This window comes from Strongylocentrotus purpuratus, unplaced genomic scaffold, assembly GCF_000002235.5.
Source record: "Strongylocentrotus purpuratus isolate Spur 01 unplaced genomic scaffold, Spur_5.0 spur5_scaffold_13, whole genome shotgun sequence".
NCBI lineage: Eukaryota > Metazoa > Echinodermata > Echinoidea > Camarodonta > Strongylocentrotidae > Strongylocentrotus > Strongylocentrotus purpuratus.
In genome coordinates, this window is record NW_022145598.1 from 8,815,911 (window position 1) to 8,948,006 (window position 132,096).

At 39.5% G+C, this 132,096-nt stretch overlaps 7 protein-coding genes across 7 annotated transcripts; 5 read left to right on the top strand and 2 right to left on the bottom strand.

The window, feature by feature from the left end:
- The first annotated feature begins 6,272 nt into the window (after positions 1-6,272).
- On the top strand, positions 6,273-10,777 carry LOC115923375. Its single transcript, XM_030983868.1, has 3 exons — positions 6,273-6,495; positions 7,329-7,841; positions 10,656-10,777. The coding sequence occupies exons 1-3, from the start codon at positions 6,273-6,275 to the stop codon at positions 10,775-10,777; spliced, it is 858 nt and encodes a 285-aa protein (XP_030839728.1).
- Positions 10,778-19,613: 8,836 nt separating this feature from the next.
- LOC115923376 (monocarboxylate transporter 6-like) lies at positions 19,614-30,481 on the top strand. Its single transcript, XM_030983869.1, has 4 exons — positions 19,614-19,816; positions 21,122-21,243; positions 29,034-29,304; positions 29,946-30,481. Exons 1-4 carry the CDS (start codon positions 19,621-19,623, stop codon positions 30,479-30,481), a joined length of 1,125 nt encoding a protein of 374 aa, XP_030839729.1. The 5' UTR covers positions 19,614-19,620.
- Positions 30,482-32,191: 1,710 nt separating this feature from the next.
- LOC100890809 lies at positions 32,192-34,276 on the bottom strand. Its single transcript, XM_030983870.1, has one exon. The coding sequence runs from the start codon at positions 34,274-34,276 to the stop codon at positions 32,192-32,194; it is 2,085 nt and encodes a 694-aa protein (XP_030839730.1).
- A 748-nt stretch (positions 34,277-35,024) lies between these two features.
- On the bottom strand, positions 35,025-37,739 carry LOC100890721. The gene has a single exon (XM_003729171.3). The coding sequence runs from the start codon at positions 37,737-37,739 to the stop codon at positions 35,025-35,027; it is 2,715 nt and encodes a 904-aa protein (XP_003729219.3).
- Positions 37,740-51,516: 13,777 nt separating this feature from the next.
- LOC115918197 (monocarboxylate transporter 13-like) lies at positions 51,517-72,398 on the top strand. Its single transcript, XM_030982846.1, has 5 exons — positions 51,517-51,902; positions 58,779-58,922; positions 67,257-67,595; positions 68,246-68,757; positions 70,718-72,398. The coding sequence occupies exons 1-4, from the start codon at positions 51,707-51,709 to the stop codon at positions 68,752-68,754; spliced, it is 1,188 nt and encodes a 395-aa protein (XP_030838706.1). The 5' UTR covers positions 51,517-51,706; the 3' UTR covers positions 68,755-68,757; positions 70,718-72,398.
- Positions 72,399-86,970: 14,572 nt separating this feature from the next.
- On the top strand, positions 86,971-94,029 carry LOC115923377. Its single transcript, XM_030983871.1, has 3 exons — positions 86,971-87,202; positions 90,580-91,092; positions 93,908-94,029. Exons 1-3 carry the CDS (start codon positions 86,971-86,973, stop codon positions 94,027-94,029), a joined length of 867 nt encoding a protein of 288 aa, XP_030839731.1.
- An 8,144-nt stretch (positions 94,030-102,173) lies between these two features.
- On the top strand, positions 102,174-111,795 carry LOC115922971 (monocarboxylate transporter 6-like). Its single transcript, XM_030982847.1, has 5 exons — positions 102,174-102,603; positions 104,972-105,115; positions 109,191-109,520; positions 110,161-110,673; positions 111,526-111,795. The coding sequence occupies exons 1-5, from the start codon at positions 102,408-102,410 to the stop codon at positions 111,645-111,647; spliced, it is 1,305 nt and encodes a 434-aa protein (XP_030838707.1). The 5' UTR covers positions 102,174-102,407; the 3' UTR covers positions 111,648-111,795.
- Positions 111,796-132,096: the final 20,301 nt, after the last annotated feature.

Genomic DNA, 132,096 nt, shown 5'->3' on the forward strand with positions numbered 1-132,096 from the left:
AATAATAATAATAATAATGATAGTAATAATAATATTAATAATAATAATAATTTTACTAATAATAATAATAATAATAATAATAATAATAGTAATAATAATATTGATATGTTATCCCCGTGCGATATGTTGTCGAATTAATCAGAGCGATCCATTTCTTCCAAACGACTGGGGATAGATACCATCATTTCTTTCTTTCAAGCAATAAAGAATAGTTTTACAGGTCATATATTCTAGCTGTCGAGGTTTGTTGTTTGTTGAAAGGAAGTTCATCACCTGTATTTGAGCAAAACTGTTCACCCGTACACCAAATTGAACTAGGATTTTGGAGCTCCGACAATACAATGGTACACCGATATTTTGTTAGTTCTATTAATACTCTGCGCGTCTATTCTCCGTTTCGTTTATGTTAACCAGCTTACAGAAGTGAAGCACGAATTTATATTTTGTGTATCAATTCATCAAATCCTACCATGGGGCGTTTTCATGACATTTTAACTTCTCCAAGTTTACCTTTGGTGTTGTGTACCTTTTTGAGGGCATCCAGTAGTGTAGGTATTATCAAGACCATTGGAATTTACTTGGAAGATATCAACGTTAGTATTGGAACGACATCGACGGATATTGGAATTGCTCTTGGTCTCCTCAATGCATTTTGCCACTTTCCAGGTGAGAAAATTAATCTCAATTATTCCTACTGCGACCACTCCAATCCTTTGCGAAATTATCTCTTAAATTATCCTGCACGATGAACTTTTGATGATTCGGTTACGCAATAATCAACTACCTCACAAAAGATATTGCATAGTAATGCATACTCTAGTGTTGTGGTTAATGGGCAAATAACATCGAGATTTCGTATAGAAAGGAGATGTAGCCAAGGAGATCCACTTTCGCCATACTTGTTTTTGTTATGCGCCAAAATTATTACGATGTTATTTCGAAATTTACATGGGTGAAAGGAATTTCTGTCGGTTCAAAATAATTTAAGATCCTCCAATATGCTGATGACACAGTTGTTTCTTGATGACACAGCTGCTTGTTTCTGTAATGCACTACATATTTTGGATTCATTCGGAAATATTAAAGCGAGTTCGTGATTAGGATTTGCGCATGCGCAGATAAAGGTCATTCGTTCCCAAATTGTATAACCATTGAGACGAATACTCGTAACGTGCTCATGAAAGTTATGTTATTAGTATTCATAATAATTAGGTACCAAAAGTACATTTATCTGATACACAGGTGGAAGTATTCTTCTCAAGAGGGCAAACGATAGGTATTCATGAAGCATCACCATCACTTCGGAAGTGACTATTCTAAAATGCACAAGTGGGCGTATCCATAGTGTAAAAGATCTGTGGATATTTGGGGGTCATGCGTTCCGAAGCTATTTACGAACTGGCTTATTGTAGTGGACTGAAGATCACTATCCAAAAAACAAACGCAATCTAAATTGGGGCCTCTAAATGTAATGAAGACATAGAAGTAGAAAGAAGACGAGTGAATTTTAAACATAATTATTTGTTTACATATTTCCGTTAAAGGGGCTTTACGTCGTGTATAGGATCTGAGTATCTAAAAATAGTACGTGACGTCAGTTAATCCTCATGGTAATTCTCGCTACCCCAAATAGCGATTCTGCCGAGATCCGGGAAAATCCTGAAAACGCGCATTGCATTATGGGATAGCTTTTCGACATTACAGCTTCCTGTGCAGGCGTTCGTGATCACAACCCTCTCTTTCACGGTAGAGTTTAACGGCCTTTTGTGCTAAAGTCACTAATTCTGCCCGAAGCTTTCCATTGCATATTATAATCTGTACAAATTACACTGATTGGCATCGATTTTAGCGTGCGTGAAAACTCTACACAGCGAACACAGGCGCTAGCGCCAGCGGGATGGGACTCTATACCGGAAGTTGTAGTGACGACCCGAGAGAGTGAAAATTACCTCGTCTCGCGAATTTCGAGATTTTCGTACCTATTTAGGGTAGCGAGAATTGCTCAAGGGGGCACGAGATCCTCCAAATAAAAAACGCCAGCTCGTAACCTTCGCTCAAGAACTGACAATTTTTACCTAATTATTCCAAAATTTAAACACTCATCTTTCGAAAAACGTCTAACGGTTGCTTCTTCGAAAACGTGGAACATTACATGTTGTTTTAGCTCTCCTAAATATTCGACAATTATACTACTATTATTGTTATACATAATGTAAATGTTATATTTATTTCATAATTTTAGATTGAAATTTATATAAACAAAGATGTATAAAAGTTAATAGAAATGTTGGTAATTATATCATCTTAAGATTGTTTCTGTCTCCATACAGCTCCTTTAATTGCCGCCCTTTATCGCTACCATTCCATTCGTCGTCTACTTCTGATATCTGGTACATGTCTTGCTCCAATGGGCGTGGTCTTGACTTCCATGGCAACCAGCAACGCTCAAATGTCAATATATCTCTTAATAACCGGTAAGAAACTGCACATTGAACCTATATTGAAATAAATTACAGCCCTCTGTTTTGTTAACCTTGCAAGTGATTACTTAAAAGGTTTTGTATGAAGTTGGAAGTAGGAAGTAAATTGTTGAATTAACTTAGTTTTATCACATCATCAATTTCGATTTAGAGAAGGCTATATTAAAAGCAGACTTTCTATTTTCTAGAAACAATATGAAAACAAACATGAACATAGGCTACATATGAAAAAACAACTACAGATTATACTTGTAACTTGTACCAGTATAATCAGTATGTACTCATACCGATACTTTAATGAGTTCTAGGACAATAACCCCTTGGCATTAATGTTTGTTTCATCGTACACAACTCGCGGTCAGAGGTAAAAGGGTTCAAGATAGCGCTGAGGCAACTTTTGACCTGTACATTCAATTCTAAAATTTGATTTTTATGATCCCATTGTCTCAATGAAAAGTAAAATTTACAGAGTAGAAAAAAGCGAGACAATGTCAAAAGAACCCTGAGTATGTGACGACAATAATAAAAATTAAAAAAAAATAACCTCAATTTAAATGGCAATATGATGGCGTCAGCTCGTTTGTTTGCCTGGCTGCGTACAGGGCATGCATATGCTTGTTAATAAGCAACCCGGGACCGAAGGCTTTAAATCATCTCCGAGAGACTCGGTAAAGATGATTCACGATTTACCAAGGGGAAGTAGCTCATCAACTTGGTTTCGAACCAGGGACTTCGCGGTCACGAGACAAGTGGTCTACTACTCAACCATCAAGCCTCCGTAACATCTGAACCTCTGAACAATTCAAGGTACATTTCAAGCCCTTTTAGAATATACCCCCCCCCCCCAAATGGGGCGGGTCCATTCTGATGATCTGTAGCAGATTCAGATTTGCCATTTTTAGTGCACGCATTTCGAGGTTTTATGTGCGCGTGTTGGAATTATATGGTGATGAAGGCTCTAGCAATGAATTAGAATTGTTTAGAATTGTTAGGAACAGGATCAGGAACCCAAATCATGTTTTGTCATGTTTTATTTTTTTATTACGCCGACGCGCCAAAAACGCTAGTATATACGCGTGTGTACGAAATTTAGAAGAAATGTTAAAAACTGGCTGAAACATATGTAAAATTAATTTGAGACGATTTTGAGCATTAATTTTTAAATTTAACAGGGCGTTATGGCGGAGACGTACGGGTACGCGCACATTAAATTTGTTGATAATGCTGCGCAAAAAAATTAAGTGTCATGAAACGAAATATGAAAGTGTTATGCCATTTGGTTTTACAGAGACATTAGACATATTCGGATCCAAAAAATGGCACCAAGATGACTTTAAATTATTTCTGTGTGTCCAGTCCATTAAATATTTTACCATTGTGTCAATTATGAACGCAAAATACAATTGCTACCCTTGAAATATTTATTCCTCAAAAAAATAAATATAAGAAATGATATGTTCATTAGAACATACCCACCTAATAACAGTTACAGCCATCCACTATAACAATAATGAAAATAATAATGATCATGATAAGGAGGAAGATTATATTATTATAATTCTCCTCATAATCATTATCTAAGCATGGAATGTTGTATTGCCCGAGGTAAACTGAATTCTTTTAAAGAATATCTACAAATGAAATAGTTTCTTAGTGATCGTGTTTTATTGTGCGTATCCACTGTGATCATCATGTGCATTTATATACCTCACTTAAAGGTGATACAAAGTTTTGGGAAATTTTGAAAATTTGGGTGGATAGTGAGTCTTTACAATTTTGATATATTTGAATGCTCCTGTGGATATATTGAAAGCACTAGAAAATGTAGGCCCTAAAACACTTGTGCTTTCGAGAAAATTTGAATATAACATTTACCGGTGCTCCCAGTAAATTTTGATTAATTTCAAATAGCGCCTACGGCCGTACAGTAGCTGCGACCATGAAAATCTCAGAATATGTAGTTGTGATATATAATTTCCAAATGGGAATAGCTAATCGGTCGATTTTAGTCAAGAAACGTTGTTTTGTAGCTTAATTAAGAACTTGACCTTGAGAGGGAGCTATACAACATAAAGAGTTAATTATTTACAATTTCATAACTTTAGACTCGATTTCAACCGCGACAACGGTCACTGAATATTGTAGGATCGCATATGCTTTCAATATGTTAATTTGAACCAAATTCATGACCCCATACCAAAACTTTGTATTACCTTTAAGAAATCCAGCCATCTGATTGGTCGAAGTTGCATTCGTGATTTTAGTCATTCCCGTAAAGAAACAAAAATGCCAAAACCATGTAATAGTCCAAGAGTATAATCCCGGCAAAATTCCAGTTACCGGGAAAATAATAAGATCTTGTTGCGATACCCATTGCTTTACGTGTTAAAATGTTCTTTGAGCGAGCGCAGATACCATACATTGTGTGTGTGCGAATTGGTCGCTTAATTGTTAGGTTTTTTAATACAGCGCAGCGCAGCTCAGACGACCGGCGAGGCTAGGCCTAGATTCTACTTTTATTTTCCAAACGAGGCAAAAATGGCTGAAGAAACTCTTCCTAGATTTCAACTTCTTGATGATGATCAATTGCATGACTTGATTAATTCTGCTGACATCAGGAACACCAAAAATTCCGTGAAATTCTCCATACAAATATTTGAAGACTAGATCTAGGCTACCTGCAAGTTATCAACACAGACCTTGATAGCGTAAACAAACTTCCAAATTCGGAGCTGGTCAACGTAGGCCTACTCCAAAAGTTTTGCTAGACGGAAGAACGGTTCTTTATACATGAAGAAGTCAATGTTAACTATTAGATTCGGACTTCAGCGTTATTTCCTCAATTCTAACAATGTCGACATCATTAAGCATGAAGATTTTTCCAATTCGACGAGAGTTTTTAAGTGTTTTCAGCAATGCTTAAACAAGAAGGAAAGAGAGTTTTGACTCACAAACCAGCTATCACAGCAGAAGACATAGACAAAATCCAAGGTTCGCTTGATTTGGATGATCCTGTAGTTCTTCAGAACACGGTATTTATTGATGTTATGTTGTATTTTTGCAACCGGGGGAGGGAGAATTTGCGTGAAATGACACTCGACAGCTTTGAAATTTGTGAGGAATTAGGGGGGAAATGCTACATAACTCTGAAAGATACATTCACAAAAACAACCGTGCAGATAAACTAGAGAAAAGCGAAGGTGGTGTCATAAGTTGACTCTTTTTTCAGTATATAAAAGTTATAATGACTGCTTTAATATTGGAGGCATAGTTGTTTTTATACGCTCTCGGGGAGATTACATCGTGCTATTAACCTCGGCACGCCTCGGGGCAATAGCACGATGTAACCTCCCCTTGAGCATATAAAAACAGCTATGTCTCTCATAGCAGTCATTATTACTATGTTATTTGTGATTGTTTGACGCACAAAAACAGCTATTGCCCGCGCTAAAGTGTTCGCTATGGTAATTTAGACGTAGCTGTCTAATAGCAGAATGCCCGCAGTTCTGACAAAGCAGAATGCCCGCAGTTCTGACAAACCAGAAAGCAAGAATCTTGATGCATTATTCTATAACTTCTCTGAAACATGGCGTAGGTAAATTGTTCTTGTACATCTAATTAGTATAGATATATGATAATACAATATAAATGGCCCCATGCGTTTTCTTTTCATGTAAAACAGGTCTTGGATATTGTATGGTAAATATATGTTGTGCCATGACATTGCACCGCGTTGCTGGGGAGAATTACAACCTGCTTTTCAGCCTTGGTTTGACTGGATATGGCGCCGGAATGGTTCTTGTACCGCTCATAGCTGAATTCTTACGTCAAGCTTACGGTTGGAGAGGTGGACTGCTCATCATAAGCGCTCTGATGGCTAATATTATCCCAGTTGGCATGGCAATTCAATTGGAATCAGATGAGAATAGCAGACAGAGAAATGGCTTTCAGAGTTCGCCACCAGGGTTTAACGAGGGAGAAGAAAGCAACATCAGCAGAAGTCGGGACACAGAAGGTAAGTTCAACCGGAAACTCTTAGCAGACCGACATTGTCGGTCTCGTGATCCTTCAAAAATATGTATGAAGGCCAAGAATACCAGCATGTCGGTTTTGTGGCTTTTTGGTCTCGTCGGCATTTGACCATGTAGACAGTTTGCTCGAAGATTCGATTAGACCTACATAATGTACATTGTCGGTCTCGTGGGCCGTTAGTGTCGTGTGGTAAGCCGGGACTGGTTAGTCTAAGAAGACTGGTACAAGTTATTAATCACCTTGTCCGACTGAAACATAAATACTTTGGCTGCTAATTCATATGCGCCACCTCGGAAAGAGATAATTTTATGGCCAGGGACGAGGGTTTCTAACGATGAAATGTTATGAGACCAGGAAACTTACTTTATACAGCTCAATTACCACACTCTTGAAATAATACAATGGCTTTCAGATGTAATATTTCATTTGTAAAAATAATAATAATATTGGATATTTATATAGCGCACATACCCACCCTGCAAGGTGCTCGAAGCGCTCCAATATTACCCGGCTCTGCTAGGCTACCGATTTCGGTGCTCACAGCATTCAAGGAATTCCTTCCTAATGGTCCCCATTTACGTCACCTTGGTGGAGTGTGAAAAATGTAGATCAATGTCTTGCCAAAGGTCGCGGCGGGATTCGAACCGTGGACCTTGTGATCGACAGTCCGGCGACGTATCCACTCGTCCATGACACCAATTATCATGAAATTAATGAGAGACCTTTATATACCATATGTAAATGGTAATATCATACGAAATATATTTTAACAGTAAACTGTTTTTAATGAACTTTACATTTAACTCTTCTTTAAAGATGACGACAGAAACGTCAGCGGAGTTTTTCGCAGGATCACCAACAGTCTTCGCCAATCTGATTTTTACGTGGATCCTGTATTCAATGTGTTATTTGGTGTAACTCTTGCGTCGCATATGGTTTGGAGTGGTTGGCACTCCTTTCTTGTACCGCAGGCTCTGCAGAGAGGGATCTCTGTCCGGAACACCATTATCATCACTTTCTCAGCTGCAATAGGGAATACCTTCAGCAGGGTTGCTGTTGGTTCCCTTACCAACAGCCTTGTCAAACCTGTCACTCTCTATCTCATCGCTACAATCCTGAACATCGCCGCTCTTCTTTGCGATGTGTATGTTGTCGACTACTACGCCATGTTGGTGACGACATGTATCTCCGCGATAGCAGTAGGAGGGAAGGCGGTGCTGGGACAGCTGGTCATTAGGGGTAGAGCGTCTTCCGAAAAGTTTGATGTCGCGTATGCAGTCGATCAACTTTTTATCGGATTCGGGATGTTTCTTGGAGGCTATTTGGGTGGTAAGGAGTCACCTAAAACCCATATGTAAATGAGCAATTAAAATGTATATATTTTTTAGCAATCACAATTTCAAAAAAATATCCTTTTAAAATATCTTGAATTGAGTAAATAGGATTTTAAAGCTTGTTTTCATGCTGTTTCAAGAGATCTAACAATCAAATTTACAACCTTGATCACAGCCAAAAGAATGAATTGATAAGAGTAATTTAAAAAAAGCACTCTCCCCGTGATTCTAATCGTTGTTTTGGAATGCAATTAATGTAACACGATTATGAACTGAATAGTTCTAACTGCTTCCAAAACCCTATAATAGCCTTTATCGAGGTGTTTATTCAATATTCAACTATAACATAATTTCACAAACAATTTAGAAAAACAATGAAACATAAATGATACACAAAATATTTGTGCAGATATCATCGAATACTTATACACAACTCGCGGTCATAGGTAAAAGGGGACAAAATTCGCAGTTAACTTTATATTTTGTACTTTCAAATGTTCCTTTATTTTTAGTCTGTGAGTCATTTCTCCAAATATATCAAATTCGAATCTCTATTATCATACACATACTTACTACGAAAACTAATAATTTGATAAATAGACTACAATGCTATCGTCATTTATATACCTCACTTCACTCCGATCTAGGGGTGTTCGCACCAAATTATAAAAAGTGTTTATTATGATTGTTACAATTGGGCTATTGCCCTCGGCACGCCTCGGGCAATAGCACAATTCTAACCCTACCTTGAGCGTATAAAAACAACTATTTCTCTCAAAGCAGTCATCAATACTATACTATCTCCCTTTCAAGATCAATAGCATGTAAAAATAAGTCCTTTAAGTATCCAAAGAAGGTTCTGTTGGCCCTACATGGAATAGAAGCATGATTGAATAACATCATCATGTCCTTTGCACTTTAAACAAAGTTCATCTTATAGAAAACCACACTTGAACAGATTATTCCGAAGCATATCATATGAAAGCTTGAAATTAGATTTACGTAGACGAAATTGTTTAATCCTAATCAAATTTCTGTTAAAAACAGAGGACACGTAAACGTCCTTCTGCAAAACATGTTTCCAATACAAACAACATTTATTTATTTTAATTTGTTTAAAACTTATCATATTATACCACTGTTTACTACTCAGATGACTATCATGCTTAAATGCTTTCCCAACTACAATGTGGGAATGATGAAATTATGATCTTTGAATCCTAAAGGTACCCTATATGCTTATCATTTATCCAGATTTTTGCAATAGATTTGTTTAGCTTTGACTTGACTATACAAACAGCTATACTGTTATTAGCTACAAGGGTAAGAGATAAAAGGACTGCACAACTCGATAGGTTTGAGGTACAGTTTCCTACCAGTTACTGAGAGATAGAATGCATTTAAGCGTTTTTGGTTGCCATGAATATCAAGACCACTCACATTGGCGGCAGACATGTACCAGATATCAAACACAGACGAGAGATACAATAGTGGCGATAGAGGGCAGCAGTTATAGGAGCTGTTTGCGGACAAAACAAAAATATCGGGGTTACTGTTATATATGAATTGATATACATGTACATCAGTGTCTATTTATATCGAATAGTCATCATAAAATGAATATATTCTTTACACAATATCCGTCGTGAAAAGAATCCTCACAGTCAAGTGACTGGTCTATCGCGAACCAATTTATTAAAGGTAAAACAAAGTTTTGGTATGGGTCATGAATTTGGTTCGAATGAACATATTGGAAACATATGCGATCCTACAATATTCAGTGATCGTTGTCGCGGTAGAAATCGAGACTAAAGTAATGAAATTGTAAATAATAAACTCTTTATATTGTCAAGCTCCCTCTCAAGGTCAAGCTATTAAGCTATCAAACAATGTTTTTTGACTAAAATCGACCAATAAGCTCTTCCCGTTTGAAAACTATATATCACAACTACATATTCTGACATTTTCATGCTCGCAGCTACCATTGTACGGCCGTGGATGCTATTTAATACTCATCAAAATTTACCGGGAACATCGGTAAATTTGTTAATCCATTTTTTCTCGAAAGCAGCGTTTTAGGGGCTAGATTTTCTAGTGCTATTAAAACATCTACAGGGGCATCCACATATATCAAAATTGTAAAGGATCACTATCCACCCAATTTTCAAAATTTCCCAAAACTTTGTATTACCTTTAAAGGGACGCATGCTATGTACAAATATATAGGATCGAATATAATGGATCGCTCTTCCTAAAGAAGAAGATTACTCCGCTAAGGATTTAATAGGATAACACAAGGAATGAACACTGTGGTCATAATGTTGGAATAATCTTTTTCACCCTAATTTATGAAATGATTTTGACAATGATTTATTCCTAATAGATACATTCTCAGGTTTTATTGAATAATAATTTATGAGTGTTTGTTTTGCGTGACTGCTAAAACATGTGTATGCTACTATGCTTATCAACTAGGGGACCTACGTCCTTAAGTCATAACTGACAGTAATGAGGATTAATGCCTCATAAAGGGCATGGGTTTCCTAGTTGATTAGTATCGTAGCACACACATGCAAAGCAAACACTCGCAAATTATTATTCAATACAATTTGAGAATGTATACTATTATTTAGATCTATAAGGAATAAATCATTGTCAAAATCATTCCATAAATTGGGGTAAAAATAATTATTCCACCTTTATGACCGAAAGTGTAATAAGAATAAATGACTGATCGAATGGCTGTAATTTAAGGGATTTATTCAGATCAACATGGTTTATTAAAATTGCCCTCTTTGTATTTTTTCAGGCATGATTGCGGATCACTTCTCATCCTACAACGCAACGTTCACACTATTAGCTTTCATCGAGGTCGTCGTTCTCCTTCTAATGGTGGTCGTGAGATGCAGACCAAAAGCAAACCCCGTCTGACCGTGCTGTATTGGAAGCGTCTTAAATAATTATATGTTTTATAGTGACAGGCGGAGGGTCAAAGTTAAATATCATGCTTAGTTTTTGAGTTACCGCACAAACTAAGCACACCTTGTTTATTCGAAAGACTTTATCATAATAAACAGTTTTTATAATTTGTTGCGAACACCCCTAGATTGGAGGGGGCGTCCCAAAAAGCGGCCCTTTGGACAAAAAAGGGTATTTTGTTAATTAGTTGTTAAGGAAACCTTGAACCATCATACGTTTGGTCAGGCGCACCGGAAGCAGTTTGGGATGGGGGGGGGGGGGGCAAACATTCCAGGGGGCTCACCTTCCAGAGGCAGTGACGTAATGAGAAAAAAGCTTTCGGAAGGGGGGGGGGGGGTGGGCAGACGAAAAATCTGCATCACCACCATTCTTACACGTTACATGCATGTAACGCGGAACGTTTTTCAAAGTTGAGTATTAACGATCACGTAGAGCGTAAATTGGTGTGGGGTCCAGGGCATGAGCCTCGGCAGGGGGTCAAGGAGCTGAGCCCCCGGAAGCTCAGGGGTTTTAGGTATTTAATTACGGTTAGATGAGCATCCAGGGGCCCTCTTTAAGGCCATTGACGTGTTCCCGGGGGCGGGGGAGAGCCCCCAGAAGCTCAAATGTTTTTTTATTAAATACGGTCAGATGAGCATCCAGGGGCCGCTTTAGGGCCCTTGGTGGGGTCCAAGGGGCAGAGCCCCCGGAAGCTCAGGGGTTTTAGGTGTTTAATTACGGTCAGATGAGCATACAGGGGCCCGCCTTAGGGCCCTTGGTGGGGTCCAGGTGCAGAGCCCCCGAAAGCTCATAGTTTTAAGGTATTTAATTACGGTCAGTTGAGCATCCAGGGGCCCGCCTTAGGGCCCTTGGTGGGTTCCAGGGGGCAGAGCCCCCGGAAGCTCAGGGTTTTAAAGTATTTAATTACGGTCAGATGAGCATCCAGGGGCCCGCCTTATGGCCCTTGGTGGGTTCCGGGGGCAGAGCCCCCGGAAGCTCAGGGGTTTTAGGTATTGTATTACGGTCAGATGAGCATCCAGGGGCCCGCCTTAGGGCCCTTGGTGTGGTCAAGGGGGCAGAGCCCCCGGAAGCTCTGGGGTTTTAGGTATTTAATTACGGTCAGATGAGCATTTTTTAAAACCTTATTTGTGACATTGGCAGGTCAATTCATGTTTTCTCTGTCTTTCTTTTCTTTTTATCTTTAACATATTTTTTTCAAAAAGTGAGGGGGGGGGGGGGGCTCGAGCCCAGCCACTTTGCAGACCATGACATAATGGCTTCGAAATAAGCGTATTTTTCGCCCGACTGTAATTTGGGAATTTCTTATTTTCCAACAAACGCATAAAAAGGTATGACTTACCAAAAAATGGAGAAAAAAATACTGGAAAATCATGTCATAAAAGCAACATTTGTAATTTACTTGTATTGAATAAGAAATACCCCCCCCCCCCCATCTGTACGCCAGCGTTTAGGGGCTCCTTTCTTCTCAACCCTATAACACAAAAAAACAGGCACGCTTTCCCATTCTCGCACAATATGTCCACGATATGCGCGTATCGCGATTATCAAGACCTCCATTAATACTGTATAGTTGGCATGCGCAATGTTTATGAAATTTAACTCCTGTGAACTTTCTTTTTCTTTGAATGGAATTGTATACGTGATTTAATTCAGGTTTTTATTATTGTTATGTTCTTTTGGGTTGAAATTAAAAACCATAATTACTCCTTTACTGCTTTTTTTTAGGAGGGGGGGGCGTTTTTTGGGGGGGAAAAATGCCTTTTTTTTCTCCCCCCACTTTTTTGTCTGGGGGGGGGGGGGGCAACTGCCCCCTGCCCCCCCCCCCCCCACTTCCGGCGCCTATGCCCCTATCTCAGTGTACGGGAGAAAGCATCAGTGTCTTGCTTTCGTAGAACTCTATTATAACAAATGTTAATAAAATAATTGTTTTCAACTTTGAACCAAGGTTCTTGACTTTTTGTAAATATTATGTTATATAATTCTTTATCTTTTATTTAGTATAAAACAAACCAAAGCTTTGTATTTAATCATATTTACCTTAAATGTAGAATAGCTTATAGCTTAAGAATGCATTCAATAGTTATTCACATTCATTCATTACATTCATTCTCATTCATTGCTGTGATACTTGTGTGTGTCAGTGGTACCAGACACGTTTAGCATTAAATGCTATTTTCTCGTCCCATTTATCCTTTCAATGTTAACCATCCACATTTGATTGTTATTGATATTGACTCAAGCTCAACGCATGTTCAGTCCCCTTCCTAACAAAAGGAATACACAAATTTTCATTGTGGAAAAAAAAAAAATCATTTTTCAACATCTTAGTTAAAGAGATTGAAAGCTGAATAACATAATGCTGACTTGTTAAGGTGGTCAATGACTACCCAAGCTATTTTCTAAGTGGCATTACTATTAGCTGAATGAAAGTGTTATTATTTATAATTTCCACCCAATAATGTTTGTTCGAACTTTAATATGTCATTAGGCATTTATGTACCATACGAGGTCAACCGTAAACAGTTCATCACCTTATCTTACAACTATGATCACGGAGATTCAGCACTCGCAGTAAAACAAAAGTGCATATAATGAATAAAACTTGGACAGTTGCCAGGAGAGACAACAGTCACGATTTAATTTTCTTTTAAAGATTTTTTTCCAACAAGGCCATGAGTCAAATTTATTGTACGATACGTTGTACTTCACTGCCATTCAGATGTCACCAATTGTAACTAAAGTGGAGCCTTTGAGTGAATTCAGGTATTTTAGAATGATGTTAGAACATTTTAGAATCAATAGAGGTGGCCATGTTTCCACATCTAGTACTAACTATTATTTATAAGACCCCAAAAGCATAACTTTGCTTTTTTGCATGCGTGTGAAAGTATCGGCTTATTTCAAAATATAGACCGTACAAAGTTATTTTGATATTCTTATGATTTTCATTAAGAAAGCCTACCTACTTGTATAGTGCCTGTAAATCTTATGAAGGGAATAATTAGTATGTGGGTAAAATCGAGTGATTTTTAGAGATAAACCCACTCAGGAGAACCGATACCTTAACAGTAACACAAATACTAATGCATGGGACTGTAGTGTAAAAAACTGGGCCAACAGTCATGTGACTAAAACCTGATGAAAACTTCACTGTTTAAACATAAAAATGCTTTTGAAATAGTTTTAAAATGATAGCAATAAATTACCTTCATGTTCTGATCTTTCTTGCTTCTTCTTGGCCCTCTCAATCTTAGTTTTGTCGGTGAATCGCATGTAAACATGCGTGATTATAGCTGCAGTAGCAAGTACTGTACTCACTCATTCACTGTAGCAGACACTGCATGCATACAAAGACTCAGAGTACAGGGACTGTGATTGGTCCATTGCACTCTGAGCTTTAGGACCCCAACTGTGAATGGTCAATTAAGGAACAGCTATGACATCATCTTTGCAGAATGGCTGTCTGCTACATTTTGCATCTTTATATCAAAATTGTGAAAAAATGTACAAATTTGGAGATGGGAACATTTCACCATTGTTCTTAGATATATGTCCATTGATCATTTAGGACAAAATGAGGTACTTCCCAGGGGGAGACAACGGACCTGAAGAATTTTGAGGCTTGGCCCATGGTCTACTGGTGCGTGCCTCTTTTTTAGGTGTAAGAAGTGCCCCATTTTCCCATCTGATAATTAGGCTTTGTACTTTGACACGTGCTCCTTTTCTTTTCTAATAAGTGTCTTAACCCTTTCGATAAGTGCCCCCTTTTCCTCTCATCATTAAACGTAGTTGTCCCAGGGGTAGTCGTCCTAGAAGCTGTTCACACCGGCAGAGATAGCGCGGTCTAGCGCGCGCTAGACCGCGCTATCTCTGCGGTGTGGAAGGTACAACGTCGTTTCGGTCCGCCAAACAGCGAGCCACGGCGAGCCAAAACGGCGTGCCACTGGAACACCTCTTGGGGTGGCCCACGAGAGATAGCACGGTCTAGCGCGCTAGACCTCGCTATCTCTGCCGGTGTGAACCCGAGCTACGATAGCACGCCGGAAGTCATCGTTCTACACGCGGGGAATTTTATACTCATTCTATTTTGGTGCGATCTAAATCGGTACAACTCAACACTCCTAATTTTATGGAGTAAAACGCGTCGGAACATCGTGAAAAAAGAAATATATAGTAAGTAATGTTGGACCTGACTTTACTAAACGTACTTTTTTTCGCTGTTTTTCGTGGGTTGGCAGGTTAACTACGGGTTCGTAATAGCGCGCGAAATCTTTGACCGCTCTGACCTCATGGCGTCACGCGTCATGGCAACAGGACCTCTCAAAAAAGGGAGTGCTACGATAGACCGCGCTATCTCACTGCGGTGTGAATCCGGCGAAAGCCAATGTGCGGACCGTGGGTCGCGCTACGATAGCGCGATCCACGGTCCGCCCACGGTCCCCCTTGCGGTGTGAACAGCCTCCTAGAGGGTGGTTTCCCTACAGGGTTCTTGTCCTAGGGGGTACTTGTCTGGGGGGTACTTGTCCCGTCGGTATTCATCCTAGAGGGTGGTAGCCCTAAAGGGTAGTTGTCCTAGGGGGTAGTTGCCCTAGGGGGTAGTTGACTGGGGGTGGTTATCCGGGGTGGATGTCCAAGGGGTAGGAGTCCTAGAACCTAAAAGGGGTATATTCCAATGTCTAAAAACTTTGACATTTTTGCTATGAGATTTCCCTTTAAAGGTGCCCTTTTTTCCAGAAAGTGCCCTGTTTTTTGGGTGCCCCCCTCCCCCCCCCCCCAATTTGGAAGTCGCTCCGCCGCCTCTGGTCCTGGTGACACGCAAGGAAGCGTTCTCCAAAGGTCTGTGACATGAAACCAATTTTTCGCCAATTTAATTTGCTACCCATCAGATCCCGGATTCACTACAGTACACTTTTCCCGATCTTTAAATGCATCAAGTTAAGTTCCTCCCTAACTATTAGAACTCGTGCCTTTCAGCAATCCATCAAAGTACTCCCCCAGCTCCTGCATATCATGTTTCAGTTGAACTATCTCCCAAAACGCTTCCAACACTCGGTGACTGAGTTTCCAAAATTGCTTCTCCCAAGCGGCAGAATAATGTACCCAGATTTCTCCGTCGCCAGCAATCACTCAACACCTTAAAATTACCAAAACCGCACCTCTTTTCTTTTATGCTCCCCTAACTCCAGCAGTGAGGAAGTTGATTATTGTAAGCGTATCATCACAAGTACATCATACAAGATGCTTTTAGACATAATTTGGCAAGGATTATAGTGGCCGTAGTATGAATATTTGAGCATATTGCTCCGGTTGTCTCATTTTCGCTCGCTGGACCATTGCCAGCACAAACGTAGCTAGTTCGACGTCACTACCAAACAAGAATGTTTCACTATGTTGCAGGGCCATTGGTATGATGTGTGAACCGAGTGTGCGGAAATGGTGTGTTGGGGAGGGGAAGTGAGAGTGTTCGTGTGTGCGGTAATTGTATGTGTGTCAACAATTAAATACTAATAAATGACAGATGGCTAATCATAAATCTACAATGACGAGTAAACTGTCTACATCACAGTCCACATATAAATGTGCCTTGAACGTATAGCAGACGGCAATCGGTAGATCAGATGACACTTGATAGTGATTTTGAAAGTGAGATTGCTTTGCTAAATATAAAATACAAGAACTTTTTCCATATCTCTAAACTATCATTGATATCTGATAATTAAACAGTTAGTAAAATAAACCTGCCAAACTACATAATACAATGAAATACTTGACTGAAAGTAGGGGAGTTTGATGTGGTGCACAATTGCACCCCTCTGTAAATAATCGAATAGTCCATGGCGTGTCACGAATATTCATGTTTGGCTTAACTCGGCAAAATGAATTTTTAACGATTTTTGGGGTAAAAGTCCTTAGGCTAACATGTTAGGCTGCTGGACTCTGACGATAGGGGCGTTGTCCAATGAGACTATTCGGAGCCATATGATTTAGATTCTCACCTGGAAAATTGCCAAATACACCGAAGAGACCAATAGCAATTCCGATATCCGTCGATGTCGTTCAAAGACTATTGCTGATGTATTTCAAGTAAAATCCAATAGTCTTGATAATACCTACATCACTGGATGCCCTCAAAAAGGTACACAACACCAAAGGTAAATTTGGAGAAGTTAAAATCTCATGACACCGCCCCATTATAGGCTTTAATAGCTTAGACAGATACAGAGATTTGATAGGTCCAGAGCTCGTCACGTGATATCAATTATGTGGGTCCAAATTGTTAAATTTTCCTGGCCGGTCACTTTTCGACGTTATACCAGCTGGTGAAATAAATACGTTTTTAATCAATGCATGTTGCCCTCTTGAGGACTGGATGTCACCAATTACACCATTTACACCGAGGGTCATTTTCAATTCAATTTTTTTTTCCCAATTTTTTTTTTTTTAAAGAATTTCTTTTTTTAAGTTTTTTTTTTTCTTCTTGAATTATCTCTAAATATTATTTTTCACTAAACTTCTTTTTCTTAAATTTTGATTGTCACCGAAAAAAAAATCAAACCAAGGCTATCTAATATAACAGTTATTGACTGGCAGGGGGTATATAACATTCTTTGGACCTGAAGGGAGTTATATTTTCCCTCAGCGCTGCGCGCTTTTGGAAAATATAACCACTTGGGAAATATAACTCCCTTCAGCAGTCCAAATAATGTTACATTACACCCCTGCCAGTCAATAACTGTATAATATTAGATAGCTTTAAGATACCGCGATGTGATTGGTCCAGAGCTCGTCACGTGATATCAATTGTAAGGATCCAAAATGTTATATTTTCCTGGCCATTCACTTCTCAATGTTATATTAACCAGTTGGGGAAATGAATATATTTTTAATCAATGCAATGTCACCCTCTTGAGGACTATATGTCATCAATTACACACATTACACAATTACCGAGTGTCCTTTTTTCATAAATCTTTTATTCCCCTTGAAATTATTTTTTCCCAAATTTTAATTTTTCCCAAAAAATTCTTTTTTGGGTAAGAATTATTATAATTTTTTTTTTCTCCCTTGAAATTAGTTTTTCCAAATTTTGTTTAAAAGTATTTTTTAATTTTTTTTATTGAATTATCTTTTTGCAATTGTTTTTCTAAAATTTTGGTTGTCCTAGAAAAAACAATTTCGGGCATAAACAAAATATGGACACCCCCCCCCCCTAAAAAAAAAGAAAATCAAACAAAGGCTATCTTATATAACAGTTATTGACTGGCAGGGGGTGTATAACCTGAGCATACCTGATCAACTCTGTTTCAAAATACAACCCCACACGAAGTCTTCGCTCCTCATCAGACACACTATTACTTAATACACCCAGAATAAAACATGCTTGGGGGGAACGGGCTTTCTCAGCCATGGGTCCAAAACTGTGGAATAAACTCCCTCTAAAATAACGTCAACTGTCATCGACAGAAGCATTCAAATTACAACTAAAAACCTATTTGTTTCTTTCGTTGTAATTATTGCAATATTCTAATTTACTATGTCTAGGAGAATTCCGAATTTGTTTTTCGGTTTATTGTTTTTTCTTTCTTATACCTGTTACATGTACTCTTTTCTAAGCGCCATGAGCACCGAAAGATGGACCTGTGCGCTATACAAGTAGCCACTATTAATATTATTATATTATAACATTAACCTGAAGGGAGTTATATTTTCCCTCGTGACCATATTTTCCCTCAGCGCCGTGCGCTTTGGGAAAATATAACCACTTGGGAAATATAACTCCCTTCAGCGGTCCAAATAATGTTATATTACACCCCCTGTTCGTCAGTAACTGTATAATACATACAACAAATTCGTACTTCACTTCTGTAAACAGAGTCACATACACGACACGTACAATAAACGTGCAGAATATAAATATCAGTATCCCATTGTTCTGTAGGAGCTCCAAACGTCTATGTACCGTTGAACAGTTTTGAGTGAATACAAGTTATGTACTTTGCTCCCTCGCATAATACCCTTCAAAATGTACAAGGAAATATTGTAAAAGATCTGCATTCCGTTTGTATCACCGTGATCACTGGCTGCACCCCTGGGCCCCACTAGGTGCCCTCGGGTGACTGGGTATTAATCTCATTTTTCTTTATGAAACAAAGAATATTTCTCAAGATCATCAATTCCAACTGTCGAGGTTTGTTGTTTGCTGAAAAAGGAAATAACTTCTTTTCACGCAAAACTGTTCAATCGGACAACTATGCAAATTGAATAAGAAGGTTTGTAAAAAAAACGCGTCGAAGGGCATTATGACGCACATAAACTTAGGTTTGTCGACAAACCTCCTTAGTGAATTCGGGCCACGGAGTTATATCAATATTACTCTCGTCTATGTTACATGTCGTATATGTTACCCAGCTTACAGAAGTGAAACACGAATTTATATTTTGTTTATCATTTCATCATAGCCTACCATGGCAGTGGCGGATCCAGGGGGGGGGCCGGGGGCCCCGGGGGCCCGGGGCCCCCCCCCCCTTGAGAAAAAAATCATGTAAAATCACGTGATTTTTACCTTTTTAGGGGTTGGGCCCCCCCTGGCGCTCAAGGGGGGGGGGGTGCAAATTGAAATTTTTTTGAGGATCAAAAAAAAAAATGTGCTCACTACCCCCCCCCCCCCCCCCCCCCCCCCCCCCCCCCCCCCACTGAGCGACTTTTCGGCCGGCGCGATTTTCAAATTTTCGGGAGCAAAAAAAAAAAAAAGTTGGGTCCCCTCCCCTAAGAAATCCTGGATCCGCGCCTGTACCATGGGTCGTGTTCATGATATTTTAACTTCCCCCAGTTTACCTTTGGTGGTGTGTACCTTCTTAAGGACATCCGGTACTGTGGGTATTATGAAGACCATTGGAATTTACTTGGAAGATATCAACAAAAGTCTTGGAACGACATCGACGGATCTCGGAATTGCTCTTGGTCTCCTCAATGCATTCTGCCACTTACCAGGTGAGAATCTAAATCTCAACTATTCCTACTGCGACCACTCCAATCCTTTTCCAAATCATCTCTAAAATCGTCATGCACGTTGCACTTTTGATGATTCGCTACACAATAATCAACTACCTCACCGCTGGAGTTAGGGGATCATTTATCAAGAGTTTTGAGCGATTTAGATAGTGGATCACTACAATAAACGTAGGACAATATCGTTAAACATAGTAAGACAAGATAGTTTAATGTGTGAGGGACAAGAGTAGGTAGTAGCATGAAACAATAACGTAAACTTTGTATGCCTACGATTGTGTACGTTGACATTGGCATGTGCGTGAATCAACGGGACTACAATCTCATGCGTCAGTATTACCTCTTTTAAAAAAATAGTTGTATTGTTAATTCGTTGCCCGACTTTTCTCAAAATTTACATTTTTCAGATATACATAGGTTTAATAAATTATATACACATTTAATGTGCAATTAAAGATACTGTGTCCCTTTTGCAGCCAGCATCAAATGCTGTAGAACTTTGCAGGAATTATGAATATGTCATGTACAAAAATGTATAAGAGAGGTATATACTTGCTTCATCAAATTATTACTCCTCAAGGTCTTCGTAAAACCTTCCAGTCATTGAAGAACGAATTCGAGAGCATAGTTCACTGCCTGGGCTGTTGAGGTCTTAAAGCGTAACACGGTGCCTAAGCTACTGAAAAATGAGTCGTTGCGCACAGCGCGCCCCTTTGCATAATAATACATCTAGATACATGTATGCTGCTCGCTTGAGCTAACTACATTGTAGCTGGTCGCAGCAATGTTTCGCCGAATTTATATTCAAAAATAATATGTACAGGGGGAGGCAACAACAAAAAAGGACGCTTTCTGGGGGAAAGGGGCACTGCCACCGATAATAGGCAACACAAAACCACGACAATCTGATTCGCCACCAAAGACAAGCATTACACATCCCAAAACCGCCACAATAACTCCCAAAACATAACAGTCAGGATGCTAATGTCTACGTGTCAAGATTTCTGCGATAACGAACACTTTATTAACTAGTCTTGGCTCCAAGCACACGCAGGCGCGTCACACCTCCCTCCTTAAAACAGAAAGCTATGTTTCCTTTCACAATCTTTTTTTGATATGCTCAATGGTATTTTTTTTGTGCTCATAGCTGTCCTAAATAATCGATAATAATATTATTGTAATATATTGTGTAAACGTATATTCATTTGATGATAACTATTTGATGTATTTTAGACACTGTATATCAATTACAATACTGAGCCCGAGAGTGTTCTTGTCTGCATACAGCTCCTTTCCTTGCTGCCCTCTATCGTCACCATTCGACTCGTCGTCTGCTTCTGATATCTGGTACATGTCTCCCTCCAATAGGCGTGGCTTTGACATCCATGGCAACCAGCAACGCCCAAATGGTAATTTATCCGTCAATTACCGGTAAGAAACTGTGCACCAAACCTACTAACAATGTTGAAAGACCTTTCTTTGTTTAAACCTTACAGTTGATTACATTATAGTTTTTCGTAAACAGTTAGAAGGGGAGATTAAATTAACTTACTCTCATCAAATCACTAATTTGAAGATAATAATAAAGGACTTTTGTGAGCCATTATTTTAACTGTCTTGATGTCAGAATAATAAAAAGAAAAATCGCAGTAAAATGTAGCACATCTCAGGCGCGGATCCAGGATTTTCCAATAGGGGGGGGGGGGGGGGGGGGGGGGGGGGGGGGGGGGGGGGAAATTCGAAATTCGCGCAGACCGTTATTTAAACTTACCAATACTGACAGGGTCATATTAGAAGCACTGTACTTTAATAGTGTACTGGTGCCTACAAACGGGCACAATTATTTTGGAAAGGGGACATGCTCACGTCACATCTTTTGTCCGATATCAACATTCCCCGTTTTCATGTTATGCTCGCTCGCAATTTTTTTGACATTTCCATCAGTGGGGGCTAAAGCCTCTTGCCTCAATATTTATTTCCTGGTTTAATAATTTGGCGAATGAGCGGAAATTTGAGCTTATGTATGTTGTGAAAAGTGTTAATTGTCACCAAAATATACGAGATAAGATATAACAAATGCATATTGGTAATTTTTAAATTTTCGGGGAAAGAGAGGTTGCAACCCATCCCGCATTAACTGCAGGTGTTTTGAAATCAAATCAGACTCCCCAAAAAAGTATTAACCAAAACGCACGAATCCAGTTTCAAAAATCCAAAAAAATGTCAGCTTCAGAGGGGGGCACACCACCCCTCAGACTCCCTCTAAAAGTATCAATCGAATCGCACGAATCCAGGTAAAAAAAAAAAATCAGCTTCAGAGCTAGAGAGGAACCCCCTCCCCCCCCCCCCACACACACACACACATAGACACCCCCTGTGCGCGCAAGCGTGAAATTAACGCTGGCGCTAATGCGTAAGCAGGGGCGGCGGAGCTATTTCCAAAGTGGAAAGCACCAACAAAAAAGGGCAACTACAAAGCGAAAATATACATTTTTTTTTAGACATTGGTATATACCCTTTCATTGTGATTCCATTATCAGGGACGATTTCAATGTTTGATTTTCTTTATCATACAAGATATTGCTTAAGCATCACACTTTCGGCTGGGTGTGATTGTCTGAATATTCGTTTGTGAGCGAGCAAAGCGAGCGAGAAAAAAATGTAAGGTCTGTGAGGTCGCAGAGTGAAAAATTAAGAGGAAAAAAACAAATCATGGTGGGTTATAAGCATCACGGAAGACTGAAAAAACATTTGTTTTAAAGTGACATATAATTGTATCATCTATAAATGCGAGGGAGCGAGCGAGCTTTAGGGGAAATTACTCTTAGTCGCTTTAAATTAGGTGCAAGACTAATGATGAGCAGGTTAGGGGGGCACGTGCCCCCCCCCCGTGCCTACGTGCCCGATGATGAGAGGTTAAGGGGATACAAATCGAAAGGGATAAAGACACTTATTAGAAAAGAAAAGGAGCATGTGTCAAGGTACAAAGAGTAATTATCAAAGGTTCAAACGGGGCACTTCTTACACCTGAAAGGAGGCACTCACCAGAAATGAGATAGGGCACTTATGAGTATGGGAAATGGGTATTTGTCGACGGAAAAGGGGCATCCATCAGAAATTAATTTATCAGAAGTGAAAAGGGGCATTTATGAAAAGGGGATAGGTCCCTTATTAGAAAGGAAAGGGGGCACGATTCAAAATAAAAGGGCAGTTAGCAAAGGTGAAAATGGGCACCCATCATAGATGAAAAGAGTTCTTATCAGGAGGGGAAGGGGTACTTTTCAAAGTAAAACGAGCATCTCTCAGATTTGAATAGGGGCAATTATCGGAGGTGAAGAGCGCACTGAAGTGAAAAGAATTAACTTCTCATATATGAAAATGGTCATTTACCAGAGATGAAAAGGGACACTTTCTATTTATGAAGGGTCTCATTTTTCTAAATAGCCCTTATCAGATAGGAAAGGGGGCACATGTGTTGAGGAAATGTGCGCTTATCCGAGTTAAAAAGGGGAAGGGGCACTTCTTTATAAAGTAAAAGTGGCCCTTTGGGGGGGGGGGGGGGGTACTTGAAGAGTGGGGCGAACTTTGCCCCCTACCCCTGCCACCCGCCCCATCATCTGAAAATCCAAAATGATGTTGTAGGGGCCGGGCGCGGCTTTATCATGAGTGCTTTTATGTGAACCTCTTTTTTATAAATATTATGGCCCGAATTCACAAAGGAGGTTTGTCGACAAACCTTGGTTTTCGTACGTCATATGACGCGTTTTACGCGTTTTTTACAAACCTGGTTTGTAAAGAACAAAAGGAGATTTGGCGAAACAAAAGGAGGTTTGAGCTCAAACCTTGGTCTGAGCTCAAACCTTGCTTTGTGAATTCGGGCCATTATGCTGGATTCCGACCCAGAATGCACACTCTATGATAGTATGATCATCCCCAATACGCTTGTAGTTAACGTATGCACCCCTTCTCCTAATCCGTCGTTACCGTCACTGCCATTTACGTATGGCCGGTGTCATAGGCGATTTGTTCCGTGCAGGCGATCGGTTCCTCCGGAACCGATCGCCTGGATATATACCCGCCGATTTGTTCCGGATTCGTAGATTCGTTCCGCTAGTCACAGGCGATCGGTTCCGGCCAGGCGATTCATTCCGTGGAACCAATCGGCGGGATATTTAGCCGCCGATCCGTTCCGAATCTCATCGGAGAGCGTGCGTGCTCACGTATTATTGAATACACGCCATGGTACACCCCTAAAGCAAAATGAACTATTCTGGTCGGCCTTTGCAACCAATCAAACTTCTCCAAATTAGCTACACCAACGATTGCCAATTTGAGAACTTTGTATAGAAATGCAGATTCCCGTTGTTCAAATATGTTGATAATTGCGGCCAATGATTGACCACAAACAGTAACTATAGACAGCGCCGTCGCGAAGCGACGGGGACTGGGTCGGGTCTAGCAAAAAGGGCAGTTGTTGCCATAGGCTTAGTTTGCCTGTAAAAGCAGATGTCGGGGTGTTTTCTAATCAGGCCTTCTAATTTGGTTTGAATGCTGCTTTATATGATATCGTGTTACGTCAACCACCTATTACCGGGCTTCATCACAGAATCTAATTATGCATGTTGGCTGCATGAATGATGTACATGTAGTTTAAATGAAAGAGATGCGGGGGGGGGTGGGGGGGGGGGGGCCGGGGTCAACACAAAAAGTGGTCGAGCTGATAATTAAGAAGGACCAATAAAAAAAAAAAAAGAAGAAAAGAAGAGAAAGAAAATTCCTCAAGTAAAAGACGTGTCCGGCAGAATAAAAAAAAAAAGAAATAAAAGAAAAACCCGACATATTTTGTTGAATTTTCAACCCTTGGTACTAGCCGACAAAAGTTAGTGTTAAACAGAGCCATAGCATAGTGTGTCTATACCCCCCCCCCCCATTCCGCTACATACAGTGGCAGATCTGTTGCGCCCCCTTGTTTGGAAACCACTAATTTCACGTACATTTTCACGTTACGTGAAAATGTACGTGAAATTAGTGGTTTCCAAACAAGGGGGCGCAACAGATCTGCCACTGTATGTAGCGGAATGGGGGGGGGGGGGGGGGGCTATGTAGGCCTAATATCAGAAAACTATCGCCTGCCCCCCCCACCCCCCCCCCCCCCCGTGCCGAGTATGCACGTGCGTGCATGCATATGATATACATGTACTCTATGCGCATATACTAGTCAGTAGGTTATTTATTTATTTATTTTTCGTACCGCGCGCGGGTAATTCCGTACGAGGTTATAAACCTTATTATTAAGTAATATTTCAAAAAAAATAATATTGGTTTTCATTCCAACAATAAATACAAAAGTATCAAGATAAAGCTAAAATTTATTTTTACCATGTTTATTCGACACAAGTAATAAAAATATACGCGATTATATAAGCAGAAACGTTCGGCCAATGTCGGATAAGAACGGCGGCTTTCGAACGTATCTGCGAACGAGTCGATCCAGTAGATTCGTTCCTCGGAACAAATCGGCGCGCCGATTTGTTCCTCGGAACCCGGAACAAATCGCCTACCACACCGGCGTATTTTTTTATTTACACGCTAGCGAGGGGAATTTCTCGATTAATTCCAATGAAACCGCTTAAAATTCCCATGAAACCGCTCGCGAAGAGTCTAGCCTGGATCGGAGAGCTCGCTAGTGCTATACGCTAGTGTGAATTTACATCCAGGAGAAAGTTTGCTTAACTTTTTCTTGAAACACTTGAACGGTTATGGAAACTGTTTGTGTTTCTAATCTCCAAATATTAATATTATTCTGCATCAAATATAAAACATTGATTTCTACTGTGATATGTAAAGGCACGAACTTACGTTAATACATACACATATTTTTTTTGTAACCAAGAAGATGCACCATGGTAATACATTTTAACAAACACATCAACATGTTACCTAGACAACTCATCACCATATCCATTGTAAAACCATATATTAATGATACATGTAAAATATAGATTGAAGCAATTCTTGTCAATTGGCTGTATCCTGAGTGTGATTTATATAATGGATTTTGAGTAACATTTGCATCTACCTGTAGTTGAAGAATAGATACAGTGTATAACATCAATTAAGTTGGAGTTCAATTGGAATGAAGTAACGAGGAATATTAAAGCAAGGGAGACTGGGAGATGAGGAAAGCAGGAAGTTAGAAATTGAGAGATTACTCGCGAGATAGCCTTGCGTTAATGAATCCTTTATATAATGTTGTCTTGAGAGAAAGTAGACAATTTTTTTTTAAAATTGGAGATTAGTGCAAGTATTAGATATATTGGAAATAGAATTAATGAGAAAGTTATTATTTTTTTATCGAGATCAATACATGGGGGGGGGCACCATCAAAATAGGGCACTTTCCGGAATATAAGGTGCACCTACAAAGGGAAACATCAAAATGTAAATCTACCATATTAAGACATTGATAGACGTACGCGTAACGCATGTCACACACAGAAAATGAGAAGAAAAGAAAGAATAATGTTTTTAAAAAAGAAGATAGAGGAAAAGGAGAGAGACAGAGAGAGGGAGAGAAAGAAAGAAAGAAAGAAAAATGGAAGAACATGAAACTTAACTTTACACTTAGGCCTACATATTACATTTCCGACTGAGTTGGCTCGACATGTGCTTAATTAGTCTGCGGACGAAAGTACAACAATACGAAAACAGAAGTTATATGAAATTGTCTTTAAGAGAGAAAGAGAGGTTAAATTCTAAAATGAAATGAAAGGGGTTATGTGACTCTCAAGGAGGAAATTACAATTTATATCGCTCATGACGACTATTTGGAATTTCCTAATTTTTTTTAAAGTTCAAGAACTTCCTGGGGCTCCGCCCCATGCAAGACTCCCGGCAACAGCAAATTCTTTACACAATTTCTTGCTGTCTGCTGCCTCGAGATCACTGGAGCGAAGAAAGGTAACATATAGCAAGAATCCCTATTCAGTGAAGGATTTATCCCTTTTATTATTAAAGACTCCCAACAAAGGCTCTCCCCCTGCAAAATTGGAGAGAGTTATATGTAGTTTTAGCTTCTAACAACCACGCCCGTGGACCTTTTATTATTTACACAAAGGTAAAAGTCGGAGGTATAACAACCTATGCATTTTTGGAATCCTTATGACCAGACGAGTAATTTGATATGCAATTTAATAAGGTTCAATGTGTTGGTGAATTTGACCACCAGTCAAAAGTGTGTTGACCTTTCAACGTTTTTTTTATCATAGCGCCCTCATTTAAGGTCGGAGGTATAGCAAACTATACATTTTGGGATCCTCATGACCAGACGAGTAATTTGATATGCATATTGATACGATTGGAACTATTTGAATTTCTATCCCTGTGTGACCTTTGTTGACCCCTCACGAAAATGCCTGCATTCAAGGGGGCAGCCCAAGTCAAAATTGTTCGGTATTCATCAGGGAACATAAAAACACTTTCAAACCTTTGTTCCCAGAGATTGGTCACGGGACCTACAGGCTGGTCTCCTACTACTAGTACGGTTTTATTATGCCGCGTGCGTACACAGTTCGTCAGGTAGACAAAGGAACATCCCTTCCCTGCTATTATGTGAAAATGTGTATAATGGTGTCACATGCATATTCACCTGTTCCACACATTTTTACATAATAGCAGTGAAGGGATGTTGTTTTGTACTTACTTGTTACTTGTAGAGATAATCCCGATGGCAGCTATCATACAGCTAAACTGGGATGTCCGTGCAACGTGCTGGCATAGTGACAGTGCATGAAGTAATTCAAAACAGTGAATGATGTCTATTATTTACAATAAAACGGTGGACGTGCAAGTAAAAACCAAGACGTGGAGTCTACAGTAGCTTGGACCCAACAGGAGGAGGCAACGCCGCGTGCGCATACAGTTCCTCAGGTAGACAAAGGAACATCCCTTCCCTGCTATCATGTAAAAATGTGTAGAACAGGTGTCACATGCATATTCACAGCAATTTTTGAGGGTAGAATGAGGAACTGTATGTTTTGTCCTCTGTCTTTGTCCATCATATTCATAGTGTTACTTCCTGCATGAATGTATATCGTCGAGTGCAATCTAAAAGATTTCTAATTGTAGTCAATATGGGCAGTTGAGTACGTTGACACGCATGATCAGTCGGCGTTCGTCGTGTTCTCGTCCACTCAATCTAAAAGTCCCTATTGTTGAACGCCAAACAAGGTAGCAACAACTCCCATTTTTTAACGTTTGACGCACAAAAGAAACGATTGCCCGCGCTGAAGTGTTTGCTATTGCCTGGTAATTTATACGTAACGGTCCAATAGCGAAAAAGCCCGCACTTCTGCCTATTAACCAGAAAGCAAGAATCTTGAATGTAAGATAATATAATGCTTTTCAAACTTAAAGAATGATTTCATACAATTTGTTATCAGTTATATATACATTTATATTTTTAATGTTATTAAAGAGTGTCCATTCAATTGCTTTAATACTAGATTACATGCATTAATTGTTCATATTATTCAGTAATTTACTCTCCTGTAATTTTAGTTGGTGTTGTAAATATGTATATAACAATTAAAATCTCAAAGTATATGTTGCCCTTTTTCAAGGTCTAATACTTACTGGAATATGCTAATAGTTACTTTACATCGGATTTAAAAACTAATTACTGTCTATCCTATAATGTTAAATTAAAATATTATATGCAACAACGTTTTCTTGAACAAAAAAAGCAAAGCAAAACAAAGCAAACAAACAATTATGTTTATATTGCGAGGATACCAAATACTCTGTTTATATGTTCATGCATGTCCTTACCTATTGTTTATTGGTGTTATGAATTTATGTTCAAGATTTTGTTATCAATTAAAATATTATTATATATATTTTGTTAAACTATAATGTACCTCATTATGTTTAACAGGGCTTCATAAAAGACTACCATTATTGATGCTAATGAGCCACCTCGTCTAAATATCAGAAATAAAAAAACAAATCAATAAATCAATACATTATTATATACCTTCCCTAAAACGTGGAGTAAGACATTTTTTCTTGTACATTTTGCAATATATTTGGATATGATGATTAAATGTAAAAGGCCCCATCTCTTTTCTATTCAATGAACAGGTCTTGGATATTGTATGGTTAATATATGTTGTATCATGACATTGCATCGTTTTGCTAAGGAGAATTACAACCTACTTTTCAGCCTTGGTTTGACTGGATATGGTGCCGGAATGGTTCTGTTACCGCTCTTAGCTGAATTCTTACGTCAAGCATACGGTTGGAGAGGTGGACTGCTCATCATAAGCGCTCTGATGGCACATATTATCCCAGTTGGCATGGCAATTAAGTTGGAATTAGATGAGAGTAGCACACAGAGAAATGGTTTTCAGAGTGTCCCAAGTTCTCCCAAGGGAGAAGAATGCAACACCAGCACAAGTCAGGACATAACAGGTGAGTTCAATCGGAAAATCCTATTAGAGCGACAATGTCGGTCTCGTGGACCTTCAACAGGGCCAAAAAGACCAGTATGTCGGTCTTGTGGCCATTTTGTTCTCGTCGGCATTTAACCATGTCGACAGTTTGCTCGAAGATTCGATAGACCTACATTGTCGGTCTCGTGGGCTGTTAGTCTCGTGTGCTCTTGCCGGGACTGGTTAGTCTACGAAGACTGGTATAAATTATAAATCATTGTCGACAATACGTAACCTTGTCCGACTTTAACATACATGCTTTGATGCTAATTAATATGCGCCATCTCGGAAACAGATCATTTTATGGACATGGATGAGGGTTTTGCCCCGCCTACTAACGATGAAATGTGATGAGATCAGGAAACTTACTATATACATCACAATAACCATACAAAGGTCTAACTCTTGAGATGATATTATGACCTTCGACCAGAGAAGGGAATTGTAGATTTGATGTTCATTTTTTTATTATTTCATATGTAATAATCATTATCATAAAATTAATGAGAGACCTACATATAACATATGTAGTGTGCGATGTAAAAGGTGATATCGTTCCAAATGTGTTTCGGACATTAAACCTCTTTTTTTATGGCCTTTTTAATTAACTCTTCTTTAAAGATGAAAACAGAGACGACAACGGAATTTTTCGTAGGATCACCAACAGTCTTCGCCAATCTGATTTGTACGTGGATCCTATATTTATTTTGGTATATGGTGTTACCTTGGCGTCGCATATAGTTTGGAGTGGTTGGCACTCCTTTCTTGTACCGCATGCTCTGCAGAGGGGAATCTCGGTCCGGAACACCATTATCATCACTTTCTCAGCTGCAATAGGGAATGCCTTAAGCAGGGTTGCTGTTGGTTCCCTTACCAACAGCCTCGTCAAACCTGTCGACCTCTTTCTCTTCGCTACAATCTTGGACATCGCTGCTCTTCTGTGCAATGTATATTTCGTCAACTACTACGCCATGTTGGTGACTACATGTATCTCCTCCGTGGCAATAGCAGGGAAGGCGGTGTTGAGTCAGCTGATCGTGAGGGATAGAGCGTCTTCCCAAAAGTATGATGTCGCGTTTGCAGTCGACCAATTTTTTATCGGATTCGGGATGATTCTTGGTGGCTATTTGAGTGGTAAGGAATCACCAACAACGTAAAATGTAAATTAGCCATTAAAATATCTTTTTGTGTAAGCAATCACAATATAAACAAATATTCTTTTAAATTAGCTTGAATTGAATGAAAATAGTTTTTTTTTTCAGGTTGTTTCCAGAAAGGTTAAAATCTGATTTACAACCTTCATTAGAGCGAAAAGATTGATTTGATAAGATTTATTCCAAATATTCATTCTCCCCGAGATTCTAACAGTTGATTTTGAATGATATTAAAGGTAAAGACCAGTATTGGAAACGTCCCAATTTTAAAAAATGAAATGGAAGCTCTCATTACCAATCATGTGAAAGAATATGTTTTGACTAATACATGATGATAACAACTTTGCCGGGAAACCGCCTACTAATTCATATATTTGGTAAATTTGTTTCTCTCATGGTCTGTGAGAGATATAGGGTAGTCCCATATACATCTTTCTGTGTATAGTGCTTGTAACTTTACGAAGAATGGGCCAAATTTCTTATCATTTTGATGATTCCAGAACCTTGCAGATGCTAGATGCTAGATGATAAACCTTTTCTGATCGATTCCACAACGTTTCTTTCACAATGCAATCGCATGACCATAACTGGTCTTTACCTTTAATTAAACACGAGCATGAACTGAATTGTTCTACATGTAACTGCTTACAAAAACTTATAATGTTGTTAATTGCAAGGTAAACAGAAAAAGGCATATCAAATTTAGTAGGTTTGAGGTACGGTTCCCTACCGGTTACTAAAAGCTCGTTTGCGTTGCTGGCTGCCATGGATATCAAAGCCACGCCCATTGGCGGGAAACATGTGCTATATATCTGTGGCTGCAGCGAGGTCGATTTCAAATAAATAGTCAAAACAAAGGCTTCTACGGGAATTTGTAGCTTTAATTGGAGTCATTTTCGTTCCAGTAAATTCCCGTAGAAGCCTTTGTTTTGACTATTTATTTGAAATCGACCTCGCTGCAGCCACAGTGAAAACTCTTTGCCTGACATAATGACAAATCTTAAGACTGAAATCTCCTTGATGCTCTGTCAAAAAGGGGATTCTTGGACCTCAGCACAACCATGTTAATGTAGCCTTCTGAGTGTTTGATATCAAGTGGTTATCAATAGGTGGCGCTATACTAGGCACCTTGCCTGAGGAAGTGCTATTACAAATATATGTGTGTTCATGTCATGCATCAATAATACAAAAACAAATGACTTGGGTGATAACTTAATTAAGTGCAACTGTCACAACATGGCTCCTTTAAATTAAGAATTAATTTACCCTAAAAACGCCATTACAAATAAACAAAATGGTCGACAGCCTCGGCTAAATCTAAAGCATCAGAATACAATTGTAAAGCTTAAAACTTGCATAGCATTATATCTGTCGCGTCGCTTAAATTCAAAATCACACAAGTACGAACAAAGTACTCATGTTATAATACACTGTCCACAAAATGGAATTACGGTAAGTACATATAATCAAAAAGAAGCATTTAAATGCCGAATCTTAGATTATACTTCATATTCTTCAAACAGTCATCCGTAATCTCGATCGGACACTAGAAAAAACATAAATATACATCAATTAGATATCAGTATTCTTGACTTGAGTCTGTACTTTGCACATTCACTGAATTAAATTCTCGGTGAATTAGAGTTCAAATTAAAGGCAAATGTCTGCAGTTTGATCATTTAAGTTATAGTTCGTAAATAAAAGTATCAGTCTTCAGTCCTGTGGCTCCTTGGCCGGGAATTCTTCCTGGTCTACGTTCGGAACAAGAAGAACTAGCTTGTGGATAGGGCGATCGAGGTAACTCACTTGGTTATTTCGTTTTCCCTTATGATCTAGATTCCTATCCCCTACCGCAATTCTAACTTTACGAATATAGTCATCTTTGGATTCGTATACCTCAACGATTCTTCCAAGAGGCCATGTATTTCGTGGGGCGTTAACGTCCTTGATGATCACTACGTCTCCAACTTTCATGTTGCGACGGGGCTTGGTCCACTTCTGCCGCGACTGCAACTGACTGAGGAACTCCTTCCTCCAGCGACACCAGAATTCATTCGCCAAATGTTGCACTCGTCGCCAACGCTTCCTCGCGTAGACGTCCTCTCGAGAGAAACTCCCAGGAGGTGGAAGAATGACCCTCGATTTTTGAGTCAACAGATGATTAGGCGTTAGTGGAGTTGGATGAGTTGGTTCGTTCAGAAAATCGGTGGTCAGCGGGCGACTGTTTACAATGGCTGCTGCTTCGCACATCAAGGTCCTCAAGGACTCGTCATCTAGTTGCTGACCCGCCTGATGAAGCAGAGCATCTAGGACTTGACGTATTGAACGAATTTGTCTCTCCCACACTCCACCCATGTGGCTTGAAGCAGGTACATTGAATTTGAAGGCAATGAAGTCGCACCCCTCCCTCAGAAGAAAGTCCTTCACTCGATCCTTACTGGATTCAGCACATCGTCTAAACTCTGCCTCAGCACCAACAAAGTTTGTTCCCCTGTCACATCGTAGTTGTCTCACAGGGCCTCTCACAGAGATGAAACGTCTAAGAGCGTTGATAAATGCGTCCGTGGTGAGAGAGTTCAGAACTTCAATGTGTACACCTCTGGATGCCATACAGGTGAACAGTAGTCCATAACGCTTCAGTTCTTTCCGTCCTTCTTTGATTATCCACGGCCCAAAGCAATCAACTCCAGCATACGTAAATGGTGGGGCCGGGGTAAGACGGTCCTCTGGCAAGTTGGCCATTTTCTGCACTTGTAGAGAATGTCGAAGTCTGCGACAGATCACACACTGAGAGATGAATTTTGAGACGAAGTTGCTGCAACCCAAGATCCAAAATCCCTTTGCTCTGAGATGGTTGATAGTCATGCCCCTTCCTCCATGAGCAACATCAGTATGACAATGGGACACGATCAACTTGGTCAAATGGGTCTGAGGTAGGATGGCAGGATGTTTGCTTTCAAATGAGAGGTCCGACCCCCTCAAACGTCCTCCTACTCTTAGGATGCCATCATTGTCTATGAAGGGGTCAAGATGATGCAGACGACTGGTGGTCTTACAGTGACGTCTTCTTTCTCTTTCATTGTGCCATTTGTCACCCTCTACTGCTTTCATGACATCAAAGGTCCTCCTTTGAGTCAACTTTATGATCTCCTTTTCAGCTTGCAGGAGTAGTTCGGCAGATAGAGGTTCCATCACAACATTCTTGACACCATCTTTCTTTTCTCTCTTGTCCCGTCTTTCATAGTAACGTCTCTGTAAGTATGATCTGAGACGTAGACAGTTTGCCACAGCTCTCTTTGCTCGATACCAACTGGAGAGATGATCAAAACGTTCCAATTCGAGCTCGTCTACTTTCTGCACAGAGGCATGGGTTTGACTTTTCACTTCAGGATCTTTAGAAAGATCTACATCTTCCTCCTTTCCCTCATCTGGAATTTCCTTTTCCCAAAGGAAGTCTGGACCTGCAAGCCACTTTGATGATTCGACTTGATCAACCATAAGACCTCTTGATGCTCCGTCAGCTGGATTAACCTTAGTGCCGATATGCCTCCACTGCAAGGGTGATGATTCGTCTCTGATCTGGCGTACTCTATTTGCGACAAATACATGAAAGCATCTTGACTCGTTCTTGATGTACCCCAAAACCACTCGGCTGTCAGTCCAAAAGACCTCTCTGTCAAATTTGAGACCTAATTCCGTTCGAAGAAATGAGCTCATTCTCACTGATAAGACAGCTGCGGCGAGTTCCAACCTTGGCACTGTGACTATCTTGATCGGAGCAACTCTGGATTTACCCATCACGAGCGTACAATGTACTTTCCCATTCTCATTTGTCAATCTCAGGTTAGAACAGTGGCCGTAACCAAGGTTGCTTGCATCACAGAAATGGTGTATCTCCACATTCTTAATCTCCCCGAAGCCTTGTGGCTTGTAACATCTGTTGATGGAGATTCTTTCCAGTTGAAGAATGTCAGTTTTCCACCTATCCCATCTGGCTTGCAGCACGTCTGAGAGGGGATCGTCCCATGCAGCAGAGCTTCTACACAGTTCCTGAAGTATTAGCTTCCCAGGTAACAGGAGTGGGCTAACAGTCCAAGGGGGTCGTACACTGACATAACAGTCGATAGAACGCCTCTCCTGGTCAGTGGCTTATCTTGGAAGGTCATCCTAAAGCGAAACGTGTCAGATTCTACACACCATTGGACCCCGAGTGCTTTCTCGATGGGAAGATTATCGTGTAGAAGATTCAATTCTTTAACTTCCTTGGCTCTGTCTTCTGCTGGAACTGATTCAAGTACTTTCCTGGAGTTAGAGACGATTTTATGGACATGTAGCCCTCCATGTTCGCACATTTTCTTGGTTTTTGCGAGTAGTTTGATAGCCTCTTCTTCTGTTGCTACAGCTTTCAGCCCATCATCAACATAAAAGTCTTGCTGTATGAACTTGGCTGCATCTTGACCGATCACATCTGCCATGTCTGTTGCTATCTGTTTCAAACCAAAGTTGGCACATCCGGGGGATGAAGCAGCTCCGAACAGATGCACATTCATACGATAGTCAACAGGCTCTTGGTGGTAGTCTCCATTTGGCCACCAGAGGAAGCGTAAGCAGTCACGATGTTCCTTGTTGACATGAAACTGATGGACATTTCCTTTATGTCACACATGAAGGCCACTTTCTCTTTCCTAAACCTGCAAAGTACTCCAGCTAGTGCATTGGTCAAATCAGGACCCGTCAGAAGATGAGAGTTCAAACATTCCCCCTTAAATTGTGAGCTGCAGTCGAACACCATTCTGAGTTTCTTTGGTTGCTGCACTCCGTGGTGGGGAATGTACCATCGATTGCCTGATTCACCCGGTTCAGATACCCTCTCTGCATACTTCTTGTGAAGAAGGTTGTTCATTTGCTGTAGGTACCGATCATAATAGGTAGCATCATTTTCAAACTTCCTCTTGAGATGGTCCAGACGTTTAACGGCCACGAATCTGTTGTTAGGCAGTGTAGGCATCTCCTCCTCCTTAAACGGCAGCGGCATCTCATAATGTCCACTCTCTGTAATGTGGACCTCCTTCTTCATTAGCCTAATGAACTTCATGTCATTCTGGGAATAGGGTTTCTGTTTCCTATCTGGAGTGAAGTCAGCCTCTAGAAGTCGAACAACATGAAGAGGGGCTATCTCTTCCTTCATGTTAGCTGAATGAATAAAAATCACTTCCGATCGCTGTCCTTTCAGCTGCACCTCATCAGGCACAACTCGTACTATTGTGCGATGGCTCACACCAAAGGGATCGTTGTGACTGTCCGCATACCCTGCCTTTACTGTGCCAACAATGCTCCATCCTAGATCCGTCTGGATTGCGTATGGACCTCTATCATCAGGAGAGTGGATAACAGCACGTGGAGCAAGAGCCTTGGCACAGTCAGGAGTAGGGATGTGATTTCGATCTGCTGGCATGATGTCTCTCGCGAAGGTAGGAGGGAGGCTGATGATCTTCTTGGGGTCGTTGAATGCTTTCACCCGAAGACCAGTCACCTTTTCACTTGCAATTCTCTCATTCGCCCTGGTCATGGTAGAGAGTAGCAGGTTTACCCCTACTCCTTTGATTCCCATCGCCTCTTTAGTATTCGTGAGAATAAAGGATGTGTCTGATTGTGTGTCCAGCAGAGCATATACTAATCTATCCTTGTGGCAGGACTCATGAGACAGCCACACCGGAACTATCATTGATGACTTTGTAGAATGACTGGAATCAGAATTTGATGCATAGGATTTTGATTCCAAGGTTCTCTTTTTACCCCTTTCTCTGCTTGCAGCATCCTGTCGTCTTTCCTTCCACTCATCATCATGTAGAACAGTAGGATGTTTCCCTCTGCAAGAAGAGCATGTATTTCTCTTGTTACATTTCTTTGATATATGTCCCTTCTTAAGGCAGCCGAAACAGAGTCCATTGTCCCTCACAACCTTTCTTTTCTTCTGCATCGTCTCTGAATTGAAGGGAGAACATTCAGTGAGGTGATGTCGACCTTTGCAGAAGATGCATGTTAGAATCCCTCTCTCAGCAGAGCCATCTCTCTGATTCTGATGAGTTTCCGTCTGCATAAAGCTGGAAGTAGCTGATTTCTTCCTTTCATTCGAGGTCTGCAGGGATTGAAGCGAGGTTACAGGGTCATTAGCAACTACAGCTTCTTCTTCAATGAACTCGGTGAAAATAGAGAAGGGTGGGAATGTCCCCCACTCTCGCCTCCACTGCACAACCTTTCTGCTCCATTTCACGACCAACCAATCTGGGAGTTTCATCAGTAGCTTCCGGTTTTCTCTTTCATCATCAAGATGACTTAAGTGATGAACATACTTTGAAGCTGTGTCACACTGCTTCAAAAAGTCTCCAAGTCTCCTCAGACCAGATGCATCTCTCGAACCCACTCTTGGCCAGGAGTCTAGCTTATCTCGATAGGCATTGGATACCACAAATGGATCTCCGTATCTCTGCTCCAATACCTTCTTTGCCTCGTTGTATCCTGCAGCATCTCCAATCATGGAATAACCTTGAACCAGGGATTTCGGCTCACCACTGAGATACTTTAAAAGAAAGTAGAACCTTTCTTCGATGGGAATTCCTCGATGCTCGATTAAGGCGTCGTAGCTTCTCTTCCATGATGTATACTCAAGCGGATTGCCTGAGAAATGTCCGGGCTCCGGAAGAGGTAGTCTATTCAAGCAGAGCAGCTCCTTTAAACTGTTGGCGAGAACATCTTCGTTGCTGGACTTTTCTGCTGGTTGATGAATAACTTCATCATCTTTCTGAACTGCAGGCTCCATGGGAGAGACGGGTGCTTGTTCGTTGACCCAGTCTCGAACTCCTGGTTTTGGTGAGCCGGAACCAGACTTTGAAGCGTGAGTTCCGCCTTTTAACTGGATAATGATTCGCATGGTCTCTCTCATGAGGGATGAATGCTCCTCTTCCATCTCATCAAGCCTGTCTTCACCATCATCTTCGAGACTTGCTGAAGGTGCTAAATCAGCGAGCTCTTGTTGTACAACAATGGCTTTGTCCATAGCTTCCTGTACGTTGTTGCGGGATTCCTTGATCACCTCTGCTTTGATGTCGTCTTCTACAATAAGCTGTCGATGCTTATTTGCCATTCTACACCAAAGTCGAATAGCGACTTTCCATGACTTCGATGCGACATCAGCTTGGTGCTTGATACCCTTCTCTGTGGGTTTTCTATCCCTTTTGCTCGCTTCTTCTCCTTCAGACATGATGACGGTCTCTAGCTAGTGATGGAAGATTCACTTCTTGAAAGAGAGCTGTGCGCAGACAAAAATAAAATTGGGGTTATAAAAATGATTTACATTAGTGTCTATTTATATTTAAATAGATTGGATTGAATTATGGATCTTCCTAAAGAAGATGGGTTATAAAAATGATGTACATTAGTGTCTATTTATATTTAAATAGATTGGATTGAATTATGGATCTTCCTAAAGAAGATGGGGACTCCACTGTGGATTTAATGAGCTAACACAATGAATTAAATAAGAACAAACTAGTGACTGATCGAATGACTGTAATTTAACGGATTTATGTATGTATTCAGATCAACATGAAGTATTCAAAATGCTCTCTTTGTTTTTTCAGGGATGACTGCGGATCACTTCTCCTCCTACACCGCAACGTTTAAACTATTAGCTTTCATCGACGTCATCGTTCTCCTCCTAATAGTGGTCGTGAGATGCAGACCGAAAGCAATCCCGGTCTGAACATGCTGTATTGGAAGCGTCTTACATTATTATATCTTTTATAGTGAGGTCTAAAAGCGAGTTCAGGATTTGGCTTCTGTTTACATTATTAGCAAAATATTTTTTAACAAACCATTTCTTTTCCTTTTTCATAAAAGTATTTGGAGCATATTAGGTATCGGAAGCGTTAAGGCTTTTGCAACTTTTTTGTATTTAAACAAATATTTTTTTACAAACTTTGTTGGGCATGAAGATATTTGGAGCATATCAATAGAAAAAAGGGTAATCAACTGAATCATACTTGAAGATAAGGTGTGGTTCATACTTCATTGACTTATTTCTTATCATTTGACATGTAATTTATATGTATGTTTTTAAAACTTGTATGTAAGGGTTTCGGTAAATAAAAACAAACAAACAAACATGAAATAATGCATGACATTCTAATAAGTTTATTTATTGGTTTAATTATACATATTTGAAGAAATAAATGAGAGCTATATGCTATCTCAAACATGGACTACCTGAGTCAAACGTGTAGCACTGCTTGGTGTAATACGAGTTTGGGTTTTTATAATCTGGAATATACCGAGTACAGAGTTTAGTCGAAGAAATTCATTAACAGTATCATCATCCTTCAATAAGACAATATTAAAATCCCCAATTATATCAATATGCCTATGTTCATTACTTAATTTGTTAATAACATTGTAAAATTCAAGGAATATTTCATGATTTGATTCCGGCTTTCTATAAATAACACCAACAGTAGACCTTTTACGGTTTTTATCTAAAAAGTCAAACAAATATTCACATGTTAAATTGGTTTCTTGATTATAAACGATATCTGTCCTTATCATGCGCGGTTCCAGGATTTCTTAGGGGGAGGGGCCCAAATTTGAAATTATGCGAGCCAAATTTTGGTACGTAACGGTGACCAGCAGTGGCGTCATGAGCAAAAACTTTTTTTTTATTTGGAGGGGGGGGGGGGACAAAAACAAAAAAAATCCGCATCACCCCACTCTTACATGCAGGCCACGCTAATAAGTGGGTGGGGTAAGTATTTACGATCAGGTAGAGTGTAGCGTAAATTGGCCGGGGTCAAGGGGCGGAGCCCCTGGAAGCTTAGGGGGTATGGGCATTTAATTACGGTCAGATGGGCATATTTTGATACATTATACATGACACTGGCAGGTCACTAATTGGCGTGGGGTCCAGGGTGCCGAGCCCCCGGAAGCTCAGGGGTTTAGGCAATAAAATACGGTCAGATGTGCATTTAGGGGCCCGCCTTAGAGCCATTGGTGGGTTCGAGGAGGCGGAGCCCCCGGAAGCTCATGGATTTTAGGCGTTTAATTACGGTCAGATGAGGCTATTTTGATAGCTTATTTGTGACACTAGCAGGACACTTATTGGTGTGGGGTCCACGGAGCGGAGCCCTCAGAAGCTCTGGCGTTTTATCATTTTTTAACGGTCAGATAAGCATTCAGGGGCCCGCCCTAGGGCCCCTGGTTGGGTCGAGAGGGCGGAGCCCCCTGAAGCTCAGGGATTTTAGGCATTTAATTACGATCAGATGAGCATATTATGATACATAACTAGCAGGACACTAACAAGGGCGGATCTAGCTTTTTGCCAAGGGGGGGGGGGGGGATTCGCATTTCTCGCTACGCTCTACCCTTCCATTAATTATATAGCCCCCTCCCCACTTTGGAAGACGTTTCGCGGGCATGCATGTAAACATAAAAAGTGTTGGTAATGCGGATTTGCTTTCTTCCCTTCTGCCCCCTCCCCCCCCCCAAAGAAAGTTTTTGCTCATTACGCCACTGGTCTCTCGCATTTTGTACCCCCCCCCCCCCCCCCTGGTCATGAAAAGAGATCGCCGCTCCTGTGTATGTGTATGCCTCTATCACTTAGAATGTAATCACTAACATCACTTAAATGATTCTTCTCCTCTCCTTCTTCTTCATTTTCCTCTTACTTGTAGTTGTAGTAGTAATAGCAGCATGATTTCAAGACAATATCATGTTTGTCGATCATAGTTCTACATATCTTGATGTCCAGGCGCGTACGCACTGGGGGTTGGGGTCCCCCCCCCCCCCCAACGAAACAAAATATCGATCGGCCAAACTTTCAAATTTTGGGACAAAAAAAAAATGTGCTTTTAGAGAGAGAGAAATAAATAAATAAACAAATAAAAAAAAAAGGAAGAACATGAAACTCACTGCTTACAGATTACATTTCCAATGAGTTGGATCAACATGTGCCTACGAAGTTGCGAACGAAAGTACAACAATACGAAAATAGAAGTTCTATATATTTTCACACGCTAGTGAGGGGAATTTCTTGATTATTTCCAATGAAACCGATTGCGGAAAGCCTAGACTGTATTTTAAACTTTTTTGCACGTACTATAGTCAGGGGCGTCGCTAGACCTTTTCCAATGGGGGGAGGGGGCAGTGTATAGACCACCGATTACCGATTAAACTAGCCACCAATTACCGACAAATACATTAACGCCAATGTCTACAAATTTAACCCGATAAACCTGAGACCGGGGGTCAGGGGGGCGTTATTTTTTTTCTGCGGCATAGATTGGGGTTAGGTGCGTGTTGAGCCTATGGGAAAGGTTAGGGTTAGGGTTAAAATCAAGACCTCTTTTTAAAAGAAAGTCCCAATCTGTGCTGCAGAAAAAAAAATGACGCGCCCGGGGGCTATTGTTCCTATGAACTATCTATACCTGCGCATGCGCACATGGTCATTTCCTTTGACCTCATAAATTCGGTGTGGCGTGATCGGCAAGAGCGCTGCGCGTGAACACCAGAGTCAAGAGCTCGATTCATAGTTTTGCTATAATGGAACTTTTTTTTTCTTTTGCTGATATTATAGAGTACCGAACTCCGAAGCTGTGACAACATAAAAAATATTTTTTAGAATTTCCGCAATTAATTCAGATAGTCATATCTCAGCCAATGCATAACACATTAAATTGATTTTCGACATTTCGACATTATTTTTGATGCTCTTTCGGAATATGAAAGCAAAATTGAGAAATTCTAAAAATCAATGTTTGATGACGTCACACTTCACCACTCTATAGTAAGGTTGATAATGACAATTAACAATGATAAGTAATGATTGCTGGTGAAACTTCGAGAAAATACAAGTTTTTGGTTGTAATCTCTCTCAAAGTGGTCACAGCGGATGAAAAGTGTCAATTCGTATGACAAAAATATTCGCCAGCGCCAACCGACATTATACATATCTTGATAATCAGACAGGTGATCATTGCAGCAAGAATTAAATCCAGGATTTTGTTTCAGAATCTGAGACAAAGTTACTGGATCCCTTTATGATGGACCATTTCAAGAGAGACACAAATATCAATCATCCCTGATAATGTAATCACAGTCATGAAAATGTAGGGGGCATATACCAATGTCTCAATAATTATGGTAGATTTATCTGTTGATGTTTCTCTCTGTAGGTGGCCCTTATATTCCAGAAAGTGCCCTATTTTTCTGGTGCCCCCCCCCCCAGTCCATTTTAGAAAATGCTCAACCGCGCCTGTCTGTGCTTAAAGGTTCTGGTCATGCAATTGCATTGTGAAAGAAACGTGGAATCGATCAGAAAAGGTCGATCATCTAGCATACAAGTATCGGTGTATACTGCAAGGTTCTGGAATCATCAAAATGATAAGACATTTGGCCCAGTCTTTGTAAAGTTACAAGCACTGAACACCAAAAGATGTATATGGGACTACCCTATCTATCCAGTCCGATGGATATAATAATTTACCAAATATATCGATTAGTAGGCAGTTTCCCAGCAAAATTTGTATCATCACATATTAGTCAAAACATATTCTTTCACACGATTAGTAATAAGAGCTTCCATCTCATTTTTTGAGAGGGGGCGTTTCAAAAACAGGTCTTTAGCTGCAATAATGGGTGGACAATGTTATCTTGACCGTTTTGCAAATGAAAATAATTCCGAACAGAGGTAAAATTTTGGTTTAAAACTTTTAAACTCAAATAATAATTATGAAAAGGTATAGTGTTATTCTTCAATAAGAAATGCATTTGATAAATATCAACTCAACTCGTTGTTGTAAGTCTAGCCCCATCAACGTCTAAAAACAAGACAGACTGACAGCTCCATTAATATTTATTTTTTTCAGCGAGCGAACTCGACGTTTGACCCCAGCGCTCTAATTTCACCGCGCCGGGAGATAGGGGCGAGTCAATGTCGCTCTGCTGTAGATAGAGCTAAGGACACCACCACATACTTCGAATTCCGTCCTGAATTATTCTGGGCTTGTCAAAATACGGTGCCGTCCTCTGACTCGGCTTACGGGGGAGAGTATCATCATAATGTACACGCCAGACACTCTTTCTGGACTGTCAATAATTTCTCTCTCATGACTTTGGATAAATACCTGGATTTCTACGAGTCCGTGCTAAAGGCGCAGACGACCTTTTTCTTCAGCAACGTAATTTTGTTATTCACCGGGAATCTTCCTGCGTTTGATATCTGGTACATGTCTCCCACCAGCCTCATTTTTTTCTGCGGCACAGATTGGGGCTTTTTTTAAAAAGGGGTCTTGATTTAACCCTAACCCTAACCATAACCCTAAACTTTCCCATAGGCTCAACACGCACCTAACCCAATCTGTGCCGCAGAAAAAAATAACGCCTCCCGCTTATAGGCGTTGTCTTCATATCCATTAAATCCTTAAATGCAAACCATCTCTAAATAACCGGTAGGGAACTGTACCCCAAACCTACTGAATTGTACAGTCTTTGTTCTGTCTATCATTAAACCTAATAACATTATATTTTTTTTGTAAGCAGTTAGAGCAAATCAGTTCAAAATCATATTTTTGTGATTGCATTCCAAATCAACGATAAAAATCAAGGGTGAAGTGTTGAAATTATTCTTATCGAACCATTCTTTTCGCTTTTATAAAGGTTGTAAAACTGATTTTCTTTTTTCTGGAAACAACATGAAAACAAACTAAAAAATCATTGTAAAGACCAGTTTTGGAAACGCCTCTCTCTCAAAAAAGGAAATGGAAGTTCTTATTACCAATCATGTGAAAGAATATGTTTTTACTAATACATGATGATAAAGAATTTGCTGGGAAACCGCCTACTATTTGGTAAATTATTATATCTATCTGGACTGGATAGATATATTGTAGTCCCATATACATCTTTCTGTGAACAGTGCTTGTAACCAAGACTGGGCCAAATTTCTGATCATTTTGATGATTCCAGAACCTTGCCGAACACACCAATACTTATATGCTAGATGATCAACCTTTTCTGATCGATTCCACAACGTTTCTTTCACAATGCAATCGCATTACCAGCACTGGTCTACACCTGTATTAAACAAATATTTTAATGGCTCATATGCGTTTTTGGTAAATCCTTACCACTCGAATAGCCACCAAGAAACATCCCAAATCCGACAAAAAGTTGGTCGACTGCAAACGCGACATCAAACTTCACGGGAGACGCTCTTTCCCTAATAATCAGCTGATTTAACACCGACCGACCTCCAATTGACATTAGGGACTTTTAGATTGAGTGGACGAGAATACGACGAACGCCGACTGATCATGCGTGTCAACGTACTAAACTGCCCATGTTGACTACAATTAGAAATCTTCGATTGCACTCGACGATAAACATGCATGCATGAAGTAACACTATAAACATGACGGACAAAAGAACATCCCTTCACTGCTATTATGTAAACATGTGTAGAACAGGTGAATATGCATGTGACACCTGTTCGACACATATTTACATAATAGCAGGGAAGGGATCGATGTTCCTTTGTCTACCTGAGGAACTGTATATTTTATGCGCACGCGGCATACTAGTACCGTACTAGATTTAGGAAAATCAAGGTTGACGCATTCTCGATCGCCGACTGAGACGACGTGACGCATGGGCAATGCCTTAAAATGCCGTCAAAGCTGTCGACGACCTGTCAGTCTAAATTTTTCTTTTTCAATCTGCCCATAATATTTATTATATGTAAATTATACCGAATAAAATTAGTCTCATGCACATCGTTTATTAGTGTCACAGATGGGTTGTTACTGTTACACTATATGGACAGATTGCATAGATGCGTAAATCATTAAAAATTAAAATCAGTATACTATGCGAAAAGGATTCTTCTCCAGCTTCCGGAAACCAACCTGGGATTTGTGTTGTGTCCTGCAGGACGTAATTACTCACCTCTTTTGCATAATATGTGCGTGAGATTTGGTTCTTTCTTATACGTGCCCCTTTTCATCTCCGATGAGTGCATGCCCTTATTAAAATTTGAGAGGTGCCCCCTTTAACTCTGTAATAAGTGCCCCTTTTCATCTCTGATTAGTGCCATTTTTCTTCTGAAATTGCACTTTTTCCGTTGTCATAAGTGCCTATTTTCATCTCTGGTGAGTGCCCCTTATTAAGTGCGAGGAGTGCCCCATTTTCACCTCTGGTAATTCCCCTTTTTACTTTGACATGTGCTCTTTTTCATTTCAAATAAGTGTCATTTTCCCCTTTGGATATGTGCCCCCTTTTCCTTTCCCTGTAAAAAGTGCTCCTAATTTAAAAGGATTAAGAGGAACTTTTCTTTAATTTCACCCAAGTGTGGCTCGCTACGCTCTCTCGTATTTAAAGTTTATATGATTATGTAGAATCCCTAACTAAAGGTTCATCTGTGAAAAAATTTAAAAGAAGCTAATTTCAACTGATTTGGCTAGGTATGGGTATGGACAACTACCCAAAAAAAGGGAGGAGTTATGGGGGTTGCGGAGAATTTTTTATTAGAGGTCAAAGGTCAATGACCTCTGCCTAAATCACTTAAAATTGTATTTCAGCAACAAAACATGGTATATAGATGATCTTGGTGTCAAAATGCACAGAATTACAAAAGAAGATGACATAGAATAACTACTGACCCTTAAAATAAAATCTTGACCTCCGAAAATGAGGTCAAAGGTTCAAAAAACTATTTTATCTCTAAAATGTCATATTTATAACAGTAAAATTACCATATCATATCCAAATGAGCAGAAACAAATCAAAAAGGCTAATTTCAACTTATTTTGGCAGATATGGGGGTATGGGGGTTAATATTTATTACAAGAGCACAGGGGGAGGGGTAAATTTCCTTTCTGAGGGTCAAAGGTCATTGACCTTGCACTAAAACACTTTACATTGTATCTCTGCAACAAAATAAGGTATATAGATGATCTTGGTGTCAAAATGCACACGATTATGAAAGAAGATGACATAAAAAAATCCTGACCTCCAAAAATCAAGTCAAAGGAAAAAATATACGTTTTATCACTAAAATGTCCTATAAGTAACAGGAAAAATGACGATATTATGTAAAAATGAGCACAAACAAATCGAAAAGGCTAATTTCAACTTAATGTGAGGGGAATGGGGGTTATTTGTAGAGGTGTTGTGGTCGAGTGGATACGTCGCCGGACTGTCGATCACAAGGTCCGCGGTTCGAGTCCCGCCGCCGCACTAATGTCCTTTGGCAAAATATTGATCTACATTTGCCACACTCCACCCAGGTGAAGTAAATGGGTACCCGGTAGGAATTTATTCCTTGAAATGCTAGAGCGCTATAATGGCAGCACAGCTAAAGCCGGGGTAATAATAATATCCAATATGTCATGCGCAGTTGAGTATATACATATAGAAACTGCGCATTATAAATTTACAATTATTATTATTATTATTATTAATATTATTTATTCCTAAAAGAGAGGAGGGGTATATTTTTTCTTTTTGAGGGTCAAAGGTCATTGAACCTGCACTAAAACACTAGAAATTGTATTTCAGCAACAGCATGCCTCGATGATCTTGGTGTCAAAAGGACAGAATGAGCTGAGGGGGGGGGGGTTAAAGTTCATTAGTTTTAATTAGTTTGTGTATGTAAAGTATATGTACAATTTGCAGATACTACTCACAACTTAGAACTTACAGTAACTATTGGTAACACAATACAAATTAATAATACTTTAGTCTGTATCCTCTTCATCGCTACCGATTAACTTCTTCTGCATCTACGCTTTCTGTTCCATTGGAGCAATGTCCACAGCACACTCCAGATGCAGATATACATGACATACTAGCTAAGCGTTCATGTTTTGACACTGCCTCCCCCTTCTTTGCAGTTGCAACAAATTAAGTTAAGAAGGTTGTATTGCGCGATACCAACAGACAGCATCTTTGGCCTGAGTTTTCTGTTGGAATCTAACTCCTATCCGTTTCCTTTGGGATCAAGAAAACAGGTGTCAAGATGCTTCCATATCACAACTTGAAGATGGTTTACTAGTATTAAGGAAAGGAGTTGTTGCACATTACAGAGAGAAAGTGATGTCGACTCTAATTTTAAGAACCAGTGGCATTGCATAGAATTATTGACTGCCTGTGGGTATGTAGGACATGGAATATTTATTTAAAAAAAACGGCAGAGCTGACTGGCTGTCCAATTTATTAACACAAGAATAGTATTAACAAATTTCATTTGAACAGTCGAGACTTAACTCTGGAACACTCCTGTAAAATAACAAAATTACCGAGATGGATATATGTGAAATATGTAATGAGGACTTTTCAGAATCAGGAAAGCTTCAGATGTTGCACTGAAAGGGATATGAGAATCTAAAAAAGCAGTGTAGACGTATCAACAACTCTTCATTATTAGAGCGATTGGAACGAAAATGGATAAGCAACACTCCTATGGTAGTCTCTCGTAGATGCCACAACCTTTTCTTGCAAAAGGAGTTGAAGCATAGGCCTATCCACTGTACTCATTTGTATTTCCAAGCAGGCTTTGATGTTCTTTAAGACATCTGTAGCATTGACAAAGAAGAGTTCCTCTTGAAGTACGGCTGGTCTGGAAACGACATTGTTTCATGCATTCATGGACATACCAAATATGCTCTCTACAAATGCAGATTTCCTGCCAGTGTCATTACTGCATTCACAAGTAACACTTTAACCGACTCCACAATTCGAACAGCTGGGATAAAGTAATGCAGATCGCATAAATATGGCTCTGTGAAAGTTCCCTAGAAAAGTCTTGCCTATGAAGTTCAAGAAGCAAGCAGGCAAGGGCAAAATTGATCCTGACCGCCTTCCACCAACGGAAGATGCAACAGCTCAACATTCCCATCGTGGCCATCTTCAAGTTGTGGTATGGAAGCATCTTGACACCTCTTTTCTTGATCCCAAAGGAAAAGGATTGGAGTTAGGTTCCAACAGAAAACTTACACCAAAGATGCTGTCTGTTGGTATCGGGCCATACAACCTTCTTAAAGGAATTTGTTGCAGGAGAGAGGCAGTGTCAAAACATGAAATGCAGCTGCATGAACGCTGGCGTGTCATGTATATCTGCATCTCGAGTGTGCTGTGGACATTGCTCCAATGGAACAGAGAGCATAGATGCAGAAGAAGTTAATCGGTAGCGATGAAGAGGATACAGCCTGAAGTATTATTAATTTGTATCGTGTTGCCAATAGTTACTGTAATTTCTAAGTTGTGAGTAGTATCTGCAAATTGTACATATACTTTACATACACAAACTAATTGACACTAATGAACTTTAAACCCCCCCCCCCCCTCCTCCCTCTGCTCATTTTGTCCTTCAACCTCATATTTTGGAGGAAAATTCTGTGCATTTTCACAGCAAGATCATCGATGCATTTGTAAAACATGCTGTTGCTGAAATATAATTTCAAGTGTTTTAGTGCAGGTTCAATGACCTTTGACCCTCAAAACGGAAATGACCCTCTCCTCCTCTCTTTTAGGAATAAATAATAACCCCCATTCCCGCCACATTAAGTTGAAATTAGTCTTTTCGAATTGTTTGTGCTCATTTTTACATAATATCGTCATTTTCCTGTTAGTAATAGGACATTTTAGTGATAAAACGTATATTTTTTTACCTTTGACCTCATTTTTGGAGGACAGGATTTTATTCCAAGGATCAGTAGTTATTTTATGTCATCTTCTTTCATAATCGTGTGCATTTTGACACCAAGATCATCTATATACCTTATTTTGTTGCAGAGATACAATGTAAAGTGTTTTAGTGCAAGGTCAATGACCTTTGACCCTCAGAAAGGAAATTTACCCCTCTCCCTCTGCTCTTGGAATAATTAATAACCCCCCATACCCCCATATCCGCCAAAATAAGTTAAAATTAGCCTTTTTGATTTGTTTCTGCTCATTTGGATATGATATGGTAATTTTACTGTTATAAATATGACATTTTAGAGATAAAATAGTTTTTTGAACCTTTGACCTCATTTTCGGAGGTCAAGATTTTATTTTAAGGGTCAGTAGTTATTTTATGTCATCTTCTTTTGTAATTCTGTGCATTTTGACACCAATATCATCTAAATACCATATTTTGTTGCTGAAATACAATTTTAAGTGATTTAGGCAGAGGTCATTGACCTTTGACCTCTAATAAAAAATTCTCCCCAACCCCCATAACTCCTCCCTTTTTTTGGGTAGTTTTCCATACCCATACCTAGCCAAATCAGTTGAAATTAGCTTCTTTTAAATTTTTTCACAGATTGGCTCAATATGTGGCTAATTTAGGGTTACTAATGGTTCATATTAAAGATCTTTTCAGTCTTTCATGATTAGATTGTGCTTAAAACGTAACGCTTAAGATGTAATTTTTTTCACTGCGACCTCACAAATCCAAATTTTTTTGCTCGCTCGCAGAAATTATTCGTACCATCACAAACCAACTACAAAGTAAATGTGTGATGCTTGAACAGTATGAACCATGTTAAGAGAGAAACAGACATTGAAATCATCCCTGTAATCACATTGTTGGGGTATATACCAATGTCTAAAAAAACTGTAAATTTTCGCTTTGAGGTTTTCCTTAGTAGGTGCCCCTTTCTCCCGGAAAGTGCCCTTTATTTTTGATGCCCCCACACCATTTGAATTACCTCATTTGCCCCTGGCCTGCTCAAACCTCCGAGCTTCCAGGGGCGCCGCCCCCTGGACCCTACGCCAATTCACGCTACGCTCTACCTACTTTAGCCCCCCTACTTTGAAAAACGTTCACCGGGCCTGATGTGAGGTGTTTAAAGCTGCAGCCCGAATCAAGTTATTGCTGTCTGCCCATCACAACTGCTGCACTAGTCTTGTACTGACTGATTTTGACAATCAAGTGATACCCGAGGTATTAGGAATCTGTACCGTGACAATTGTGGTTGTCAACATTGTTGCAATTGAAGATCTTGTTTAGAAATGAAATAAAAAGGATAAAAGATATTCTTTATGGACTCCTGATCTTGATGAGGGAATCATTGCTGTGTTTAGTTATACATATAACAATATTAAACACTTACACCTAGAGGCAGTGGCGTACGCAGGATTTTTTCAAGGGGGGGGGGGGGGCGGGGGTTAACATTTTGAAATCAGGCAAAAAAACAAAACAAAAAAAAAATCGCCGAAGGGGGTGGGGGTTGTTCTAAAATACACACATACAAAAAAACAACTAAAGGGGGGGGGGGGGGTTAACCCCCAAACCCCTCCCCCCCCCCCCCATGCGTACGCACCTGCCTAGAGGTACCGGTGCCATGAATACCAGTGTCCTAAAGATTTTTTGTCACAACGGGCGGACTGCAGACATAGTCCCACTTCTTGTGTTTACAGTCTTTTCCTCCTATCATAAATTTATGCTGGAAAAAGTCACAAATTTTAAATGATATCCTGGCAAAAAGTATACACCAGATCGCACAAATTTAGTTTACAAATTCGACTTTTCTTCAGCTTTTCAGGGGGATACATCCCCCCTCAGACTCCCCCTGTCCGCGCAAGCGCGGAACGTGGCGCTTACGCGCCGCTCAATATTTTCTCACAAATTGGGCCCCCCCCCTCTCGACGCCGGCTGGATCCGCCCCTGGTGTTCGGAACACCATTATCATCACTTTCTCAGCTGCAATAGGGAATATCTTCAGCAGGGTTGCTGTTGGTTCCCTTACCAACAGCCTTGTCAAACCTGTCACTCTCTATCTCTTCGCTACAATCTTGAACATCGCCGATCTTCTATGCGATGTGTATTTTGACAACTACTACGCCATGTTGGTGACGTCATGTATCTCCGCATTAGGGACTTTTAGATTTGCACGTCAACAGTTTTGACTGCAACGTGTGACGTCATTTTAAGGCACTGCGCATGCGTTACGTCGTCTCAGTCGGCGATCGAGAATGCGTCAACCTTGATTTTCCTAAACCTAGTACATACATACATATTGATATTTATATAGCGCCTTTACATGCTCAAGGTACTAGTATGCCGTGTGCGCATGCAGGGGCGGATCTACGTAGCGATTATTCCGGCCCGGCCCCCCCCCCCATCCTAGCCCCCCAAAACGATAACAAAAATAGGATAATAACGTAAAGTTAACCTTTATAAAAAAAAAATTAAAAAAGCGCCCCCCCCCCCCCCGCTTATTCGCCGGCCGGCTGAGTCGGCACTAAATGTTGTATTAAGATTTGGCTACCCCCTCCCTCCCTTGACGACGTCTGGATCCTCTGCAGGCGCGGATCCACGGGGGGGGGGGGGGGGGGGGGGGGCTGACGGGTCAACAAAAAAAGAATAAAAAAAAACATTCTCACGAATTAGGTGAAAAAAACAAAAATAGTGGTTTTCACCGCCCCCCCCCCCCCCCCGCTTATTTACCGGCTGACTGAGTCGGCGCAAAATATTTCCTGAAAAATTTGACCCCAAAAAAGTGCCTCCTACCCCCCCCCCCCCCCCCTCCCGCTTATTCACCGGTGGTTGAGTCGCAACTAATATTTTCTCACGGATTGGGCCCCATAGGGTTAGGCTGGATCCGCCACTGTGCGCATGAGTTCCTCAGGTAGACAAAAAAACATCCCTTTCCTGCTATTATGCATATTCACCTTTTTACATAATTTATTTACATTCTAAAGATAATACAGTCTAGCGAGGTTTGTTGTTTGCTGAAAGAAAGTAAATCACTTGTATTAAAGCAAAACTGTTAAACCGTACACTAATAATGATAATAGTAATAATAATAATAATAATAATAATAATGATATGTTATCCCCGTGCGTTGTGGTGTCGAATTAATAAGAGCGATCCACACTGTCTTGCAATTTCTTCCAAACGACTGGGGATAGATACCATCTTTCTTTCAAGCAGTAAAGAATAGTTCTATAGATCATAATTCTAGCTGTCGAGGTTTGTTGTTTGCTGAAAGGAAGTTCTTCACCTGTATTTGAGCAAAACTGTTCAACCGTACACCATCTAGAAGTTTGGAGCTCCGACAGTATACAATGGTACACTGATACTTCTTGAGTTCTATCAATATTCTGCGCGTCTATTCTCCGTTTCGTATATGTTATCCAGCTAACAGAAGTGAAGCACACATTTATATTTTGTGTATCGTTCCATCAAAGCCTACCATGGGTTGTTTTTATGAGATTTTAACTTCTCGAAGTTTGCCTGTGGTGGTGTGTTTCTTCTTAAAGGCATCCTGTCATGTAGGTATTATTAAGACCATTGGAATTTACTTGGAAGATATCAACATTAGTCTTGGAACGACATCGACGGATATTGGAATTGCTCTTGGACTACTCAATGCATTCTCTAACTTTCCAGGTGAGAATCTAAATCTTATCTATTCCTAATGTGACCGCTCAAATCCAGTGGCAAATTATCTCTAAATGTATCCCGCACGATGTACTTGCGATGAATCGCTTACACAAAAATAAACTACCTGCCTGCTGGAGTGAGGGGAGAATAACCGACCCGTGCCCCGCCCCCTTTGAAACTTAAGTGGCAAATCTTAATGACCCCCCCCCCCCATGTCACACGTGAATTAAAGACCCTCTTTATTATTTCATGACATAGCTTTAGGTTTTCAAATAATTTTGGACTTAAAGATAGATCTGCCATCGTCTAGTGGATACATCCCCTCTGCGGGACGATATAAGAATACAATAATTATATGCATAGTTTCAAGTAGATATTCATTGATTTTAAAAACTAACTTTATTTTCATTATTGCAAAGTTGAAACTTTGATTCGACAAGGTTATCAAAATTCAATGCTTGGAAACATTCGAAGTAATGATTATTATAAATTACAAAACGCTTAAATACAGCCCCGGTATAGCACCTGAAGAGCTCTCCGAACGCTGCTGAGATGTGTGAGATCACAGTATGGACATGATGTGCACAAGCAGACGATGTCCCATGACATCTCACACATTTTCAGTGCCTGTGTTTTCATCTTATCTTGAGTTCTTTCTCTTACTTCACTACCGTCAGGCTAAATGTATAACTTATTGCCTCACTCTAAACCCCGCGCATGGTTTTGTTTTGATGACAAATGCAGCGATGCAAAAATAAAGGAATCTGTCGCTTGTAAACAAAATAAGACGCCATTGTACCGTGTGAGTCAAAAAAAAAAGTTTACACCTAGAAAATTGCTAATTATTTTAAAAATCATCTATGAACAGTAAATTATTATACATCTTATGAAAGAGTGTTTTATCCCAAATCATTTGGTGCCATTTTTGTGTGGTATGTGTTCACCCTTGGATGAACAGGTGGCATTGTTTGCGAGAGTGCAAAAATCGACTTGCGCCAAAGTGATGCCTTTAGAATGTATTATGTTGGGATTAGTGGAGTGAGAGAATGGATTGAATGTATCAAATGAAATGCATTGCATATGTTTTTCGCAAAGGGCAAAGTCACACACACCCAGGGCTCAAATTAATTTTTTGTCCACGGGGGCTCTTCCCAAAAAAAAGAGCCCCCGTGAGAAGGCTCACGGGGCTCTTTTAGTACTGACGGGGGCTCTTTTTTATACAAATATCCATTGAATTGGTACCTATGATACTCCTCAATTATTTGCTGTTTCATCTTTATCATTTTAATCAGCATTTTCCCTCTTACAAATTTACAAGCTACATAGCTGTTAATGACTTTCATCCCGTGATGACATTCTCTCGATGTCTTCCCGTTCTGCACATAATTTCCTCCTCATTATTGGGAGCAACCTTTACATTCTTTCTTTACTGAGCCGCGTAGCGGAGAGGCGATTTTGTGTGTGTGCTATTTTGGACAGACGCGGATCCACGGGCTGATTCTACCCCCCCCCCCTAGCCTCCCAAACCGTTAAAAAAAATAGGATAGTAACGTAAATTTTAGCTTAAAAAATAAAATAAAAAACGCCCGCCCTCCTGACCTGCCAGTGACACAAATGCGGCATCAAAACATTTGTGCTTCTCTGACCGTAATTAAATGCCTAAAACCCCTGACCCCCCCCCCCCCCCCCCCCACACACACACACCAATTTACGCTCGCTACCCTCTACCTGATCGTAAATACTTTAGCCCCCCACTTTGATAAACGTTCCGCGGGGCCTGTGTATATAATATACACGCATACAACACTGATCTGTATGATGTCTTTAACGTGACATATCTTCTTCTCCCCTTGCAAACGAGAAAGAAAACAAGGTCATTGATTGTGATTCAAATTGATGCGAATATTTGTTTGAATAAGCACTGCTATTCGTCCGATTCTTCTTTGTAAAAACAACTTTTACAAATCTCAGCCATGCTTACTGAGTTGAGACGTTCCATTCAATGTAAAATACTCATTAACGAATACACTTCTCCTAATCTGAAAGTGATCTTACAACACAGTGGCTGAATTGCAAGGCTGAGATTTGCAAAAGTCGTTTTTACAAAGAAGATTCTGGTGAAAAGCATTGCTTATTCAAAAAAAAAATCCTTGCATCAATTTGAATCACAACGATTATTTGTCGCATGATCCTTTTATCAAATAACCTTGTTTTCTTTTTTGTTTGCAGGTGGAGAAGAAGCTATGTCACGTTAAGAAATTATAAAGATCAGTTGTATTATGCGTATATACATAATGATACCAGAACAAAATGTTGATTATCAGAATGTCATTTTGGAATACCTCTATAAAAATACCACATTGTCTTTAGCCCGTATCAGCATTAGTATGAGCCAATATAAAGCTATTATTCTTTATTCAGTTCAGTATAATAATTTTCCTCAAAAATAGTTTCGCTATTTTTTTAGGGTTGAGACGCTAAGAAATGGTTTCAAATGTACATTACACAAACCCTGAACCATTGCAAAATGATGGTGGTTCTCTCTCTCTCTCTCTTTATTTTAATCATGCATTATCAACTACATATAAAGCAGCAACCAAAAACTTAGGGTTATCTGAGATAGGTGAAAGTAAGAGTTAAAAAGAAAGTCATGCTAAAACGGCGCTTCACCTCCCCCCCCCCCCTGAAAAAAAATTAGTGGTCCTCCTCTCCAGCATCCCCCCCCCCCCGCTTTAATATTCACCAGCCGGCTGAGTCGGCGCAAAAATGTTCCCCCAAAACTGGACCCCCCAAAACAAATATATGTGCATTTATCCAGCCCCCCCCCCCCCTCCGCTCATTCGCCGATCGCCGGCTGGCTGATTCGCCGCTAAATATTTTCTCAAGATTTGGCCCCCCCCCCCCCTCTTGCCGCCGGCTGGATCCGCCCCTGATTTAGGACCCCCGTAAGTGATGTTTTCCTGGCATCTACTAACATGCGAAGCATCGTCCACGAGCCGCATAGTGGCGAGGCGATTTTTTGTTGTTGCTATTTTGAACCCCCGTATTGTTTTCCTGGCATCTACTAACATCTTACTGCGTGGGTCGATCTGGACACATAATGGCGTTTTTCTATGCACATCACATTTTCACTTGGCAGCCCAAGGGGGCCGGGGGGAGGAGGGGGTTAAACCCTTTAACCCCCCCCCCCCCCGTAGATCTGCCCATGTTACCATGTATCATTCCACGACATCTTGGTCTTCCTCTTCTTCTCAATAGGGACTTTTAGATTTGCGTGGACGTGGACGTGTTCTTTTAAGGCACTAGCAGTCACATGTGACGTCCTTTTAAGCACTGGCAGTGCCTTAAAAGGAGGTCACACGTTGCAGTCCACGTTCTCATCGTGCAAAAAAAAAGTCCCTATATTGATTTATTGGTCGAGGTTCATTATTTGCTGGTCATTTGAAATCCCCAGATTTCAGCGGGTTTACGCTTTCACAACGAAAAACTTCTCCATGACCATATGTTTCTGCCCTTGTGCGATCGCCTCCATAGCTCCAGCAGACATGGCGCGGCAGCGTGCACACGTACCGTTACTAACGGCGCAGTAGGCCTATAACCACTGATGATGGCGGCACTGCTCTGCGAGCTGAACCGGTAATAATAGGCCTACTCATAGAACGAGAAATCTTGCACGCTTATCTAAGTTTCATTTCATTGGTTTAAGGTTTGTAAATTGAAACTCAATATTGTGTTAAAGTTAGAACAGAAAAGATAATCTTTATTTTATAATTCCACGAGGGCGATTTTTAATTTTGCAATCGCCCCCGTGAGCAACCTGACGGGGGCGATTATGTAGCTCAGGGGGCGAATCGCCCACCGCCCCCGTGTATTTTGAGCACTGCACACACCCACACACACGCGCACAAATGTTCCTTGATATTTGATATTCGATATTTGAATGTGTGTCATGATTAGTTTTGTTAGGGGTGTTATTTGGATCTGCAAACACCGAATTAATACCCAAATCCCATTATTCAAACATCACATAGGCAACTTTGGCGCAAGTCGATTTTTGCACTCTCGCGAACAATGCCTCCTCTTCACCCAGGCGTGAACACATACCACACAAAAATGATACTGAATGATTTGGGATAAAACACTCTTTTATAAGATGTATAATAATTTACTGTTCATAGACGATTTATAAAATAATTAGCAATTTTCTAGGTGTAAACTTTTTTTGGACTCACTCAGTATATTCAGCTGCACACACCGTGGTATATGTTCGGCGTTTCAAGATGGAACAAATGCCGTCCTTGATATCATTCCGGGTTTTTTTTTCAATTTGAATGTCTGTTTTCTTTGATTGTTAATTAACCCCTATCCTGTGTATTTACAAGCAAAAGATTTTAGTTATCAGAATCGGGTTATATCCTCTTTTTAATGGTTTGACATGCCATTACATTTATATACACTAACCTCATTACAATTTGACAAATAATAGCTTTGCAATTATGTTAATTCTTTATGGGATGTCGTCTGCTTGCGCAGTATTGGTCCATATAGTGACGTCATTAAAACATCGTTATTTTTCCGGCGACTCGTCTCTCGTATATCCCAGCTGCTATGGAGGTGGTTGTATTTGTATTTTTATAAATCACCCGATATGTAGTTGACCTAAAACTTGTACGATGGCCATCTGTTAGCTTACCAGTTTCTAGTGATACGCTAGTTGACATATTTGTGATTTTCTTTGAATTTCACCTTCAACAATATTAAATCTGATATAAATGGCCCTACGTGTTATCAGTCTCTGTGACATGGTGTAATATTGAAGCCCTTAACAAAGTTTGCGCTTCAAAATAATCATGAAGTGCCTCAAAAAAAGTAAAAATCTTTGATTGACCGGTTGTTATTTTCCCCAATAGACTGTAGTGTTATTAAAATCGTTACGAAAACGAATTCTGAACTTTCTAATTCCAATCATAAATATCTTGATAATCAGACAGGCAATCAGCTTGTAAAAGTCATGGGATTCATGTTTGACCTAAAGGTTTATGATTATGATTGCAGCATGAGCTAAATTCTGGATTTTTTAAAGAATCTGAGGCAAAGTTACCCTATCCCTTTAATAACAGCGCATTTTACACATACAAATACCCTTTCGAGGGTCAGGTTGGAAACTATGGTTCCTGGGGTAACTTGACAGCAAACATTTTTCATGAGTGCATGGTGGGGCCCTGGAAGGAAAATGGTCATATTCACGTCACCGAGAGTAGTAACAGAAAATGATAATGGTAATAACATTAATAGTATATATCATTTCGGTTAAAGAGAAGGTTGAGTTCTGGGACGAGGTGAAAAATAATTTGTGAGCATTACTCATTCTTATTATGCAAGTGTGGAAGAACATCAGATAAGACATGTTCCCTGAAAAGCATGGCTCTTCAAATGCCTTCATATTCTAAATATGCATGTAACATCGTAAAAATCGGGGGCCGGCTTTTTACGCCACGCGTTCGTGTAGTCCCATATACATCTTTATGTGCAAGTGTTTGTAACTTTACCAAGACTTGGCCACATTTCTTATCATTTTGATGATTCTAGAACCTTGCAATACACACAAATGCTTATATGCTAGATGATCAACCTTTTCTGGTCGGTTCCACACCGTTTCTTTCACAATGCAATCGCATGACCAGAACTCAACTTCATCTTTAAGCTTAGATGTACTTTTCTACTCATAAATATCTGCACCGGAAGGTACAGCACACAATTGTGAACAAACTATGAATGTTCGCAATACAGTACGTACTATTTTGTGTGTGACGTCTCACACCGTGTATGGTATTTCGGTATCTGAAAATAGTACTGCATGCTGTACATGGATCGTGACGTGAAATGTTAACCCTGACGGCAATTCGCATGATACCTTCCAAAGCCCCCCCCCCCCCCCCCTCTAAATACAAACACCTGTTAGGAACTTTCGCTCAACAATTGACAAATGTAACCTAATTATTCCAAAATCCAGACTTTCATCTACCGAAAAACGTCTCACAATTCCTTCTTCGAAAATGGGCACATACACTAATATTTGATCTCGGAAAGCGTACTTCTTTCCTCAGTAATTTGATATGATTTCCCTTTTTAATGAAGTTTGTGTATTTTTTCACAATATGTTCTTTGGTATATTTTTGATAGCCCTCCTAAACAATCGATAATAATATAATTATTGTAATATATCTTGTTAAAGGTACTATGTCCCTTTTGCAGCCAACCTCAAATTCTGTGGAACTTTGCAGGAATTATGAAAACATGTCATGTATGTCCTATCTGTGAAATTTAAACGTTAGCAGTGTCCTAATATTCACATTATGCAAGGAAACCCGTTTACTTGCTAGACTTCACTGTCAGACACTATTGAGTGACTGACTGGCTTTTTTTTCTTCTTTGGTAATAACATACATAAAATGAGCCGTAAAGCGTACATGAGCATTTGTCTACATCAATAACCCACTTCTTGTGATGGCCAAAATTAAACTGATTGAATCTTTGCGCAGCATAAAACGTATGACCATTCGGTACAATGGTCTGAAAATCAAGACTATTACTTATTGACTCTATAGCTCCTAAGTCGATTTGACAACTAATAGTCGTTATTTTCCCACTTGAAGACATTTTCAAGCCTCACCTTTTTTAGGGAAGTTTTAAATTAGTATTATTTTTTCAATGCCGTTGGAATTTAATCTTTTCATTTTGTTAGCCTGCAAATGGGACATAGTACCTTTAAAAAATATTCAATTCATGACTAATATTTGAAATAGATTCAAGCAGATGAATATCAGTTATAAGAAATGTTGCTAATTACATGAGCATAAGATTTTTTCTGTCTTCATATAGCTCCTATAATTGCTGCCCTCTATCGCCACCATTCCATTCGTCGTCTGCTCCTAATATTTGGTACATGTCTCGCTTCGATGGGCGTGGCCTTGACTTCCATGGCAAACAGCAACGCTCAAATGTCAATCTATCTCTCAATAACCGGTAAGAAACTGTTCATAAAATCTTATTAACTATATTACAGTCCATGTTTATCTTTAACCTTACTCCTGATTACATGAAAGATTTTCGTAAGAAGTTGGGAGGGAGAGTTAATTGTTGAAAATATTTGATCAAATCATTTGTTTCGCTTTTATAGTGAAGGTTATAATTTAGATTTTCCACTTTTTGGAAAAAGCATGAAAACAAAGTATTGTAATAGTACGCTCATTTGGGCTAAAGGGGGCGCTAGAGCCATAGAAAAGCCGGGTTGGGTTGATTAATGGTACGATTATTAGTTTGACTTGGTATACACCTAAAAAGCTAAATAACATTTATTATGTTTCCAATAGTATGCCAGGAACTGGTAAACAACCCCTGGTTTTGAATTCTTGAATTAGATTAAAGTGTTCATTTCGATAAGCATGTTGGAAATGAATTCCTGCATCAAGATGTACATGTACAGATGTTCATTTCCAACAACACATTAGACAATAGACTGTTTTGCCGGGGACGCGACATTCTCGCGGAGAGATAGACTCCTCCCATTTTTGTCGGTGACCAGTTTAAATCACTAGTATCTATGATGCTTTGTCATTGGTTATAATTAAGTAAAGGTATAACTTCTCTTTTAATTGGTCGGTTGACCTAAGGGTAATTGCATGTATCCCGTCTTGTAATTGGTTGGCGGAGTAAGGGTCCTCCTGGTTGGTTGGGTATACCATGGGATATCTAAACCTCTTCGGGTGCCGGAGTACTTAAAGGCCATGTGCGGGATTTTGGGGTTAGTTTTATTTCATTCCTTTACCATGTTCAGTAGGATGTGCTGCTAATTTCAATCAATAGGGTCGCCCAGCCTCTGAGAGAAGCAGTTTATTTACCATGTTCAAATAATGATAATACTCGTCGTTTGCAACGATTGAAGCTTCGGCTGATATAAATTTAATAAAGTGGACTTCAACTGTAATTCCGAGCTTCCTGTGTTTATTTATGTTTGAACTTGTCATCTTCGACGCATTTACTGGCCCACCACACTATGATCCAAATTGAATGGGTGTAAGGAATACTTTGGTTCAGATTGGTCTAAAAGCACTAAATTTGGCAAAGACGTCGAATATGCCATACTATTTAGATTTTTTACGGACGCCAAGAAGGGCACCGCCTGGGGCCGACATTTTGGTCCAATAAAAAAAAAGCCCGCCAGATGAGCTGGAATTCAATAGTATTTAAAAATGAAAATGGCTAGAAAAATTAACCTCTGAAAAATGATGGGGCCTACAGATATCGAAAATCTTATTCTGATGTTAATTCATCGATTCGATGTCAAGGAGGGCGCCCCTTGAGATTACTTCCGCCATTTGAGCTCATGGTTTATTAAACTATTATAGTTTATATAGCTCCCCTTCTGCATTACCGAAGCACGATGATTATAAACCCCAACTTCCAAAATATGTTCTCACCCATCTTATAGGAGTGTAGTTCAGGAGAAGTGGATCGGGAAGCTAGCTAAGGACAAACTCGAACCACCCTACCAACAGGGACTTTTAGATTTGCACGTCGACAGCTTCGACTGCAACTTGTGACGTCATTTTAAGGCACTGCGCATGCGTCACGTTGTCTCAGTCGGCGATCGAGACTGCTTCAACCTTGATCTTCCTAAATCTAGTACGGTACTAGTATGCCGCGTGCGCGCGCGTGCATACAAAACAATAATTAAATAGAATGCCATTAGCTTTTGACAAAAGATGAATGGAGGGCACCAATGAGGAGAATCATTGAGAACTGGGATGTCAAAACTTTAATTGACTTATTGTTGACAACACGGAAACTGGTTCAAACAGACACATATCCACATTAAATGTAGAATGTGTGACATTTATATAACTACGATTTGAATGTCTTACATTCTGAACAGAAATAGAGAAAATAAAAGATAGTAAAAACTAAAGAGACACCTCAGGAAAAACGAGAAAATATGAAGACGATCTAAGAGAGAGAGAGAGAGAGAGAGAGAGAGAGGGGGGGGAAGGATAGAGTAGATAAAGGAAACACCAAGGAGAAAAGTATAGAAACAATGGACCAAATTCGAAAGAAAAGCGGTGCCTGTCTTAGTGCATTTAGAAAATAGCAACATCGTGGAAAATGCATGAATGGCCTGGATGAAATATTGGGATTACTTGAAGACTTCCGAACCTTCGTGTGTGTAGTTGAGTTTTTACAGACATGTATCAATGATTAGATATGATTATTTACGTCTGGGGACCGACCTTTAACGTCACCTGGTCCATCCAAAAGACGTGACTCAGTTTCGAACCTGCGTCCTCAGCTGAATCAGTTTTTTTAATTTCCATAGTTAGCTGGATTACAGGCGCACGCCACAACGCCCCTGTTAACACTTAAAGGCCTTATATAGGCCCTAAGCCGATATTTATTGTTAAAACTCGTAGGCTCTGTTTATCTTTTGCCAGTAACAACTCTCCTTATAATAGATATAGACCTAAATCTAGCCTCATTTTTTCAGTATACGAGTTTCATTACCGTATAATCAAGGAGTATACATATAGTCTTAATCAAAATTGTGTTATGTTTGGGTCGTACCCAGTTTTCTAACACTCATTATTGTACATTTAATATCGACCGTAATTTTCAGGCGAAGGGCTTCCCAAGTAACGGACCATACATCGTTAATAAATACATATGGACCGTCAACTAAAAGGTTTGAGAACCCCTGTTATAGAGCTTCTCGTTGTGCAAACTTATCTGGCGGCCATTTTAGATCTGACCAAAATGGTGGCTCTAGGGGACACCCTTCTTGACATCCAATCAATTGAGTAGCATCACCAAATGTGGTGCGTTTAGAAATTTGCAACAAACCGCTCCATTTCTCCTCCTAACATCCTTAACTAATGTAACTTGTACAAATATAGGTAGTACGTAGTAGGCATTTGAAGATTTGAAAGCGTGCCATCGTGCGGCATTGTATTAAATTTCATGATGCCATAACAATATTTACCTAGTTTGGTATTATAATTTAGAAAATCGATGTTTGTTCCATAGAATACTTGCGGTCATGGGTAAACGGGGCCAAAATAGCGCTGAGGTAAATGCACAGTATATAGTGCGGCCCCTGTAGCGCAAACTCTCAGCTACCACATATTTCAATTTGGAAGAATATTTAGTAGAAACATGTGATACACTGTCAAAAGAACATTGCAAATATGAAATTATTAATTACAAATATAAAGATCTTAATTTCAATTGCAATATGACGACGCCTTAACCTCTGCTTAGCTACAAATGATATAATCTCATGTACACGTCGAGCCCCCTTCATGATTACAATACATATTTTTTTAATACGAATATGGGATATGGATGATAGGGAGATATGAGTTTGTTCCGTTCTCTGTCTTCGCCTACAAACTGGCACAGGTGACCCCGGTTTGAAACTGAGTCACGTCTTTCGGATAGTGACGTTAAAGGTCGGTCCCCAGGCGTAAATCCTTTTATCTGATTCAACCACGTCTGTGAAACCTAGATTACTGAGGCACACATATATGCTCATTCGTACATACAACCTAATTACAGTAACAGAAATACAGTATACGATAATGAAAATAATAATGATCATAACGATTACGAGGATTATATCATAATTCTCCTCATCCTCATCATTATCAGAGCATACATATGTTTAATGCTCGAGGTAAAGTGAATTCTTTTAAAGAGTATTTACAATAGAATACATGGAATAGTTAGCGAACTGATCGTGTCCTGTTGTGCGTATCCACTATAAACACGTTTATTCTTAACCCATTGCTTACGGGAACCTGGGGAGTGTTTCACAAAGATCATAAGTAGAACTTAATACTAAGTTGGACTTAAAAAGTATGGACAGCCATTGGAGCCTTAAAATGAATATATTCAAAAGCAAAAATTGGAGTATTTTAGACTTTTCATCAATTCCACATCAAGAACATGAAATCTCCCATGATAATAGAAAATATGAATGATTTGAATCAACATTTTATGACTTCTAAAAAAAAAATTACAAAATATTTTCAAGGATGCTAATGGCTTCCCATAAATTTTAAGTCCAACTAAGAGATAAGTTCAACTTAGGATCTTTGTGAAACACCCCCCCCCCCCCCTGGTGGTCCCTGTGAAGAATTCAGTAGTCAACGGGTATTTTGTTCGACGCACAAAGGGAGCTTTTGCCCGCACTAAAGTTTTAGCTTTCGTCGATATTTTAGGCGTCCAATAGCTAAATGCCCGCAGTTCCGACAATCAGAAAGCTTGAACCTTAAATTATGATATAATTGGGATTCTTAACCGTCTTTATTGTTGCTATTATATTTTTTCATTCAACAAATAAGATTGGCCATTCATTAACTTCTTTCAAAAGAATTTCTAATATTGTTTTTGTTTTTTTGCATTTTAGAGCTTTATTTTGTGTATTTTTTTACTGATGTAATTAAAAGAATCCCATTGGTTAAATTGGAAATGTTTAATCATGTTAACAGGACATCGATAAACATGTACAGTTGCGCCAGGAGGTTGCACTGTTGTTGAGCTCTGTGATTTCGTTGAATTTTTCTTGATAGTTTTAGGAATAGTGTTCTGAATTCATCAGCAGTCTTTTAAGTATCACTCCACGATCCAGCTAGATCATTTTTGTGATGGATTGAGATGTTTGGAACACCTACAGTTTTGATTTATGTTTTCTTCATGTTCCTGTATGAGCCCATGGTCAACCATTACAGTGCTTGATGCACATAGTATTCATGTCCATGACTATTATGTTCTCTACTATTGTTAGACTAGAACATGAATAGACAGCCATGGCTAGCATCGGCATGGTGACTATTGTTGTGAGTCTCCTGATCCTATTAGCTTCTATTGTGATAATGCCTACAATCACCTACACCAGAGAAGACCTTTTGTCTTTTCAACCCAAGTGTGCTGATCTCAGGATACCACTGAATACCTATCACATATTACAGGACTATGGCATATGTTCAGTGAAACCAACTCATCGTGGACATCGTGTACATCATTCTTCATGTCGTGTTTCTGACTTTAGAAACTTAATATCAGTAGTACCTACTAAACTCTCGGCAAAGATGTGTACATTGAACGCTAGATCAGTAAGGAATAAGACTACCGATATCGTTGAATTTGTACTTGATAATGATTTTGACATCCTCGCATTGACCGAGACATGGTTGAAGGATGACGATGATGTTATTTTGGGAAACTGTATACCTGAGGGATATACCTTTAATCATAAGGATCGACAAGGAAAAGGAGGAGGTGGTGTCGGACTGTTGTTCAAATCTTCACTGTCGGTCAAGTCAGAAGCTGTACAACATTTCATATCATTTGAAGCTTATCAAGCCCGAGTTTCATGCCAATCCCGTTCACTTATTCTCCTTGTCATTTATCGCCCAGATATAGTGGAAGAGCAAGGCCAGCGAATACCTTATAGTCTGTTCCTTGAAGAGTTTGCTACCCTACTTGACTCATTTGTTCTTGATCCCTCCGAAGTTGTCCTGACAGGGGACTTCAATGTATGGGTCGACGATTTCAATTACGTACGGGCAAGGCATTTTATGAACATACTTTCATCCTACGGAATGAAGCAGCTTGTACGAGAAGGGACTCATCTACATGGCCATACACTTGATTTGCTTATTAATCGGGATTCAGCCACTCTTGTTTCTGATGTATCTGTTTTCCTTGGAGTATCTGATCACCACGCTGTCCAGTGTAACCTTGATTTAAGAAAGCCGTCTACTTCTCGCAGGACTGTCACAACTCGCCCTCTACGATCAATGAACAGAGAACAATTCCGATCTGGAGTCCATGAATCTTTGTCAGAAATTGACATTGAGGATAGCAGCATCTCTTCGTCTGTCGAAAGATATGATCTCTCTCTCACTAGTCTTCTTGATAAGCTAGCACCTAAAAAGACTAGAAGTGTTATCATCAAACCTTCGAGTCCATGGATGACTGAGAAAATCCATGCTGCTAAGTGCCTTAGAAGACGCCTTGAGCGCAAGTGGAGGCGTACTAGAAGTGAAGAAGACCGCAAATCATATGTGACACAGCGTCAGGTTGTTTCCCAAGAAATTGAAAAGGCAAAAACTGAATACTATTCAGAGTGTGTTGCAGAATGCGAAGGAAACCAAAGACGTCTCTTCACTGTTGTAGACGCTCTGCTGCACCGAAAGAAGGAAACTGTTCTTCCGGATGCTTCTTCTGACCAAATACTGGCTGATAACTTTTGTCATTATTTCTTCAACAAGGTCACCAAGATCCGTGATGACATTGATTCCGAGCTTTCGTCAGGACAGTGTGTACAGCATTGTGAGTTATCATCTGTTCCAGTTTTGACTGATTTCGCTAAAACTTCTATTAGTGAGATCAAGAGGGTTGTCATGAATTCTCCAACATCATCATGTGAGTTAGATCCAATTCCTACTGCTCTTCTAAAAGAATGCATTGACGACTTTGCACCATATATTACAGACTTTGTTAATAAGTCTCTTCGATGTGCAAGCTTTCCAGCCTCAATGCAACAGGCTCTCGTGAAGCCTCTCCTGAAAAACCCGAATCTTGACAGACAAGACTTTGCAAGTTATCGACCTGTGGCAAATCTAAGCTTCCTATCGAAGGTTATCGAACGCATAGTATCCGCTCGTCTTCAGTCCTTCTTGAATGACAATAACCTTCAAGACAACTTCCAATCAGCCTACAGAGAAAAACACAGTGTTGAAACTGCCCTCTTACGAGTGCAAAATGATATCCTCACCGAAATGGATAGTGGAAAAGTAACTGGGCCAATTCTGCTCGATCTGAGTAGTGCATTTGACACGGTCGACCATGTTATACTCCTAGAGAGACTTCAGTCTATGGGCATTGGTGGACAGGCTCACCAGTGGTTAACATCTTATCTCTCAAACAGATCGCGAAGGGTTTGTGTACGCAGTGCTGTCTCTAAGACAGTTAATCTTGGCTTCTCTGTGCCCCAGGGATCGGTACTTGGGCCACAACTCTTCAACATTTACACTCTTCCCCTTCATGATATCATCAAGAGGCATAATCTCAAGCACCATATGTATGCTGATGACACGCAGATATACTTTTCGTGTTCTCCCACACAAGGGGAAGTTGAAGCCTGGATTGCTCGTGTTGAAGCCTGTATAAGTGACATTAGGAATTGGATGAAGGAGAATTACTTGAAGCTCAATGACGACAAATCTCAGTTTGTTATGCTGGGTTCCAAGCAGCAACTCGCCAAGTCGGTAACCCCCTATCTGAATATTGGTTCGTCATCAATTACTCCAGTGAAGAAAGTTCGAAATCTTGGAGTTATTTTTGACTCCAATATGACCATGGAGTCGCAGGTATCATCAAGTGTTAAACTTGCGATCCACAGTCTCCGCAATCTTCGTGCTATCGCAAGTATCTCACCACAAAGGCGGCTGAGCAGCTTGTGCATGCATTTGTTACATCCCGCATCGATTGTTGTAACTCTTTACTCTATGGCATCCCTATGTCTCAAGTTAAGAGGCTCCAGGTTGTTCAGAATGCTGCTGCCCGTCTCGTGACATATACACGCAAGTTTGCCCACATCACTCCAGTCCTTAAATCCCTGCATTGGCTTCAAGTTGAACATCGTCTCACCTACAAAATCCTTCTGATCACATACCGTGCCTTGAAGTTCTCCTCGCCACAGTACATCTCTTCTCTACTCAACTTTCGCAAGCCTGGTCGTTCTGGTCTGCGCTCTGCCAATACATCAACTCTGATCATCCCTAAGACCAGACGATCATGGGGAGATCGAGCATTTGCCTCAGCAGCTCCCCGATTGTGGAACAGTCTCCCTAACACACTTAAGGACTGTAAATCAGTAGATAGTTTCAAGGCCAGCCTGAAAACTTATCTAATGGCCAACTTTAACTAATATCATCTTCTTCCTTTTTTATGTGTAATGTGTAATGTATTGTAAGTAAAATTGTATTTAAGTATATTATGTAGCTCGATCATTGTAAGCGCCTTGAGCACCCTCTGGGTGGATATGTCGCGCTATAAAAATGTCTTTATTATTATTATTATTATTATCGATAAAAAAACAGCTTTGCTGATTCGATTGTTTCTTTTTTTTATCCTGTATAAATATGTCAAATAAATAAATTTAAAAAAATATAACTTATCTGAAAAATGACGTTCGTGAATTATTCTTGTACATCAAATTTTAATGGTACTTATGCATTTTATTCAGATACGATAATCCAATTTCAATTCTCCTACATGTTTCCTTTTCATGTGAAACAGGTCTTGGATATTGCATGGTACATATATGTTGTACCATGACATTGCACCACGTGGCTCAAAATTTCAACCTACTTTTCAGCATTAGTTTGACTGGATATGGCGTCGGAATGTTTCTGTTACCACTCATAGCTGAATTCCTACGTCAAGCTTACGGTTGGAGAGGTGGACTGCTCATCATTAGCGCGCTGATGGCACATATTATCCCAGTTGGCATGGCAGTCAAGTTGGAATCAGATGAGAGTAGCACACAGAGAAATGGTTTTCAGAGTGTCCCGAGTTCGCCACCAGAGTTTAACAAGGAAGAGGAGAGCAACATCAGCACAAGCAAGGACACAGAAGGTGAGTTGGACCGGTATTCCTAGTAGACCAAAAGCCCGTGAGACCGGCAGTCTCATGCGAACGCCATTGTCGGTCTCGTGAACTTATGTCAGAAAAATATGGCAGAAAAGCCAAGAAGACCAACATGTCGGTCTTGTGTCCTGTTAGTCTCGTGGGCCTTTTACAATGTTGACAGTTTGTCAGAAGATTTTCTAGACCTACCGTGTCTGTCGTGTGGGCCTCGTTCTCGTGTGCTTAATAAGTCTAAGAAGACTGACATAAATGGTAAATTATGGTCGACGATATGTAACCCTGTCCGATTTTAACATAAATGCTTTGGCTGCTTACTAAGGTGCGCCACCTCGGTTCAACATATGTTATGGACAGGGTCGAGGGTTTTGCCAACCCTTCGAGTGACAATAAACAGCTGAATAATAATACAGTGGAATACTCTTAGATAATATAATGGAGTTTGTGCAGAGAAAGGAATTGTAGATATAATGTTTAGTTTTGTATTTAAAACAAATCTTTAATTTTTTTGTATTAGACAATTGATGAGAGACCTACATTTTCCTTGTGTACTGTGATATTTTAGAGGTAAATTCATACCGAAAGTATTTTTGAGATTAAACCCCTTTTTAAAGGCCTTCATAATCAAATTTTCTTTAAAGATGACGACAGAGACGTCAGCGGAGTTTTTCGCAGGATCACCAACGATCTTCGCCAATCTGATTTTTACGTGGATCCTGTGTTCAATGTGTTATTTGGTGTAACTTTGGCGTCGCATATGGTTTGGAGTGGTTGGCACTCCTTTCTTGTACCGCATGCTCTGCAGAGGGGAATCTCGATCCGGAACACCATTATCATCACTTTTTCAGCTGCAGTAGGGAATACCTTCGGCAGGGCTGCTGTAGGTGTCCTTACCAACAGCCTCGTCAAACCTGTCACCCTCTTTCTCTTCGTTACAATCTTAAACATCGCCGCTCTTCTTTGCGACGTGTATTTCAACAACTTCTACGCCATGTTGGTGACGTCATGTATCTCCGCAATGGCAGTAGGAGCGGAGGCGGTGTTAGGACAGCTGGTTGTGAGGAACAGAGCATCTCCAGAGAAGTTTGATGTCGTATATGCAGCTGCCTTAATTTTTATCGGATCCGGGGGTTTCTTGGTGGCTATTTGAGTGGTAAGGATTCACCAAAAACGCATATGAGCCATTGAAATAATTTGTTGTTGTTAAAGGTATAGACTAGTGCCGGTCAGGCGATTGCTTTGTGAAAGAAACGTTGTGGAATCGATCAGAAAAGGTTGATCATCTAGCATATATATATATATATATATATATATATATATATATATATATATTGGTGTGTCCGGCAAGGTTCTGGAATCATCAAAATGATAAGAAATTTGGCCCAGTCTTGGTAAAGTTACAAGCACTGTACACAGAAAGATGCATATGGGACTACAATATATCTATCCAGTCCAGATAGATATAATAATTTACCAAACATATCAATTAGTAGGCGGTTTCCCGGCAAAATTTGTATCATCACGTATTAGTCAAAACATATTCTTACACATGATTGGTAATAAGAACTTCCATTTCATTTTTTGAGAGGGGGGCGTTTCCAAAACTGGTCTTTACGTTTAACTTGAATTGAATAAAAAGAATTTTTAGTTTGTTTTCATGTTGTTTCCAGAAAGAAGAAAATCAGTTTGACAACCTTCATGAAAGCAAAGAAAATGGTTCGATAAGATCAATTTCAACAATTAACCCTTCTCGTGATTTTATTCGTTGATTTGGAATGCAATTAAAAAAACACGATTATGAACTGATTTGCTCTAACAGCTTAACAAAAAAACTATAATGTTATTAGGTTCAATGATAGACTGAACAAAGATTGCAAACTCAGTAGGTGTGGGGTACAGTTCCCTACCAGTAATTTAGAGATAGTTTGCATTTAAGGATTTAATGGATATGAAGACAACGCCCATTGGTATCAAACGCAGACGAGGAAAATAATGGTGGCGATAGAGGGCAGCAATTATAAGAGCTGTATCGAGACCAAATAATAAATAAAATAATCTTGGGGTACAGTTACTGATTTATATATGATATATATCAGTGTCTATTTATATCGAATAGTCATTATGAAATGAATATTCATTTAATACACAACATCCGTCATGAAAAGAATCTTCACACGTGACTGGTTCATCGGGCACCAAATGATTTAAGGACAAATCCACTCGAAAAATAACTTACTTTCAATAAAAGCAGAAAAAATCAGACAAACCAATCAAAAAAAGTTTGAGCAAAATCGGATAACTAATAAGAAAATTATGATTATTTGAAAAAGTATGTAAAACTACGGAACAATGAGAATCACAACACAAATTGCAAAGATGTTTATCAGTTTGTGACGTCATGTTCTCACTGTTTATCAATTGCTCTATATGGTTTAATCCCATTAATTTCCCTTTTTATTCCCCAAACTTGATTTCCCCATGCCTTTGCCCAGGTTATATGATTTGTATCATATTGCGTGCATGACATTTCACAAAATCTTCTATGAACTTTGAAGAACTTATACTATTTTCTGAATATTGTATATTCATAATTATTGATTTTTATATAAAAAGTTTATCAAAATTCACATTTTTTTCATGATTTAACTGTTTGTGGAAAAAAATTACTCTATATTAGTGCATCCACACAAAAACATATTACTATTAATCTAACTTGGTTGCTGGTGTAAATAAATAAGATTCTTAAGGAGAAAATAGGAAATTTATATCATGAGGTCACAGACTCATGAGTGAGTTGCCAATTTGTCTAGTGATTTTCAAAGTTTTTAATGTCATTAAAAATTCATAACTTTCTTATTAGTTATCCGATTTTACTCAGACTTTTTTTGCTTGGTTAGTCTGATTTTTCTGCTTCTATTGAAAGTAATATATTTTTGGAGTGGACTTGGGCTTTAAAGGGTTGCAGGTTAATCATGTAGAAATAGATTGGATAACGCAATTAATGCAAAAAGATCAAAATAGTGACTGATCAAATAACTGTAATCAAGGGATTTATTCATAGGTATTCAGATCAACAAAGTGGATTCAAATTGCTCTCATTGTATTTTTTTCAGGAATGATTGCGGATCACTTCTCATCCTACAACGCAACGTTCAAACTATTAGCTTTCATCGAGGTTGTCGTTCTCCTCCTAATGGTAGTCGTGAGATGCAGACCAAAAGCAAACCCCGTCTGAACATGCTGTATCGGAAGCGTGTAACATATATTTTTTTATGGTGAGCTTTGAAAGCGAGTTCGTTCAGAATGTTTTCTTTTAATATATTAAAAATAAAATTATTTTAAAAACAATTTCTTTTCCTTTTTCATAAACGCATTTGGAGCTTATTATATAAGTAATCGATAGGCAACTCATAGATACTTTTGTTTTACATGCTGAATATAATAATACATTTATTACCAACATACTGTGTATAGAATTTGAAAAAAATTGTCTCTTAATATGTTCAAGTATTGTAGAGTACAATAAAAAAAACAAAAAACATTTGCATTAAAACAAAATCCCATGTCCTACAACAATAGAATAACGATTCTGATCGGTTTTTATCAAGAACAGCCAATCGATACGGTTAGTAGATGGAGTAGATTTATGTAGAAGGTACATGTATAGTTTCACTTGCAGAGTGAATGCAATGAATAAACGATATCATTTTCCGGAAGCTTGTTTATGCACATTCCCTCCCATTGGGAAGGCCCTCCTCCTAGATATTGTTGAAAAGATTAAATGAATATTAACCTGGCATTATTGAGAGTCCCAAATGAAATATATAATGTTGGGAGGTAACGATAACAATAAAAGCAGAAAACAATGAACGAGAAGAAAAAATAATATTTTGAACAAAAAACAACGACAGAGTTTACGTTGATTGTGGCTGTATCCCTCCTTCGGTTTGAATTAAGGGCCATGTGTTTGGTCAATGTGTTTGGTCCATGGAGGGACCCTATTTTGTATAACGTTGTTTATATGTTGCCACTCTACTCTGTGTTTATATAATTTGTTTTTCCTATATATTAAAGGGGCTGTAGCATGGGAAATACTGGTTAACGTTATCCACGACTTCTTTTGGAGAACTGCACGTAAACGAATGGACTTGATTATTACTGGGTCAGCGTTCTAGCGTTCGCTAAACAGACCGAAGTTCTCCTCACTCTTCGGTTTGCGTATGTTGCACGCACGTGAATACATAGGCCTACAGCGGTCGCGTCGTCCATAGTCGTAGTAGTATACCCGATTGGCCTCGAGTCAGGCCACGGGTAAGACAAATAGTCTCGTCATTCTACAGCCCCTTTAAGCTACCTCCTCTCCGGTTCATTTCTACATGGTTATAAAGTGGAGAAAATAGTTTTATTCGGTTAAAATGTTTTGTTGTTTGCATCTTAATAGATTACTTTCAAAGTAACACGATTTAAATTTTGGGAGATTTGATTTCTTGGTTCTGTTTCCCGAGTAGGATGTTTCCCCAAGAGTAAGATAATAAAATAGTTATCGTCCTTGGTCAAAAAACATAAAGTGAAAATTGTTTCCAAAAATATCCAAACCTTGAAACAAATGTGATATGTTTTTTAATTCTTTGTCGGAAATAGAGCATTGACAGTCACTTCTTTTTCCCTATACGAGCTAGCGACTTGTTACAGGCGCAAATCATTTATAATATTATATTGTGTCATTCTCAGTTTTGTGTGTATGATTACGCTCGCTGGTAATTACAAGAGACTACTGAACTTTTCCGCCCTCTACCACTATGTTTCTAGCTGTTTTATTTGATTATTTTGTCTTGAATTTTTTAAGGGATAGTTGAGTTCTTGCTTCAGACCGCAAAAGGCTTCAAAGTGCATGGTTATTGCTCTTATTCTTCTTTATGACATTTCTAGTGCTCTTTTAGGACCTAAAATTGCTATTTTTGACTTAAAAATATGTGAAATTTAGCCAATATGATCATACCCGACCAATTCAGCTCCACTTTAAAAAATATACGGTGACCATTAATTAATTAATTAATAATAACAATGAATGGGCTGGCTGGTTGTGCGTATTATAACCAACACGAAAAGGCCAACAAAAAGCCAACATCGGCGTTGGCTGAAGAAGAAATTACGTTTTGTCAACGGCTGGTTGAAATTATCGAATATTTGTGGGGCACCATAAATATTAGAAATCGTTATATTTATGGATATTTCAGCCGTCTCTTTACCGATTTGATCAAACAAAGATAATTTGGTCATTAAAATTGTATGTTGTTTTAAGTTTGGCACTCAGTTTTTCATTATCTCACAACAAAACTATTTTGTGTTGCGCCCTCTGCAACAAAAGTCAACTATCCCTTTAACGATGGCAAGTAATTGGCCGACCTTATGAAGGAGTGATACTTTTCTTGAGTGAAAAACAGTATACCTGCACCGGGCATTTTATTAAAACAGATTATTCTACACTTGTTAAACACAGTTTCCTCAGGTTGTAATATTTAATGAAATACTTGTAAACATTGCTATGTAGCTTCATTGGAATAACTTAAACATAAAGAACGTCGTAGCGACTGCTTCTAACATGCAACTATCGCCATTGGCCTATCGAAGCATATGCAGTATCTCTATAAATGTCCAGGAGGTATGTAGCATTAACCGAATTATCTTGTTCAGCTTGTTATTTTAGTCCCCCTTATTTAGATTATGTAACCAAAAATAAAATTGTTGAAAGTTGAAAAGGTGGATGAAATAAAACAAAAATTATATTAGTACTTCGTGCTTTGAGCTAAAATAATCGGATAACCGTGCAGTAATGTTTGTTTATAATTACTTGTATGACGGTTTTGAGCCGTTTTTCATGGTTTACAAAAAGTACCCGCATGACTGCGCAGTAACTGTGCAATGTCGTGATTTATAGTGCGCCAACGTACTGAACAATTGAGGCGTGAGACTTGGTAGGTATGGCCCCTGAGGGCCATAAAAATACCCCCAAACGCGTATACCGGTACGTAAAGCACGATTTTAAACCATTTTGAAAAAGGTACCCTTTTCTTGAAAATGGCCCAAAATGAATGTTTTTGAACCCCTTAATGCGGCACCGCGCGGACCGCGTCCAATCTATAAAAAAACACCCCTTTATACGCGTTTTCCTGGTCACGCATACTAACAGTATTTATATTAGACAGAGACCCCCGGGTACATATACTACATGTAGATTTTATTTATTTATTTCAACGTAGGTAAGAACGTACTGAGTAAAAATGGTTTATCATTCAGTCCCCTTGACATGCCATCTGATATATTCTGATCTTATCTCTACACTGTATCATGCCTTCAATTGACACGTTTATATTTTGTTTGACATGAATTTTGCAACTTTAGTTTGTTTTAATGAAAATATTTTTATAAAGATGTAGACATGAATATAACAGTGGTGAAAAAGGCTGAAAACTCAGACAGCTATATACCGTGTATCTATACAAGAAATACAGAGTCCTTTTTTGTATACAATATTATAACATGCCATCTCAAATATTATGATCTTATTTGTACACAATATTTTGCCTTCAATTGACATGTTTACATTTTGTTTGGCATGTATTTTACAACACTCTGTTGTACATATGTTGTAAAAATATATTGTAAAATTGTTTACTTTACTTGTATCAAAGAGAACGGTTGCTGAGCTAGCGCCATGAGCGTCCATGTATAAGCGCAACACAGTCAAGAGGTCACGTATTAGACGCGCGCCAGGCAAGGTACGCCTAATTTGCGCTTATTTTTAAACCATGGGTTATGTAAATGAGGGTTTAAACCATGGGTTAAATTTAAACCTCCTTTGTGAATTCGGGCCTATAAGTTTACACTATTATTATTATTATTACGTAGATGTTTAATACTAATATATAGACATGAATAAAACAGAGTAAAATTGGTTTATCGCTTAAACTACCCATGCTGTGTATCTATAACAGACATACAGAGTCTTTTTGTTGTTATACATTATAACATGCCATCTCAAATACTATGATCTTTTCATCTGTATACTGTAGCATATCACGCCTTTGGTTAACATGCTCGAATATATTGTATACACAGTAGGCTTACGGGTGCACCATGTGTGAGAGAGAGAGAGGGTTGAGGGTCCTGAAAAGGACTCGTGACTCGGTAATCTGTCTTGAGGGTGTGTAGTCCTTATCTTTCTTAGCATATAGTTCTGAGGAGAACTAAAGCGCTTGGAGAGGATGAGTTGCTCGACGTTTCGAACAGGTTGACTATCCGTCGTCAGGTGTGGAGAATAGCTGGCGTGCGAGAGCTTAAGTCACCGGGGTGCGGACGTCAGGGAAAAATAGGTGACCGTGTGGGCTTGAGTCATCGGAGGTGACATGGATGGTCGGCTGGTTCGTCTGACTGTCCGTCTGGGCTGGAAAGAAAGATTACCGAGTCAGAGTCCCTTTCAGGACTCCTCAACCCTCTCTCTCTCTCTCTCTCTCTCTCACACATGGTGCACCAGCAAGTCTACTGTATATCTACATCACCATGCAAGCCGGCACTTACAAGTAGCATTAAAAAAAGACAAAATCTAACATACACGTATCAATATTGTTATTTATTTGAATAAAATTGAATATTGTATTCTAATCAGTGACGATGCCCATATAACTTTCAAAGACACAATAATTCCATAAGATACACATATACAGTGTACTTTCTAAGATCGTTATCAATTATTTCAATGCATAACTATTTAGTTCACCAGGAAAAAAAAGTATCAACAACCTTTTAAAAAGCCCATGAAAGCCATACAAATCTTACCTTTTCATCACACAACCAAACCCTCTCTCTCTCTCTCTATCTCGCTCTTTTGCATTCTTAACAATTTCTCTCACTAGCTCTATCTCTCTCTCTCTCTGGTTTTCCCACTGTCTCTACTCTCATTCATTTTCCCACTCTCTCTGTATGTCTCTCTCTCATTTCCCACTGTCTATATCTCTCTCTATCATTCATTTCCCACTCTCTCTGTATGTCTCTCTCTCATTTCCCACTGTCCGTCTGTCTCTCTCTCTCTCATTTCCCACTGTCTCTATCTCTCTCTATCATTCATTTTCCCACTCTCTCTGTCTGTCTCTCTCTCATTTCCCACTGTCTGTCTCTCTCTCTCTCTCTCATTTCCCACTGTCTCTCTTTTTCTCTATCATACATTTCGCACTGTGTGTGTCTCTCTCATTTCCCACTGTTTCTCTCTCTATCATTCATTTCCCCACTCTCTCTGTCTGTCTCTCTCTCATTTCCCACTGTGTCTCTCTCTCTCTCTATCATTCATTTTCCCACTCTCTCTGTCTGTCTCTCTCTCACTTCCCACTGTCTCTCTCTCTCTCTATCATTCATTTTCCCACTCTCTCTGTCTCTCTCTCTCTCTCATTTCACACACTCTCTCTCTCTCTCTATCATTCATTTTCCCACTCTCTCTGTCTGTCTCTCTCTCATTTCCCACTGTCTCTCTCTCTCTCTCTCTCTCTCTATCATTCATTTTTCCACTCTCTCTGACTGTCTCTCTCTCATTTCCCACTGTCTCTCTCTCTCTCTCTCTCTATTATTCATTTTCCCACTCTCTCTGTCTGTCTATCATTCATTTCCCACTGTCCCACATACACGTATCAATATTGTTATTTATTTGAATAAAATTGAATATTGTATTCTGTATTCTAATCAGTGACGATGCCCATATAACTTTCAAAGACACAATAATTCCATAAGATACACATATACAGTGTACTTTCTAAGATCGTTATCAATTATTTCAATGCATAACTATTTAGTTCACCAGGAAAAAAAAGTATCAACAACCTTTTAAAAAGCCCATGAAAGCCATACAAATCTTACCTTTTCATCACACAACCAAACCCTCTCTCTCTCTATCTCGCTCTTTTGCATTCTTTACAATTTCTCTCACTAGCTCTATCTCTCTCTCTCTCTGGTTTTCCCACTGTCTCTACTCTCATTCATTTTCCCACTCTCTCTGTATGTCTCTCTCTCATTTCCCACTGTCTCTATCTCTCTCTATCATTCATTTTCCCACTCTCTCTGTCTGTCTCTCTCTCTCATTTCCCACTGTCTGTCTCTCTCTCTCTCTCATTTCCCACTCTCTCTCTCTCTCTCTCTATCATTCATTTTCCCACTCTCTCTCTCTTTCTATCATTCATTTTCCCACTCTCTCTGTCTGTCTCTCTCTCATTTCCCACTGTCTGTCTCTCTCTCTCTCTCATTTCCCACTGTCTTTCTCTTTCTCTATCATACATTTCCCCACTGTGCGTGTCTCTCTCATTTCCCACTGTCTCTCTCTCTCTATCATTCATTTCCCCACTCTCTCTGTCTGTCTCTCTCTCATTTCCCACTGTCTGTCTCTGTCTCTCTCATTTCCCACTCTCTATCTCTCTCTATCATTCATTTTCCCACTCTCTCTGTCTGTCTCTCTCTCTCATTTCCCACTGTCTCTCTCTCTCTCTCTCTCTATCATTCATTTTCCCACTCTCTCTGTCTCTCTCTCTCTCTCTCATTTCACACACTCTCTCTCTCTCTCTATCATTCATTTTCCCACTCGCTTTGTCTGTCTCTCTCTCATTTCCCATTGTCTCTCTCTCTCTCTCTCTATCATTCATTTTCCCACTCTCTCTGACTGTCTCTCTCTCATTTCCCACTGTCTCTCTCTCTCTCTCTATTATTCATTTTCCCACTCTCTCTGTCTGTCTATCATTCATTTCCCACTGTCTCTCTCTCTCTCTCTATCATTCATTTTCCCTCTCTCTCTCTCTCTCTCTCTCTCTCTCAGTTCCCACTGTGTGTGTGTGTGTCTCTCTCTCTATCATTCCTTTTCCCACTCTCTCTGTCTGTCTCTCTCTCTCTCTCTCTCTCTCTCTCATTTCCCACTGTCTCTCTCTCTCTCTATCATTCATTTTCCTCTGTGTGTGTGTCTCTCTCATTTTTCCATCTGCCTTTCTCTCTCTCTCTCATTCAATTCCCCTTTGTCTGTCTCTCACCTTTCCCCCTCTCTCTCTATCATTCATTTTTCCACTGTGTGTGTGTCTCTCTCATTTTTCCATATGTCTCTCTCTCTCTCTCTCTCTCTCATTCATTTTCCCACTTCCTGTTTCTCATATTTCCGACTGTCTGGATCATTTGTCCCGCTGTCTGTCTGTCTCTCTTATTTTACTCAGTGTTTATCTCTCTCACCCATTTTTCCCACCACTGTTTCTCTCTCTCTCTATCCCTCACGTTATCCACCCCCACTTAGTCGTTCTCTTTCTCTCACTCTCACTTCTTTTCGACCTCCCGCTGTACTTATATATGATTGAGCAAACTTTAATTGAAGAAGTACGAACAACTGCAGTCGAATGTACATTGTAAGGTACATGTATAATGTACTTACATATTTATTTCTGACCCAGTACATGTAATGATAACATTTCTATATCGAAATAAATACTAAAAAACTAAATACGCCGTGTTCTAATACATTTTTCCATTATATAGTTAGATTTGGATTTCACTTTTTAATGATTATTGAAGTTCTTCCTCCAGTTCAACCCAAGATGCTTAACTTAATGGAACCTTCTATCTAAATTGAAAAAAGAAATTTGCTATGAATCAATAACAAGATGTTTAAATATATTTCATCAATAAACTACTTTGCTTTCAGTGTCATTGGGCAGTTTAGCTGTACAGACAAGACAAAGTAAGCCACCTCCCCTCCCCACACACACTCCTTGATAAAGAAAAACGACTCCTACCACCTGTGCTGCTACGGGTAAAATCTGCTGATGATAATAATACACTATTCCAGTGTGATGTGTTGTGTGATGTGTGATTGTTAAGAGCGATCCACTTGAGCAATTTCTATACAAAAAGATCGGGCATTGATACCAATAGTTTAGTATACAATATAGAATAGGCTTGTTGTTTGTTGAAAAAAAAATACATGTTTTCAGGCAAAGTTATGTGTGATGCGGCGTGACTCTTAAGAGCGATCCGCTTGAGCGATTTCTATTTTTAAAAAAAAGAAGACTGGAGATGGATTTTTATATTTGTGTATACAATATAGAATAGGTTTTGTCGTTTGCTGAAAAAACTGCATGTATTCAGGCAAAGTTATGTACTGTTCAACCGCACCAAGCATGACAATTGAAATAAAAGTTTGTAGTTCCGACAGGACTATGGTAAACTGATACTTATGGAGTTCTGTCATTCATTCTGCGAGTTTATTTTACTTTACATATATGTTCAGATTCAGATTCAGATTCAGATTTTATTTCCGTTTCAAAACAAACAAAATATAAACAGACATAATATAATACAGTCAAATATAATATAAACAAAGTAAATTCAGTATTATGTAGAACAAAATTTAGTTGATAAGAAATATTGGGAAAAAACAGTACTGAACAATAGAAAAAAAATGACCTTGATGAAGTAATTCAAAACGGAGGGGCTTGCTAAAAAAGCAGAGCTTGTATGAGGCAAGCCCCTGACTTAGTTACATGGATACGCTTAAATAATTATGGTCGAAAGCTAATACCAGTAAAACACACTAAAAGGGAATACACAAAAAAAGAAAAAGTAAAAGTAAAAATAAAAGTAAGATAAATATAGTAACGGAGAGAGAGAGAGAGAGAAAGGGGAGAGAGCAAGAGAGAAATAGAGAGCGAGAGAAAGGCAGGAAGAAGGAGACGGGGACAGGAGGCAGGTACACCACCAGGTCGTTAGGCTTGTTTAGATTACCCAGCTTCCAAAAGTTACTAATTGATAACAAAATATAAAACATTCAGAATATCTAACAAATGAATTTCAACTGATCTGTTATCTATAGAACCCTCAGCTATCATAATCTGCACGTTTTGCCATAAAGTAAGACAGCACACATTCTACACAAATTATTGACAACAAATTAACGCATGTGCTACTGGGTGATTGGTTATAGAGTCATGGGAATGGTAGAATAGGGCTAGGCTTGTTTCAATAGAGTACCTTGTGAGTCATGAGCCGGCCGGGTCTGTCTTTTGGTCAGGCCCTTAAATTGAAGGGGGTTCTGGTAGGGCTAGTGTAATGGTCCTTTTGCCCAAATTGTATTTGTGTAAATATTCAGATGACGTCACCTCTGTAGTGCCTTGGGTCCATTAATTAGATTCGGCTGTATACTTAATAATAATAATAATAATAATAATAATAATAATAATAATAATAATAATAATAATGATAGTAATAATAATATTAATAATAATAATAATTTTAATAATAATAATAACTAGATTTGTAATACTTGCTTGGAACAAGTATAGGTGGGCTCATCCAACAAAAAATGGAGACAAAATAAAGGGTACATTTGAGATAGCTTTTTGTCTCAGCTACAACATACTCGAAGTTCAGCGTAAATGAAGCTAAAACAACGTAGATATTACTCGCGAAAGACGGAAATGTAGAATCAAGTTTTGAGAAAAAGTCATGTCCCATAGAGAATACACGCAAAATGTGAAAAATTGACATGCCTCCTTTAATCGCAAAATACGCCATGATGCCTTTGTCAAAATGAAAAATTGCGAAGACTAGATTTGTACAGAATTGTCTCAGCTAGAACATATCAAAATTTTGAAGAAAATTAATCAATTTTTAGAAAGATGCAATCAATTTTCCAAAAAAATGTTCAGAGGCCATTATGATGACGTCATGAGTTAATTGCGGGTCAAATGAGACATGAAATCATATTTCTGATTCATACTCAATCAAAATATGAACAAAAATTGGGGTCACCTTGCATCCTAAAGAGCTACAATGGATTTTGCATAGGCATGTTTTTGCCCATATATGCTATGTATTACAAGTGTTCGCGCGCACTGAAATTTATGTTAAACGGTCGATTATTCAATTATTAATAGTCATAAAGAGACAAACATGGTATCAATTTGTTTGTAAAAATATGTGGAATATTATGAAAGGAAAAAAATGGCGAATCTATGTTGTTTAATACTTTAACGCGCGAAAACGCGCGCGCATGCGCGTGTGCGCGATTTTTTTAAAAATGCTTAGAATGGCCTAAAACGTATGCAAAATGATTTTGAGACGATTTTGAGCATTTCAAAATTTTGCGCGCGCATTGACGCACGCGCGCGTTATTTGACCTGAAATTGACCAAACGGATATTGACCTTGATCATGATAAATATAAATGAGAAATACCTTTTGGTTATGAAGATATGATCATGAGTTGATTTTCGTAAATTTTTACAAAATGGCGCCTAGATGACGTCATCAGTCAAGGTCAAGGTTGAAAAAATTTCTGTTTTTTGTACATATGCCTATACATATGTGTGCCAAATTTCAAGGCATTTGATCGAGCCATTTTCAAGTTATCTTGCCAACAAAAAAGTGGTTAGAAATAAGAAAAATATTTAATAATAATAATAATAAAGAAAGGCAATTCTAACGAAATTATAAGGTGGTCTGTACGATATACAGCCCACCTGATAATAATAATAATAGTAATAATAATATTGATATGTTATCCCCGTGCGATATGTTGTCGAATTAATCAGAGCGATCCATTTCTTCCAAACGACTGGGGATAGATACCATCATTTCTTTCTTTCAAGCAATAAAGAATAGTTTTACAGGTCATAATTCTAGCTGTCGAGGTTTGTTGTTTGATGAAAGGAAGTTCATCACCTGTATTTGAGCAAAACTGTTCACCCGTACACCAAATTGAACTAGGATTTTGGAGCTCCGACAATACAATGGTACACCGATATTTTGTTAGTTCTATTAATACTCTGCGCGTCTGTTCTCCGTTTCGTTTATGTTAACCAGCTTACAGAAGTGAAGCACGAATTTATATTTTGTGTATCAATTCATCAAATCCTACCATGGGGCGTTTTCATGACATTTTAACTTCTCCAAGTTTACCTTTGGTGTTGTGTACCTTTTTGAGGGCATCCAGTAGTGTAGGTATTATCAAGACCATTGGAATTTACTTGGAAGATATCAACGTTAGTATTGGAACGACATCGACGGATATTGGAATTGCTCTTGGTCTCCTCAATGCATTTTGCCACTTTCCCGGTGAGAAAATTAATCTCAATTATTCCTACTGCGACCACTCCAATCCTTTGCGAAATTATCTCTTAAATTATCCTGCACGATGAACTTTTGATGATTCGGTTACGCAATAATCAACTACCTCACAAAAGATATTGCATAGTAATGCATACTCTAGTGTTGTGGTTAATGGGCAAATAACATCGAGATTTCGTATAGAAAGGAGATGTAGCCAAGGAGATCCACTTTCGCCATACTTGTTTTTGTTATGCGCCAAAATTATTAGGATGTTATTTCGAAATTTACATGGGTGAAAGGAATTTCTGTCGGTTCAAAATAATTTAAGATCCTCCAATATGCTGATGACACAGTTGTTTCTTGATGACACAGCTGCTTGTTTCTGTAATGCACTACATATTTTGGATTCATTCGGAAATATTAAAGCGAGTTCGTGATTAGGATTTGCGCATGCGCAGATAAAGGTCATTCGTTCCCAAATTGTATAACCATTGAGACGAATACTCGTAACGTGCTCATGAAAGTTATGTTATTAGTATTCATAATAATTAGGTACCAAAAGTACATTTATCTGATACACAGGTGGAAGTATTCTTCTCAAGAGGGCAAACGATAGGTATTCATGAAGCATCACCATCACTTCGGAAGTGACTATTCTAAAATGCACAAGTGGGCGTATCCATAGTGTAAAAGATCTGTGGATATTTGGGGGTCATGCGTTCCGAAGCTATTTACGAACTGGCTTATTGTAGTGGACTGAAGATCACTATCCAAAAAACAAACGCAATCTAAATTGGGGCCTCTAAATGTAATGAAGACATAGAAGTAGAAAGAAGACGAGTGAATTTTAAACATAATTATTTGTTTACATATTTCCGTTAAAGGGGCTTAACGTCGTGTATAGGATCTGAGTATCTAAAAATAGTACGTGACGTCAGTTAATCCTCATGGTAATTGCTCAAGGGGGCACGAGATCCTCCAAATAAAAAACGCCAGCTCGTAACCTTCGCTCAAGAACTGACAATTTTTACCTAATTATTCCAAAATTTATACACTCATCTTTCGAAAAACGTCTAACGGTTGCTTCTTCGAAAACGTGGAACATTACATGTTGTTTTAGCTCTCCTAAATATTCGACAATTATACTACTATTATTGTTATACATAATGTAAATGTTATATTTATTTCATAATTTTAGATTGAAATTTATATAAACAAAGATGTATAAAAGTTAATAGAAATGTTGGTAATTATATCATCTTAAGATTGTTTCTGTCTCCATACAGCTCCTTTAATTGCCGCCCTTTATCGCTACCATTCCATTCGTCGTCTACTTCTGATATCTGGTACATGTCTTGCTCCAATGGGCGTGGTCTTGACTTCCATGGCAACCAGCAACGCTCAAATGTCAATATATCTCTTAATAACCGGTAAGAAAATGCATTGAACATTGAACTTATTGAAATAAATTGCAGCCCTCTGTTTTGTTAACCTTGCAAGTGATTACTTATAAGGTTTTGTACGTAGTTGGAAGTAGGAAGTAAATTGTTGAATTAACTTAGTTTTATCACATCATCAATTTCGATTTAGAGAAGGCTATATTAAAAGCAGACTTTCTATTTTCTAGAAACAATATGAAAACAAACATGAATAGGCTACATATGAAAAAACAACTACAGATTATACTTGTAACTTGTACCAGTATAATCAGTATGTACTCATACCGATACTTTAATGAGTTCTAGGACAATAACCCCTTGGCATTAATGTTTGTTTCATCGTACACAACTCGCGGTCAGAGGTCAAAGGGTTCAAGATAGCGCTGAGGCAAATTTTGACCTGTACATTCAATTCTAAAATTTGATTATTATGATCCCTTTGTCTCAATGAAAAGTAAAATTTACAAATCTTGTAGCGCAAATGCTCAGAAGAGTAGAAAAAAAGCGAGACAATGTCAAAAGAACCCTGAGTATGTGACGACAATAATAAAAATTAAAAAAAAATAACCTCAATTTAAATGGCAATATGATGGCGTCAGCTCGTTTGTTTGCCTGGCTGCGTACAGGGCATGCATATGCTTGTTAATAAGCAACCCGGGGACCGAAGGCTTTAAATCCTCTCCGAGAGACTCGGTAAAGATGATTCACGATTTACCAAGGGGAAGTAGCTCATCAACTTGGTTTCGAACCAGGGGGTTCGCGGTCATGAGACAAGTGGTCTACTACTCAACCATCAAGCCTCCGTAACATCTGAACCTCTGAACAATTCAAGGTACATTTCAAGCCCTTTTAGAATATACCCCCCCCCCCCTCCCCCAAATGGGGCGGGTCCATTCTGATGATCTGTAGCAGATTCAGATTTGCCATTTTTAGTGCACGCATTTCGAGGTTTTATGTGCGCGTGTTGGAATTATATGGTGATGAAGGCTCTAGCAATGAATTAGAATTGTTTAGAATTGTTAGGAACAGGATCAGGAACCCAAATCATGTTTTGTCATGTTTTATTTTTTTATTACGCCGACGCGCCAAAAACGCTAGTATATACGCGTGTGTACGAAATTTAGAAGAAGTGTTAAAAACTGGCTGAAACATATGTAAAATTAATTTGAGACGATTTTGAGCATTAATTTTTAAATTTAACAGGGCGTTATGGCGGAGACGTACGGGTACGCGCACATTAAATTTGTTGATAATGCTGCGCAAAAAAAATTAAGTGTCATGAAACGAAATATGAAAGTGTTATGCCATTTGGTTTTACAGAGACATTAGACATATTCGGATCCAAAAAATGGCACCAAGATGACTTTAAATTATTTCTGTGTGTCCAGTCCATTAAATATTTTACCATTGTGTCAATTATGAACGCAAAATACAATTGCTACCCTTGAAATATTTATTCCTCAAAAAAATAAATATAAGAAATGATATGTTCATTAGAACATACCCACCTAATAACAGTTACAGCCATCCACTATAACAATAATGAAAATAATAATGATCATGATAAGGAGGAAGATTATATTATTATAATTCTCCTCATAATCATTATCTAAGCATGGAATGTTGTATTGCCCGAGGTAAACTGAATTCTTTTAAAGAATATCTACAAATGAAATAGTTTCTTAGTGATCGTGTTTTATTGTGCGTATCCACTGTGATCATCATGTGCATTTATATACCTCACTTAAAGGTGATACAAAGTTTTGGGAAATTTTGAAAATTGGGTGGATAGTGAGTCTTTACAATTTTGATATATTTGAATGCTCCTGTCGATATATTGAAAGCACTAGAAAATGTAGGCCCTAAAACACTTGTGCTTTCGAGAAAATTTGAATATAACATTTACCGGTGCTCCCAGTAAATTTTGATTAATTTCAAATAGCGCCTACGGCCGTACAGTAGCTGCGACCATGAAAATCTCAGAATATGTAGTTGTGATATATAATTTCCAAATGGGAATAGCTAATCGGTCGATTTTAGTCAAGAAACGTTGTTTTGTAGCTTAATTAATAACTTGACCTTGAGAGGGAGCTATACAACATAAAGAGTTAATTATTTACAATTTCATAACTTTAGACTCGATTTCAACCGCGACAACGGTCACTGAATATTGTAGGATCGCATATGCTTTCAATATGTTAATTTGAACCAAATTCATGACCCCATACCAAAACTTTGTATTACCTTTAAGAAATCCAGCCATCTGATTGGTCGAAGTTGCATTCGTGATTTTATTCATTCCCGTAAAGAAACAAAAATGCCAAAACCATGTAATAGTCCAAGAGTATAATCCCGGCAAAATTCCAGTTACCGGGAAAATAATAAGATCTTGTTGCGATACCCATTGCTTTACGTGTTAAAATGTTCTTTGAGCGAGCGCAGATACCATACATTGTGTTTGTGCGAATTGGTCGCTTAATTGTTAGGTTTTTTAATACAGCGCAGCGCAGCTCAGACGACCGGCGAGGCTAGGCCTAGATTCTACTTTTATTTTCCAAACGAGGCAAAAATGGCTGAAGAAACTCTTCCTAGATTTCAATTTCTTGATGATGATCAATTGCATGACTTGATTAATTCTGCTGACATCAGGAACACCAAAAATTCCGTGAAATTCTCCATACAAATATTTGAAGACTAGATCTAGGCTACCTGCAAGTTATCAACACAGACCTTGATAGCGTAAACAAACTTCCAAATTCGGAGCTGGTCAACGTAGGCCTACTCCAAAAGTTTTACGCTAGTGCTAGACGGAAGGACGGTTCTTTATACATGAAGAAGTCAATGTTAACTATTAGATTCGGACTTCAGCGTTATTTCCTCAATTCTAACAATGTCGACATCATTAAGCATGAAGATTTTTCCAATTCGACGAGAGTTTTTAAGTGTTTTTCAGCAATGCTTAAACAAGAAGGAAAGAGAGTTGTGACTCACAAACCAGCTATCACAGCAGAAGACATAGACAAAATCCAAGGTTCGCTTGATTTGGATGATCCTGTAGTTCTTCAGAACACGGTATTTATTGATGTTATGTTGTATTTTTGCAACCGGGGGAGGGAGAATTTGCGTGAAATGACACCCGAAAGCTTTGAAATTTGTGAGGAATTAGGGGGAAAATGCTACATAACTCTGAAAGATACATTCACAAAAACAACCGTGCAGATAAACTAGAGAAAAGCGAAGGTGGTGTCATAAGTTGACTCTTTTTTCAGTATATAAAAGTTATAATGACTGCTTTAATATTGGAGGCATAGTTGTTTTTATACGCTCTCAGGGAGATTACATCGTGCTATTAACCTCGGCACGCCTCGGGGCAATAGCACGATGTAACCTCCCCTTGAGCGTATAAAAACAGCCATGTCTCTCATAGCAGTCATTATTACTATGTTATTTGTGATTGTTTGACGCACAAAAACAGCTATTGCCCGCGCTAAAGTGTTCGCTATGGTAATTTAGACGTAGCTGTCTAATAGCAGAATGCCCGCAGTTCTGACAAACCAGAATGCAAGAATCTTGATGCATTATTCTTTACCTTCTCTGAAACATGGCGTAGGTAAATTGTTCTTGTACATCTAATTAGTATAGATATATGATAATACAATATAAATGGTCCCATGCGTTTTCTTTTCATGTAAAACAGGTCTTGGATATTGTATGGTAAATATATGTTGTGCCATGACATTGCACTGCGTTGCTGGGGAGAATTACAACCTGCTTTTCAGCCTTGGTTTGACTGGATATGGCGCCGGAATGGTTCTTGTACCGCTCATAGCTGAATTCTTACGTCAAGCTTACGGTTGGAGAGGTGGACTGCTCATCATAAGCGCTCTGATGGCTAATATTATCCTAGTTGGCATGGCAATTCAATTGGAATCAGATGAGAGTAGCAGACAGAGAAATGGCTTTCAGAGTGTCCCGAGTTCGCCACCAGGGTTTAGCGAGGGAGAAGAAAGCAACATCAACACAAGTCGGGACACAGAAGGTAAGTTCAACCGGAAACTCTTAGTAGACCGATATTGTCGGTCTCGTGATCCTTCAAAAATATGTATGAAGGCCAAGAATACCAGCATGTCGGTTTTGTGGCTTTTTGGTCTCGTCGGCATTTGACCATGTAGACAGTTTGCTCGAAGATTCGATTAGACCTACATAATGTACATTGTCGGTCTCGTGGGCTGTTAGTGTCGTGTGGTAAGCCGGGACTGCTAAGAAGACTGGTACAAGTTATTAATCACAATACGTAACCTTGTCCGACTGAAACATAAATACTTTGGCTGCTTATTCATATGAGCCACCTCGGAAAGGGATAATTTTATGGACAGGGACGAGGGTTTCTAACGATGAAATGTTATGAGACCAGGAAACGTATGCCTTGGTCACAAATACCCTTACGGGCTGCTACAAACGCCGTACGAACGATTTTCAGACCATTTCGTAAGATCTTCTTAAGAAGGCCGTACGAAACAAGCGCTCGTAGACCGTTCGTAGACCGTTCGTAAGAACGCAGATTGGTCGATGGTCTTGTCCAAGATTTTTTTTAACATCGTACGAAACCCTCTCTACGTAAGGCGGCCGTACGAACGCCGTAATTACATCGTAAGAAACACGCAATATCTTCGTACATTTCGTAGGGTCGAGGGACAATTCTAGAAGCTTCAAATTTATTACGATGACCGTAAGAACGCCTCAAGTTGTTCATAGAGGGCTCTTACGAGCGGATATTCTTATGGTCTTCGTACGAATGACTCCTGGTGTTCGTAAGACGTTCGTAAGGTGCTCGTAAGGTGTACGTACACAATTTATGCAAATTTTGAGTTTTAACGATTATAAAGCCTCACTCTGTTCATAGTGTTCGTCGAGGGTGCATCTCCTGTCGAAGAAATATGGGACCAAAGGGGAAATCTGTTAGCGGGAAGAGAGGGTAGGGAAACAAACGTAAGGATAGAGATGAGGAGGAGAGCAGCAACAACAATATAAAGCAGAGGCGCCGGAAGTGGGGGGGGGGGGTGCGGAGGGGCAGGGGGGCATTCGCCCCCTCCCACCCCCTATACAAAAAACAGTAAAGGAGTAAAGATGGTTTGTATTTTTTAACCAAAAAGAACATAAAAAAGAACAAAACCTGAATTGAATCACATATAAATTATATTCCATTCAAAGAAAAGGAAAGTTAATAGGGATTAAATGTCGTATACATTCCGCTTGCTCCTACATTTTATCAATGGAGGTTTTTATAATATATGCGATTTGCGCATATCGTGGAAATATTGTAAGAGGATGGGAAAGTGTTTTTTTATTTATTATAGTGGTGAGAAGAGCCCCTGAGCCCCTGAACACTGGCGTACTAATGGGCGGGGGTATTTCTAATTCGATACCAGTGATTTACAAACGTTGCTGAAATGACATGATTTTCCGGTATTTTTTCTCAATTTTTTTGTAAATCATATCTTTTTATGCGTTTGATTGAAAATAACTAATTCCCAAATTAACAGCTGGGCATAACAATATGCTTATTTAGAAGCCTTCATGTCAGGGCCTGCAGAACGGCGGGGCTCGGGGCTCGAGCCCCCTCACTTAAAAAAAATTAAAAAAATGTGTGACCTACCAATGTCACAAATGAGATATCAAAATATGCTCATCTGACCGTAATTAGATGCCGAAAACCTTCGAGCTTCCAGGGGCTCTGCCCCCTGAACCACACCAAGGGCCCTAAGACAGCCCCCTGGATGCTCATCTGACCGTAATTGAAAACCTAAAACCCTAAGCTTCCGTGGGCTCTGCTCCCTGGAACCCCCGACAATTAGTGACCAGCCAGTGACACAAATAAGGTATTTAAATATGCTTATCTGACCGCAATTTAATGCCTAAAAACCATGAGCTTCCGGGGGCTTAGTCCCTTGACCCCCGCCGGTGCAAAGCCCCCGGACACCACGCCAATTTACGCTACGCTCGCTACACTCTAACCTGATCGTTAATACTCCACTTTGAAAAAATGTTCCGTGGGGCCTGCATGTAACATGTAGGCCTAGGAGTGGTGGTGATGCAAATTTTCCTTCTGCCCCCCCCCCTCCTCCAAACGATTTTGCTCATTACGCCACTGCCCCTGGAAGGTGACCCCCTGGAATTTTTGCCACCCCAATCCCAAACTGCTTTCGGCGCGCCTGATATCAAGAAATGATGGCCATATCGGAAGCGACCGGGAGGAGGCGGTGGAAGATGACGACGACGAGGAGGAGGGAGAACCATCAAGACGGCAGTTTGACGGCGATGAAGATGAGGTAACGGAGAAACTAAGAAAGGAGAAGTAGTCCTATGACTTTGATGCCACCACAGAGCAAAAACTTGTTGACTTCTTCGGTTAACATGACTGCTTTTATAATAAAGGAAGTAACAAATATGCTAGCAAGTTCAAGAAAAACTTTATGGAGTTGCAGTTGCGGTTGTAGTCTTCTTGGCAATACTGTCATCGTGTAATATCAAACTTTCAACAGTCATAGAATTTTCGACAGTATACGGCAGCGCTTTTTTTGCAACCCGACCAAATAGGAAAACAAATCGTAAGATCTTCTTACGAATGACTTGTGAATGCCGTGAGTTAAACGTACGACCACCTTGCGAGAACAGAAACTCGTAAGATTGGCGTAAGTCTGACGTAAGAAGAACACAAGGCGTTCTTACGAAAAACGTACGAACTCTGGGGCCATTGTATAACCGAAAATCTTCGTTTCTCAAGAAGGTCTTGAGTTGTTCTTGCGAATTTAACGACGTTCGTACGAACTCCGTAAGAAGGACGTAAGAAACTACGCCCCATCTGCGAATCTCTACGAACTCTGAAACGAGGGAGAACGAGGGAGATTCGTACGAACTAATCGTTCGTACGAACATTTGTGACCGTAGCATTACTTTATACAGCTCAATGACCATACTCTTGAAATAATACAATGGCTTTCAGATGTAATATTTCATTTGTAATAATAATAATAATATTCGATATTTATATAGCGCACATATACACCCTGCAAGGTGCTCGAAGCGCTCCAATATTACCCGGCTCTGCTAGGCTACCGATTTCGGTGCTCACAGCATTCAAGGAATTCCTTCGTAATTGTCCCCATTTACGTCACCTCGGTGGAGTGTGAAAAATGTAGATCAATATCTTGCCAGAGGTCTTTAGTGCCGCGGCGGGATTCGAACCGTGGACCTTGTGATCGACAGTCCGGCGACGTATCCACTCGTTCATGACACCAATTATCATGAAATTAATGAGAGACCTTCATGTACCATATGTAAATGGTAATATCATACGAAATATATTTTAACAGTAAACTGTTTCTAATGAACTTTACATTTAACTCTTCTTTAAAGATGACGACAGAGACGTCAGCGGAGTTTTTCGCAGGATCACCAACAGTCTACGCCAATCTGATTTTTACGTGGATCCTGTGTTCAATGTGTTATTTGGTGTAACTTTGGCGTCGCATATGGTTTGGAGTGGTTGGCACTCCTTTCTTGTACCGCATGCTCTGCAGAGAGGGATCTCTGTCCGGAACACCATTATCATCACCTTTTCAGCTGCAATAGGGAATACCTTCAGCAGGGTTGCTGTTGGTTTCCTTACCAACAGCCTCGTCAAACCTGTCACTCTCTATCTCATCGCTACAATCCTGAACATCGCCGCTCTTCTTTGCGATGTGTATTTCGTCGACTACTACGCCATGTTGGTGACGACATGTATCTCCGCGATAGCAGTAGGAGGGAAGGCGGTGCTGGGACAGCTGGTCATTAGGGGTAGAGCGTCTTCCGAAAAGTTTGATGTCGCGTATGCAGTCGATCAACTTTTTATCGGATTCGGGATGTTTCTTGGAGGCTATTTGGGTGGTAAGGAGTCACCTAAAACCCATATGTAAATGAGCAATTAAAATGTATATATTTTTTATTAATTACAATTTCAAAAAAATATCCTTTTAAAATAGCTTGAATTGAGTAAATAGGATTTTAAAGCTTGTTTTCATGCTGTTTCAAGAGATGTTAAAATCAAATTTACAACCTTGATCACAGCCAAAAGAATGAATTGATAAGAGTAATTTTAAAAAAGCACTCTCCCCGTGGTTCTAATCGTTGTTTTGGAATGCAATTAATGAAACACGATTATGAACTGAATAGTTCTAGCTGCTTCCAAAACCCTATAACAGCCTTTATCGAGGTGTTTATTCAATATTCAACCATAACATAATTTCACAAACAATTTAGAAAAACAATGAAACATAAATGATACACAAAATATTTGTGCAGGTATCATCGAATACTTATACACAACTCGCGGTCATAGGTAAAAGGGGACAAAATTCGCAGTTAACTTTTTATTTTGTACTTTCAGATGTTCCTTTATTTTTAGTCTGTGAGTCATTTCTCCAAATATATCAAATTCGAATCTCTATTATCATACACATACTTATTACGAAAACTAATAATTTGATAAATAGACCAAAATGCTATCGTCATTTATATACCTCACTTCACTTCGATCTAGGGGTGTTCGCAACAAATTATAAAAAGTGTTTATTATGATTGTTACAATTGGGCTATTGCCCTTGGCACGCCTTGGGCAATAGCACAATTCTAACCTTCCCTTGAGCGTATAAAAACAACTATTTCTCTCAAAGCAGTCATTAATACTATACTATCTCCCTTTCAAGATCAATAGCATGTAAAAATAAGTCCAATAAGTATCCAATGAAGGTTCTGTTGGCCCTACATGGAATAGAAGCATGATTGAACAACATCATCATGTCCTTTGCACTTTAAACAAAGTTCATCTTATTGAAAACCACACTTGAACAGATTTTTCCGAAGCATATCATATGAAAGCTTGAAATTAGATTTACGTAGACGAAATTGCTTAATCCTAATCAAATTTCTGTTAAAAACAGAGGACCAGTAAACGTCCTTCTGCAAGACATGTTTCCAATACAAACAACATTTATTTATTTTAATTTGTTTAAAACTTATCATATTATACCACTGTATACTACTCAGATGACTAACATGCTTAAATGCTTTCCCAAATACAATGTGGGAATGATGAAATTATGATCTTTGAATCCTAAAGGTACCCTATATGCTTATCATTTATCCAGATTTTTGCAATAGATTTGTTTAGCTTTGACTTGACTATACAAACAGCTATACTGTTATTAGCTACAAGGGTAAGAGATAAAAGGACTGCACAACTCGATAGGTTTGAGGTACAGTTTCCTACCATTTACTGAGAGATAGAATGCATTTAAGCGTTTTTGGTTGCCATGAATATCAAGACCACTCACATTGGCGGCAGACATGTACCAGATATCAAACACAGACGACAGATACAATAGTGGCGATAGAGGGCAGCAGTTATAGGAGCTGTTTGCGGACAAAACAAAAATATCGGGGTTACTGATATATATGAATTGATATACATGTACATCAGTGTCTATTTATATCGAATAGTCATCATAAAATGAATATATTCTTTACACAATATCCGTCGTGAAAAGAATCCTCACAATCAAGTGACTGGTCTATCGCGAACCAATTCATTAAAGGTAAAACAAAGTTTTGGTATGGGTCATGAATTTGGTTCGAATGAACATATTGGAAACATATGCGATCCTACAATATTCAGTGATCGTTGTCGCGGTAGAAATCGAGACTAAAGTAATGAAATTGTAAATAATAAACTCTTTATATTGTCAAGCTCCCTCTCAAGGTCAAGCTATTAAGCTATCAAACAATGTTTTTTGACTAAAATCGACCAATTAGCTCTTCCCGTTTGAAAACTATATATCACAACTACATATTCTGACATTTTCATGCTCGCAGCTACCATTGTACGGCCGTGGATGCTATTTAATACTCATCAAAATTTACCGGGAACATCATTAAATTTGTTAATCCATTTTTTCTCGAAAGCAGCGTTTTAGGGGCTAGATTTTCTAGTGCTATTAAAACATCTACAGGGGCATCCAAATATATCAAAATTGTAAAGGATCACTATCCACCCAATTTTCAAAATTTCCCAAAACTTTGTATTAACTTTAAAGGGACGCATGCTATGTACAAATATATAGGATCGAATATAATGGATCGCTCTTCCTAAAGAAGAAGATTACTCCGCTAAAGATTTAATAGGATAACACAAGGAATGAACACTATGGTCATAATGTTGGAATAATCTTTTTCACCCCAATTTATGAAATGATTTTGACAATGATTTGTTCCTAATAGATACATTCTCAGGTTTTATTGAATAATAATTTATGAGTGTTTGTTTTGCGTGACTGCTAAAACATGTGTATGCTACTATGCTTATCAACTAGGGGACCTACGTCCTTAAGTCATAACTGACAGTAATGAGGATTAATGCCTCATAAAGGGCATGGGTTTCCTAGTTGATTAGTATCGTAGCACACACATGCAAAGCAAACACTCGCAAATTATTATTCAATACCATTTGAGAATGTATACTATTATTTAGATCTATAAGGAATAAATCATTGTCAAAATCATTCCATAAATTGGGGTAAAAATAATTATTCCACCTTTATGACCGAAAGTGTAATAAGAATAAATGACTGATCGAATGACTGTTACTTTAAGGGATTTATTCAGATCAACATGGTTTATTAAAATTGCCCTCATTGTATTTTTTCAGGCATGATTGCGGATCACTTCTCATCCTACAACGCAACGTTCACACTATTAGCTTTCATCGAGGTCGTCGTTCTCCTTCTAATCGTGGTCGTGAGATGCAGACCAAAAGCAAACCCCGTCTGACCGTGCTGTATTGGAAGCGTCTTAAATAATTGTATGTTTTATAGTGACAGGCGGAGGGTCAAAGTTAAATATCATGCTTAGTTTTTGAGTTACCGCACAAACTAAGCACACCTTGTTTATTCGAAAGACTTTATCATAATAAACAGTTTTTATAATTTGTTGCGAACACCCCTAGATTGGAGGGGGCGTCCCAAATAGCAGCCCTTTGGACAAAAAAGGGTATTTTGTTAATTAGTTGTTAAGGAAACCTTGAACCACCATACGTTTGGTCAGGCGCACCGGAAGCAGTTTGGGATGGGGGGGGGGGCAAACATTCCAGGGGGCTCACCTTCCAGGGGCAGTGACGTAATGAGAAAAAAAACTTTCGGAAGGGCGGGGGGGGTGGGCAGACGAAAAATCTGCATCACCACCATTCTTACACGTTACATGCATGTAACGCGGAACGTTTTTCAAAGTTGAGTATTAACGATCACGTAGAGCGTAAATTGGTGTAGGGTCCAGGGAATGAGCCTCGGCAGGGGGTCAAGGAGCTGAGCCCCCGGAAGCTCAGGGGTTTTAGGTATTTAATTACGGTTAGATGATCATCCAGGGGCCCTCTTTAAGGCCATTGACGTGTTCCCGGGGGCGGGGGAGAGCCCCCAGAAGCTCAGATGTTTTAATATTTAACTACGGTCAGATGAGCATCCAGGGGCCGCTTTAGGGCCCTTGGTGGGGTCCAAGGGGCAGAGCCCCCGGAAGCTCAGGGGTTTTAGGTGTTTAATTACGGTCAGATGAGCATACAGGGGCCCGCCTTAGGGCCCTTGGTGGGGTCCAGGTGCAGAGCCCCCGGAAGCTCATGGTTTTAAGGTATTTAATTACGGTCAGTTGAGCATCCAGGGGCCCGCCTTAGGGCCCTTGGTGGGTTCCAGGGGCAGAGCCCCCGGAAGCTCAGGGTTTTAAAGTATTTAATTACGGTCAGATGAGCATCTAGAGGCCCGCCTTATGGCCCTTGGTGTGGTAAAGGGGGCAGAGCCCCCGGAAGCTCTGGGGTTTTAGGTATTTATTTACGGTCAGATGAGCATTTTTTTAAAACCTTATTTGTGATATGGCAGGTCAATTCATGTTTTCTCTGTCTTTCTTTTCTTTTTATCTTTAACATACTTTTTTCAAAAAGTGAGGGGGGGGGGCCCGAGCCCAGCCACTTTGCAGACCATGACATAAAGGCTTCGAAGTAAGCGTATTTTTCGCCCGACTGTAATTTGGTTATTTTTTTATTTTCCAACAAACGCATAAAAAGGTATGACTTACCAAAAAATGGAGACAAAAAATACTGGAAAATCATGTCATAAAAGCAACATTTGTAATTTACTTGTATTGAATAAGAAGTACCCCCCCCCCCCCCCATCTGTACGCCAGCCTTTAGGGGCTCATTTTTTCTCAACCCTATAACAACAAAAAAACAGGCACGGTTTCCCATTCTCGCACAATATGTCCACGATATGCGCGTATCGCGATTATAAAGACCTCCATTAATACTGTATAGTTGGCATGCGCAATGTTTATGAAATTTAACTCCTGTGAACTTTCTTTTTCTTTGAATGGAATTGTATACGTGATTTAATTCAGGTTTTTATTATTGTTATGTTCTTTTGGGTTGAAATTAAAAACCATAATTACTCCTTTAATGCTTTTTTTTGGAGGGGGGGCGTTTTTTTTTTTGGGGGGGGGGAAATGCGTTTTGCCCCCCCCCCCCCCCCCCCCACTTCCGGCGCCTATGCCCCTATCTCAGTGTACGGGAGAAAGCATCAGTGTCTTGCTTTCGTTATTATCACAAATGTTAATAAAATAATTGTTGTCAACTTTGAACCAAGGTTCTTGACTTTTTGTAAATATTATGTTATATAATTCTTTATCTTTTATTTAGTATAAAACAAACCAAAGCTTTGTATTTAATCATATTTACCTTACATGTAGAATAAATATAGCTTAAGAATGCATTCAATAGTTATTCACATTTATTCATTACATTCTCAATCATTGCTGTGATACTTGTGTGTGTCAGTGGTACCAGACACGTTTAGCATTAAACGCTATTTTCTCGTCCCATTTATCCTTTCAATGTTAACCATCCACATTTGATTGTTATTGATATTGACTCAAGCTCAACGCATGTTCAGTCCCCTTCCTAACAAAAGGAATACACAAATTTTCATTGTGGAAAAAAAAAAAAATCATTTTTCAACATCTTAGTTAAAGAGATTGAAAGCTGAATAACATAATGCTGACTTGTTAAAGTGGTCAATGACTACCCAAGCTATTTTCTAAGTGGCATTACTATTAGCTGAATGAAAGTGTTATTATTTATAATTTCCACCCAATAATGTTTGTTCGAACTTTAATATGTCATTAGGCATTTATGTACCATACGAGGTCAACCGTAAACAGTTCATCACCTTATCTTAACTATGATCACGAAGATTCAGCACTCGCAGTAAAACAAAATGAATAAAACTGGGACAGTTGCCAGGAGAGACAACAGTCAAGATTTAATTTTCTTTTAAAGTATTTATTCCAACAAGGCCATGAGTGAAATTTATTGTACGATACGTTGTACTTCACTGCCATTGAGATGTCACCAATTGTGACTAAAGTGGAGCCTTTGAGTGAATTCAAGTATTTTAGAATGATGTTAGAACATTTTAGAATCAATAGAGGTGGCCATGTTTCCACATCTAGTACTAACTATTATTTATAAGACCCCAAAAGCATAACTTTGCTTTTTTTGCATGCGTGTGAAAATATCGGCTTATTTCAAAATATAGACCGTACAAAGTTTTTTGATATTCTTATGATTTTCATGAAGAAAGCCTACCTATATGTATAGTGCCTGTAAATCTTATGAAGGGAATAATTAGTATGTGGGTAAAATCGAGTGATCTTTAGAGATAAGCCCACTCAGGAGAACCGATACCTTAACAGTAACAAAAATACTATGCATGGGACTGTAGTGTAAAAAACTGGGCCAACAGTCATGTGACTAAAACCTGATGAAAACTTCACTGTTTAAACATAAAAATGTTTTAAAATGATAGCAATAAATTACCTTCATGTTCTGATCTTTCTTGCTTCTTCTTGGCCCTCTCAATCTTAGTTTTGTCGGTGAATCGCATGTAAACATGCGTGATTATAGCTGCAGTAGCAAGTACTGCACTCACTCATTCACTGTAGCAGACACTGCATGCATACAAAGACTCAGAGTACAGGGACTGTGGTTGGTCCATTGCACTCTGAGCTTTAAGACCCCAACTGTGATTGGTCAATTAAGGAACAGCTATGACATCTTTGCAGAATGGCTGTCTGCTACATTTTGCATCTTTATATCAAAATTGTGAAAAAATGTACAAATTTGGAGATGGGAACATTTCACCATTGTTCTTAGATATAATTATGTCCATTGATCATTTAGGACAAAATGAGGTACTTCCCAGGGGGAGACAACGGACCTGAAGAATTTTGAGGCTTGGCCCATGGTCTACTGGTGCGTGCCTCTTTTTTAGGTGTAAGAAGTGCCCCATTTTCCCATCTGATAATTAGGCTTTGTACTTTGACACGTGCTCCTTTTCTTTTCTAATAAGTGTCTTAACCCTTTCGATAAGTGCCCCCTTTTCCTCTCATCATTAAACGTAGTTGTTCCAGGGGTAGTCGTCCTAGAAGCTGTTCACACCGGCAGAGATAGCGCGGTCTAGCGCGCGCTAGACCGCGCTATCTCTGCGGTGTGGAAGGTACAACGTCGTTTCGGTCCGCCAAACAGCGAGCCACGGCGAGCCAAAACGGCTTGCCACTGGAACACCTCTTGGGGTGGCCCACGAGAGATAGCACGGTCTAGCGCGCTAGACCTCGCTATCTCTGCCGGTGTGAACCCGAGCTACGATAGCACGCCGGAAGTCATCGTTCTACACGCGGGGAATTTTATACTCATTCTATTTTGGTGCGATCTGAATCGGTACAACTCAACACTCCTCATTTTATGGAGTAAAACGCGTCGGAACATCGTGAAAAAAGAAATATATAGTAAGTAATGTTGGACCTGACTTTACTAAACGTACTTTTTTCGCTGTTTTTCGTGGGTTAGCAGGTTAACTACGGGTTCGTAATAGCGCCCGAAATCTTTGACCGCTCTGACCTCATGGCGGCACGCGTCATGGCAACAGGACCTCTGAAAAAAGGGAGTGCTACGATAGACCGCGCTATCTCACTGCGGTGTGAATCCGGCGAAAGCCAATGTGCGGACCGTGGGTCGCGCTACGATAGCGCGATCCACGGTCCGCCCACGGTCCCCCTTGCGGTGTGAACAGCCTCCTAGAGGGTGGTTTCCCTACAGGGTACTTGTCCAAGGGGGTACTTGTCTGGGGGGGGGTACTTGTCCCGTCGGTATTCGTCCTAGAGGGTGGTAGCCCTAAAGGGTAGTTGTCCTAGGGGGTAGTTGCCCTAGGGGGTAGTTGACTGGGGGTGGTTATCCGGGGTGGATGTCCAAGGGGTAGGAGTCCTAGAACCTAAAAGGGGTATATTCCAATGTCTAAAAACTTTTTCGCTATGAGATTTCCCTTTAAAGGTGCCCTTTTTTTCCAGAAAGTGCCCTGTTTTTTGGGTGCCCCCCTCCCCCCCCCCCCCAATTTGGAAGTCGCTCCGCCGCCTCTGGTCCTGGTGACACGCAAGGAAGCGTTCTCCAAAGGTTTGTGACATGAAACCAATTTTTCCCAATTTAATTTGCTACCCATCAGATCCCGGATTCACTTCAGTACACTTTTCCCGATCTTTAAATGCATCAAGTTAAGTTCCTCCCTAACTATCAGAACTCGTGCCTTTCAGCAATCCATCAAAGTACTCCCCCAGCTCCTGCATATCATGTTTCAGTTGAACTATCTCCAAAAACGCTTCCAACACTCGGTGACTGAGTTTCCAAAATTGCTTCTCCCGATCGAGCGGCAGAATAATATACCCAGATTTCTCCGTCGCCAGCAATCACTCAACACCTTAAAATTACCTAAACCGCACCTCTTTTCTTTTATGCTCCCCTAACTCCAGCAGTGAGGAAGTTGATTATTGTAAGCGTATCATCACAAGTACATCATACAAGATGCTTTTAGACATAATTTGGCAAGGATTATAGTGGCCGTAGTATGAATATTTGAGCATATTGCTCCGGTTGTCTCATTTTCGCTCGCTGGACCATTGCCAGCACAAACGTAGCTAGTTCGACGTCACTACCAAACAAGAATGTTTCACTATGTTGCAGGGCCATTGGGTATGATGTGTGAACCGAGTGTGCGGAAATGGTGTGTTGGGGAGGGGAAGTGAGAGTGTTCGTGTGTGTGGTAATTGTATGTGTGTCAACAATTAAAGACTAATAAATGACAGATGGCTAATCATAAATCTACAATGACGAGTAAACTGTCTACATCACAGTCCACATATAAATGTGCCTTGAACGTATAGCAGACGGCAATCGGCGGATCAGATGACACTTGATAGTGATTTTGAAAGTGAGATTGCTTTGCTAAATACAAAATACAAGAACCTTTTCCATATCTCTAAACTATCATTGGTATCTGATAATTAAACAGTTAGTAAAATAAACCTACCAAACTACATAATACAATGAAATACTTGACTGAAAGTAGGGGAGTTTGATGTGGTGCACAATTGCACCCTCTGTAAATAATCGAATAGTCCATGGCGTGTCATGAATATTCATGTTTGGCTTAACTCGGCAAAATGAATTTTTAACGATTTTGGGGGTAAAAGTCCATAGGCTAACATGTTAGGCTGCTGGACTCTGACGATAGGGGGCGTTGTCCAATGAGACTATTCGGAGCCATATGATTTAGATTCTCACCTGGAAAATTGCCAAATACACCGAAGAGACCAATAGCAATTCCGATATCCGTCGATGTCGTTCAAAGACTATTGCTGATGTATTTCAAGTAAAATCCAATAGTCTTGATAACACCTACATCACTGGATGCCCTCAAAAAGGTACACAACACCAAAGGTAAATTTGGAGAGGTTAAAATCTCATGACACCGCCCCATTATAGCCTTTAATAGCTTAGACAGATACAGAGATTTGATTGGTCCAGAGCTCGTCACGTGATATCAATTATGTGGATCCAAATTGTTAAATTTTCCTGGCCGGTCACTTTTCGGCGTTATACCAGCTGGTGAAATGAATATGTTTTTAATCAATGCATGTTGCCCTCTTGAGGACTGGATGTCACCAATTACACTAATTACACCATTTATACCGAGGGTCATTTTCAATTCAAGTTTTTTTTCCCCAATTTTTTTTTTTAAAGAATCTCTTTTTTTAAAGAATTTCTTTTTTTAAGGTTTTTTTTTTCTTTATTGAATTATCTCTAAATATTATTTTTCACTAAACTTCTTTTTCTTAAATTTTGATTGTCACCGAAAAAAAAAATCAAACCAAGGCTATCTAATATAACAGTTATTGACTGGCAGGGGGTATATAACATTCTTTGGACCTGAAGGGAGTTATATTTTCCCTCAGCGCTGCGCGCTTTAGAAAAATATAACCACTTGGGAAATATAACTCCCTTCAGCAGTCCAAATAATGTTATATTACACCCCTGCCAGTCAATAACTGTATAATATTAGATAGCTTTAAGATACCGCGATGTGATTGGTCCAGAGCTCGTCACGTGATATCAATTGTAAGGATCCAAAATGTTATATTTTCCTGGCCATTCACTTCTCAATGTTATATTAACCAGCTGGGGAAATGAATATATTTTTAATCAATGCAATGTCGCCCTTTTGAAGACTGTTTGTCATCAATTACACACATTACACAATTACCGAGTGTCCTTTTTTCATAAATCTTTTATTCCCCTTGAAATTATTTTTTCCCAAATTTTAATTTTTCCCAAAAAATTCTTTTTTGGGCAAGAATTATTATAATTTTTTTTTTCTCCCTTGAAATTAGTTTTTCCAAATTTTGTTTAAAAGTTTGTTTTTTTATTTTTTTATTGAATTATCTTTTTGCAATTGTTTTTCTTAAATTTTGGTTGTCCTAGAAAAAAAAATTTCGGGCATAAACAAAATATGGACACCCCCCCCCCCCCTAAAAAAAATGAAAATCAAACAAAGGCTATCTTATATAACAGTTATTGACTGGCAGGGGGTATATAACCTGAGCATACCTGATCAACTCTGTTTCAAAATACAACCCCACACGAAGTCTTCGCTCCTCATCAGCCACACTATTACTTAATACACCCAGAATAAAACATGCTTGGGGGGAACGGGCTTTCTCAGCCATGGGTCCAAAACTGTGGAATAAGCTCCCTCTATAATAACGTCAACTGTCATCGACAGAAGCATTCAAATTACAACTAAAAACCTATTTGTTTCTTTCGTTGTAATTATTGCAATATTCTAATTTACTATGTCTAGGAGAATTCCGAATTTGTTTTTCGGTTTATGGTTTTTTCTTTCTTATGCCTGTTACATGTACTCTTTTCTAAGCGCCATGAGCACCGAAAGATGGACCTGTGCGCTATACAAGTAGCCAACATTATTATATTATAACATTAACCTGAAGGGAGTTATATTTTCCCTCGTGACCATATTTTCCCTCAGCGCTGCGCGCTTTGGGAAAATATAACCACTTGGGAAATATAACCCCCTTCAGCGGTCCAAATAATGTTATATTACACCCCAGTCAATAACTGTATAATACATACAACAAAATTCGTACTTCACTTCTGTAAACAGAGTCACATACACGACACGTACAATAAACGTGCAGAATATTAAATGACCTCAAGAAATATCAGTATCCCATTGTTCTGTAGGAGCTCCAAACGTCTATGTACGGTTGAACACTTTTGAGTGAATACAAGTTATGTACTTTGCTCCCTCGCATAATACCCTTCAAAATGTACAAGGAAATGTTGTAAAAAATCTGCATTCCGTTAGTATCACCGTGATCACTGGCTGCACCCCTGGGCCCCACTAGGTGCCCTCGGGTGACTGGGTATTAATCTCATTTTTTTTTATGTAATAAAGAATATTTCTCTAGATCATAAATTCCAACTATCGAGGTTTGTTGTTTGCTGAAAAGGGGAAATGACTTCTTTTCACGCAAAACTGTTCAATCGGACAACTATGCAAATTGAATAAGAAGGTTTGTAAAAAACACGTCGAAGCGCATTATGACGCACATAAACTTAGGCTTGTCGACAAACCTCCTTAGTGAATTCGGGCCACGGAGTTATATCAATATTACTCTCGTCTATTTTACATGTCGTATATGTTACCCAGCAATACAGAAGTGAAACACGAATTTATATTTTGTTTATCATTTCATCATAGCCTACCATGGGTCGTGTTCATGATATTTTAACTTCTCCCAGTTTACCTTTGGTGGTGTGTACCTTCTTAAGGACATCCGGTACTGTGGGTATTATGAAGACCATTGGAATTTACTTGGAAGATATCAACAAAAGTCTTGGAACGACATCGACGGATCTCGGAATTGCTCTTGGTCTCCTCAATGCATTCTGCCACTTACCAGGTGAGAATCTAAATCTCAACTATTCCTTCTGCGACCACTCCAATCCTTTTCCAAATTATCTCTAAAATCGTCATGCACGTTGAACTTTTGATGATTCAATCAACTACCTCACAGCTGGAGTTAGGGGATCGTTTATCAAGAGTTTTGAGCGATTTAGATAGTGGATCACTACAATAAACGTAGGACAATATCGTTAAACATAGTAAGACAAGATAGTTTGATGACTGTGTGAGGGACAAGAGTAGGTAGTAGCATGAAACAATAACGTAAACTTTGTGGCCCGAATTCACAAAGCAAGGTTTGAGCTCAGACCAAGGTTTGACCTCAAACCTCCTTTTGTTTCGCCAAACCTCCTTTTGTTATTTACAAACCATTTACAAACCAGGTTTGTAAATAACAAAGGGAGGTTTGGCGAAACAAAAGGAGGTTTGAGCTCAAACCTTGCTTTGTGAATTCGGGCCTGTATGCCTACGATTGTGTACGTTGACATTGGCATGTGCGTAAATCAACGGGACTACACTCCCATGCGTCAGTATTACCTCTTTTTAAAAAAATAGTTATATAGTTAATTCGTTGCCCGACTTTTCTCAAAATTTAAATTTTTCAGATATACATAGGTTTAATAAATCATATTAATGTGCAATTAAAGAAACTGTGTCCCTTTTGCAGCCAACATCAAATGCTGTAGAACTTTGCAGGAATTATGAATATGTCATGTACAAAAATGTTTAAGAGAGGTATATACTTGCTTCATCAAATTATTACTCCTCAAGGTCTTCGTAAAACCTTCCAGTCATTGAAGAACGAATTCGATATTGATCACAATGATTTATTTTTTAGAATTCCATGTTGACTCTTTAGTGATGTCAAAAAGCGTGAAGAATTTAATATACTGTAGAAATGTTCAATGAAGAATTAAAAAAAAAAAAAAAAGAGAAAATCATTATTCCTGAATGTATTCGACTGTTACCGGTTCTTAAGAGCAAACATATTTGACAAGATACTAATAAATGACAAAAATGAAAGACCAGCAAGTATTTTTCGATAGCAAAATAGATTTGGTATGTCCCAACAAGAAATATGCAAAGCACGCCAATTAATAGTTTAAACTTAAATAGATACAAAAACAAGAGAATTTCAGTTCAACGTATTAACTTATATTTTGGCAATGAACTATAACTACAATGTATATCAAATGAAATTGGTATTGTCCCCTGTATGCTCGTTAGAATGCTCTGAATATGAAACAGTATAACACATTATGTGGACCTGTAAAGTCACACAAATATTTGGGAACGATGTAAAGTCGTTCCTTGATGTCATTGATTTCTCTTTCCTCGATGACAAGACGGTGATAAAAGGGTTTTTTAGAAAAGTGTACAAACGAAATGCTTTTGAATCACATTTTAGTTATAGCTAAGAAATTGAAATATATATATAAGCAAATGTCATAGCACATACCCTAGTATATCTTTATTAAAAGTGTTTTAGCAAGATCATACAACGAAGAGTTATATATATATAGCAAAAACATAAAAAAGTAAATGTACATGTCAAGAAGTGGGGTCCACTCGCTACAGTAATTAAATACTATATAACCCCTCAAAATTAATGAATTCAAACGAACATTTTTCAGGTGTATTGTTTTCATTCATGAAAATTTCCTTTTCTTTCCTTCCGCACTAGTTCGTGTTGTGAGCATAGTCCACTGCCTCGGCTGTTGAGGTCTTAAAGTGTAACACGGTGCCTAAGCTGCTGAAAAAATGAGTCGTTGCGCACAGCGCGCCCCTTTGCATAATAATACATCTAGCTACATGTATGCTGCTCGCTTGAGCTAACTACATTGTAGCTGGTCGCAGCAATGTTTCGCCGAATTTGTATTCAAAAATAATATGTACAAGGGGAGGCAACAACAAAAAAGGACGCTTTCTGGGGGAAAGGGGCACTGCCACCGATAATAGGCAACACAAAACCACGACAATCTGATTCGCCACCAAAGACAAGCATTACACATCCCAAATCCGCCACAATAACTCCCAAAACATAACAGTCAGGATGCTAATGTCTACGTGTCAAGATTTCTGCGATAACGAACACTTTATTAACTAGTCTTGGCTCCAAGCGCACGCAGGCGCGTCACACCTCCCTCCTTAAAACAGAAAGCTATGTTTCCTTTCACAATCTTTTTTTGATATGCTCAATGGTATTTTGTTTTTGCTCATAGCTGTCCTAAATAATCGATAATAATATTATTGTAATAATTATATTGTGTAAACGTATATTCATTTGATGATAACTATTTGATGTATTTTAGACACTGTATATCAATTACAATACTGAGCCCGAGAGTGTTCTTGTCTGCATACAGCTCCTTTCCTTGCTGCCCTCTATCGTCACCATTCGACTCGTCGTCTGCTCCTGATATCTGGTACATGTCTCCCTCCAATAGGCGTGGCTTTGACATCCATGGCAACCAGCAACGCCCAAATGGCAATTTATCCGTCAATTACCGGTAAGAAACTGTGCACCAAACCTACTAACAATGTTGAAAGACCTTTCTTTGTTTAAACCTTACAGTTGATTACATTATAGTTTTTCGTAAACAGTTAGAAGGGGGGGGGGTTAAATTAACTTACTCTCATCAAATCACTCATTTGAAGATAATAATAAAGGACGTTTGTGAGCCATTATTTTAACTGTGTTGATGTCAGAATAATAAAGAGAAAATCGCAGTTAAATGTAGCACATCATGATTTTACTTCACTTCCGTCTGGCTGAATGTATAATCTATCGCCTCACTCTAAACCCCGCGCATGTTTTTATTTTGATGACAAATGCAGCGATACAAAAATAAAGGAATCTGTCGCTTGTAAACAAAATAAGACGCCATATTCATCTGCACACACCGCGGTAGGTTCGGCGTTTCAAGGGGGAACAAATTCCATCCTAAATATCATTCCGTTTTCAATTTGAAAGTCTAGTTTCTTTGATTGTTAATTAGCCCCTATCCTGTGTATTTACAAACAAATGATTTTAGTTATCAGAATAGGTTTCATATCCCCTTTTGAATGATTTGAAATGCCATCACATTTATATACACTAAACTCATTATAATTTGAGAAATAATAGCTTTGCAGTTATGTTCATTCTTTTTGGGATGTCGTCTGCTAGAGCAGTATTGGTGCATTATGTGACGTCATTAAAACGTCGTTATTTTTATGGCGAATCTCTCGTATATCCCAGATGCTATGGAGGTGGTTTTATTTGTATTTTTATAAATCACCCGATGTAGTTGACCTAAAACTTTTACGATGGCCATCTGTTAACTTACTAGTTTCTAGTGATACATTAGTCGAAATATTTGTGATTTTCTTTGAATATCCACTTAAAAATAATCATGAAGCAGGTTATTCAGTTTTTGAAAAGCAAATTCTGTAATGCGTTTATATTAAAAATTGTTTTACATTCAATGAATTATGGGTTTGTTGGGGCTAAATCCTGGGAGCCAGCATATACGCAAAGCGATTTTTTGTATTCTTTCAGAACATAACATTTTTCAAATGGGTGAGGTGGGGGGGGGGCTGGGGTTCAGCGTCCATTTTGAGGAGCTAAAGCAGATTTAAAATCTGCCTCTTTTTTGCCATTTTTGTGTGCGCGCTTATTATAATTGAATGGTCAAAAGGATCTAGCAGTAAGTTCGAATTGTTGCGAATAGGATCAGGAACCCAAATCATGTTTAAGAAACCCCGATGTTTTAGTTTTGATTGGGCTGACGGGAGTAAAAACACTCTCTCTCGTATACACGTGTGTGCGATATTCATAACAATAGTCAAAGTTTGCGCGGGGATGTCGGGGAGACGTACATGTACGTGCTCATGAAATATGTTAATATACTGCGCAACAACTTGAATTGTCTTGATATGAATTATGGAAGTGTTATGATTAGAGATATGCAAAATTCAAACAATGGCGCCTAAATAACGGCACGTTATGCAAATGATCTTGAACATGTTCGTGTGTCCAGTTCTTAATAGGTGCCAGTTTAAAAAAAAAATGCAAATGCAATTCTTTAGATATCTGTTTTAAAAAAACACACACAAAAAAAACACAGGTCTGACGAATATAAGAGATGATATGTACTTTCGTGCATACTATTAATACCCAATATGCACTAAAACGATAATGAAAATATTAATGATCATGATGATGTTAAGGCTTAAATTATAATTCTCCTCCTCCTCATCTAGTCCACTCCAAATTTTATTAAACCGAAACGGAAATTCTTTTTGCCCAATTGATCGTGAGCCCGGCAGCCACTGAGCAGCGCCAGATCGACGTTGCTCTATCCCTTATTGTTGAACGCCAAACAAGGTAGCAACAACTCCCATTTTTTAACGTTTGACGCACAAAAGAAACGATTTCCCGCGCTGAAGTGTTTGTTATTGCCTGGTAATTTATACGTAACGGTCCAATAGCGAAAAAGCCCGCACTTCTGCCTATTAACCAGAAAGCAAGAATCTTGAATTTAAGATAATATAATGCTTTTCAAACTTAAAGAATGATTTCATACAATTTGTTATCAGTTATATATACATTTATATTTTTAATGTTATTAAAGAGTGTCCATTCAATTGCTTTAATACTAGATTACATGCATTAATTGTTCATATTATTCAGTAATTTACTCTCCTGTAATTTTAGTTGGTGTTGTAAATATGTATATAACAATTAAAATATCAAAGTATATGTTGCCCTTTTTCAAGGTCTTATACTTACTGAAATTTGCTAATAGTTACTTTACATCGGATTTAAAAACTAATTACTGTCTATCCTATAATGCTAAATTAAAATATTATTTGCAACAACGTTTTCTTGAACAAAAAAAGCAAAGCAAAACAAAACAAACACAAAATTATGTTTATATTGCGAGGATACCAAATACTCTGTTTATATGTTTATACATGTCCTTACCTATTGTTTATTGCTGTTATGAATTTATGTTCAAGATTTTGTTATCAATTATATTTATATAATATTGACTGGCCTTGAGGGGTATATCAGAAATATTGACCAAGCTCAGATCATATTGCCCCGAGTCGAAAGACGAGGGCAATATGGTCTTAGCGCGGTCAATATTTCTGATATCCCCCGAAAGTAAAGCCAGTCAATATTTGTATTGTTATCCAAATCAGACATCTAGAGCAAATACAGAAATCCACCATGACAATCTCAAGAACTGAACAAACTTTGTCAAACCAGCACTGTGCATCCAGTACTTGACAAAATTTTCGATACACTGCAAACAGTGTGCATTTGGTGTGATTATTACGTCACAATAGAGTGCGCAGGTTCTCGTACGCATAATGGGCCGTATGCATAAAAAGTAGCAATTGCTTGTGCTAGCCTTTTACTTGAATCCGTATGCATAAACATAAGCAATTGCTTGCAAGCAAATGCTTTTGCTAGCAAGCACAAGCAATTGCTTGATGTCCGCAAGCAATTGCTTAAAGATCAAGCAATTGCTTAAAAACGTATGCATAAAACGAACCTTTTGCTTGTTTTTATAAGCAATTGCTTACGTTTTTTCAAGCTCCGTCATAGCAGCTTGAGCTCTTGCTTAATCGGGACGTTCGCGGTTAAGCATCATGTTTATGCTCGTTAGAGAAAGACCAAAGTTGTACAGGAGTAGAATAAATCGAGAAGAAATTGCTCCCGAGACCTATCGGAAACTATTCCGTTTCGACAAAGAGAACGTTGAGTGATTAGCACACAGGTTCATACCTGAACATGATGAAAAACGGGGAGGATGTCTGACAACGGTGGAGAGCATGGAGGCCACGCTCATTTGAATATACTACTAGTATGCGAAACCCGCCTTTGTTCTCCCATGATTGATGTTCGCACCGGCGTGACGTCGCTATTGTTGAGATCGTAGGCAATTGCTTGCTGGAGGCAAGCAAAAGGTTTGAGCACAAGCAAAATGTTATGCATACGGATTTAAGCAATTGCTTGAGCTTGATCTTTTGCTTGACAAGCAATTGCTTGTGCTTGAAGCAATTGCTTGCAAGCAATTGCTACTTTTTATGCATACGGCCCAATAGATGCGCAATGAAAATGACAAAATACGGCGCGGTCAATACAAGATACCCGGATATGCGAGACCGTGGAAAATACCAAGGTATATTTTCACTCGTCTCTACACGCAAAGTCAATACGCGCAGGGAGACCAAGGAAAATACAAAGAATATACCCCTCCGTTCCCACTGCTAGTGAAAACTAGGGCAATACGGTTTTGTAAATGACCAGCTCAGATGTCTGATACGGGTAATAATATTATATATATATTTGTTAAACTATAATGTACCTCATTATGTTTAACAGGGCTTCATAAAAGACTACCATTATTGATGATAATGAGCCACCTCGTCTAAATATCAGAAATAAAAAACAAATCAATAAATCAATACATTATTATATACCTTCTCTAAAACGTGGAGTAGGACATTTTTTCTTGTACATTTTTGCAATATATTTGGATATGATGATTAAATGTAAATGGCCCCATCTCTTTTCTTTTCAATAAACAGGTCTTGGATATTGTATGGTTAATATATGTTGTATCATGACATTGCACCGTGTTGCTAAGGAGAATTACAACCTACTTTTCAGCCTTGGTTTGACTGGATATGGTGCCGGAATGGTTCTGTTACCGCTCTTAGCTGAATTCTTACGTCAAGCATACGGTTGGAGAGGTGGACTGCTCATCATAAGCGCTCTGATGGCACATATTATCCCAGTTGGCATGGCAATTAAGTTGGAATTAGATGAGAGTAGCACACAGAGAAATGGTTTTCAGAGTGTCCCAAGTTCTCTTAAGGGAGAAGAATGCAACACCAGCACAAGTCAGGACATAACAGGTTAGTTCAATCGGAAAATCCTATTAGAGCGACAATGTCGGTCTCGTGGACCTTCAACAGGGCCAAAAAGACCAGTATGTCGGTTTTGTGGCCATTTGGTCTCGTCGGCATTTAACCATGTCGACAGGTTGCTCGAAGATTCGATAGACCTACATTGTCGGTCTCGTGGGCTGTTAGTCTCGTGTGCTCTTGCCGGGACTGGTTAGTCTACGAAGACTGGTATAAATTATAAATCATTGTCGACAATACGTAACCTTGTCCGACTTTAACATACATGCTTTGATGCTAATTAATATGCGCCATCTCGGAAACAGATCATTTTATGGACATGGACGAGGGTTTTGCCCCGCCTACTAACGATGAAATGTGATGAGATCAGGAAACTTACTATATACATCACAATAACCATACAAAGGTCTAACTCTTGAGATGATATTATGACCTTCGACCAGAGAAGGGAATTGTAGATTTGATGTTCATGTTTTTTATTATTTCATTTGTAATAATCATTATCATAAAATTAATGAGAGACCTACACATAACATGTGTAGTGTGCGATGTACAAGGTTATATCGTTCCAAATGTGTTTTGGACATTAAACCTCTTTTTTATGGCCTTTTTAATTAACTCTTCTTTAAAGATGAAAACAGAGACGACAGCGGAATTTTTCGTAGGATCACCAACAGTCTTCGCCAATCTGATGTGTACGTGGATCCTATATTTATTTTGGTATATGGTGTTACCTTGGCGTCGCATATAGTTTGGAGTGGTTGGCACTCCTTTCTTGTACCTTATGCTCTGCAGAGGGGAATCTCGGTCCGGAACACCATTATCATCACTTTCTCAGCTGCAATAGGGAATGCCTTAAGCAGGGTTGCTGTTGGTTCCCTTACCAACAGCCTCGTCAAACCTGTCGACCTCTTTCTCCTCGCTACAATCTTGGACATCGCCGCTCTTCTGTGCAATGTGTATTTCGTCAACTACTACGCTATGTTGGTGACTACATGTATCTCCTCCGTGGCAATAGCAGGGAAGGCGGTGTTGAGTCAGCTGATCGTGAGGGATAGAGCGTCTTCCCAAAAGTATGATGTCGCGTTTGCAGTCGACCAATTTTTTATCGGATTCGGGATGATTCTTGGTGGCTATTTGAGTGGTAAGGAATCACCAACAACCTAAAATGTAAATTAGCCATTAAAATATCTTTTTGTGTAAGCAATCACAATATAAACAAATATTCTTTTAAATTAGCTTGAATTGAATAAAAATAGATTTTTTGTTTGTTTTCAGGTTGTTTTCAGAAAGGATGAAATCTGATTTACAACCTTCATTAGAGCGAAAAGATTGATTTGATAAGATTTATTCCAAATATTTATTCTCCCCGAGATTCTAACAGTTGATTTTGAATGATATTAATTAAACACGAGCATGAACTGAATTGTTCTACATGTAACTGCTTACAACAACTTATAATGTTGTTAATTGCAAGGTAAACAGAAAAAGGCATATCAAATTTAGTATGTTTGAGGTACGGTTCCCTACCGGTTACTAAAAGCTCGTTTGCGTTGCTGGCTGCCATGGATATCAAAGCCACGCCCATTGGCGGGAAACCTGTGCTATATATCAAACGCAGACGAGAAAGAGAATGGCGGCGATAGAGGGCAGCAGTAAAGAGAGCTGTGCGCAGACAAAAATAAAATTGGGGTTATAAAAATGATGTACATTAGTGTCTATTTATATTTAAATAGATTGGATTGAATTATGGATCTTCCTAAAGAAGATGGGTTATAAAAATGATGTACATTAGTGTCTATTTATATTTAAATAGATTGGATTGAATTATGGATCTTCCTAAAGAAGATGGGGACTCCACTGTGGATTTAATGAGCTAACACAATGAATTAAATAAGAACAAACTAGTGACTGATCGAATGACTGTAATTTAACGGATTTATGTATGTATTCAGATCAACATGAAGTATTCAAAATGCTCTCTTTGTTTTTTCAGGGATGACTGCGGATCACTTCTCCTCCTACAACGCAACGTTTAAACTATTAGCTTTCATCGACGTCATCGTTCTCCTCCTAATAGTGGTCGTGAGATGCAGACCGAAAGCAATCCCGGTCTGAACATGCTGTATTGGAAGCGTCTTACATTATTATATCTTTTATAGTGAGGTCTAAAAGCGAGTTCAGGATTTGGCTTCTGTTTACATTATTAGCAAAATATTTTTTAACAAACCATTTCTTTTCCTTTTTCATAAAAGTATTTGGAGCATATTAGGTACCGGAAGCGTTAAGGCTTTTGCAACTTTTTTGTATTTAAACAAATATTTTTTTACAAACTTTGTTGGGCATGAAGATATTTGGAGCATATCAATAGAAAAAAGGGTAATCAACTGAATCATACTTGAAGATAAGGTGTGGTTCATACTTCATTGACTTATTTCTTATCATTTGACATGTAATTTATATGTATGTTTTTAAAACTTGTATGTAAGGGTTTCGGTAAATAAAAACAAACAAACAAACATGAAATAATGCATGACATTCTAATAAGTTTATTTATTGGTTTAATTATACATATTTGAAGAAATAAATGAGAGCTATATGCTATCTCAAACATGGACTACCTGAGTCAAACGTGTAGCACTGCTTGGTGTAATACGAGTTTGGGTTTTTATAATCTGGAATATACCGAGTACAGAGTTTAGTCGAAGAAATTCATTAACAGTATCATCATCCTTCAATAAGACAATATTAAAATCCCCAATTATATCAATATGCCTATGTTCATTACTTAATTTGTTAATAACATTGTAAAATTCAAGGAATATTTCATGATTTGATTCCGGCTTTCTATAAATAACACCAACAGTAGACCTTTTACGGTTTTTATCTAAAAAGTCAAACAAATATTCACATGTTAAATTGGTTTCTTGATTATAAACGAGATCTGTCCTTATCATGCGCGGTTCCAGGATTTCTTAGGGGGAGGGGCCCAAATTTGAAATTATGCGAGCCAAATTTTGGTACGTAACGGTGACCAGCAGTGGCGTCATGAGCAAAAACTTTTTTTTTATTTGGAGGGGGGGGGGGACAAAAACAAAAAAAATCCGCATCACCCCACTCTTACATGCAGGCCACGCTAATAAGTGGGTGGGGTAAGTATTTACGATCAGGTAGAGTGTAGCGTAAATTGGCCGGGGTCAAGGGGCGGAGCCCCTGGAAGCTTAGGGGGTATGGGCATTTAATTACGGTCAGATGGGCATATTTTGATACATTATACATGACACTGGCAGGTGTCCAGGGTGCCGAGCCCCCGGAAGCTCAGGGGTTTAGGCAATAAAATACGGTCAGATGTGCATTCAGGGGCCCGCCTTAAAGCCATTGGTGGGTTCGAGGAGGCGGAGCCCCGGAAGCTCATGGATTTTAGGCGTTTAATTACGGTCAGATGAGGCTATTTTGATAGCTTATTTGTGACACTAGCAGGACACTTATTGGTGTGGGGTCCACGGAGCGGAGCCCTCAGAAGCTCTGGCGTTTTATCATTTTTTAACGGTCAGATAAGCATTCAGGGGCCCGCCCTAGGGCCCCTGGATGGGTCGAGAGGGCGGAGCCCCCTGAAGCTCAGGGATTTTAGGCATTTAATTACGATCAGATGAGCATATTATGATACATAACTAGCAGGACACTAACAAGGGCGGATCTAGCTTTTTGCCAAGGGGGGGGGGGATTCGCATTTCTCGCTACGCTCTACCCTTCCATTAATTATATAGCCCCCTCCCCACTTTGGAAGACGTTTCGCGGGCATGCATGTAAACATAAAAAGTGTTGGTAATGCGGATTTGCTTTCTTCCCTTCTGCCCCCTCCCCCCCCCCCCCAAAAGAAAGTTTTTGCTCATTACGCCACTGGTCTCTCGCATTTTGTACCCCCCCCCCCCCCCTGGTCATGAAAAGAGATCGCCGCTCCTGTGTATGTGTATGCCTCTATCACTTAGAATGTAATCACTAACATCACTTAAATGATTCTTCTCCTCTCCTTCTTCTTCATTTTCCTCTTACTTGTAGTTGTAGTAGTAATAGCAGCATGTTTTCTGACTGTTTTCAAGACAATATCATGTTTGTGGATCATAGTTCTACATATCTTGATGTCCAGGCGCGTACGCACTGGGGTTGGGGTCCCCCCCCCCCCCCCCAACGAAACAAAATATTGATCGGCCAAACTTTCAAATTTTGGGACACAAAAAAAATGTGCTTTTAGAGAGAGAGAAATAAATAAATAAACAAATAAAAAAAAAGGAAGAACATGAAACTCACTGCTTACAGATTACATTTCCAATGAGTTGGATCGACATGTGCCTACGAAGTTGCGAACGAAAGTACAACAATACGAAAATAGAAGTTCTATATATTTTCACACGCTAGTGAGGGGAATTTCTCGATTATTTCCAATGAAACCGATTGCGGAAAGCCTAGACTGTATTTTAAACTTTTTTGCACGTACTATAGTCAGGGGCGTCGCTAGACCTTTTCCAATGGGGGGAGGGGGCAGTGTATAGACCACCGATTACCGATTTAACTAGCCACCAATTACCGACAAATACATTAACGCCAATGTCTACAAATTTAACCCGATAAACCTGAGACCGGGGGTCAGGGGGGCGTTATTTTTTTTCTGCGGCATAGATTGGGGTTAGGTGCGTGTTGAGCCTATGGGAAAGGTTAGGGTTAGGGTTAAAATCAAGACCTCTTTTTAAAAGAAAGTCCCAATCTGTGCTGCAGAAAAAAAAATGACGCGCCCGGGGCTATTATTCCTATGAACTATCTATACCTGCGCATGCGCACATGGTCATTTCCTTTGACCTCATAAATTCGGTGTGGCGTGATCGGCAAGAGCGCTGCGCGTGAACACCAGAGTCAAGAGCTCGATTCATAGTTTTGCTATAATGGAACTTTTTTTTTCTTTTGCTGATATTATAGAGTACCGAACTCCGAAGCTGTGACAACATAAAAAATATTTTTTAGAATTTCCGCAATTAATTCAGATAGTCATATCTCAGCCAATGCATAACACATTAAATTGATTTTCGACATTTCGACATTATTTTTGATGCTCTTTCGGAATGTGAAAGCAAAATTGAGAAATTCTAAAAATCAATGTTTGATGACGTCACACTTCACCACTCTATAGTAAGGTTGATAATGACAATTAACAATGATAAGTAATGATTGCTGGTGAAACTTCGAGAAAATACAAGTTTTTGGTTGTAATCTCTCTCAAAGTGGTCACAGCGGATGAAAAGTGTCAATTCGTATGACAAAAATATTCGCCAGCGCCAACCGATATTATACATATCTTGATAATCAGACAGGTGATCATTGCAGCAAGAATTAAATCCAGGATTTTGTTTCAGAATAATCACAATCCAAGCCCAGGTTTCATACATCTATTCACGAAACTATATTGAAATCGGGGCAATAATAGCAATTTCAAAGTGTTGTTTAGACTCTCCTCACACCCACGGACAGACCTGGCTACTCCAGTCACCGCTACTCCATGCTCACACACTCAGCTCCGACTTCAACGCCGACAGCACCGCCGACAGCGGCGCTCAGCTGCCGTGGCAATACACTGTGGACTCAAGGCAGTTTGCAACTGAACTGTCACATGAAGGCGTACTATCACAGATCTATTTGCGCTATTCTTGTTGTGATTTCGATGTAGTTTTCATGAAAAGACCAATAAAACAGAAGCTTGGACTATGATTATGTTGGCATAGATCACAGAATTTGTATAATTATTTTCAGAGTAAAGATTTTACGTGAAAATAGGTCCATGGTTTGCGCCAGTTGTCGCAATCGCCTCGACTCGAATCGACTGTGGTGTGTGCAGTGTGTGACCTGAGAGCGTGTAATACACGTACACTGTGGGCGCCTGGCCTACAAAGCATATCCTATAGAAAGACGCATAACACGGGTAAGCTCAACCCGTTGAGCGTACATATTGGCTACATCCCATCACTCAGGTGAGTCGTCTGTTGATGTGTATTTCTCTTACATGCTACAAAGCAAATCCTATAGCAAGAGGTCTTACTCTGGATTAGCCGCAGCCTTTTACAATAAGACTTGCAACACCCGTTGACGCGAGTGGATTCTCGTCCATCGTGTGTCTCTTCGTCTCTCTTTGATAATTAGACAGAGGGCGGGTGCACGCCTTGCCGACTCGCTCTCGCGGGTTCGTCGCCTCCTCGCAATCCACGACGCCCGCCGTGCTCTCGTCCGCCCGTCCTCCCCGAAACCCCGAAACCGCGTTTAACGGCATGGACGTCGATCGCGGGGTCGACGTGGCACGCGGGTTACGGGAGACAGACCTCGTGGAATTGTGCCGCCCTCCCCGCGCCACGGCGGAGGCGGGCGGGGTCGGGGAAAGACGTTTTTGAGGAACCGTTTTGGCCCGTGTTGGACCCCCCGCGGCGATTTTGCGTATTAGTAATATAGACTAGCAGGACCCGTGGAAAATCCACGGGATTCTAGGGGAGGGGGCCAAATAGATAGATAGATAGAGGCCTATGTGCTATCCAAAAAAAATTAGATTATCTTTATGTAGAGAATTTTTATAATATATGCTGTTTGACCATGAATGGCGCATCGTAAAACAAACTATGTCAGATAGGATCTCGATAATTACTATTTATTTGCATTATTATTGTTGTGATTTCAATGTAGTTTCATGAAAAGACTACATATGCAGAGGCTTGGATTATGATTATGTTGGCATTATTCACAAAATGTGTATAATTATTTTCAAAGTAAAGATTTTACGCGAAAAATCGGACGGTTTGTGGACAAATTGACTCGACTGTGTGTGGGACTGTGAGCGTAGAATCCAGTGAAAGATTTTTTTTTCGGAGACTCGATCTATATCAAATTTTGGGAAAATTTGTGGGGGCTACTTTTTTTTTTCTTTCGGGGGCTCATTTTTCTTGGGCTAATTTTTCATTAATTCATTTAAAGATGCAGTTTGTTTAGTTAAGTAGCGTAGTGTTACGTAAAAAAAGGCGTACTTTCTGCGTCAAGTTTCTACGCCGAAAGTACGAATTTTGTTAAACATATTAAATTGTTTGCGTACGTCCATCTTGCGTACTTTTTTGCGTCCCTCAGGGTATAGTAACGTAGGCCAGCGTATTCTCAGCTCAGCGTAGTTGGTACGCAACTCTACTATGGACCCCACGCCAATTAGTGATCGACCTGCCAGTGTCACAAATGAGGCATTAAAAATATGCTCATCTGACCGTAATTAAATGCCTAAAACCCCTGAGCTTTCGGGGGTTCAGCCCTTTGTACCCGTGGACACCACGCCTGCTCTCAAATCGCTTTGAGTTACCTGACCCCCCCCCCCCATACTTTAAAAATTGATTTGATGCAAGAACTGTATCATACTAAAAGTATTATCATGTTTTTTAACGACCATGACGACCGTCTGATTTTCTTGTGAAAACTTTACTTTGAAAAATGATTATCGAAATTCAGTATACAACTATACATGGCCAGACTAATCACAATCCAAGCCCAGGTTTCATACATCTATTCACGAAACTATATTGAAATCGGGGCAATAATAGCAATTTCAAAGTGTTGTTTAGACTCTCCTCACACCACGGACAGACCTGGCTACTCCGGTCACCGCTCCTCCATGCTCACACACTCAGCTCCGACAGCACCGCCGATAGCAGCGCTCAGCTGCCGTGGCAATACACTGTGGACTCAAGGCAGTTTGCAACTGAACTGTCACGTGAAGGCGTACTATAACAGATCTATTTGCGCTATTCTTGTTGTGATTTCGATGTAGTTTTCATGAAAAGACCAATAAAACAGAAGCTTGGACTATGATTATGTTGGCATAGATCACAGAATTCGTATAATTATTTTCAGAGTAAAGATTTTACGTGAAAATAGGTCCATGGTTTGCGCCAGTTGTCGCAATCGCCTCGACTCGAATCGACTGTGGTGTGTGCATGTGTGTGACCTGAGAGCGTGAAATACACGTACACTGTGGGCGCCTGGCCTACAAAGCATATCCTATAGAAAGACGCATAACACGGGTAAGCTCAACCCGTGAGAGCGTGCATTTCTTACACCCCATCACCCGGGTGAGTCGTCTGTCGATGTGTATTTCTCTTACACGCTACAAAGCGAATCCTATAGCAAGAGGCCTTACTCGGGATATGCCGCAGCCTTTACAATGAGACTTGCTACACCCATTGAAGCGAGTGGATTCTCGTCCATCGTGTGTCTCTTCGTCTCTCTTTGATGATTAGACAGAGGGCGGGTGCACGCCTTGCCGACTCGCTCTCGCGGGTTCGTCGCCTCCTCGCAATCCGCGACGCCCGCCGTGCTCTCGTCCGCCCGTCCTCCCCGGCACCCCGAAACCGCGTTTAACGGCGTGGACGTCGATCGCGGGGTCGACGTGGCACGCGGGTTACGGGAGACAGACCTCGTGGAATTGTGCCGCCCTCCCCGCGCCACGGCGGAGGCGTGCGGGGTCGGGGAAAGACGTTTTTGAGGAACCGTTTTGTACCCGTTTGGACCCCCCGCGGCGATTAGTGGTATTAGTAATATAGACTACCAGGACCCGTGGAAAATCCACGGATTCTAGGGGAGGGGGCCAAATAGATAGATAGATAGAGGCCTATGTGCTATCCAAAAAAATTTTTGATTATCTTTATATAGAGAATTTTTATAATATATGCTGTTTGACCATGAATGGCGCATCGTAAAACAAACTATGTCAGATAGGATCTCGATAATTACTATTTATTTGCATTATTATTGTTGTGATTTCAATGTAGTTTCATAAAAGACTACATATGCAGAGGCTTGGATTATGATTATGTTGGCATTGTTCACAAAATGTGTATAATTATTTTCAAAGTAAAGATTTTACGCCAAAATCAGACGGTTTGTGCACAAATTGACTCGACTGTGTGTGGGACTGTGAGCGTAGAATCCAGTGAAAGATTTTTTTTTTCGGAGACTCGACCTATATCAAATTTTGGGAAAATTTTGGGGGCTACTTTTTTTTATCTTTCGGGGGCTCATTTTTCTTGGGCTAATTTTTCATTAATTCATTTAAAGATGCAGTTTGTTTAGTTAAGTAGCGTAGTGTTACGTAAAAAAAGGCGTACTTTCTGCGTCAAGTTTCTACGCCGAAAGTACGCGAATTTTGTTAAACATATTAAATTGTTTGCGTCCATCTTGCATACTTTTTTGCGTCCCTCAGGGTATAGTAACGTAGGCCAGCGTACTCTCAGCTCAGCGTAGTTGGTACGCAACTCAACTATGGACCCCATGCCAATTAGTGATCGACCTGCCAGCCTGAGGGTCACAAATAAGGCATTATAAATATGCTCATCTGACCGTAATTAAATGCCTAAAACCCCTGAGCTTTCGGGGTTCAGCCCTTTGTACCCGTGGACACCACGCCTGCACTCAAATCGCTTTGAGTTACCTGACCCCCCTCCCCCCATACTTTAAAAATTGATTTGATGCAAGAACTGTATCATACTAAAAGTATTATCATGTTTTTAAACGACCATGACAACCGTCTGATTTTCTTGTGAAAACTTTACTTTTTAAAATGATTATCGAAATTCAGTATACAACTATACATGGCCAGAATAATCACAATCCAAGCCCAGGTTTTATACATCTATTCACGAAACTATATTGAAATCGGGGCAATAATAGCAATTTCAAAGTGTTATTTAGACTCTCCTCACACCACGGACAGACCTGGCTACTCCGGTCACCGCTACTCCATGCTCACACACTCAGCTCCGACAGCACCGCCGACAGCAGCGCTCAGCTGCCGTGGCAATACACTGTGGACTATTGTTCACAGAATGTGTATAATTATTTTCCAAGTAAAGATTTTACGCGAAAAATCGGACGGTTTGTGCACAAATTGACTCGACTATGTGTGGGACTGTGAGCGTAGAATCCAGTGAAAGATTTTTTTTTTTCGGGGACTCGATCTATATCAAAATTTGGGAAAATTTTGGAGGGCTACTTTTTAATTTTTCGGGGGCTCATTATTCTTGGGCTAATTTTTCATTATTTCATTTAAAGATGCAGTTTGTTTAGTTTAGTAGCGTAGTGTTACGTAAAAAAAGGCGTACTTTCTGCGTCAAGTTTCTATGCCGAAAGTGCGCAAATTTTGTTAAACATATCAAATTGTTTGCGTCCATCTTGCGTACTTTTTGCGTCCCTCAGGGTATAGTAACGTAGGCCAGCGAACTCTCAGCTCAGCGAAGTTGGTACGCAACTCTACTATGGACCCCACGCCAATAAGTGATCGACCTGCCAGTGTCACAAATAAGGTATTAAAAATATGCTCATCTGACCGTAATTAAATGCCTAAAACCCCTGAGATTTCGGGGGTTCAGCCCTTTGTACCCGTGGACACCACGCCTGCACTCAAATCGCTTTGAGTTACCTGACCCCCCCCCCCCCCCCATACTTTAAAAATTGATTTGATGCGAGAACTGTATCATACTAAAAGTATTATCATGTTTTTAAACGACCATGACGACCGTCTGATTTTCTTGTGTAAACTTTACTTTGCTTGTGAAAACTTTACTTTGAAAAATGATTATCGAAATTCAGTATACAACTATACATGGCCAGAATAATCACAATCTAAGCCCATGTTTCATACATCTATTCACGAAACTATATTGAAATCGGGGCAATAATAGCAATTTCAAAGTGTTGTTTAGACTCTCCTCACACCACGGACAGGCCTGGCTACTCCGGTCTCCGCTACTCCATGCTCACACACGTACACTCAGCTCCGACAGCACCGGCGCTCAGCTGCAGTGGCAATACACTGTGTGGACTCGATGCACTTTGCAACTGAACTGTCAGTCACGTGAAGGCGTACTATCACAGATCTATTTGCGCTATTCTTGTTGTGATTTCGATGTAGTTTTCATGAAAAGACCAATAAAACAGAAGCTTGGACTATGATTATGTTGGCATAGATCACAGAATTTGTATAATTATTTTCAGGGTAAAGATTTTACGCGAAAATAGGTCCATGGTTTGCGCCAGTTGTCGCAATCGCCTCGACTCGAATCGACTGTGGTGTGTACATGTGTGTGACCTGAGAGCGTGTAATACACGTGCACTGTGGGCGCCTGGCCTACAAAGCATATCCTATAGAAAGACGCATAACACGGGTAAGCTCAACCCGTTGAGCGTACATATTGGCTACATCCCATCACCCGAGTGAGTCGTCTGTTGATGTGTATTTCTCTTACATGCTACAAAGCGAATCCTATAGCAAGAGGCCTTACTCGGGATATGCCGCAGCCTTTACAATGAGACTTGCTACACCCGTTGACGCGAGTGGATTCTCGTCCATCGCGTGTCTCTTCGTCTCTCTTTGATAATTAGACAGAGGGCGGGTGCACGCCTTGCCGACTCGCTCTCGCGGGTTCGTCGCCTCGTCGCAATCCGCGATGCCCGCCGTGCTCTCGTCCGCCCGTCCTCCCCGGCCGCCCCGAAACCGCGTTTAACGGCATGGACGTCGATCGCGGGGTCGACGTGGCACGCGGGTTACGGGAGACAGGCCTCGTGGAATTGTGCCGCCCTCCCCGCGCCACGGCGGAGGCGGGCGGGGTCGGGGAAAGACGTTTTTGAGGAACCGTTTTGTACCCGTTTGGACCCCCCGCGGCGATTAGTGGTATTAGTAATATAGATGTGTAGAACAGGTGAATATGCATGTGACACCTGTTCGACACATATTTACATAATAGCAGGGAAGGGATCGATGTTCCTTTGTCTACCTGAGGAACTGTATATTTTATGCGCACGCGGCATACTAGTACCGTACTAGATTTAGGAAAATCAAGGTTGACGCATTCTCGATCGCCGACTGAGACGACGTGACGCATGGGCAATGCCTTAAAATGCCGTCAAAGCTGTCGACGACCTGTCAGTCTAAATTTTTCTTTTTCAATCTGCCCATAATATTTATTATATGTAAATTATACCGAATAAAATTAGTCTCATGCACATCGTTTATTAGTGTCACAGATGGGTTGTTACTGTTATACTATATGGACAGATTGCATAGATGCGTAAATCATTAAAAATTAAAATCAGTATACTATGCGAAAAGGATTCTTCTCCAGCTTCCGGAAACCAACCTGGGATTTGTGTTGTGTCCTGCAGGACGTAATTACTCACCTCTTTTGCATAATATGTGCGTGAGATTTGGTTCTTTCTTATACGTGCCCCTTTTCATCTCCGATGAGTGCATGCCCTTATTAAAATTTGAGAGGTGCCCCCTTTAACTCTGTAATAAGTGCCCCTTTTCATCTCTGATTAGTGCCATTTTTCTTCTGAAATTGCACTTTTTCCGTTGTCATAAGTGCCTAGTTTCATCTCTGGTGAGTGCCCCTTATTAAGTGCGAGGAGTGCCCCATTTTCACCTCTGGTAATTCCCCTTTTTACTTTGACATGTGCTCTTTTTCATTTCAAATAAGTGTCATTTTCCCCTTTGGATATGTGCCCCCTTTTCCTTTCCTTGTAAAAAGTGCTCCTAATTTAAAAGGATTAAGAGGAACTTTTCTTTAATTTCACCCAAGTGTGGCTCGCTACGCTCTCTCGTATTTAAAGTTTATATGATTATGTAGTATCCCTAACTAAAGGTTCATCTGTGAAAAAATTTAAAAGAAGCTAATTTCAACTGATTTGGCTAGGTATGGGTATGGACAACTACCAAAAAAAGGGAGGAGTTATGGGGGTTGCGGAGAATTTTTTATTAGAGGTCAAAGGTCAATGACCTCTGCCTAAATCACTTAAAATTGTATTTCAGCAACAAAACATGGTATATAGATGATCTTGGTGTCAAAATGCACAGAATTACAAAAGAAGATGACATAGAATAACTACTGACCCTTAAAATAAAATCTTGACCTCCGAAAATGAGGTCAAAGGTTCAAAAAACTATTTTATCTCTAAAATGTCATATTTATAACAGTAAAATTACCATATCATATCCAAATGAGCAGAAACAAATCAAAAAGGCTAATTTCAACTTATTTTGGCAGATATGGGGGTATGGGGGTTAATATTTATTACAAGAGCACAGGGGGAGGGGTAAATTTCCTTTCTGAGGGTCAAAGGTCATTGACCTTGCACTAAAACACTTTACATTGTATCTCTGCAACAAAATAAGGTATATAGATGATCTTGGTGTCAAAATGCACACGATTATGAAAGAAGATGACATAAAAAAATCCTGACCTCCAAAAATCAGGTCAAAGGAAAAAATATACGTTTTATCACTAAAATGTCCTATAAGTAACAGAAAATATGACGATATTATGTAAAAATGAGCACAAACAAATCGAAAAGGCTAATTTCAACTTAATGTGAGGGGAATGGGGGTTATTATTTATTCCTAAAAGAGAGGAGGGGTATATTTTTTCTTTTTGAGGGTCAAAGGTCATTGAACCTGCACTAAAACACTAGAAATTGTATTTCAGCAACAGCATGCCTCGATGATCTTGGTGTCAAAAGGACAGAATGAGCTGAGGGGGGGGGGGTTAAAGTTCATTAGTTTCAATTAGTTTGTGTATGTAAAGTATATGTACAATTTGCAGATACTACTCACAACTTAGAACTTACAGTAACTATTGGTAACACAATACAAATTAATAATACTTCAGTCTGTATCCTCTTCATCGCTACCGATTAACTTCTTCTGCATCTACGCTTTCTGTTCCATTGGAGCAATGTCCACAGCACACTCCAGATGCAGATATACATGACATACTAGCTAAGCGTTCATGTTTTGACACTGCCTCCCCCTTCTTTGCAGTTGCAACAAATTAAGTTAAGAAGGTTGTATTGCGCGATACCAACAGACAGCATCTTTGGCCTGAGTTTTCTGTTGGAATCTAACTCCTATCCGTTTCCTTTGGGATCAAGAAAACAGGTGTCAAGATGCTTCCATATCACAACTTGAAGATGGTTTACTAGTATTAAGGAAAGGAGTTGTTGCACATTACAGAGAGAAAGTGATGTCGACTCTAATTTTAAGAACCAGTGGCATTGCATAGAATTATTGACTGCCTGTGGGTATGTAGGACATGGAATATTTAAAAAAAAAAACGGCAGAGCTGACTGGCTGTCCAATTTATTAACACAAGAATAGTATTAACAAATTTCATTTGAACAGTCGAGACTTAACTCTGGAACACTCCTGTAAAATAACAAAATTACCGAGATGGATATATGTGAAATATGTAATGAGGACTTTTCAGAATCAGGAAAGCTTCAGATGTTGCACAGAAAGGGATATGAGAATCTAGAAAAGCAGTGTAGACGTATCAACAACTCTTCATTATTAGAGCGATTGGAACGAAAATGGATAAGCAACACTCCTATGGTAGTCTCTCGTAGATGCCACAACCTTTTCTTGCAAAAGGAGTTGAAGCATAGGCCTATCCACTGTACTCATTTGTATTTCCAAGCAGGCTTTGATGTTCTTTAAGACATCTGTAGCATTGACAAAGAAGAGTTCCTCTTGAAGTACGGCTGGTCTGGAAACGACATTGTTTCATGCATTCATGGACATACCAAATATGCTCTCTACAAATGCAGATTTCCTGCCAGTGTCATTACTGCATTCACAAGTAACACTTTAACCGACTCCACAATTCGAACAGCTGGGATAAAGTAATGCAGATCGCATAAATATGGCTCTGTGAAAGTTCCCTAGAAAAGTCTTGCCTATGAAGTTCAAGAAGCAAGCAGGCAAGGGCAAAATTGATCCTGACCGCCTTCCACCAACGGAAGATGCAACAGCTCAACATTCCCATCGTGGCCATCTTCAAGTTGTGGTATGGAAGCATCTTGACACCTCTTTTCTTGATCCCAAAGGAAAAGGATTGGAGTTAGGTTCCAACAGAAAACTTACACCAAAGATGCTGTCTGTTGGTATCGGGCCATACAACCTTCTTAAAGGAATTTGTTGCAGGGGAGAGGCAGTGTCAAAACATGAAATGCAGCTGCATGAACGCTGGCGTGTCATGTATATCTGCATCTCGAGTGTGCTGTGGACATTGCTCCAATGGAACAGAGAGCATAGATGCAGAAGAAGTTAATCGGTAGCGATGAAGAGGATACAGCCTGAAATATTATTAATTTGTATCGTGTTGCCAATAGTTACTGTAATTTCTAAATTGTGAGTAGTATCTGCAAATTGTACATATACTTTACATACACAAACTAATTGACACTAATGAACTTTAAACCCCCCCCCCCTCCTCCCTCTGCTCATTTTGTCCTTCAACCTCATATTTTGGAGGAAAATTCTGTGCATTTTCACAGCAAGATCATCGAGGCATATGTAAAACATGCTGTTGCTGAAATATAATTTCAAGTGTTTTAGTGCAGGTTCAATGACCTTTGACCCTCAAAACGGAAATGACCCTCTCCTCCTCTCTTTTAGGAATAAATAATAACCCCCATTCCCGCCACATTAAGTTGAAATTAGTCTTTTCGAATTGTTTGTGCTCATTTTTACATAATATCGTAATTTTCCTGTTAGTAATAGGACATTTTAGTGATAAAACGTATATTTTTTTACCTTTGACCTCATTTTTGGAGGACAGGATTTTATTCCAAGGATCAGTAGTTATTTTATGTCATCTTCTTTCATAATCGTGTGCATTTTGACACCAAGATCATCTATATACCTTATTTTGTTGCAGAGATACAATGTAAAGTGTTTTAGTGCAAGGTCAATGACCTTTGACCCTCAGAAAGGAAATTTACCCCTCTCCCTCTGCTCTTGGAATAATTAATAACCCCCCATACCCCCATATCCGCCAAAATAAGTTAAAATTAGCCTTTTTGATTTGTTTCTGCTCATTTGGATATGATATGGTAATTTTACTGTTATAAATATGACATTTTAGAGATAAAATAGTTTTTTGAACCTTTGACCTCATTTTCGGAGGTCAAGATTTTATTTTAAGGGTCAGTAGTTATTCTATGTCATCTTCTTTTGTAATTCTGTGCATTTTGACACCAATATCATCTAAATACCATATTTTGTTGCTGAAATACAATTTTAAGTGATTTAGGCAGAGGTCATTGACCTTTGACCTCTAATAAAAAATTCTCCCCAACCCCCATAACTCCTCCCTTTTTTTGGGTAGTTTTCCATACCCATACCTAGCCAAATCAGTTGAAATTAGCTTCTTTTAAATTTTTTCACAGATTGGCTCAATATGTGGCTAATTTAGGGTTACTAATGGTTCATATTAAAGATCTTTTCAGTCTTTCATGATTAGATTGTGCTTAAAACGTAACGCTTAAGATGTAATTTTTTTCACTGCGACCTCACAAATCCAAATTTTTTGCTCGCTCGCAAAAATTATTCGTACCATCACAAACCAACTACAAAGTAAATGTGTGATGCTTGAACAGTATGAACCATGTTAAGAGAGAAACAGACATTGAAATCATCCCTGTAATCACATTGTTGGGGTATATACCAATGTCTAAAAAAACTGTAAATTTTCGCTTTGAGGTTTTCCTTAGTAGGTGCCCCTTTCTCCCGGAAAGTGCCCTTTATTTTTGATGCCCCCACACCATTTGAATTACCTCATTTGCCCCTGGCCTGCTCAAACCTCCGAGCTTCCAGGGGCGCCGCCCCCTGGACCCTACGCCAATTCACGCTACGCTCTACCTACTTTAGCCCCCCTACTTTGAAAAACGTTCACCGGGGCCTGATGTGAGGTGTTTCAAGCTGCAGCCCGAATCAAGTTATTGCTGTCTGCCCATCACAACTGCTGCACTAGTCTTGTACTGACTGATTTTGACAATCAAGTGATACCCGAGGTATTAGGAATCTGTACCGTGACAATTGTGGTTGTCAACATTGTTGCAATTGAAGATCTTGTTTAGAAATGAAATAAAAAGGATAAAAGATATTCTTTATGGACTCCTGATCTTGATGAGGGAATCATTGCTGTGTTTAGTTATACATATAACAATATTAAACACTTACACCTAGAGGCAGTGGCGTACGCAGGATTTTTTCAAGGGGGGGGGGCGGGGGTTAACATTTTGAAATCAGGCAAAAAACAAAACAAACAAAAATCGCCGGAGGGGGTGGGGGTTGTTCTAAAATACACACATACAAAAAAACAACTAAAGGGGGGGGGTTAACCCCCAAACCCCTCCCCCCCCCCCCCCCATGCGTACGCACCTGCCTAGAGGTACCGGTGCCATAAATACCAGTGTCCTAAAGATTTTTTGTCACAACGGGCGGACTGCACACATAGTCCCACTTCTTGTGTTTACAGTCTTTTCCTCCTATCATAAATTTATGCTGGAAAAAGTCACAAATTTTAAATGATATCCTGGCAAAAAGTATACACCAGATCGCACAAATTTAGTTTACAAATTCGACTTTTCTTCAGCTTTTCAGGGGGATACATCCCCCCTCAGACTCCCCCTGTCCGCGCTAGCGCGGAACGTGGCGCTTACGCGCCGCTCAATATTTTCTCACAAATTGGGCCCCCCCCCCCCTCTCGACGCCGGCTGGATCCGCCCCTGGTGTTCGGAACACCATTATCATCACTTTCTCAGCTGCAATAGGGAATATCTTCAGCAGGGTTGCTGTTGGTTCCCTTACCAACAGCCTTGTCAAACCTGTCACTCTCTATCTCTTCGCTACAATCTTGAACATCGCCGATCTTCTATGCGATGTGTATTTTGACAACTACTAAGCCATGTTGGTGACGTCATGTATCTCCGCATTAGGGACTTTTAGATTTGCACGTCAACAGTTTTGACTGCAACGTGTGACGTCATTTTAAGGCACTGAGCATGCGTTACGTCGTCTCAGTCGGCGATCGAGAATGCGTCAACCTTGATTTTCCTAAACCTAGTACATACATACATATTGATATTTATATAGCGCCTTTACATGCTCAAGGTACTAGTATGCCGTGTGCGCATGCAGGGGCGGATCTACGTAGCGATTATTCCGGCCCGGGCCCCCCCCCCCCCATCCTAGCCCCCCAAAACGATAAAAAAATAGGATAATAACGTAAAGTTAACCTTTATAAAAAAAAATTTAAAAAAAAAGCGCCCCCCCCCCCCCCCCGCTTATTCGCCGGCCGGCTGAGTCGGCACTAAATGTTGTATTAAGATTTGGCTACCCCCTCCCTCCCTTGACGACGTCTGGATCCTCTGCAGGCGCGGATCCACGGGGGGGGGGGGCTGACGGGTCAACCAAAAAAGAATTAAAAAAAACATTCTCACGAATTAGGTGAAAAAAACAAAAATAGTGGTTTTCACCGCCCCCCCCCCCCCCGCTTATTTACCGGCTGACTGAGTCGGCGCAAAATATTTCCTGAAAAATTGGACCCCAAAAAGTGACCCTACCCCCCTCCCGCTTATTCACCGGTGGTTGAGTCGCAACTAATATTTTCTCACGGATTGGGCCCCATAGGGTTAGGCTGGATCCGCCACTGTGCGCATGAGTTCCTCAGGTAGACAAAGGAACATCCCTTCCCTGCTATTATGTAAAAATGTGTAGAACAGGTGTCACATGCATATTCACCTTTTTACATAATTTGTTTACATTCTAAAGATAATACAGTCTAGCGAGGTTTGTTGTTTGCTGAAAGAAAGTAAATCACTTGTATTAAAGCAAAACTGTTAAACCGTACACTAATAATAATAATAATAATAATAATAATAATAATAATAATAATAATAATAGTAATAATAATAATATAATAATATGTTATCCCCGTGCGTTGTGGTGTCGAATTAATAAGAGCGATCCACACTTGCAATTTCTTCCAAACGACTGGGGATAGATACCATCATTTCTTTCAAGCAATAAAGAATAGTTCTATAGATCATAATTCTAGCTGTCGAGGTTTGTTGTCTGCTGAAAGGAAGTTCATCACCTGTATTTGAGCAAAACTGTTCACCCGTACACCAACTAAAAGTTTGGAGCTCCGACAGTACAATGGTACACCGATACCTTTTGAGTTTTATCAATATTCTGCGCGTCTATTCTCCGTTTCGTATATGTTATCCAGCTAACAGAAGTGAAGCACACATTTATATTTTGTGTATCGTTCCATCAAAGCCTACCATGGGTTGTTTTTATGAGATTTTAACTTCTCGAAGTTTGCCTGTGGTGGTGTGTATCTTCTTAAAGGCATCCTGTCATGTAGGTATTATTAAGACCATTGGAATTTACTTGGAAGATATCAACATTAGTCTTGGAACGACATCGACGGATATTGGAATTGCTCTTGGACTACTCAATGCATTCTCTAACTTTCCAGGTGAGAATCTAAATCTTAACTATTCCTAATGTGACCGCTCAAATCCAGTGGTAAATTATCTGTAAATGTATCCCGCACGATGTACTTGCGATGAATCGCTTACACAAAAATAAACTACCTGCCTGCTGGAGTGAGGGGAGAATAACCGACCCGTGCCCCGCCCCCTTTGAAACTTAAGTGGCAAATCTTAATGACCCCCCCCCCCATGTCACACGTGAATTAAAGACCTTCTTTATTATTTCATGACATAGCTTTAGGTTTTCAAATAATTTTGGACTTAAAGATAGATCTGCCATCGTCTAGTGGATACATCCCCTCTGCGGGACGATTGTCCTTTCGTATAAGAATACAATTATATGCATAGTTTCAAGTAGATATTCATTGATTTTAAAAACTAACTTTATTTTCATTATTGCAAAGTTGAAACTTTGATTCGACAAGGTTATCAAAATTCAATGCTTGGAAACATTCGAAGTAATGATTATTATAAATTACAAAACGCTTAAAGGGAAAGTCCACCCCCCAAATAAGTTTGTTTCGATAGAGGCAGAATAATAAGAAAATCAGGTGAGTGAAAGTTTGAGCAAATTCTGAATGAAAATAAGAAAGTTATGAATTATTGAAGTTGTGATCAATCAAATACAAATTGGCAACTCTGTGACTTATTATACGAGCTCTCCTTCATTTGCTTTGTGCATAATATTCCATAAAATCATGTTTTCTTCGTTATTGATGACGGAATATATATTTGTTCCTTGCAGGGGGAGTATAGAAACATATTTGCAATTATTATATTTAGGGTGCATGTATGGTTGAAATTTTTCTTGAGGGAAAATGAAAATTTTAGATTTTTTTAGTACTGAGCAAATGGAAGTTGAGCTCGCATGATACGTCATAGAGTTGCCAATTTGTGTTTGATTGATCACAACTTCAAAAATCCTAACTTCCTTATTTTTAATCGGAATTTGCTCAAACTTTCACTGACTTGTTTCTCTCATTTTTCTACTCCTATTAAAACTAACTTAATTTCAGGGTGGACTTCCCCTTTAAATACAGCCCCGGTATAGCACCTGAAGAGCTCTCCGAACGCTGCTGAGATGTGTGAGATCACAGTATGGACATGATTTGCACAAGCAGACGATGTCCCATGACATCTTACACATTTTCAGTGCCTGTGTTTTCATCTTATATTGAGTTCTTTCTCTTACTTCACTACCGTCAGGCTAAATGTATAACTTATTGCCTCACTCTAAACCCCGCGCATGGTTTTATTTTGATGACAAATGCAGCGATGCAAAAATAAAGGAATCTGTCGCTTGTAAACAAAATAAGACGCCATTGTACCGTGTGAGTCAAAAAAGTTTACACCTAGAAAATTGCTAATTATTTTAAAAATCATCTATGAACAGTACATTATTATACATCTTATGAAAGAGTGTTTTATCCCAAATCATTTGGTACCATTTTTGTGTGGTATGTGTTCACCCTCGGATGAACAGGTGGCATTGTTTGCGAGAGTGCAAAAATCGACTTGCGCCAAAGTGATGCCTTTAGTATGTATTATGTTGGGATTAGTGGAGTGAGAGAATGGATTGAATGTATCAAATGAAATGCATTGCATATGTTTTTCGCAAAGGGCAAAGTCACACACACCCAGGGCTCAAATTAATTTTTTGTCCACGGGGGCTCTTCCCAAAAAAAAGAGCCCCCGTGAGAAGGCTCACGGGGCTCTTTTAGTACTGACGGGGGCTCTTTTTTATACAAATATCCATTGAATTGGTACTATGATACTCCTCAATTATTTGCTGTTTCATCATTATCATTTTAATCAGTATTTTCCCTCTTACAAATTTACAAGCTACATAGCTGTGAATGACTTTCATCCCGTGATGACATTCTCTCGATGTCTTCCCGTTCTGCACATAATTTCCTCCTCATTATTGGGAGCAACCTTTACATTCTTTCTTTACTGAGCCGCGTAGCGGAGAGGCGATTTTGTGTGTGTGCTATTTTGGACAGACGCGGATCCACGGGCCGATTCTACCGGCCCCGCCCCCCTAGCCTCCCAAACCGGTAAAAAAATAGGATAGTAACGTAAATTTTAGCTTAAAAAATAAAATAAAAAACGCCCGCCCTCCTGACCTGCCAGTGACACAAATGCGGCATCAAAATATTTGTGCTTCTCTGACCGTAATTAAATGCCTAAAACCCCTGACCCCCCCCCCCCCACACACACACACACACCAATTTACGCTCGCTACCCTCTACCTGATCGTAAATACTTTAGCCCCCCCCCCCCCCCCCCCACTTTGATAAACGTTCCGCGGGGCCTGTGTATATGATATATACGCATACAACACTGATCTTTATGATGTCTTTAACGTGACATATCTTCTTCTCCCCTTGCAAACGAGAAAGAAAACAAGGTCATTGATTGTGATTCAAATTGATGCGAATATTTGTTTGAATAAGCACTGCTATTCATCCGATTCTTCTTTGTAAAAACAACTTTTACAAATCTCAGCCATGCTTACTGAGTTGAGACGTTCCATTCAATGTAAAATACTCATTAAAGAATACACTTCTCCTAATTTGAAGGTGATCTTACAACACAGTGGCTGAATAGGCCAGTTTCGTAATGTAACCAAATTTAATGCATATGTCATTGTGAAGTGCCTCAATACAAATTATTTCATTCACCTGATAGGAATAATAGTATTTCAATAGTCAGAATGCAACTGCATATATTAAGTGTTACTAGGTAGGTCAAGCCATAATGTTTGTCCAACCTGGCAACAACTAATGTATGCAGTTAGGATTCTGTCTATTGAAATACTATTATTCTTACATAAGGTGAATGAAATAGTTTGTATTGAAGCACTTCACAAAGACCTGTGCATTAAATTTGGTTACATTACGAAAATGGCCTATTTGCATGGCTGAGATTTGTAAAAGTCGTTTTTACAAAGAAGATTCTGGTGAAAAGCATTGCTTATTCAAACAAAAATCCTTGCATCAATTTGAATCACAATGATTATTTGTCGCATGATCCTTTTATTAAATAACCTTGTTTTCTTTTTTGTTTGCAGGTGGAGAAGAAGCTATGTCACGTTAAGAAATTATAAAGATCAGTTGTATTATGCGTATATACATAATGATACCAGAACAAAATGTTGATT

Coding starts and splice junctions, on each gene's coding strand:
- LOC115923375 (XM_030983868.1), top strand. CDS start 6,273: ATGGTTCTTGTACCGCTCATAGCTGAATTCTTACGTCAAGCTTACGGT. Junction 6,496..7,328: donor CAGAAGTCGGGACACAGAAG/GTAAGTTCAACC, acceptor TCTTCTTTAAAG/ATGACGACAGAAACGTCAGC. Junction 7,842..10,655: donor TCTTGGAGGCTATTTGGGTG/GTAAGGAGTCAC, acceptor GTATTTTTTCAG/GCATGATTGCGGATCACTTC.
- LOC115923376 (XM_030983869.1), top strand. CDS start 19,621: ATGGGTCGTGTTCATGATATTTTAACTTCCCCCAGTTTACCTTTGGTG. Junction 19,817..21,121: donor TGCATTCTGCCACTTACCAG/GTGAGAATCTAA, acceptor GTCTGCATACAG/CTCCTTTCCTTGCTGCCCTC. Junction 29,305..29,945: donor CACAAGTCAGGACATAACAG/GTGAGTTCAATC, acceptor TCTTCTTTAAAG/ATGAAAACAGAGACGACAAC.
- LOC100890721 (XM_003729171.3), bottom strand. CDS start 37,739: ATGTCTGAAGGAGAAGAAGCGAGCAAAAGGGATAGAAAACCCACAGAG.
- LOC115918197 (XM_030982846.1), top strand. CDS start 51,707: ATGGGTTGTTTTTATGAGATTTTAACTTCTCGAAGTTTGCCTGTGGTG. Junction 51,903..58,778: donor TGCATTCTCTAACTTTCCAG/GTGAGAATCTAA, acceptor GTCTTCATATAG/CTCCTATAATTGCTGCCCTC. Junction 58,923..67,256: donor AATCTATCTCTCAATAACCG/GTAAGAAACTGT, acceptor CATGTGAAACAG/GTCTTGGATATTGCATGGTA.
- LOC115923377 (XM_030983871.1), top strand. CDS start 86,971: ATGGTTCTTGTACCGCTCATAGCTGAATTCTTACGTCAAGCTTACGGT. Junction 87,203..90,579: donor CACAAGTCGGGACACAGAAG/GTAAGTTCAACC, acceptor TCTTCTTTAAAG/ATGACGACAGAGACGTCAGC. Junction 91,093..93,907: donor TCTTGGAGGCTATTTGGGTG/GTAAGGAGTCAC, acceptor GTATTTTTTCAG/GCATGATTGCGGATCACTTC.
- LOC100890809 (XM_030983870.1), bottom strand. CDS start 34,276: ATGGGTAAATCCAGAGTTGCTCCGATCAAGATAGTCACAGTGCCAAGG.
- LOC115922971 (XM_030982847.1), top strand. CDS start 102,408: ATGGGTCGTGTTCATGATATTTTAACTTCTCCCAGTTTACCTTTGGTG. Junction 102,604..104,971: donor TGCATTCTGCCACTTACCAG/GTGAGAATCTAA, acceptor GTCTGCATACAG/CTCCTTTCCTTGCTGCCCTC. Junction 110,674..111,525: donor TCTTGGTGGCTATTTGAGTG/GTAAGGAATCAC, acceptor TTGTTTTTTCAG/GGATGACTGCGGATCACTTC.